At 47.1% G+C, this 144,179-nt stretch overlaps 2 protein-coding genes and 1 long non-coding RNA gene across 6 annotated transcripts; 1 reads left to right on the plus strand and 2 right to left on the minus strand.

Annotated features, from left to right (window-relative positions):
- Window positions 1-6,853: 6,853 nt before the first annotated feature.
- On the minus strand, window positions 6,854-76,670 carry LOC126537862 (cytochrome P450 3A2-like). 3 transcript variants are annotated; one of them, XM_050184955.3, is made up of 14 exons: window positions 76,562-76,670; window positions 61,124-61,220; window positions 54,535-54,587; window positions 47,445-47,541; window positions 36,708-36,833; window positions 31,527-31,764; window positions 29,916-30,046; window positions 27,477-27,549; window positions 23,776-23,845; window positions 17,451-17,559; window positions 16,189-16,280; window positions 13,984-14,124; window positions 13,445-13,607; window positions 6,854-7,139 (listed from the first exon to the last, which is right to left on the minus strand). In XM_050184955.3, exons 1-14 carry the CDS (start codon window positions 76,618-76,620, stop codon window positions 7,062-7,064), a joined length of 1,527 nt encoding a protein of 508 aa, XP_050040912.1. In that variant the 5' UTR covers window positions 76,621-76,670; the 3' UTR covers window positions 6,854-7,061. The 3 variants fall into 3 exon arrangements, with proteins under 3 accessions (XP_050040912.1, XP_050040914.1, XP_054930473.1); XM_050184957.3 differs by lacking the exon at window positions 36,708-36,833; XM_055074498.2 differs by lacking the exon at window positions 13,445-13,607.
- Window positions 76,671-107,195: 30,525 nt separating this feature from the next.
- On the minus strand, window positions 107,196-108,136 carry LOC129386542 (uncharacterized). Its single transcript, XR_008613900.2, has 2 exons — window positions 107,983-108,136; window positions 107,196-107,301 (listed from the first exon to the last, which is right to left on the minus strand). It is a non-coding gene; the product is annotated as an uncharacterized lncRNA (long non-coding RNA).
- A 9,373-nt stretch (window positions 108,137-117,509) lies between these two features.
- On the plus strand, window positions 117,510-120,324 carry LOC126537866 (uncharacterized). 2 transcript variants are annotated; one of them, XM_050184963.3, is made up of 3 exons: window positions 117,510-117,674; window positions 117,938-118,563; window positions 119,252-120,324. In XM_050184963.3, exons 2-3 carry the CDS (start codon window positions 117,953-117,955, stop codon window positions 119,274-119,276), a joined length of 636 nt encoding a protein of 211 aa, XP_050040920.1. In that variant the 5' UTR covers window positions 117,510-117,674; window positions 117,938-117,952; the 3' UTR covers window positions 119,277-120,324. The 2 variants fall into 2 exon arrangements, with proteins under 2 accessions (XP_050040920.1, XP_054930474.1); XM_055074499.2 differs by lacking the exon at window positions 117,510-117,674 and having other exon boundaries at window positions 117,834-118,563.
- Window positions 120,325-144,179: the final 23,855 nt, after the last annotated feature.

Genomic DNA, 144,179 nt, shown 5'->3' on the forward strand with positions numbered 1-144,179 from the left:
TCATTTTCCCGAAACTTCCGACGGAACGCCTCCGCTGACAGCCTGTACTTTTTTAGCAGACTCGATTTCACTTTGTCGAAATCCTCTGCCTCCTCTCTCTCCAAGCGAGCGACTACGTCGGCCGCCTCGCCGGGTAGCAAAGTGAGCAAGCGCTGTGGCCACGTTTCCCGAGAGAACCCCTGCTTCTCGCACGTTCGCTCAAAGTTAACCAGGAACAAACCAATGTCCTCTCCAAGCTTAAACGGCCGCATCAGGTCAGTCATTTTGAACAATACTCGTTCTCCTGCACCGTGTGCCTGACTTCCATTACGAGCGCGTTCCATCTCTAACTCGAGACGCTTCATTTCCAAAGCGTGTTGACGGTCGCGCTCTTCTTTTTCTTTCTCTTTTTGTTCTTTAAGTTCACGCTCATCTTTCTCTTTCTGTTCTTTAAGTTCACGCTCCCTCTCCTCAATGGTCTCAAGGCATTCCGACAGCTCGTCATCCTCAGCTTCTAACTCAAGAATAGCCCTTAGCAGTTCTGGTTTTCTGAGTTTGTCTGAGACATCCAGACCCAACTCTCTTGCAAGCTCCAGCAATTTCGGTTTGCGCAACGACTTCAAATCCATGGCTGCTCTGAATGCTGCTTTCTCTACTGCCTACTATTGTCTTGCCGCAAACTAACCCGGCAGCAACGACAACCACAATTACCAGCTCTGTTTCTGACACTAACAAAAGCCTGGCAAAACTCAGAAGAAGAAAGTCCCGCACTCACCAAACCTCGCAGCCAAGAATTCAGCGCAGTCGTTCCGCTGCAGGCAACCAGTCATCACACAGGGCTCGTTGCACTGCTCCCGGATGGTCGTTGTGCTGCTCAGCATACATTCAACCGCATCTCTTCGCTGCTGGCCTCCGTTGTCGCGATCTCACCGCTGGCAACCAGCTGTTGGGGTCTCGGTGCTGACGCCCGTTATTGCCAATGGGTCGCAAGCCCCAAGGGTAGCGTTGGCCTGGCGGCCTGGGGCACTGGAAGCATCCGAAGGTCCCGGCAAAGCAAGAGAAGACTGGTAACAGAACAACTTGTTTATTCTAACATAGCAAAAGAGCGGCCGGTCAGGTCGACCGAAGTGGAGAGACGGGAGAGCACGTAACTCAACAGAAGAAATCGGAGCCTCTCTCCTGGCGTCCGGGGGCAGCTGCTCTTATACTCTCGGCGTCGCGGGCCAGAAGGAAGGTCACGGGATGAGCCCACGCGACGGCGGAGCATGAGCCCACGACGGCGCGCACGGTCGAGCCGAGAGACATGTTGAGCCGAGTGTAGTGACGCATCGCCAACCCGCCGACGGACAGACCTGCTGGCTCCTCACTTGGGGAGCTCCGCTCCCCGGCTGCCGCGCTTTGACAAGCGTGGGCACACACACACACACACGCACATACGAAGACACGTGGCACTGAAACACGCCTGGACACGCTTGGCGGGGAGGCGTTGCGGCGGCGTCGAACGGGCCAAAATGTCCGCCGCTTTGAACGAAGCCCCGGCGTCCGTTGCATCCGCGCCGGCATTACCGCGCGTTGTAGGCGAAACGTAACAGCGTCAAATTGGTAAATTTGCGTTATAGCCACGTATAACTATTTTATTCTAGTGTTAGCATCAGCTCTCGTGAATTTACAGGAGCGCAATGATGTATGCGCTTATCTAGCCATTTTTTCATTGTATTCGGTGTATCTTGATATACAGACATGTCCAGGAATCCACTGCAGGTAATGCATGCTTGATGGCATGACGGTGCAGCTGTAGCTACCTTAAAGGAAAGGTGATAAGTGGTCAATACGTGAGTTTGGTCATGCGGGCAAAAAGCATCGCAAGCAGTGAAGAGCCACTTTCGGTATTTGAGAATAGACTACACAGCAGGTTTGTCCAGTGCTGCTGCCCCAACCCGTCTGCCCCAACCAGGTGGCGCTGAGACTTTATTTATCACACCAGTGTTCCTGACACCAGCCGGTAGGGCCGAGAAGGAAATAAAACGACCTTACCAGCGCTCTGTCCCGGTGGGGACGAAATGCCAAAGCACTGGTGCAATGTGCTCTAGAGGAATGTTGGAGAACACCCAGGTGTTCGAAATTAAACCGTAGCCCAGCACTACCACATGTCTTATAGCCCGCGAGAGGCTTTCGGACGTTAGACGCTGTAATTTAATCTATTTTAAAGCGTTGCCACTGTCAGCAGCATTGGCCATCATTCCTGCAACGAGCTTGTGTGGGCCTAGCTCAAGATTGTGTATCCAGATAGCATGCTAGAACGAGTAGCGCACAAAAAAAGAAAAGAACAGGAGCATATTTGTCTGCCCGTGTACTTCCACCTCTAAACATGTGGCCTTGTGAGGATACACTCGGGCAAAGACAACGTTAAAATTTTATTCCCATTATTTTGTCTACCGCGCTTTATCGGTTCCCCGTCTGTATTATGAAGAGGGTTAACCGGTCGCGAGCAGCGAATGATAAGAAAACAAGAGAATAGAGCAAAAGCAAGTTTGGAAACTTACTGGCCCTGGGGCAGAATTCACAAAGTTTCACTATCGTAAGGGAACTTTGTCTGAAGCCGACCGCCTGCGCTAATTGTGTGTCCAGCAGGAAGATTGGCCTGACCTTCCCCTTACGCAAAATTCTAGCGTAACAGTTTTTATTAATACGGACCCTGGGTTTCTTACTCCGGGTTCCCTCAAGTGATCCGTTCTTTCATTCAACAATTTAATTGTGAGGAATTTGCAACTATACGAAAATGAATGAATGAATGAATGAATGAATGAATGAATGAATGAATGAATGACCTTGACTTACATGTAGGAGCCTTTCGTGTAAACACAGTGACTTTCGCACGCCGTCGTTGCTATCGAGGAAGCCCCGCAGCTCTTCCTACTTAGCCAACAAAGCCTTCCGCGTGCAGTCGTCCTCCCCTCTCCAGACAGTAGCGATTGGCTCTAGGCACGCAGACAACGCGCCTCCAGCCTGCAACAGCACGATACGACTCCGAAGATGTGGCTCCTTCCCTGGCGTATGGGGAACCAGCGCTGGATAGGCGGCGCGTCGAAAAGAGTGCGTTGCACGCCGTCCTGGCGACGAAATGCGGCATATTCCAGCCACACAACCAGACGACACACACACATACGCAGCCGTATTATAGTTCGTATGTTTCCGTTTTCGCGCCGTTTCAAGTGGACAGTTTTTGTAAAGAAGCTAGCGCCATCAAGTGAAGAAATGACGAAAGAAGCTTTTTAAGCTTTATATATTTTTCACAGTGCGTCGCGGCGAGCACGTGTGTTTCTTTAACGGTTACCTCGTGTATCGATGCCATGCTTGCGTGGCTGCCTGCCTCGCAAATCTAGCAGCTATGGCTCCGGTAGTGCTGCACTATGGTTTCGTAAGTATTAGTTGGGGTGAAGATATTCCATATTTCTCTGGCTAGACATAAAAAATTCTAATGTTACTTCGCCACAGCAGTCAATGGAGAAGAAAGCTTTATCGCGTCAGCTGACTCGCGCAAGCAAAGGTTTGAGTGCTCCGCTGCTTGATCCGTAACAATCCTGACTACATTTAGCACAAATTACATAAATTTGCCGGATGCATCTCAGCGCCGATTCCTCATCCGCATGTGCATATTTATAAACACATAGGTGGCTTAGTCGCGCGTGCGCCGGCACTATGCGCATACAACTCGTATTACAAGGCAGCTTCCCTCCCACATAATTCTTGGCAATGAATGGATAATTTTTACCTTTCGTATCGTTCACTTGGTGCGGTGGCGTTGGAAGGGGCTTGGCGGTGGCATTGCGAAGGAAAAATGGTACATATGCCGGATGGTGCATGCTATTGCTCATTTTGTTTCCGACGAAATACCGACTACAAATTCTGCTGTTTGGTACTGTCTGCCATGGCTGACCGTCTTCACTATCGAATAAACCAAGGATACGCGCGAAATTTGATTAAGAAACCAGCCCGACACCGCTTGACAGGGCGACAAGACGGGAGCTTACTCCGCTCGCCTGACTGCTTGGATCCAACGCCGCCTCCTTTCTTGTTCGTAGGGTTTAGATGGAAAGACGCAGAAGGATACGTCCTCCCTCATCCCGACTTAGTTGTGGCACTTGTATACGCAACAGTATCGTCGGCGCCCTTTTGTTTTCCTTCGACTTTCAGGGCACGCAACGCAATTTTCGTGCGAGGGGGAGGCCGCATTGTGCACGTTCTGACCGCCAGGGCGGCGCTGCAGGCGCCGTGAAAACTCCAGCGCTGGTTCCTCATTGCACTGAAAGTGCCCCCCCCCCCCCCATCCCTCCATATTCACAGTGGAGAAGCCAAGACGAAGATCAGCTAGAGTGCGGACATCATTTTAACTGTGTTTGCACGAGATGGTTGGGGAGGCATGAAGAGTAAAGGATTTACAAAACTCGATAAGCTCCTCAGCCCCGTGGACCCATTAAGTAGGACAGTTTTGCGCACTGTCACAGCACAAAGAAAAAAGTTGTTTTGAACAACTTGTGGCTTTTCCAACAATTGTAGAGTGTTCGTACGAACAAATAAAATTTTGCAAACGATTGTGGCCGATTACTGACCAATCTTCACAGTACAGTGGTGTCTGTGGAACTAGGCCCTGTGTAACATGAGCGAATGTTGGCGGACTACTAAAAAATTTTTACGAGAGTTGTAAAACCTAGGTGAGTAAAGGTAATGTAAGATAATATTACTGGTGTTGAATCAGCCGCCAACCGTCGCGTTGCGCATGAGATAGCATTGCCAAAACACACAGCCGGCATTTTAGGTTACCCGCTGGAAAAGCTCGAGTGAACACAATAAGAACACTCTGATAGGTTGCATGCTCCGCATCACAGTTAAATGTGCCGTGCAATAAGCTGAAAGTGCGGCGGTGATTATTTTATTGTCGTTCTTTCGCGGTGCAAATATTATGACTATCCATGTATTTTGACGGACTTGTGATCTGTGCAATGGTTACATCATCTATTTCATGTCATTATATTATACTAACGTGCACGCTGTGCGTACGTGAAAAAGTTCAGAGCAACATTAACGGACACGGAACAGGGGCCAAGAGTTAGCGCACAAGGTATTGGACAGGACCCCAGCCCCCGGGTCTTACTGAAAAGTACATAGTTCCAATTATGCTCGGACTTCGAGTCTTTGTCACTCTCAAGTTCAATGCTGGTCCCGTTTACAGTTAAGGATCGGCGCTTTAAATCGTTCTTGTAGGTTTTATTGTTTTTTTGACATAGGAAAACATTCTTTGAATGACAATTTCGCCTGCCATTTTTTTCGCATATTGAAAGAAAAAGGAAACCTAGTATTTGGTCGCTTACTTTACTATCATTTAGACTTGGTTATTCCACCGTCTACCTAGATTTAAAAGAAAAAAAGAAGGTATGTATCGATCTGAAAACAGATATTTTCAGATCATACGCACACCTTAACAAGCATGGAGTCACGAGCCCATGGAATCCAGAACTGCTGACCTATAACCTCACCGTCAAATTGTACTCCCGACCAACAGCGGGCTATCAGCTGAAAAGGGACAAAAACGAAATGGGTGACTAAAATGACACGCGCTAAGAAAAAGTATCGCGAAGCGAATAATGGACTTAAAACATCTGGAGAAAGTACAAACACATCGAATGAGTCACGATTTTCTGCCCACTGAGGTACGGCTAGCATCGCGCAGCTTTTTTAAATCTTTTTCTCGCCCACTGCGTGCGCCTTGCTTCGCGCCAGTTGTGAGCCAGGCCAAGAAATGCGAACAGTAAGACGCAGCCAGACTGCATTGTCGGTGCGCGTGCCGCAGTAGTACAGACGTCTCTTTATTCTGGCGCTATTCAGTGCAGCAGGGGCTTACTTCCTGTCTGCTTTGGAGAAAGCCGAGTGGCTTCCACAAAGTGGATTGTTCTCTTCGCGCGAAAAAAAAGAAAAGAGAGCTATTCGGTGGCATTCGTGACTTTTGGCCCGAAATGCGCCGCAGGCATTCTAATAGCGTAAAACTTTTCTGCCGTACGAGTGGGCACGCCTTCAATATTTCAACCAATGGCCCTACGAGTTATAGGAGCAAATACTACACGGACGCTCCAGCCGAATTTTCGCCGTCATCGCAGCCTTCGGCGTGAGGTTCCACAGTTGCCGTAAGACTAGTTGCCATAAGACAGTTTCCGTAAGATTTCCCACTGCACCCACAGCATAGCGTGCATGCGTGAGCACGTGGTGCCATGATCAAGCGAAAACGGCATGCTGGGGGGAGGGGGGGGCACAGGTGAGTGCGTCTCCTCCTCTAGCTTGGGTGTAGCTTTGTACGGCAGTCCGCGTGGCTGCGTCGTATCTTGGAGTTAATCTGTGGCAGGTGTAAGCACTGGGCGAGCCGAGATGACTGATAGCTGCGTGCGCGTTGTCTTTCCGCTCGTCTAGTGCTGCAGGTCTCGTAATCTGAAGTTCCTGAGACGCATATTGAAAAAGGCCCCAGAAGCGATCTCTCCTCTCTGTTTGCGCTCTTCGTCGCACCAGCGTAGTGATGGCGAGTGTTCGTGGCATTGAGGAAGCTTCGTTCACGATTGGCTGTGCGTGCGTGGCAACGTGCTCATCAATTTCTTAGTAGGAGAATATTTACTGCAGCTTACACAGCGGATTAAACTACGAACCCTAGTTTGTGTAGTTGTTTAATGCTATTGCTATTGCAATCAGTGCTTCGCCTTTTGGGCGAAGCTCTTACTTCTTTATGTAGATGAATTGTTCCGTAAGCATTAGTTAGTTATGCAGTGTTTCATGAGGCAAAATCATGTTAGGCTATGACGCTCGTTTGATAAACTTTTGAAAAAACGCCACATTGAAAGTGCAAAGAATATCGTGCTGTATTGTGAGCAACATGTTTAAAGAAGCAAGGAATTGTAGACAGGGCATCGTTCGTTCAGTAAGTATATGGCGTTGCACAGGAATCAAGTTTGCCAGAGGTCTTCACTTGTCTTCGTTTGTCAGATATTTTTCTTTCTCTCTTGCTGTCTTCCCATTGCACAGAATATCTGGTATTGCGCCCTTCAAGCTCGATAAAGCTTTATCCAAGGCCCCCTGCCAGGCGCTGACACTATAGACCGAGCGGCTAATTCCATTGATCCCTGAAAGAGAGAGAAAAAATGGCGTGATAGTGTTGATGTCAAGAAAAAAAGCGAAGTCCCGAAAACTGTGATTTGAGTTATCTACTGACACTCCGATTTATAATTTCATGTGCATGGTAACCTAGTCATGGTTATATTACTAACTGTACCCCTATTCGCGCACGTCTCCAAGAGTTGCTTTCGCTTAGTCTGAGGCTTAAGGCCCGTTACGCAGACCAAATCGACCACCTATGCGTTTATATCGACGCAGCGCTCAGTCTTAGCAGGAGAGGCCTTCGTGGAACGCCCGTCACAACGCCAATAACTCGGCACATTTTTATGTGCAGGCATTCAGCTCGCGTACAGATGCAGTAGAATGACGTCACCAATATGCTAAGAGACAACTACTACGGCGAAGCAATATGAAAAGAAAATCAAATAATACGTACTAAGTTTCTGGCTGAAAATAAAATAAAAACTTACGGCAGAACTCGTCTCACGAAGACTGTCGATGGTATACAATGAATAGCGATCGAGCAACGTAGCGACAGATTATATTCCTCAAGTTACGTTTATATAACACGTGTTGTGGTTATTAGGAAACAGTGCTGTGCTGCTTACGCTTGGGCGTCGCATTCACCAAAGCATTTACGTTTTTGATAGGAATGGCTGATAGCGCCGACTGCATGCTTGCGGTGTCGAGGAAACTATAGAACATCTACAGTGCTACTGCCCATCTTTTGAAAATGAAAGACATGACCTCTCCACAGCTCTCAATCAGCTAGACAGAACACCGTTCACCTTGAAAAAGATCTTGGTACCATGGCCTCGCATATCACAGCTACAGAAAGGCACAAAAGCGTTGCTGCGATTTTTCAAAGCTACCGCATTTAGTCGCCGTCTGTGATCCAGACTGAGTGATCGAATGATATCCCCAGTAGACCTCCTTTTTTTCTTTGAATCTTTCCGTCCCCTTTTCCCTTTCCCCACTTTAGGGTAGCCAACCGGGCTTAGTCCTGGTTAACCTCCGTACCTTTTATTTATCATTTGCTCTCTCTCTCTCTCTTCGTTGCTTCAACGATATGGGACACACTTCGATATCGTCGCACTTTGCTATGACACTCCCTTGCCAAGGTTGCCCACGAGCAAGGAGGCATGACGAAGGAATGACGAAGAAGGAATGATATCGATTGAATGGCACGCGCATATAATGACGAAGACACGACGACAATGAGATATTGTTATTTAAATTATTTAGATGTTACAACGACCGCAACGGGACGATACGAGGTCAATGAGGTGATGAAGAATGTATGGCGACGATAGCGTAACGACAACGGTATGACGATAACCCGATGAAGAAGCGGGAATTACGATGATGGCGCAAGAAAGACGGCATGACGACGACGGTATGGCAACGAATTCATGAAATCGTCTGTGTGACGACGACGAAATGACGATGATGACAGGACAACGGTGACATAATCACGAGTGAACGATGACAGCTTGATAACCATAGAATGACGAACAAGGAATGACGTTAACGGATAGACGAAGGTCGTGTGACAACGGCGGCATCAGTACAATAGGATAACTATGCTGAACTGATGACAATGATGAAACGACAATGGGACGACGACGGCACGACGAGAGTCGGATGTCGAAGTTATAATGATGACGATGATTCGACCGCGATTGAATGCTGACAACGGTGTGACAATGAATGCATGTTGACGACTGTATGATGACGCCGCAGGGACGACGACCGCATGACAATGGAATGAGGACAACCGAATGGTGACAAGTATATACCGCGATACCTATATGACGACGTGTGACGACGACGGCATGACGTGAGTCGGGTGACGAAGATGGAGAGGCGATGATGTCACGATCACGACGGCATTACGACAATGGTGTGACAATGGAGGCTTGATAGCGACTGCCGGACGATGATGGCAGGACAAGGGCGTCATAACCACCATTGAATGACGACAGCATGACTGCAATACAATGAAAATGAAAGGTTGATGTCGATGGAACTAGGAAGGGGGTATGATGACGACATGACGACAATGGGATGATGTTACTGAAGTGATAACAACGATAAAACGACGGCGTGATGACGACGGCATGACGTCGGCTTTGTGACGACGATAGCTTGGTGAGAGCAGGATGACAAAGCTGGAGCGATGATGATGCAACGACCTCGAACACATACATAGTGGCCCAAGCTATTTGGACCACTGGGTCGAAGTGCAGGGATTGACGATGGCAGCCTCGCGGTAGTCAGTTCACGAAGCTGGAAGGACGACAATTGAATGACAACGAAGGCGTGACGACGATGGCGTGACGGCATAAGGACCACTAAGGGATGGCGACGACACGCCGATACCTAGTGGTCCAAGATATTAGAGAACTTGGGGCACTGGGTTGGGATAGGAGGCGTGAGGAAGACGACATGACGAGAGTATGATATCACAAATCCGGAATGACGACGATGGAACGACCACGACGCATCACAACCAGGAGCACTTAGCGAGTGGCCCAAGCAGGTGCATAAACTGGGTCTCTGGGTCGGCGTAAGAGGATAGATAGATAGATAGATAGATAGATAGATAGATAGATAGATAGATAGATGGATAGATGGATAGATAGATAGATAGATAGATAGATAGATAGATAGATAGATAGATAGATAGATAGATAGATAGATAGATAGATAGATAGGCAGGCAGGCTCCAAACGGCTAAAGTAGCAAATAATGCTATTCGCATTAATAATACGCACTAAGCTTCTGGCTATAATCTTCACTGGCCGGCAGTGTACACCGTTCAGGGGCTCGCATGGCCGTGATCATTCCCTTCTCTAAACACACCTTATCTGGTGTATTGATACTGTTCGCACTGATAACAGGTCAATCAACCAACAAATCAAACAACCGGCTGTTGCCCTGTTTGTGTAAACGGGTAACAGAAATTGCGACTTCCGTAGTGACTATCTTCTTTAATTGTGTTGACTGTTCACGCGTCTGTATCGGGTATATCAACGAATGCATAGCAGGCCTGTCACTTTCTGCCTTGGGAGGCTCCAAGGAAAACGGCAGACATAGCAGGGAACCTAGGGATAAATAAATAATTACTGCAAGCACAAACACAAATTTTGTCTATGGTTCTCAAAAACAAGAGAAACAAACATTATTAAATTTCGTCATGCTTCGAGTATACGGTTGATTATCCGCTACAGAATTGATTATTGGAGCAATGCTGAAGTAAACTATTTAGAACTTCCCGTCGCAGGTAGCGCAATACTACTCTTCGAGCTAAACTAATCGAAAAAGAGGAGATTATTTACGCAGAAATCAAAATCCTAATTAAGGATTTTAGACATATGTAATAATTGGGTTTTAATCTAGTCAGTGTATTGTACATATCGCAACGTACGAATTTGAAACCGGTAAATCTGGAAGGTGCGTGAAATAGAAGTAATATTTTAAGATGACACCAGTTTACATCTATGCTATCTTAAAGTGTGCGACGAAATTCATTAGTGCTCCAGTTACTTTGTCCTACAATACAGAAAGAGACGTTTTGTTAAAGAGTGAGTAGAACAAGGCATTGTTTCACAACATCGAAAGCGCTTATTACAAAACTGATGCTCGATTCCAAATTTGCTGCATGATAATGCGTCCTGAAAATTCCCTAGCTTAAAGAACTTGTGAATTGCAATGTGATAATTAATTAGTTCAATATAATTTCGTGAACTCTTGTCAATTAGTCATTTATTCACTTTAATTTCTTTTTCAACTAATGCTCGCGCCCTGGTGCGCTACAGCTCAATGATTAGAATCGTGCTATCTGCCCCAGGCAATTTAAAAAAAAAATCAGTGAACTCTGAAAATAAACACTCAATAGAAAGGAGACATTGTGGCTCATAAATATAGTTGATGACAGGCTTGCTAAAATTCAGAGTGCTATTTCTAGATGTTATCGTGAGGTTGTGATGGTTGTGATCCACGAAGTTGCGTGGTGCTTTGCTTTGGTTCTCGCACAGCCAGCATGGCGGCTTGTGTGACTTATATCCCAGGCAACACAGACTAGAATAGCCGCATGTCCAGTCAGCTAGCAGCGTGTACCCGTCTTTTAAACCGATGGGTGTCCGGCAGAGGGAACCAAACCACACCCTTCCCGAAGCCCGAGCTGCATAGGTGCTCTGCCTCAAAAGCTACGTATCCGTGCCTAGCGTTGCGGTTCCAAGCCATAGCAAGGTGTAGCATTGCGCTCGAGCTAGCTCGACATGGTTTTAGCAATAAGAGGAGTCTACATGTTGGTGTGACAGAGCATGGGAGTGAACTGCCGCTGGTCAGAAGAAACGGCGCCTTGACGACTAGCAGTCATCTCACAGCGTTGGCACGATCAAAAGTGCCGCCAGCGGCGTTTTAGGCATCATACGTCGCTGGTGCAGGAAATGAGGTCGACGAAAAAGCTGTAATCCTTTGTCAGCGATCGGGGAAAAGGCTAGAAAATTTCACCATGACCTTCACCATCTCTTTCGCTCAGACCGATCATCAAGAAAGTGGCAGGAACCCTAGTCTATGTGCGCACAGCGTCTATGCTAGCAACGGGAGGCCCAGCGCAGTATTGACTCCGCGGTAGAGCCGATTGAGTGAAGCATGATGGTGCGCCTATTTGGCTTCCTCGTTTTTGCGGCCAAATGTTGTGTGTGTCGCTCGCTTCGTTGAGGTCTACGCTCCACGCATGGGCAGCGCATGCGCCGTCAAACCCGTGACAGCACAGCGGTGGCGACGTCCTGAACCTCGAATGTAATGTATAATTACAAAATAAGGCTGGTCAAACTTGATGAACACGAATGTTTCAACGAGTCAATAACCGTGATTTGATGGTGCCACTTGCAGACTACGTAGGTGACGTTTGCCCCACGACCAATATAGAGCTAAGGGACCTCCGATGAAATTTCATTAAGAAAAGGCCTAAATTTAAACGGCTCAGTTCTGATAAGCTAACAAGACCAATTGTCGAGTGTGGAAAAGCCAAACTTGGGTCACCATACCAAACGTAATGGCTTAAAATTGATAACGTTTAAATGATTGGGCCGAGGTTTATATTGTGTTAATAAAAACCTGGAACATTGAAACAGCAGCGCTGGCGATGCTGCTTACACATGGGCTGTCCTCTTCATCTCCGTCTTCTAAATTATATCAACATTACTATTCTCCATGTTAGCTTTCTAAACTAGCCCACCCTGCCCCACTTATAATATTGTGATAGCCATTATATGGACATTCAAAGCGAATTTTCGCCGTCGTCGCCGCTCTCGGTGTCAGCATCGCCATGAGGTTCTGCATTTATTTATCTATATGTATGTCATATGCCACGCCAGGCTATATTACATGCAGTATATATATGCGGGTTATATTGCCACACCATTCTATCCCTAAAGTTGCTCATGCTAGGTCTTACGTCCTTGACAAAATTGTTTCCTAAAAACTTGACTTAAAAAGTAAAAGGACGAAACAAAAACACACTTTGAACCTAAAAACTATGTAATTTTCTTGACATGACTGTGCACTATCTCCGGGATCGGCTCAGGAAAGAGGTTTGAAACATACCCGATACGAAAAAGTTGTGGTAAGGTCGCTAAGACGTTGGCCTTAATTAATACACATAAATGAAATTGTCTGGTGGCAGGATTTAAAGAGACGAGCCCTAGCATAACAGCTTAATATATAGCTTAAATTTATTTCAATTCATACTGCAACTGCAGCTAGGAGTCTTACACTTTGTGTGATATTGTAACATGTTATGGCATTCACTGCTTCACCTTGCTGGCGAAACTGTGATATTTTTTCTGTAAATTGAATGCGCTTGCTGTGTGACTATTGCCTCCTGCATATACGCGAGAAGTATAAAGATTCACGATTTGTGCAGCACTGCTTTACGTTTTATAGTCGTTTCTTTTTTTCTTCCCTCTAATAACCTCGGTGTGGCCGATGATATTAGTGAATTTATTGTGTAACTGAATCTTCAGTGCGTGTATCACATGCAGCAGCTCACTACTGTTAGCGAAAACTGTAGAGAGTAGCGATAATATGGATGTTAAGCTGAGCGTACATTATTTAAAATGCATGAATTAATATTCGCCTGGCCACACATTTGGCACATGGGCTGCTGTCTCGATTTGTAAGCCTACCACGCATAGGATGAACAGAGGTATAGAAAGACTCGTTTCAAAAGTCCTAGGGATGTAACGTTATAATATGGTGTTGACTGCACTCTCGTTCATTTAGGTTTTTTGGCGCCACTTACCATCTGGGATTCACCAAGCTCGAGGCGATACTTCTGCACAAACTTGGCGATAGTGTACTTCACCATCATCAATGCCAGCTTCGATCCTACACAGTTGCGAGGTCCTATGCCAAACGGAGCATACGCTAGCTTCTTCAGCGAGGCTTCGTTTTCAGGGGCAAACCTGCAGTCGCCGAGATGACAGCATTATCGAAAGACCACAGCAATAACAGAAACCATATAGCGAAGGGAACATGTTAAGTTGCCTCCTCATAAACCTGCCATCACAACTCTTGTAATGCAAGTAAGAACACTCGTGTACTTAAATTTGGGCGCACATTAGGAAACCTAACTGCACATATAATCTTCAGAGAATTCAGATTTTTATAAACTTTACTTTGCCATGTTGATCTGTCGTTGGAGGAAGTATCAAGTAATATCCTGCTGTTATGTGAAAGACCGCCATAACTAGATACCAATGGGACTGCTCACGCGAATCCTATTTCAAAAAGAAGCGGAACAGTCTTGGAAGGCCTGTTTTATCTCGCAGAACAGATCACCTTTCCGGATAGAACTGTTCTGCATTGGGCCAAAACTGTGGATTCGTATGCAGATGGTACGTCGACACCACAAAGCACGTTCCAGCCTTGTACTTGATTCCTTTGTACTCGAAGTCTCCTTTGGCTTTTCTCGTCACAGATCTGCGTCAGTGACAATAGAGCGTTATCACCAAGTTTAGCAGAAGCTCGTAAACCATTTAATAATAAAAATTCTGCTATATCAAATTCAATGTCATGGCATTCCGTTTTTACTCTAGTCACGCGGCAAAACGAGAACTTGAAACAACATAATGAGTTATTGATATATTTAGTCTCACTTTCGTTTAGGCAATTAGCGTGCGACAATGTGACCGGTCAGCTTTGTGTAAATGTTCAACTTCATACTAGCTGAATTAGCACCACAGTTTCCCGCCACAACTGTAAACACAATGCATCCGCTGTTTTATCACGTATAGGCTTTCGCTGATGTAACGTCCACGAACAAAACGCGTCTGAGCTGCATGTCCACCCACTGCGATGGCTTATTGGTAGCCGAGCATGAGGTTGCGGGTGCGATTTCCGACCAAGATGGCCGCATTTTGATGTTGGGGGAATAGGAAAGCGCTGGTGTACCGGGCTTTGGATGCATGTTAAAGAAACTTAGGTGGTTAAAAGTTGTCCCGGAGCTATCCGCTACTGCGTCCCTCATACTCGAGATGTTAAGGGCCACAATTTATGATCACTTGTTTACATTCATATCTGCAAACTGCAGTAGAATATGCTCTGATTGTAATCACTGCGCCATTTCGTGTTTACGTGCTAGTGAGATGAGAGATGCCGCGAACCAGCCGAAACACGCGTGATACCTGTATCGACAAACTGTAGCAAGATAAAGCTTTGTTTTGTTTTTTTTTTGCTTCAAGAAACGCTGAAAAGATTACAGATAGAAGATGTGAAACCTCAGCCATCTCTTTTGTAAAATTGCTCTTACACAATGCTACATTTGACTGAGTGGAGGATACACTTACAAAACTTCCTAACGGGGAACTGAATTAAGTTTCAAACCGCGTGCGTCTGGCTGACTTCGAAGTTCAGCCCAGAGAGGTGAGATGCTATTCCAGCGTAAAGCCAACCTCGTGCGTGTCACTTCCATGGGCATGCGCAGTGACAGCTTGACGTTTTCTTTAAACAAAGTAACTTCTCTAATCCAGCGTTCAAACGTTTTGTCTGCAAAAAGCTGCTAGGACGGGAAAGAAATCAACTCATTTGACGAAGCACTAGAGGACCGGAAATCCTGTCCAAGCTATCTTAAAAAAAGAAAGGAAGCTTCCCGTTCGTGCAGTCGCAAGTTCTGAACGGTAAACACAGTACTCAAGTAAAGAACCGCGATAAATCGTCAAACCACAGAACGCTCAAACTATTGTGCATTCTGACATTGTAATATAGTTTGTGTGGGCTATGAGACTACTGCTGAGTGGCTTCACAGATCTGTGACTTCAGCGACTGTACTCAGGAAGCGAGCTCAAACGTAGGCGCATTCACAAATCGATAAGCTTGGCTTAGCACCAAACGTCCTGAATAGTGACATCGATGATAAATAAAATGACAGCGATTAATAAATGATAATAAATAAATAAAATAGACACAACGTAGTGCGTAATTCATCTCATAGTAGAGTTGTTGAGGAGAAATCACCCTTTTGTGATGGCAGAGGCTGTTTGCTCTATATCAAAGGGACAGCGAAATAAAGTCAGATCAAGCAAACATGAGTAAATATTCGACTAAAACATACGACATTTATGCCTGATAAGTCATACACTTTACCAGTTATTTATGCTCGGTTTTGCTTAGTATTGCATGCATACCATCATTCACGGCAACTGCAGCGGATTGACTGTCTCGCCCCTTGTTTGTGAGCGGTTTGTAATAAGACCAAGCTTGGCTCACGCTACAAGGACGTGGGACGGAAGTGCGCTCTTGGAAGGCTCAAAAATCAAAACTCATACTATGTATAAAAATGTCGATTGGCTACTCGGGCTCTGCTAAAGGAACTGAGGTATTGTACCATGATTTCACGTTCAATAACTTCTTACTGCCACATAAAAAAGTAAGACTAAGTATTTGATATCGGTAACCCCTCGAAAAACCCATAAAATCTCTCAAGTCGTGTTTCAAGAGATACCTGAGTCTATCTCACAAGAAACGAAATTCGTTGAAGTTACGTACAGTAGTCCCGGAGGATACAGCCTCAGCGTCTCGTCCACAACATAACCGAGGTACTTCAGTTTCTGCATAATGATTTCGTAGTTTAGCGTACCCTAGAATGTAAAAAAAAGAAAGAGAAATAGTATCACACCGTGCGGGACAATTATTGAGCCGTAACACAATATTTTAAATCTAGCCTGTTCTAAGTTTATCTATGTTGTGAACTCCTACAGAACCTTATGTCATTGAACAACCGTTGTTTCTTGATGATTCTGATCGATCACTTGTGCATATTCAAGAACACAAGCCCCAATATCAGCTTAGCGGTTAGGCTCCTAAAACTTGCTACCATCTTTACGGTGTCGAATATTAATTTCATTGCCGCATGCCTTGTGTTTGTTTCTAAACTCAACAGCTGTAAATGCATAGATTTGGCTCGGTCAAAAAAATTGAGTGAGACCTTCTTTGAGCTTTTTACGCAGCAAGAACATAAGGCATACCACTGATTACAATCAACGCACACACTCCTTATGAAGCTCGCGTCTTTCATAAGTAACGGTTTCTTTTATGTTTTACTTATAATTCAACTGATTCGCTTAATCTATCCACGATGGTTGACAAGTTATTTAGCTGTTATTGCGATGCGAACACATAAAAGTGTTCATGAAACATACTACACTTTTCACACGAACTCATCTATACCATGCACTAATAAGAGGGTATACGTATTTGTTAGCTTTAATCTTCCAAACCAAAAGCAAATGAAATAGGAATTTTTCTTGTTAAGCAACTGTCATGGAATTTCATAGGCTACTACGCAAACATTCCCGCTTTTTACTTTCTTTCAATTCCATGCACGAGTGTCTCACTAATGCTCTACATTACTTACATATCACCTCCTCAGAAGCCCCTTCCTTCCTGCATATCACCTTTCTGACCTTTTTTTTTTTTGACCATTGCATAGCTTACAGTAAGTGTTAAACGATGGTTTAACTGCAAAAAATAATAGTAATCATACCCTGGCATTGCAGCATTTTCTTTGTTTAGCGCTACAGTTATTCGCTACTGCTTTTTACTCTGTATGATCACTTTACCGAATTCCATGCCAACAATAACCATACGAAGCGTAATAAAAACAGGTGCGCTTGAAATAACCGATTCAAACAAAAGAAAGAAATCGACGAAAATGAATTAAGAGAAGAAAGAATAACACTTCGCATTATTAACGAGCAATCTTTGTGTTCATGCAGCATATTCCGCATTCAAACAGCTGAAGAACGTACCGTTTGAGATAGGGCTTCTAGAACTTCTTCGCGGACTCTTTCTTGAATATCGGGATACTTTGCAAGTGCAAAGGCGATGTAGCTCAATGTTGCGGCCGTGCTGTCGAAGCTGCGTGAACAGTGGGACAATTGGTGTGGAAGGCTAGGGCTACAGCACGAAACAGAAACACAGTTTCTTATATTCGAGTTCGGAGTATCGTTATGAGGCTTGTGAACATTATAGGAGAGCGGAATTTTATTCAGGGATTGGAGGCAGAAAGCGTCACAGTGTCTAACACTAACAAAACACAAAGCACAGTTTTCTTACACCGAACACGCCACCAAACATTTCATGAAGAAGACATTCTCCTTGTATGTGAGATTAACTTAGGGGCGTGGTAGCATTCTACTTCTGCTTCTTATTATTGTGCATTAGTAGCGTTAGATCTGCCTACGCTGCGATGAATTCGATGGCACGTGTATTCACACACTTCAAAGTACGCTTTCGTAACCGTCCTGCGAGATTGTTTCATTCTTTTTTACCTTTTTTTTTACAGAGGTAACATATCTGCCTGCTCACGAACCGCACGAAGAGATAGCTGGATCAGTTGTCGCTAGGGACCTTCACATAGAGACAGCGCTGTCTTTGTGTGTCTGCTTCTTTCTACGTCCTTGTTCAGTCACGCTTACACATTCCATCATGAATTCACACCAACTAGCCCGCCAACGTGTTTTGACTAAACTAACCAGCATGGTGTCAGCGCGCACAGGTAAACATGAACACACATCGTTCGATGACAGCGGAAACTGTCTGTGAAAACGCTGAAGTTGGGAATCGCGGCAGCAGGCGCGAGCCAATTGATCTCCGTGCCTCTGTCACTTCAACGCGAACGAAACGTCGAAAGCACAGCGCATACGAAACTACCAGCACTACGCGCACTCTGCAAACATCGCAGATCGCTTTGAAGATGAGGCCCGCGCGGACGCGCACTTTGGCCACGTCGCAGATCGCTTTCAAAAGACACGAGCGCCGACAAATTGTCCCATACGGCGTCCGCCAAAGACGTCTACTACGGCGTTCGCGATTCGCGTGTCCAACGCAGTAGAAGCTGCGGTTGTCTCCACTCTGTACGGAGCGGCGGGCGAGGAGGACATTGAGGCACCCTAGCAGCAATCGGAGAAGAATGCCCCCCTACCCTCTCCTGACCCCCCTGCTTCGCGCGCCACAGGAGAGGGCACTAATCTGGGCGGCGTTCCACGCTAGCGCACACGAGATTGAACCGCGTTCACTGGCTCTGCCTCACACGCCTTCACTCATATGGAACTATGGTGGCGGCGACGGCAAAGCCGACGGCAGAAATGCGCCTGTAGTGTCTATATATTTGCTATCGCAATAATAGATTACTTCCTTGTTCGCTGTTTGCAGTGGTTGTGATGTCCACATGTGCTCAGGTTTCTGAAGCCAGTGAGGTCCATGCCATCACACGCTGCTCTTAGCTATCTGGTCAACAGATACGCCTCGAATCAACAGGTCGACAAGATTCTCAGTACCAGGGCTATACATCCAAGCGGAAGGCTCAGTTCGCACTTGGATTTCGGTGACTCTAGCGAACGAACTGTTTCAATTTCTGTGCGTTGCCCCTAAACCATGATAATTTTATTGTCGAATCTGTCCACATAGTGTAGCGTAGCTAGAAGTCGATGAACGAGCTGGATAGGAAGTGCATCAACATTGCCCCAATCAATGCTCCCTGAAGTTCTAGACGAGGCAAAGTTACCACCTTGATTGGAGCAACGCGTGACTTTGCGATGAGTAACTGGGGTCGTCTTGCCCGGTTAGACACGACGTTGACGACTGCGCCGCATCCGAACGGACTTGCATCGCAAAAAAAAAACGTGCGCTTCTAGCACTTCTGCACTTCGCTGATGTGATATAACGCAGCACGCTAATTGATTGCTGTTTTGTCAACGGGCTCACCGAGTCTTGCCATTCTGTTCGTAAATCTGCAGACAGACACCCATCCCAGTCACTCCGACGGGTACAGATATCTTGAAACAATATTCCTACGGACGTCGCGATGATTTCCATCGGATCGAACACTCTTGACATTGCTTGTGAGACGAACCTTTTCGTGTCTGCCTTTCCTTTCGACGTCTAGCTAACGCCAAACGCCTCCAGTCTCTGCGTATTAATGAGCGCCTGGTCGTACAACTTGCGAAGTTTTGTCACTTCTTTAGGAGAACGCACAGGTGTGAGCCTCCTGTGCCTTCAGAAATACTCCAGCTCCAATCGCGTCTTGTCGCCGAAACATCTTTTAAGCATGTCCAACGCGTCCACGTAGCACGCTTCAGTAGTAGGCAGCCGCACTATGCACTGTAAAGAAATATAAACCCACCTGGGAGTTCTTAACGGGTGATGTACCCTAAGCTTAGCAATCATCTTAGCAAAGTAGTAGGCTGTATGTATAAAAGTCGTGATCTAATACCATTAAGGCAAAGAAAGCAACATACTATGCCATTTTTTACTCGAAGCTAGCTTATTCTACCTTGATTTGGAGAACAACGACAGCAAAAAACTGAGAAGGTATTAAGCTTGCAAAAACGAGTAGTCCGAATTTTTGCAAACTACCCTGATAGGCCGTGTGACTTACCCACACGCAATCTTTTTGGCAAACATTCACTGATCCGAGCAAATCAAGCTTTTAATTATAGATTCCTCTTACATATAAAGAAACACAGACTCCATGTTGTCAGCGTACCCACTTCTCCTCGATACCCATTACGTAATCAAATCAGAACAATACCATTTACGCGTACTAACTTCCGACGTCCGAATATAAGCTATCAAATACCAACATCGTTGAACACAAGAGTTATTTTTATGCACCTCATTTTAAACAACGTATAAAAGCCTTTCTCCTACATTATCAAATTACTTATACATAAAATGCTATGGTACTAACATTTGTTATGCACGATATATGTTTATTTTAATCTGGGCTGTAATGTGAATGTACAGACAGACAAAAAAAATGGAAACATAGAATGTATTTTCAAATAGTAATTGTATAATGTCCAAACTATCTTGTTTATTTGTATTATCTACATCGTATACTCGCTCGTTCTTGAGCTATATTTGATTTTTTCATGCATTGAATTAACATGTAAGCCGAACGCGCTTGCAGCAAGAGGCCATATGGCCTTTATCTCCTGTTTCCTCTTTCTGTAACAAAGAAAGAAAATAAAATAAACTTCAAACTTCAGAACCTCCCCATCCTTGAATATTTACTCCGATGTATGGGAGCAATACAAGGGCATTCCCTCGTTTCACTCCGTTGGCTAGCTGTGGGAGGATTAAAGCGACGTGACGCGATTTTACTCCGCTTCAATGTATTGTTCTCCTGCGAACACTCCGGTCGGGGAGTTTTAAAAAACTCCCCCCGCCGAAACAAGTTCGTCACATGGCGCTGCCCATGAGGCTCTGCATCGCGCCAACGACCGGCCACGTTTGGCGGAGTCGGCAGTGCTCATGGCTGACGGTTTGTTTAAATCTGTCAAGTGCCGTTCCCTGACAGCTTTTCGTCAATTTGCTTCACGTATTTCCTTCCAAAAAGTGTTATAGGTGTGCCTGAAGCTCACTGTATCTCAGCTTCAAGTGCGTTAGCTCTGATCGCTTTGCTGACGACGATTAATGCAAGAGCAACGTTTTCAAGTGCAGAAAAAGGCTTAGGCATACATATACCTATAGGCTGCTCACCGATACGTGATGTCGGCACGGGTTTCTGATTGTTTTCGTGGGGCGTCACCGTGGCTTGTGTTCTTCAGCACTTTAAATACGACTTTTATGTCCTTGAGAGTGCATGCTCACCACATCCGGTGTAATGTTTGAAAGTACCGCGTAGCAATGGCAACAGCGGCCACTGTTCGAGCGACTACGTTCGTCTTAGTCGCACATGGATGGCATATTCCAAGTTCGTTGCGGTGCTGTGTTGCCAATGAGAAAGACCGTAGTGCAAGCAACTGTTCTTGTGTATCTGTGTACGGCTGTCCTCGTTCAAGAAAAACGGTAGGACAGAAGTATGCGCACTGTAAATAAAGGTGCTTACTTAGCGATGTGAATCGAATTGTTATCGCGCACTTCTGTTTTTATGAAGTCGTTGCTTGCGATATTGCATTAACATTATATATATATATGCTCTATCCCAGACACTGATTTAGAAGCATGCCAGCTGGCTTTGAGTGTAAGGGTTCGTTCTATAGATCAGCGATGTAGCTCCGTTTCACAACCGAGAGACATTGCTTGGGCGCTGAGCAAGTATAGTGCGGTCCAAAAATTGTATGACTACTCACTTTTCGGTGTTACGTCGGCTGCTGCAGGTCACACTCACACGCGATAAATTCTTGCTACGCTACCACTACTTCGCACAAAGCTAATGTGTCCATGAAAAACAGGCACTTACATTTTTCTTGCTTACTGTAACTAACGCACTACTTTTTCCGGCGAATGCCATCAGTGTGCGAAGCCGCTTCGGTACTCACAGAATGGCATGCTAACATTCAAAAAAATATGACATTAACTTTCTTTCTCCATATTCTGAATTAACGGTTTTGTGTTGATTAAAGTATTCTGTAAATTTCAGAGACGCAGGTCTCGTATGAGGCATCACTTGAGTTGTAATTCTCAAAACAGCACAGCTGCTCGCTAGGCAGTTTCGGGGCACACAGTATCGTGGCTATATATACTGGCAGCGTTGCTTCTTGTATGTCCTGTGTACGTTGGATGTCTTTCAACGTTCTGCATTGGGCGTCTCTCAAATGTTTATGTCTGTCATGGTTTATGTGCTTTCATTGACGTATTTTGTTGAATTTCACGCGGTCTTGTGTGCACTTTTCTGAATGTCACCAGTAGCCTCTGCAAAAAACAATCTTCACGCAAACTAACGCGTATAGGTTCAACCTGCACCCTTATTCCTTTTTGTTTACGTTTTGCCTGCTTTGTGAAACTACTTAGTTCTATTTCCCCCCTTACCATAAACGCGATATTGGCATTGCAGGATCAATAAATAATAAAAATAAATAAATGCTTCTTTTTATACTCCCGTTGCGCCTCGAAAAAACTCCGTCCAGAGCAAAGTAAAAAAAGAAAAAAAAAACACAGATAAAGAACTCCCCTTGTTCCACCTAAAAATTCAGCTCGCACTCGCATTTCCGTTTACAGTGCAGCTGGCGCCGCTCCATCTTTCGAAAATACCCTCAGGTAGTTAAATTTGTCGGTAGCTCTAAGATTTCCGTTCCAGTTGATGATCAACAGGTCAACAGGTGTTGTCAACAGGTCAACAGGTGGTCAACAGGTGTTGAGGGTCAACATGGCCACAATTAGTACATGACCGGGGTAGTTGGAGAAGTATGGGAGAGGCCTTTGCCCTGCAGTGGGCGTAATCAGGCTGATGATGATGATGATGATGATGATCTGGTCGAATTTCTCCCAGAACTCGTTAAAATAATACAGATCACCGGCGAAAGCACTAATTACCAGCTTCTGCAGCTAGTCTCCCGGCCTACAGAATGTCCCATGGCCACCGGCATGTCGCGTACCTCGATAGGCGATGACGATGAATCGGTCTCAGAATGCTGTTGGCGTTTTCTCTGGAGCTCGGCTAAGATGGGGTCGCATAGTCGTCATATTCAATCGCGGCAGCGTAATGTGGCTTTATAGTGCATCCTTAAACTTCTTCAGTTCATTGTTATTGTCCTTCATCCGCTCGTCAATAGTCAATCATTCCCGAGCATGCGCAGATGAGTTTTGTGTCTTCTTTCTTTTTTCGCCTGAGTGCTTCCTTCAGTTGATAGTCGACGCTCGTGTTGTCTACTTCTCTTCTCTTGTGTCCGTGTATGCACGCCTTACCCCTTTTTCGCATTATGAATTGTCAATCTGTCGCACTGTCGCGGCGATGTTTTCCAACAGCGAACTCTTGAATGATCTTAGTGTTCTGGGTCCTCCGCGTAGTCCTCTTCGATTTGAGCTTATCCATAGCGGCCAGCTGATCCGTATAGCTCCGTGGTTCAGGGTGGTTGTTCCACTCGGTAGCCACCAGTGGAGTCCCTTGGCGGTAGCTCCCGGCTGTCACCTCCTGAGTTCTACGGCGTCATATATAGAATGTGTCGCACAAGGAAGAGCTGTGAAAGCCTTAAGGCTCAGACAAGCCTTTATTAGCGTACACCTGAGCCCAAAACGCAAAAGATGGCTCCCAGTCTCTCTTCGAACGCGCTCACGTGTTCCCTGGCCCGAAGCTCGTCCTCTTATTTTTTGTCGGAAAAGCGCGGGGAAATGCAACAGAGTCCTTACCCCCCGATGAACACTAGAGTTGCCGTACCGGCCACTGCTGAAGACGAGAGTTCACTGGACTTGGAAGCTCCTGCGCACAAAGAAGAAATACAATAGACTTCTAGACATACTCACAGTAATGCGTAATGCGAACAGGGCAATAGGCTACTCGTAACGCGTCTTTGCTGGGGTCCCATACACCCCGTAATATGAGTAATAATTATTGCTAGGTAAGCTTTCGATGCCGGAAATAAAACAATAAAGAGAATTGGGGTTCCTAAAAGTAGCGAATTGCTTTGAATAAAGTTAATACGAATATTTCAGAAATCTATCTCCGAATATATCGATTCGAATACCGAATAATGTCGCATTTTTAAACAAAAATGAAATGCGAAATTTGCATAGAGTCAGTATGGTACAAAAACAGAGAGCGTAATTTAGTAATTTGATACATTCATTATGCTGTTCCCAACTGGGCGCCCAGTCAAGTGAGGAGCCTGTAAATAAGAAACAAGTGATTTCCGTTGTCTGGAGTACCACGACAGCAACAATAATGAATGAACGTCCACAGGTACGCGTACATTGTAGAGCACTTTGCGTTCTTAAGGGGGCTTCGAGCACAAAAAATATTCCTTTGCAAAACAAATTTGCTACAATGTATGTGTAAGGTTGTTATGATTACCGAAACAACCTTTTCATTTCCATAAGGATGTATCGTTCACCCAAAACACCTTTTTGGTGCTAAGGGTGTTATAGGCTGTCAAAACACTTGTTCTTTATGCCTAGCGCCACCGTGCTGATAATATGAATTCGCTGGTTGAAAGTAATTCAATACAGTGTGATTTTATATTGACCGGTCTGTGCCGTTTTGAGATTATTAGCTATTAGCTGACTATATCGAAACAAGCATTCTGCACAGATCTTTTGTTTAATTACGTAGAAGAGGGATGCTGCCACTGGTCCCACACTGCAGGTCGAAACACCATAGCTGTGTAAGCCGGTCAATATGTGCATGGGTGAAGGCAGCTCGTTACCCATGGCGCCGCAGTGACTTGGAAGCCAATGAAATGTCAGGTGGTGTACTTTGTCGGCTTAAGCCTGGGTCAGTTCTCTAATCTCGAAGTTGTTCGTGTGGTGCACGTTGCAGGGCAGATAGTGCGGTTTGTAGCCACTGAATACTGACTGTAGCTGAATACTGACCCTCTTCGAGGCTGTTATTGGCTGACGAGGCAAAGCACAGCGCGAAAAGCTACAAGTACTGGCGGCGCTCATAGAAGATATAGGAACCCCGTAAAATGCAAGGTGAGTACGCCTTTGACGTAGTGGTTCTGCGGAAACCCGCAAGGAGGAGAGAAGTAATTAATAAAGGGATAATAAAAGGGAAAATAAAAAGGGAATAATAAAGGGAAATAAAGGGAATTGTAGCAATTGCTACGAACGGGTAGATGTCTGATTTTTCCCTTTATTAATGAGTACGCCTTCTGTCACCTAGCACTAGAAAGTAGCTAACATCTTCAGGATTTCAAGCGTTAAACATACACGGTTCCAAAAATTATGTAGCTACTTATACAGTGACATACAGAAGCTTGCTTGGGGCTATCAGGTATATCTGTCGTTCCTTATGTGCTTTTTTCTCTCAGTGCCGCTAAATTTGTTCGACAGCACTCTCATCTCTCCTGTGTGGGCACTGTTCACGTGATTTGAGAAGCGAGACTGCACTGTTAACCTTTGATACCGCGCTGATTCTTCTCAGTGCATGCGCTTAGGTTACTACTGATAGGGCGCTGCAACTTGCCTGGTATAACTGGAGCACATCTGCATGCCTACTGTCCAAGAAATTTAGTGTCCCCTGCCCGTTACTCCTGTATTTGAAATATAATTGCATTAAGAAAAAATGGACTCATCTGGTGCTTGCCATTGTTTCCGTGGAATCAAGTTGAAGTTTATTAGGTTCGCATAAAGAAAAAAAAACTCACATGCAGATACATGAGGGAATGTCTGGGAGGAAAACGTTGTCGGGAGTACCTTTTAAGCAAGGTTACAAGCAGAGTAAATGCCAAAACAGCATTAACGGGACTGACAAGAAATTTTCATAGTACCTATTTTTTTAGGGGCAATCGAAAGCTTACCGATGAAAGTGTCTAATCATGAAGTGGTAACGCGGAAAACGCCTTGGAACTGTCTTTATCAGAATTTTTCGATCTGCAGTGAGGATGGAGTCATTTACTGGAAGCATGTTGGAAAAGGTCATAGGTGAGCGCGATAGCGATTATACGCCGGAATTAGTGGGAAGTAGACGACAGGAGTGGCCGCAACTGTGAGAAAGTATTATTTTGTTTATCAAGTCGACGTTCCTACGATTCATGTTTTCCGAAGTGTTAACGTAGTTCCGAAAGAATACCTGCGTGTTTTGGTGGTTTCCTGCCCCACTGCTTTTGCATTTAATCAGTCAAAACGAAATCGATCACATCAAAAACGAAACGACGCTTTTACACGTGATACGTAATTCAGCATGCTGTCGTAGCCATGCGTGCGCCACTGTCAGAACTCAAAGCTTTGGTTCAGTACTCCCAAGGACATCCGCGCTGAAGGGCTTACACGCGTTATTAAGGTTCCTGCGGTCTACGGGGCTAAACGATAGACTTTAAGAACGCCGCCCCCTACCGCTCTGTAGTGCACGCGGTTTGTTCGTGCTCGTCTCTCTATATCTCCCCCTCCCACTCTCTTTCTCTTTTTATGCCCCTTACACCTTCCCCCGTGCAGGGTAGCCAACCAGAAAACCTCCTTGCCTTTCAGTGTGTACTTTTCTCTCCCTCTTGATTTCCATAGCATAGAATAAAGCGCAAGCGTGCAATAATATAGCAACTACAATTTTAAGCAACAATTCTGTTGTACTTAATAATAGCCGACATACGTACAGTAATCTTACGTAGAGTACTTAGGTACAGTAATCTTACCCACAGTAATCAGCCAGACATCGCTACTTACTGGTTTTGGAGACTTTGTTGGCCAATTAAACTTGTTATTACTACTGAAATCGCGAGCTGCGTCCTGGATTCTATCGCTATAAATCTGGGTAATTTCATTTTTATCGTCATCTCTCAACACATTATGGCCAGTTGTCAATCCCTTTAAAACGGCAGTGAAGTTATGACACTAAAAGAAGAAGAAAAAACAGAAATGGGCCATAGACTGAAAGAAATAGCATCACAATATGTGACACAGCTCAATTTTTACTGTGCTCGACACGGTACAAAGAGGAAAAAATTTCAGAACAAGTTTTTAATGGCAAAAGAAATCTGGCTAGCTCTCCCTGCAACCACGATCGTATAGTTGGCTAACCATTGTTGTCGTGGTGAGAACGAACACTTGCATATCCAGGATTCAGCCTGCTACTTCGCAAGTACTAGTTTCATGCGAGCGTTCAAAATGCCATACGTGACGCCGTAAGTTGCATCATTTTATCAACAAATTCATCACCCTTCGAGAAAATCACGCATGAAACAAGACACCGTATGGACTGTAGAATAAGACGTCGGGCGACAAAGGTATCCGGTCTATAAGGCGCTTGGGTTTTGATTGCGTGAACAGTGCCTTACTCTGAGTACGTGGAGCAACATTTCATTTTTCCCGCTGCATGCGAGCATGAATTACTAACCAGAACGCGCGCCATCCGGAAGGGAGCAAGAAAATAACAATTTAAAGCAACAAGGCTCGGTTACCATTTGAGTTGGAGTCCAGAGTGTCAGTGCCCTCCGCGTCAATAAGACTTTGAAGTATGTCGGACTTTCTGAGCTGCAATAAATGCAAAGGATGCGTAGCACGCGCAAGCACCATTTGCATTTCAAGTTGGAATGAATCATCAATAGAGCGAAACGTCTTCACTATAGTGATATACTTTTGTTGTGGTGTTCTGAGGGGATGCTGTTCGCCGGTAAGGCAAGAGGACATCACACTAAAAGCTTCAGTACTGCGACAGCACTGTCGCTCTGATATTTCAGCGGTCGAACTTTCCAATACATTAGCGTTGTACTGGGCATTTCGCCACAAAGCCTCAGGTAACGTGGAGCCTACATGAAACTGCATGAAAACGAAAGTATTTCGTCGATGATTACGGAGAACAAATATATCCGGATTTGTATGTTATTGGAATGTATTCTTTGTGGACATGTCCCGAACACTGAGGAGCTTAAAATTCTCATTTTAGATAGATCTGTTGGTTTTCGAAATGAATACCTACTGAATAAATTTTCTAAGCGAAGCTTTTTTGCACACACACACACACACACACACACACACACACACACACACACACACACACACACACACACACACACACGCACACGCACACGCACACGCACACACACACACACACACACGCACACGCACACGCAGACGCACGCGCGCACACACACACACACACACACACACACACACACACACACACACACACACACACGCACGCACGCACACGCACGCACACGCACGCACGCACACGCACACACACACACACACACCTGGCAGACAGCTTGAATTGCAGAGTATGTTCCAGTGGGTATGTGCCAGAACAAAGAACTGAGTGCGTGATACTGGGCATTTGTCCATTTTTTGCCTGTCCCCAGGATGGATGCTCTGCTGTGACCCGTGGCGTGTGAAACCTAAAATGTATTTTGATATACTGTAGAAGAATTAATTGTTGGGCTAGTTAGTTTATCATTGCGGACAAGGAAGATTACCGCGAACATCAAGATAACTGACAGTGGAAGAAAATACATAAACAAGCACTATGCTCTGCCTTCCCGTGCGAACTGGCTTGTTGCTTGCGCTAATTTTCTTCGTCAGTTTTTTTACATGTGTCGTACTTCTTTGTGCCATACACCTCTCATCAACATCCTTCCCTCGGCAAGCATCACGCATCGCCTTCGTACTCTTCATGCAGACAGTTAACAGCCATAGAGGACGAGGTTGTGCCCGTGTAACCGTAACTGCTACTACCGCGCTATAACCCACACGAGCTTCGCGCCATTCAAATTCCAACATAACGTTGGATGTGCGTGTTTTATAGTGTATTAAGGCGCGTGTTGGCGAGTAACGCAAAATTTTTATAATGTCCGCTGTTGCTGTAAATTTAGGCCAGGAAGACCGTACCATCATAAATTAAAAAGCCCCTCACAAGCCTTCGCCGGGAATTTTGGTTATGCACTGGGAGTTGTAAAATGCTGTCGAGGGAGAGTTCAACCGCAATCATTTTTACAGAATATATAGCAGTGCCTGAAATTGGAGCAAATAAAGTTTTGCGACGCATGTGGTGAGAGAAGGCTACGAAAGGATAAACTGAAGGGCTCACTCGTGTACATGGTATCGTTTACAGTTTAGCGCAATCAGAAGCCACAAAGCGGCATCAAGCCTGTGGTTTCGTCTGTCCGTCGGCCTCTCTGTTTAGCTTGCGCTACCTTAGACAAGAGAAGATGAACGCGTGCCTACACTTACGTGGCCAATCCTACACTGTCTTCCGATATATCAGAGCCCATAGCCCACGTGACGCTTACGTCGCAACCTCGCCCTCCCTTTTTCTTCTCTCTTTATCTTTCATCTCTTCTTGGTGACCGACGCATTTGGGAGGCTTTTTTTCATGCTCCAGGCTTCACTCAAATCTCCAAGTTCGCGTTGCCGCACCGCAGACTATTTGTGCAGCTGGTACACATGCGGCGCGGAATCGAAAGCCTGTGACGTCGCCTCTGCTGGCAAGGAGAGTGGCTCCTTCGAAAAGAATGGCGCGGGGCCATTCGTTTGAATTCTGAACTGTTTTCCCGGCGTATGTTGGGTGTTGCACTTTGGAGAAGCGATTGTGATATCGTAATTTACAATCCGTGATTGTTCGTTTGCAATGCCCGAACATGCTGCGAGGCCCACAAAATTGCACTGAAAGTTTCATTCATTTACTAATCCTATTGAGAGAACCCGTATGATTTGTGCCCATAATGCTAATATAATCAAGTTGGATCACGTTTGAATAAAGGTCTTATATTCCGGGAAAATGAACAATACGTATGGCCACATACTATAGGATTAGGGCATGGGGTCTATGTGTTGTTTTGAAGATATATAAGGCTTGACTGGAAGAACTGAAGAGGTCAATAAGAGAGAAACAGAGAACTTACAGATGGATCCTTTTTCCTCATTTCAATAACCTTCTCTATCTCCTTGCCGAGATTCTCAAACGTGAACTCTCCGACCAACGTAGTAAACCAGTAAAAGGGTTTCATCCATCCTCCAATCGTTGTTGTGCACTCTGAAAAAAGTGTGTCACAGTAGGAGTTAGTACAATGAAACATAAAAGAAAGATCATAATCTCACACAGAACTTGAAACAGTTGTGCTATGCCGAGAAACCAAGAATTGGAGTACGGTTTTCTCAGTCTTGCTTTGTCAGCCAAGGATGGCTCTTGATTGCTTGCACTCTGATGGCATCATCGCGATCGCAGATTCGAACTCCTTATCTTCTTTACCACACTCTTTATGGTTCATATATTCAACTTTCGTTATTGAACTTTCGGCACTTTCATTAGTTCAATCTTCCAGACTTTTCTAGCGTTGTGTAAAAATAACAGGGGAACACGCTTCTCGGTACAACTGGGTTCCAAAACTTAAGTGCGACCGTTAAACTACGCAACCTAGGCAAAATAAACGATGATCGCTCGCGTGTTATTGAGTAATAATGAGCTATTACTGCATTTTTTGTTTAGCGCTGCACAGGAGTTACATCAAAGTGTGACAGCAGTATTTTTCATGCCCTAGGTCAAACAACTGAACGAAGTGTCGCTGTGTAGCCAGATAGAATTATGTATATATTTGCAGCTGGAAAAAAAAAAATATTTATCTGTCTGAGATAGAGCCGTGCCACTCATCCGTTACACCTGGAAAACAATGCTGCATCAAATCACCGTCTTGTATATATGTGAAATTATAGCTTAATTAGAAGAGGTAGAGAGAATTCAATTTAATAAAGAAGGTGCGCTGACGCGGGTTCCAAATTGCGGGAATTGGTGACAAAGGGGTGTCAAAGTGGAAAGCAACTGGCACCTATATAAAAGAACTCATATGCAAGAAAACTGAATGGATAATACGAAATTATGAAGCAATACGCATACGCTATCCTTGAAAAGACACCAGATGCTCCAACACACACATACAATATCGATGACAAAAATTTAAGCCAAATAATATGATGTATCACTTCCAACCACTACTTTCTTTCCATGCTTACGATGTAGATCATAAAAAGGAGCGTTTATAATATTGGAAAATAGCAACAAAGAGCACTTTATATGAAAACCATCATGCATACCATCATTCGCTGCTTTCCGAGCTACTGCAACTTTCCTATACCTGCCAGACTGTCCTTATTCATGCCTTCAACGTCGTTCTATTCAAGCCTGTCCTCCTACATGGTATAATATATCCCCGATGTTGTGAAACATCTATTTCCGATTTCGTTACTTTTACCAATTCATTGATAATCGATTTTACCCAACCATGTTGCCAATTTTTTGGGGAGCTAGACACTAAGAAAGCTACCAGGCCGCGACAGCTCGAACGACGCTTTACCACTTTCCAAACTCGCATAATGTAGGTGAGCTTTTTCTAGAGACTAGTGCAATTGCAAGCTTTCCAATGGAATCAGCGTCACATTTTTGTCATAACAAATAAGCAGCGCGTCAAAATAACATTTGTCGTGCGCATGAACATGCAATGGTCTAACAAGTGACTTACGTCCGATCATGTGTAAAGGTCCTTTGATGATGCCCCGAAAGACAGTTCGGGAGAGCTCTATGAGGGGATGGTCGGGGTTCCCCTGGAAATGCTCTTCCATTCCGAAAGCACCTCGAGCTGTATAGTCCATGGTCAATTCCTCAAACTTTGGCAGCATATGAATCTCCGCATTCGTATCGGCGTACTCTTCCAGCGACTTTGTGAATAGTTCCGCGTCTTCTTCCAGCTGTGGCACCATCTGAATGACAATGAAAATGAGTTAGCGGCCCAACTGCAGGGATGGGTTAACATAACTCCCGGCTCGAGTCGTAAAGTATATAAAGACAACGTGCGCCACATGAAACAAATAAATATAGTGGCACATGTGGACGCATCGTGCCGAACTAAGAGGCGTTCGTTTCATTCCTGCGCCTGGACTGCTCACGTAAACACAAAGTTTTGAATAAGAAGTGCTGGCTTACATGGAATGCTGACAAGGAATCACAGCGGATTTTCGGCGTATGTTCTCTCACTCATTTGCCCAGCCTCCATTTATTCTTTTGTACCATCACAGCCAATTCAATAAATGCACGAAATTTGACGTACATATGACATTGCCGCGATACGCTTGTGCACAGTAGTCCACAAATGTAGCACAACTGCCCGCAGCTTACCATTTAAAGTGTAAGCGCACTTTTCTAAGCTACAGATGGGTCGATTGTAACAGTACACTCTTTTTTACATATTTTTATAGCCACTGATTTTGAAATATTGGACACAAAAAGAAATAAATTACAGAAATTCAGAGAATTGTCTCTTAATGCGCAGCATTCTTTGGATCGGTTCGTTCTTTTCTTTCCCTATGTTTAGCCTAGCTTGCGCTTTTCTTTCTTGGTTCGCCCACCACAAATTTTAAGTTAGCCCACACACAAATTTAGTTTGACCCACCCCAAATTTCAAGCTGGCCCAGTCCCGAATTTAGGCTGGCCCATTCCAAACTTCAAGTTGGCTCACTCCCAAATTCAGGTCTGTCCACCCTTATATTACCCCAGATTCAGATTAGTCTACTCCCAAATTCAGTTTGGTCCACTCCCAAATTCAAGTTGGCCCATTCCAACGCCATGTATTTTCTATGGAGCCCATATATTCCTATGGGAAAGGTTTCACGTTTTCTTCCTTTCTTTTTGCGTTACAGACACGACTTTGCTCAATATTGCTACCAAAATTGCTGGGGTACTCGCCAAAGAATGTTGCGCATTAAAACACGCCGAATCAGACACACGATACGAGCGGTCTCTGTGATAGTCCTGCTTTTGCCGCACGTCTTTTCAGTAAGACATGCGCCCTCTAGCCAAGCCGCAGTTGTAACCGTGCTCTGCGACCATCGTGTGACGTAAGAGTCTTTTACACCCATTCTTACATGGTCGCCCGATAGTTCGTGTGCCCGCAAGGCAATGTGGCGGTAACGGTGTTGGTAGCCTTTCTCCTATAATTCTGGTGTCTGTTCATTTGATAGTGCCTGGGCTGATAAACAGTCCACGGCCTCCGAGGTTGCGCGCTTTCCGGCCATCCCAGTTTGCGTGCTCCCCAGCAGGAAACTGTAAGGCTTCGCGCGCCCCCGGCAACCCCTGGATGGGGCTGTTGGCCAAGGACTCCAGCGAGCGCCTCCTACATAACACAAGGCCGTTGCACTTCGATGCGTGACGTCATGCTACCTTGCCCCACTTCCATAGAATCTAATGGGGACGCTCCCGAGTAAGCCGCGGTGATTTTGACGTCACCGCTTTCTTCACGCCGGGCTTAATTGGCAATGAAAATTTAAGTCCAAGTAGCATGAAGTCATGAAACAGAGTGCAGAGGCCTGCTATCTAGTAGGTATTGCTCCGGCGCGCGCAGGCGGACGTAGAAGGCACATAGTACGAGATCTCAACGTGCCCATTGCCTCCCTTTTGAGATGTTGCAGAATATTTTTACAGGATATATTCCAGGCAATTTTTAAGCGCTGCCTCGAACATTTTGACATCTCAGCCATGTAGTTCTCTATGCTGCCTTCATTCCTTCCTGTACTTTTCTGTATTCTTATCCACTTCTTTTTTTTTTAGTTTTGTTAACTAATTAATGTTTTTGAAGAAATCATGTGTCGGGTCAAACACCATTCATTGTCTCTGAACTTCTAGCTTATCGTAGATGGCAGAGTTTAAGTGTTGTTTCCATGCCTTAATTTGTTTTTTTTTTCTTTCTTCCTTTTTTGCACTTTGCATTGCAATTGACAGTTCCGCATTCAACTCCCGCGTCGTAAGCCGATTATGTAGCGCGATTATCTTCGTGTAATATTTGCTAGTATCTTAACATGTGTAATTTTTCCTGTTTTTAGTATTCATTTCAACTGTACTTTTTTTATTGACTGTATTGATCTTGCACGATATACATTGTGCGAATAGAGATATCGTTAGGTTGATGTCTTTTCTTTTTCTTTTTGCCTTGTTGGATAATGCTTGTTTTACGTTCATGTAACCTTAGTTTTCCCCCACCCCTTCCTTCCACTAGGCATGTAAGGTTTTCATAAATAAATATATTTGCTTAAGATGGCTAAGGTAAACAAGCCGTAAGCATTCAGGTTGGGCATAGAACTGAGCGGATGAGGAAAACGCTGGTTTTTGCGTTCAGCGTAATTAATATGTCGGTCAGACTATACCTAACAATATTAATGCCTGCTTGGGCGGGAACTATAGTATACAAGTAAACGAGTAAATAATTTCATCACTTATCATTTCACGCTTTGGGAACAATTTCTCGCTCAGCCAGCCTTGAAACTACGGCACACGATGACATTCAAACGCACTCAGCAGAACACACGGATTTTCTTCATTCCGCAATGAAGTCTTTCTTAAAGCTTGCTGCACCTTAGCTGAAACAGATACTGTGTATGTGCACTATCAGTGACACTTCACCTTGAACATTCTTGCCTTGTAACTGGCACACTTATTCCTGCGATTTAGGTTTGTTCGTTCGCTAACAAAGCCAACATTAGATATCCAGTTCAAAAGGTCAACGAAAGGGGCTAGTTCACACTTTCTACTCGTGTTATGACAACTCTTGCGCCGATGTACCACTTCTGCATACCTACGTGAATGTAGTAAGAGTATATGCACAGTATGTATGAGTGCGCACAAAAAAAAAAAAAGAAAAGATATTCGGGCAATTGAGAATAAATAGCCGCGAGCACGCGCTTTATCCTCGTACATATTCAGCCATCATTTCCTAAACAGTAAGGGATCATTGCAAAATTCCGTTTTTTTTTTTGCCTCTTCCAAGTCGCAGCAACAGTAGCGCTGCGCGAAAGCCTCTTAGACGCGTGAAAAGCTATCGGGTTAGAGCGCAGCAATGTGGAGGAGAAGCCGGCCACGCCCACCAATGACATTACGCCCTCTCCGTGCAAATGGAACGGCAGGAGCAAAATCCACCAGCGCGCGCAAATCTCCGAGTCGTCTAATCAGTGTATTATCAAAAAGTCGCAGTTTCGCCCAAAAGGTGCAGCACTGATTGCGATAGCAATTAGACAGCTATGCGCAGTCAGTTTTTATTAACTGGATAAACAACTCCAAACATTCGCGTACTAACTAAATTTAGAAGCACGGCGTCACGCGCACACAGGCAAACATGACATCTCACTCGAAGACCGTGGACACTCGCTGTCAGAACCCTGGTGGGATGAAGAGCGGCAGCAGTGGCGAGCGAATTCGCCTTCAGAAGGCACTGGAAAGTCCGGCATCTACAGTGAATGGAATTCTCCTGCCTCCAAAATCTCCGTCGTTGGCACTGCTTGCCCACCGCGAAACCGGAACGCGACAAAACGCAATCTGTCGCGTAAAACGCTAACCTCCAAGCAAGCACGGGATATCCCGGATGTTCCCGCGGCTCGAAACTACGCAGTTATCTCCGCTCGCGTATTGTTCGCGCGTTTTTATTTTGCGCCTCTTCATCACTGCTTGCAACGACGATGATAAACACTGAGCAAGAAGAGGTAGTACTGCCAGGTCTGCTGGCAAGCACCTTCTGACGATGCATGACCCGAAGAAGCATTCGCCGAAGACACGACGCCATCAGCGGTGGTGTGTCAGTCCTGCTCTGTAAAAGCGCAACCGATAATATTCCACAGGTAATCCTTTAGCGCGTTATCCTTTTGCTTAACGTGGCGCTTTTCCAGAAGGACCTGGTGGTTACGCACCAATTCGATGAGCATTTCCGACGTTGCGACAAACTTGAAAGACTGCGACATGGCGAGCTCGTCAGACTTGCCTGCCGTCTTTCTAATTTACGACTCGCGCTCCAATTGGTAGGCGGGGAGGCAATCCGACGGCAGCTGGGCTATTCCGGCGGATATCTCACCGCCGCTCCAGACGCCTAATGTACCTGTGTGAACGCACCAATCGTGCTGCCTCTTACTTCGCGCGAGAACACAGCGCACACGAAGCCGTCAGCTACCTCGGGTTGGCTAGACGTCGAACCCATCGAACATTACCTCCTAGTTAGGACGCATGCAGCCGCACACAGCCGCGCCATGCGCAGCCCTCACTAGAGTCGAAGTGGAGACGCGCGCTACCATTCCCTCCTCTCCTAGCGCTCGTACATCTCCTCGCTCTCCTCCCCCCTTGCGCGCACGAAACATCGGCGCCCATCCTCCGCACCTTCCTCCTTTGAGCGCGCGAGAAGACGCCGCAACACCAAGCCAAGATCCTTCTAGGCTCACCCTTGCCTGCTTTCCCTCGCACCTACAGTATACGGCGTGCGGTCACGATGTTATCGCAATTCGATTTTATACGGAACCTCACGGCGACGCCGACGCCGACAGTGGGTATGCGCCGGGAGCATCCATATAATTGCTGTCGCAATAATATGCGTATAATTTGCAAGTTCAATTTTATATAAGCATGTTATATAAGCAAATGCGACACGTGATGACTGGACTTATTTTTCGTTAGCTGTATTTGGAAAGTATACAAGACAAGTTCCGTTTTGATCTCTATATAACAAGACGAGGTGACTTAGCACTTTACTAAACTTTAATACACTCTTCTGATGTCGGTGTCGAAGGCTCCTCTCACGAGTTACTCCCAAGGGAAAAAGCTCACGAACTAGAAGTTGCGAAGTTCGTGAGACTGCGTGACGAACATATGTTCTTCGCATGCAATGGTGTCATACCAGCTTCAGTTTGGCTGCACTCAGGCTTCTGGCTACTGGACTGCGGAGACTCTTCCATTCAGCGCCTCCGACATGCAACAGGGACTTTCCGATAACAGGGTGCATCTCGTTGGTCACCATGATATTCTGAAACGTAAGACGCATATTACAGGCAATGACAGGGATTTGCCATTGTAACACACGTTAATGACTACAACTTACCGCATTCGCCCATTTTTTTCACGTTTAAGCAAAGACATCGAACGAACGAGATTCTACGATTCTACTCTGCAGCCTTTCACGCCTGGATACGCTAATTGCGCGCAACCTTGCCACCAGGGGCTAAAGAACGGATGTGTCCAAGGTTTCTTTCGGTCTAGTTACGATCATACCAGCGTATCTCCTATTTTTGCTTAATTTAAGGATCTTGTCGGAAACACTACTGCATCGTACGCAATAAGTAACAACAATGTTATGCGGACATCAAGAAATGGTCAAAAGGTATACAAGTGGGCGAGAGGATCTCTAAGCGCGAGCGAGCGCATTTGTGTGCATGTGTGCGTGTGTGTTTGTGCGTGTGTGTGATCGGTATGATCGTCATTTTCTTTATGGCGGCCACCTATAGCTATGCACGTTTTAAGCGTCATTGCATTCATATAATGGTTTCTTGATAACCAAGCTGATATAAAGGCTCAAACCAGCACCGTCGAAAAGTGTTTACATTATCGAGCACCCGACAAAGTTTTGCTAAAAACGCGGTATTGAGTTGCGCAAAATTATTTGCCACTACTGGCAGTTTCTTACTGTAGGATCAAATATGCGCTTAGACTATCCTCAATTTGTTGACGGAAGGAATCAGGGAGGTTTTGCAGGTTGACTTTAGCTGCCTTTGTGGCATGACTTGAATGGTCGTGCCGACACGTCGAGAGCCGATCGAAGATGCACATAACAACCACGTGGCGCTGTGAAGTGCGAACTAATATCCTTGCAAAAGGATGTATTGGTCCTAGCAAGATACATGGAAATATGTGCTCTTGGAGCTCCGGAATAATTTCCAGAGAACAGTGACATTGTTGGGCGTTATTGGAGGAAGCAGTGTACAGCATACGATCCGCTTTCACAAAAGCCTTTGTTTATTTATTTATTTCCGTATACTGTCAATATTATGGGCGGGCTTATTACACGAGCGGGTGTACAAAACAAACAATATACAGGCACAAGCAATGTAGTTGATATATAAAGAAAAAAATTAGAACGCTCTATAATGAACTGGACACAAGACGTTTGAGAGTTTGGTGGGAGCACAGGCAACATACATTTCTCAATTTCCTCTATAAACTTTTCCAGTGTTGGCTGCTTACACGAAATCAGTCAAGCGCGCTCCAACCCCCCCCCCCCCCCCCTCCATCCATGCTTGAGGAAAAAAAATAAAAACGAAACGTATTGTTATTACACACATATGCTTTCTACATTGAGTGGTGCTTACGGTGCGCCTTCCCTTTCAACGCGAAAGCCTTACGAAGCCCCTATTGCGGGTAATCGAGCGTCGTCCGAGCGAAAAAAACTTTCGAACCACACATACACAGGCCGTTCACGTGACGCAAGGTATTCACTGAACCAATTGAATATTTAGAGCTAAAATACGTAAAAAAATCGTAAACTACGACCACACACAACCTGCAGACAAGCTCTCGAAATGTAGTTTGAATATGCGATAAAACATAATTTTATTACGCGAAAACTCAAACAAACCCCTTTTCCAGCGGTTCTACAATGGACAGACCGGAGACGGCAGCTGCCATTTGCGCGCGCAGGCGCATTAATAACTCCGAGTCCACGGAGCAGCATGCCCGCTTCCTTGAAAGACTTCCAGATGCCGTTCGCCTCCACCGCATCGCGGCCCCTGAAAGAGGCCTCGTTTCAAGCCAGTCTTCATGCATAGAGTTTACCGTGAGCGTCTACCGGTAAACATTTCGGTTACATATGCTACAGTTGCTGGGATCTGACAGTTGCAGATCCCTGCAGTCACGGATCTTTGAGTGCCATCGCGTTCCACTCTTAAAGGCGAAGCCTAAGCGTCCTCGATTTTATTACTTTACATTTAACGAAAGCTACTGTGTTAGGTTGGAAGAGACTATTCAGCAATTCATAAAAAAAATTTCAGTGCCCTTCCACTCTGTGAAGATGGATGACCAGCGAAGCTGTGTATGTGGGCCCCTTAATGGCGAACTGCACCTCCCCTGCGGGTGGGCCCGGCATTGCATCATCTTCGGGGTCGACCCATGCATGGGGAGGGCTTAATGCCTGTTTCACCTCCGCCGCGGGTCGGCCCGGCATTGCACTATCTTCGGGCACTATCTTCGGTATCGGCCCACGTATGGGGAATGCTTAACGCCTGCTTCATGTCCGCTGCGGGTCGGCCGGCATTGTACTATCTTCGGGATCGGCCCACGTATGGGGAGTGCTTAACGCCTGCTTCACCTCCGCCGCGGGTCGGCCCGGCATTGCACTATCTTCGGGCACTATCTTCGGGATCGGCCCACGTATGTTGAGGGCTCTTGCTTCACCTCCGCGCGGGTTGGCCCGGCATCGGCGCACGTACGGGGAGTTTTTTGCTCGCGACGCGAAAATTTCCTTGGATGGTAGAGGTATACAGCTTCGCTGTAAAAAAAAAAAAAACACCATAGGCGAGGTTTCTTTGCTCTTTCGCGCAGTGTAGCTAGCGCGCGTGATGCAGAACCTCAGTATGCGAATCTGTTCGGTTGTAGCGGTTAAACATGAATCTTGCCGTCTTGCGCTATACAATCGCAAGTGCATAAATGCTGTTCTTTGTGAATGGGAACCACACTGTTCGCATATTCCAGCATCGGTCTTATAAAGGTGACGCATGACAAGTGCTTCGTTTCTCGACTTGCATTCCAGAGGGTTTGTTTAAAGAGAGATGACTTATTCGATGCTTTTTTCGACATGTGTCGCACTTACGCTGTCCATTTGATGTCAAATTTTAATCAAACTCCGAAGTATTTGTGCTGAGTTACCGCTTGAAGGGTTACGCCGTTATAGGAGTATGGGAATAAAAGTTTACATTTTTTCTTTGTTATGGTCACTGTGACCGTTTTTTGTTTGCAGTATTATTTACTATCGGCCAGTCTCGACACCACTGCGCTACTCTATTCAGAAAATTATTAAGAGCCACTTGATCGTTACGGTCTTGAGTTTCACTGTAGAGCATTATTATTATTATTATTTCTTTTGAACACATATACACAGTTAACAGGAAATGGGAAGCGACGAGCAGGCTGGCAACTGCCACCGAAAGGGGCACAACGCCTGCCTACTCTTCTGAAGGGAGGTGACAGCAACGCAGAAATGGAAGATAGGAAGGAGGGGAGGAGAGAGGAAAGGAAGAGCAACAGGACAAATCTAAAGACTAAAGTAGAACACAGTACACTACGCACGTTGTTCCGCCGAGTTTCGACTCTGCAGCCGGAATTAAAGTGACGCCGCGTCGAACAGCCTCCACAATTATCAATCACATCCATGGCTAGTTCGCTATGCGGCTAATTGTGCTCTCCACGATGAGACGCCAAGTACAGCTGCACGCAATCACGGTGTCACCGGTAGCCGGTTCACAATATACACTACAAGGTGTTTGAGCCCGCCACCTTCCATCTTCGAAGGAAGAAGCGTTAGAACACAGTACCGATCACAGACAGTAGGGCAGGTAACTGAAGGTCACGCTACTACAGAATGTTGAATGTTCACGCTACAAACGTGAACCTAAGTTAGTTAACTCTAGAAAGGTTAGTAGGACGCGATGGGCCTGATCACGTTTAGATGCACAACCACTGGGGTATAAACATTCATCGAGCGTCGCACACCGCAGGCCAAGGAGATGATAGTTTCTCACTAGCGACATGCGCTGCGCACTGAAAGCGGGACACTCAAATATAAGGGGCTGAAGTGCCTCGTAGCAGCCACAAGACGTACACAGTGGACATGCCACACGCCCTTGTCTGTATAAACGTTCATGCACGTTCACGCAACCAACCCTCACCCTGAGCAGTAGTGCTCTAGCGCGACGAGGCAAGCCTCGACCACGAACACGAGGCGGGAACGGTCCATTTCCGACGCGCTGATCTGGATGCTGCTTGAGTAGGTGGCGACGAGTCAGCAGACGAGCGTCATTAAGCTTGCACAAAATTTCTGGGCAGTCACAGTTGTTATGAGCGCAACTTGAAGCGAGCCGATCAGCCTCTTCATTTCCGGCGATTCCTACGTGTGAAGGTATCCATTGAGCAACGAGAGATACCCCATGTGATGTAATTTTGCTCGCAGAGTCAGTAATGCTACGCACAAGTGGACAATCAAGCTCACTGCGTTGTAACCTGCTAAGGGCAGCACGGGAGTCCGTAAAGATGACAACCTTCGATGTAGTTAACTCCACTTGCACGTATTTCAGTGCAACATTAATCGCTGCTAGTTCTGTAGTTGTTGACGAAGTTGGATGAGGTATTTGAAAGATACGTCGTACTTGAGTTGATGGGCAGAAAAAAGCTGCAGAGGCGCCTTGACCGTCGTTGTGTACAGATGCATCTGTGAAAACTCGAAGATAATCTGGAAACTTTTCGAGCATTTGAGACTGAGCCAATTGGAATATTGCCGAAATAGCCACAAGACGTACACAATGGGCTTACCACACGCCCTTGTCTGTATAAACGTTCGTGCACGTTCACGCAACCAACCCTCAGCTTGAGCAGTTGTGCTCTAGCACGACGAGGCAAGCCTCAACCGCGAACACGGGGCGAGAACGTTCGATTTGCGACGCGCTGATCTGGATGCTGCTTAAGTAGGTGGCGACGAATCAGCAGGTGAGCGTCATCAAGCTTGCACAAAATTTCTGGGCAGTCACAGTTGTTATGAGGCTCAGCAAAGGTCGCAGCTCCTCAAGAGTGAAATCTGCCTCGTCCATCTGGCAGGCTGGACCGTAGGAAGCGGTTACCGTGCTGTGACTTGTCAAAGAAGGAAGGTCGATAATTGTGGTGTCACTGGATGCAGGAGAGACGAAAATGTCTGCAAATGCCTCCGGTATTACTTTTGGTGACTGGCCAGTCGCTATGCTCAATGCAGCCGTAGGATTCTTGCAGATTTCAGGAGTGCGGGGAGCCTTCAGTATGCGCCATACATTTCCAAGACCACTTCCAGTATGCAACGAACTACACAAAGCTTCCCGGCTCTTGCGACGAAGCTGTTTTGTATGCCGCCGTATGGCTGCATCAAAACAGACGTTTTGTGCATGTCAGGGATTGTGAGGTAAATGGGGAATACGTGTTTCGTGATACATTTTGTAGGCGGAGGCGGCTGCAGTAGCATATCACCCTAAACAACGCGCTCGTCGAACAATGAGCCGACTGTATCTTGACGAAATGCCTATAAACTGGGTGTGACAACACCGTTATTTGGGGTTAATTGTGGATGACCGCAGGGACAACATGGCCACAATTAGTACATGACCGGGGTTGTTGGAGAAGTATGGGAGAGGCCTTTGCCCTGCAGTGGGCGTAACCAGGCTGATGATGATGATGATGTGGATGACCGCATCTCTTGGCGTCCTGCCGTTAAATCTTTACGACGCAAATCGCACTCCCTCCTTAATTATGTGGCCGCCTTGACTGCTAGAGGGGCTGGCCGCGACTAAACAACGACTCTCCAGGTGCACCAGTCATCTGGGGCGCGATCGGAGATATTCTGTTCGATACGCGTTCTGTTCAGTTGCTGCAACGTCACAAAGTTGCAGTATGCAAAATTTGTGACAGCGGGGCGAAGAGAGCAGCCAATCAGGAAGCGGTGGCCTCCCCGGAAGTTTACTTCCGTCGTTTGTCGTCTGCTTGCAAACGGTATACTACAAAACCAAATGTTTCTCGTCTTCCAAATGAATTAAATCTTTATCTAAAAAAATGTATTTTTTCTTCTCAAGCCCAAACACGTTTTCAAATACTACGTGTGACTACTGCAATTTATAACTATTAGGTTCTTTGCGTCGTCTCTAGGTGGTGTCGCGCACAGCGAGAAGAAAAAAGAAAAAGAAAACGACGGGAGGAGTGGCGCACTTTTCAAGGGGCAGCGACAACATTCCAGTGGCTCGCTGGCACCAATGATGTTGTCGATTTATCTGTACAACCAACGAATTATTTGTTTCGAGAAACAAAAACGACGCCGGAATTCACTTTCTGCCATTTCTTCAAACGCGTTTCGCACCGCCACCCGCTCTCCTCCTTCCTCTAGAAACGCCAGCGCAACAACCTAAGTTCCCAACGGAAGCGCCATTTTCTCGAATTAAACTATGGATTGGATTCAAACGTGCTATTCCGCAGCCGAAAAGGCCACCTGTTGGATCCAATCCAATCCACCAGACGCGCCATGCGAAGCCGTATGATCGCTCCAAACTTCTCAACTCCCGTCGCGTTCGGACGAAATGCTCGGTGGGCAGATGATTGACAGGAGCGTGTCGTCATTTTGACGTCACCAAAAACGGGGCGGTGCCCCGCGGCTGGCGACGTCGGCGCGGAGTAGGCCAATCGCGCCCGCCGGTAAACGAACGAACGCGCCGAACAACCATCTCCGATCGCACCCCTGTACTCTTAGGCATGATGTACGCATTACCAGTTTTGAACATACCACTTAGTTTGATGGCCCAACTGGAGCGACATCATCGCGTTGCGCTTCGACTAATGCTTGGATTACCTCGTGAGGCGCAATCTATTGCATTACTCACTGAAGCGCATCAGTTACCTCTGAGGCTGCAAGCAGATCAGAGAGCTCTGTATCATATTGAGCGTCTGCACCGCGCATCGAATGGTCAATTGCTCCTTGATCGTCTCATTCACCGCCCGTTATCTCGCATGGGAAAAATGGCGGCATTATTTATGGATATCACTACCATTTCTGAACATGCTGCTTCAGATACGTCACTGTATAAACGACATCCTGGCGACCCGCAGCACGTGTTGGTGTTAACCAAATGGGTAGGTGATCCGAGCCCCACAGGTCGGGTTCACATGACCAGGCTAAGCACACATCTCTCGTTGATATCGCAAGGTCTATAGTGGAATGCCCCTTTCCTCTACCTATGAATGTAGGTGAACCGTCATTCAGTATTCAAGAGCATGCAGTTGTCCGCGAATAACCCAATTTTAACATCAGCTGTTTCTACAATGCCGTCTATGAATAACAGAGACCAGAGTTGAGCTAAAACAGATCCCTGCGGTACACCCGAGAGGGCCTTAATAGTCTTAGGGCAATGTCCATTGTATTACCGGAACTGGTAGCGGTCTGAAAGGTAATTCCTAATCCAGTGCACTATCAGGCCATTTCCAAGTTTATGTGTGAGTATAGAGATGAGTTTAGCATGTGACGCATGGTGAAAGGCCTATGAGAAATCTAAAAAATTTCTAACAATTCGCGAGTGGTTATAATGGCCAGCGCGAAGCCATGCATTGCCTCGACAAGTTGAGTTGCAGTAGACAAACCGCTTCTGAAACCATGTTGAGAAAGCGAGATCAGGTTGTTTTCCTCCACATATTTTTAAAGTAATTTAAAGATAATGTGCTGATGAATTTTACAACTAGTACATGTGAGAGAAATTGGTCTTTAGTTGTACGAAGCTGATATCCATCCGGGCTTGTGCACCGGTATTACCTTGGCAATTTTGTGGTCCTTGGGAGGGCGGCATTTTCAAACTTATTTCATTAATATGAGATGGAGGTATCTGCTAACCGGTTCAGAATAGCGTTTTAAGAACCTGTTAGACATTTCATCCGCGCCATTGCTTTTCTTTTCATCAAGATTTAAGAACAGTGAAAGAATGCCAGATGCTGCGATTTCTAAAGACGGTAGTGTTCTAGCTTGGTCTCTGTAATGAGGACGTGCTAGCATCGTCACTCTATTGTAAGCGCTAAAAATTCAACGGAACCCGCCGTGGTTGCTTAGAAGCTATGGTATTGGGCTCCTGTGCACGAGGTCGTGGTATCGAATCCGTGCCACGGCGGCCGCATTTCGATGGGGGCTAAATGCGAAAACACCCGTGTACTTAGACTTAGGTGCATGTTAAGGAACCCCAGGGGGTCCAAATTTCCGGAGTCCCCCACTACGGCATGCCTCATAATCAGAAATTGGTCTCGGCAGGTTCCTAATGTAATTGTCAAGGTTTCTAATGTTTTCATAATTTAATTCTAAAAATTGAATGGAGATAAGAGTCAGACAGTTTGCCTTTATTTTCCTTTCCGCGGCTAGCAAAGTGGTTTGGGTTGCGCTTTTAGTGAAAATATAGCGTGCCAAGATTTATCAGGCGAATTTCGATAAAGCTGTGTAATGCGTGTCCGAATAAGTGGTGTTTCGCATTCCGTATCTTGCCTTTTAACCCCGACATAAGTGATGCTACCTGAGAGTTAGCGTTTTCTTGTATTTTGCTGGACTTTCTTATTCGTTTGACACTGCAGGTAAAGTAAATTATTTTGTGACTAATCCATGAATTGTGCTTTCTTGTAGTCTATTTTTTGTGTGGGAATAAAGTTAGCTGTACATGAGATGGTTTTTAAACAGTGTCCACACTGCATATGCGCTTGCGCTACTATCTGAACAAAGATCTGAGAAGTCAGAATATGCATTTGAAATGTAGGTGATCACTGCGGCATCGTCTGCTTTATTAAAGGAGAGTAAAAGTTTTACCAAGCCTCGTTGATGAAGTGAGAGAGAGAGACAGAGGAAAGGGGAAAGGCAGGGAGGTTAACCAGAGCGGAAGATCCGGTTTGCTACCCTACGCTGGGGAGAGAGGGAGGTAAAGTGTAGCTCTACCTCCCCCTCCCCTCTTTTCCCAGTAGCTGATAAAGGCAAGGTGCACAAAACAATTTTGTGATCAGATGTTCTATCAACTGTTCGAACACGTATGTGCACTGTCAGCTGAGAAATAATCCCTCACAAGCACTAGGTATAGCACAGAACAGGATGCTTCTAGCACGCGAATAGGTTGAACAACAAGTTAGGTGATATACTTCAGTAAAACGAGTTCTTGGGCGTGTTGGTCACCTATTGCAGGCATAACAGCAGCGCCAAAAAAAAAAAAGCACACACACGCAGACACAGAGAAGAAAGGAACACTGACATGCACGGACAACCGCTGCACTCAGAAGTTGTGAGTGCAGCGATTGTCCGTGTCTCTCAGTGTTCCTTTCTTCTGTTTGCTTTTATTTGGCGCTGCTGTGATGCCTGCAAGTTAGGTGAGACTAAATTTAAACAAGAAGTCTATTACAATATTGTTGTATAGATAATCCGGACTCAGCGAGAGCCAGTTTGCATCGGATAGATAGAAGCTACCCGCCATGATTATCCTGCCACCGAGCATGGGCCAATTCAGGTAGTCAAAAAGAGGGTGCAAATACGTTGCTGCAGCATTCCGGGGCCTATAAACGGCGCCAGCGTGTGCGACACCGTCGTTAAGGTAAAGCTTACACCAGGTTGAATCGACAACGGTCACTTCCAGCACGAGTGAATAATCAATTCCCGGCCGTAAAAGCATTGCAGCGCCTTCCGCTCTGGTATCTTTATCTCTGCGAACAATTGCTTAGCTCGACGGCGCGATTTCATAGTCATATATAAGGATATGTTTTGTTCACGTCAGCGCTTTGTTTATTTATGTTGTAGCATTGCCTGTAATACTTTCTGTGCTACACGAAAGGTTTCGTGTAGCACAGAAACCTTTCGCCACACATTACACGAAAGGTTTCGCTCCCACCTTTAGTGTGAGAACTACTTTGTAATGACATGTTTTCATATCACTCTGCTTGTTCTTGCGGTTGCATTCACTGCAAGAAGCATTTTTTTTGCACGAGGTATGCAAACATATGGGGATAACAGTATGTAGTGTGTTGACACGTGTTGCTTATTTATCTTTTTCTCGGGGACTGCATTTCATCCGCTAACCACTTAAGTATCGCTCAGCGCAAGACGCGCCTGCATAATTTAGAATTTACTCGAATGTTATCGTTAATTCTATCTGTTGCGTCTATTGTCACCGAACCTGGTGCAATCTGGTTGTGTGCACGGGGCGAATTTTGTAGTACTTTCTGGAAGGCACGCGGGCACCAGCGGTTACGCTGGGACCTTCGACGAGTCACGTATAAAAACCGGTACTTGGGCTGCTGAGCACGAGGTCGCGGGATCGAATCCCGGCCACGGCGGCCGCATTTCGATGGGGGCGAAATGCGAAAACACCCGTCTACTTAGATTTAGGTGCACGTTAAAGAACCCCAGGTGGTCGAAATTTCCGGAGTCCTTCACTACGGCGTGCCTCATAATGAGAAAGTGATTTTGGCACGTAAAACCCAGTAATTTTCAAAAAACCGATACGCTTGACCTGCAGTTCATATTTCAGACGATCATCGACTTTGCTTGCTGCTGTCGTTGTACCTGAGTGTTACATGTTTTGCTGGGCACAAGTTTGCCCAAGAAGGAGTTAACTACGTGGTTCGCAGTTGTCGCTATTGTGTTCCTCACCGTCACTACAACGTGACAGTATGAAGAGTTATTGTTCGTCTGACAAGGAGTAGGCGGCGATATATTTGCGGGCCAACATAGATTTTAGATCCCGCCAATAAAAAAAAAATATCCGACTGTTTTCTATAGGTACGCGTACATATATGAAAGTGCAAGGAGGCTTGGATAGAGTATACATATCACTAAAGAGATACGACGGGTACTTACGCCACGGTCGACAAAGTTTCGGAAATTCCGGACATAAACGTATTCAATGAAATCCAAGTCGTTCAGCACCACGAAGGGCACGTCACCATTGAAGAACCTGCGGGAAACGTTCCGGCGTCAATACAGCGGTCAACATAGAGTGTTGGCATGTCCGGTATTCTGGTATATGCAATGGCATTCGGGTATTATCGGGGTACCGGACGCCGGTAGCGACACGTTGCGGCGCTTCGTCTAATCACAACGCCTGATAGACTAGTGTTAGTTTCCATGAGTGCTCTTACCGAAAAAGAAAATAAGAAAGAAGAAATGTTTACAGTTCTACAACCTCTAGTTAAAGAATGAATTAATTCGGTGTTCTCCGCTATGGCATCTCGCATAGGCCGTGTGTAGCTTCGGAACCTGGGAACCGAATAATATTATGTTTGTTTCGCACCATTTTTGAGGCCCAGCAAGCGTCCAGATAGACCAGCCATTGAACTAAAACTGCTCATATTACACATCCTTCTCTTGCGCACGTAAGAAATAAAGTAATGAGAACAATTAATTGTATTTGCGCTTTGACATGAAAGGTAATCACATCTACGACTTCCATTTGTTTGCTTGCATGACCTAACCGTAACAAATAAGTGAGAAATGCTTCTATGACTCATAAATGTCCGTTTTTTTTTTACTGATGTGCCAGTATCAACTGTGAAATGAGCTATTTTAGATTATTACGGGCGACGTATGTTTAAGCTGTTACCAAACATAACCTTAGGGGTGGGCAGCGCAACCCGGACGAAGTACAAAAGGAAGAAAACGATATGAGCGCATACTGACCGGTGGTTTATTTTTTTCAAACAAGTGATTGAATATGCAGACAATGGGATGATGTGATCCTGTGACGCATACAAGTGGTGAAAGTGCTGTAAGGATGTTGCCAAACGCCAATGAATGGGGTAGCGGTATGAATACGCCTAATAATACATCACTTTATTAACCAGTCTTTCCCCTTAAACAACATAATTTTATGACAGTATAGTTGACACTACACAGCTATAGCCTAAGTAAATCAGACTGAAGGTATGAGACCAGAAAGTACTGATGACGGCCATTAAAGCCATGTTCTACGACAGCGCAGCACAAGGGAGGTCGCAGAACCGCGCATACAATTACGGGGTTCCGCTCGTGGTCCAAGAAGTCGAACTAAAGCACGAAATGCAAGCCTTAATATAAGAGAAGTTGGGTGTCGCGGGTTCGAATCCCGGCCACGGCGGCCGCACTTGTATGGGGGGCGAAATGCGAAAACACCCGTGTACTTAGATTTAGGTGCACGTTAAAGAACCCCAGGTGGTCGAAATTTCCGGAGTCTCCTCCACTACGGCGTGCCTCATAATCAGAAAGTGGTTTTGGCACGTAAAACCACATAATTTAATTTTTAAGAGAAGTTGGGTCTTCTGAGAAGACAACTGCACCAATCTACATCAACGATTACCTTACGCCAGAAAAGAAGCGAATTGTTGCACAAATCTTTGAGCTTAAGGACACTAAGGAATGAAAATTTCATTCGACTGATAACTGTGTTATCAAGGCCAGCAAACTTAAAGATGGTCGTGACTACCGCATTTTGCAGCGTGACTGATCTCGCAATACTTAGATAGTTTCCTTATTGTAAGCACCCACCCACTATACTTGTATCTCGGTTCAAGATGGAATCCCCCATTTTGTCATGCGAAAACATTTGAGCACTTGTCAAGGACCATCCATATGCTTTTCCCTTTGGTTCCATTTCTAACATCCGGAGCCTCTTCAAACCCCGCGATGATCTTATTGCTTGCCTTTCATTTATTGATATCACGTTTTCGTTCAAATGCTTATCAGATACATGGGGCGCTATAAGGTAAATCTATTACAAACTCTTTCAGTTCTATTTATGCAATCAATCCTCCACGATTGGTGAAAAGTTTCTCGCGCCACCCTTACTTCGCCTGTGTGTCACGCGTCGTTGCGAAAATGGCCCAAACTCTCCACCTGATATGACGTGTACCCTCTGATTACGCACGATTAGACCAAGAAAAAAATAAAAAAAGTTTTACGATTCTACGCGTTTCTCACCATCAGCCTTCCACGACAGTTCAAATTGTTTTCGAGTTGCGCCCACTTTGCCTGTTTGTCTACGATGTCACAAAATCGCGAGAACCTATCATGTCAAAATGACTTATACGTATTAAGGATGGATGTATACGCTAAACAAAACCTTTTTTTTTTTAGGAACAACCGCAGACTTCTCCGTTCCGGAAGAAATACAGCATGTCTACCAATCGACCCTCTGACCCGCTGACACCGGCTACTTGGAGCTGGCCGGAAAAAATGTATTTATTTCCGTTTAATAGACGTATTTCTGTGGCTATATAACTTTGTCCAACCCTTTCGACACGTATGCGATATCACTCTGCCAACTCTCTTTCGCTGAGAGGCCATTTTAGCTGCATTTGTACGTTTCTTTTGCACGTCCCTGCAAATTTCGAACAGTCACCGCAAGCTAAGCAAGGGCAAGCGGGCCAGTCGTATACGCCGGAACCACCCTCCTCATACGGTTATCTACTTTCACTGAGCCAGCTCGGCCCCACCGAACCCCTCTCCACTTCTCCATGCTCCTCGCCCTTTGTCAGCCAATTAGGTAAGAAAAACCTGTCAGGGTAGGCAGGGCTATTCGCTTTGAAAGCAAACAAAAGTGACCTCCGATAAATTAGGAGACGGTTTGATTGGGCGGTTCAAATAACGCTGTAGGCCACCGCCCGATCCTTGCACCCGCAGTTATGCAAATTTGACGTCAGGAAATTGGAATAAAAACAGATTTGAATAGTTTGACGTTACAGGGCCCATGGTAGTATTCATATGACGGCACCTTGTACAGGATTTCAAGTTATACTTCGGAATATTGCCACTGTGGGGGTCGTCGGGGTGGCATGTAAGCTATTCTTGTTAATCGCACCGTTTCGACTTGCCATTAAGCGTCACACTCGGTGAATTCGTATCGATAGATATTGATCGTAATGATTTGCCACTGAATAACCGAAAAACCACCAAATCTATCACTTTATCTATTTTCGTCTTCATCAATGCAGAGTTCTGCTCAGAATTTAACTAATGATCGGTATCAAATTCCGGCCACGGCGGCCGCATTTCGACGGGAGCAAAATGCGAAAACACCCGTGGACTTAGATTTAGGTGCATGTTAAAGAACCCCAGGTGGTCAGAATTTCTGGAGCCCCCCACTACGACGTGCCTCATAATTATATCGTGGTGTTGGCACGTAAAACCTCATAATTCAATAAGCGTTTAATTTAATGAATGATGAACAAATTAGTTGAAGAGAACAAGGGCATTTCAATATGTGGAGGTATCAATACATTGCTGACGTAAAGAGTCAATCCTGTTCCAAATACGTGCGCTGATTTCTTAAGTGCGGTTATTTACCATTAGTACATGCTCCAACTAGGTGTGTTCCAAATGATTCTAATACGCTGATTGATCATATTTTGGTTAGTTTGACTACCGACGATGTTACTGCAGGAGCGTTAGACTATGCAATTACACATCATTATCCTGTGTTTTTATATGTTGGCTCCAAACACATTCACCACAATAAAGATCGCGCGCGTACTGTTTTCCAGTCTAAAAAAGAATTGTTCAGATAATTCGACAGAGTAATTTGAACGATGAGTGTCAGTAAAGAAAAAAAAAACAATGCGAAACACAGCATTTCATTCTTGTTCAGCTAAGATAAGCCTATCTATCAGTTAACGTCCCTTTGAAGCTACAGTCGAGCAATGGTTTCGTACATTTAAGAATCTTTTGATTACTAAGAGATATATGTTCGATAATCAAAAAATAAAATATTTGTACGAAGCTTAATGCACCCCCAGTCAGCAACACTCTATGGCGTCGGCTAAATCCCATACTAATATAATGGGTGTTGCCCTGAAACACGCTAAACTCGAATGTTCTCAAAATAAGATTAAGGAAAACGGTAACATTTTCAGACAAAACTAGCAAGTAATCATGCAGTTTCTTAACATCACTCAACCTGATTCACACCCTACCAACGTACCATTTAATGAAAACAGATACACAAGAGCTATTTACATAGATAATACTTTAAGTTCTCACTTTAGCACCCCAGTAGATACAGTGAAAGACACGCTGTCTGAACTCCCACTGGCCAGTCTTCCGCACGGTCCCCGCAGTACCGGAGGAAGTAAACGAAATTATCTCATCACCAAGAACTGCTGGCTCAATCAATTTCCTCCTTCCGAAATTAAACCTGTATCGAGGGAGCTCTAGCCAGTCTCGGGCTGCTTAATCAACACACTTTTTTCAGCTGCTGCGTTTCCTAAAAGGCTGAAGGCAGGAAAAATAATTCACTTTTTAAGAAAGGTGACCACGAATCCATTAACTAGCGCCCAAGTAGCATTTTACCAGTCTTTAGTGAAGCAATTGAGAAACTAATTTACAACCATTTATTGTAATGCTTATGTAAACATAACTTATTATCTGATTACTAATTTGGTTTCCGATAAGGCGTCTCTACTGCAGTCGCGCTAATCGCTTTCACTGACAGAGTAAAACCCGTTTCAGAAGGGCACCCCCAAACTCCTTTAGGATATGAGAGCGCGAGACTTCATAAGGGGAGAGTTCGACCTCAAGAGAGTTGTGCTCATGTCTCACGGCCAAGAACGAGTTTTGAAAAGACCCCGCCAGAGGCGCATTCAGCGGTGGTTGGTTTTCGTACAAGTACAAGCATGTAACTTCTAATTACACTCGCAGCTTTTTTAGTTAGAGGTCGTTCAATAAAAATATTATTCAATAAATTTGACGCGAAGAACTTAAATTTCGTTCAAATTCCAAAGATTCCAAAGCGCGCTCAGATTCCAAAGCGCGCTCGCTAAATATAGCAGCGCTGACAGAGACGCTATCCACCATGTGCTTATCTGTGTTTCCTTTGCGGCGGGTCGAAGAGGCTCTGCGTTCTGCTACCCGAACTGCTGCAGACAATACCCAAAATGCAGCATTTCATGCATGGTGACCTCGTGAGCTTTCCTTTTATTGTGTGTATACTGTTCCGATGCTGAATCATTAGTGACTGCACCGAGCACTCCTCGACAAGGAGGAGAAAGACATGGCGCCAAGTGACCTAGCTCGAGAGTGTTGTGCAGCCGCAAGCATAAGTGTTGCTGAGTTGTACTTGAACTTTTATTTAGTTCAATAGAAACCTTCAAAACACGTGCAACATTATTTGTAATGCAAACAATAATGAAATTATTAGTTTTACAACAACCAGTTCGGGCACAAGAGTACGCCTTTCTGCCGCCGAGGAAGATCGCCGATCTCTCTTGACGAAAAGCTCCACGAAACTCCCTTAGAGAAACGGAGACCGTGTGACGCCGAGCACATCTCTCTTCAGATGAAGCCAATGCAGTTAAAAGGAGTTTGCGAGGGCCCGTCTCATAGGGGCATTAAACTAGCAATAGCTGAGGGCCTACTTTTTGACCCTGTGCTTATTGATTTCGCTAAGGCATTCGATACAATTATTCACACACCCTTCTTTATAAACTTTATTGTTACGGTATATCTCGACCACCTTTACTTGATTCCTACATTTCTAGATTACTTGATTTACTAGATTCCAAGCTATCTTACCAATGGGACGCGGGTTGTTGAGGAAAATTATTGTTGTCTTTCAAGCAAAAATTCACTAATATACGTGTTCCCCAACTATCAGTCTTGGGGTCGCCTTAGTTCTTGTTATTCATCAATACTTAATGGACACCCTATTCGTACGTCTGAGTCTGCGAAATTTCTTGGAGTCGTATTAGACAAATAGTTCAAATTCTAGGAGTACGCTCAGTTCCTGATTCAAAACGTTTCCTTCGGCATTCATGTTATTACCGAAACTTAGTCTTAATTTAAAACAGATATCCTTCTCTCTTTATATCATGCAGTTATTAATAGTCATCTATCGTACTGCCTATTCTCGTAGGGCAATGCGTATTGGCCGCATCTTGGACAAGTTGAACTTCTGTGAAAGCAAGCTTTAAGACTGATCGCCTTGGACACATCTTCATCTCCTTCGGCCCCATTTTTCGTAACATTTGCCTTTTATCTCTGCGCAAACGTTTTAGTCATGAATTATTGAACATCATGCCTCCTCTTATAACTCAAGAATTATGTATTCCCAGACTTACGAATACTAATCTTGTGAATACTGACTACCCCAGGCTTTCCACAAGCCATAATCTGCTCTTACCGAAAGTAGGAACTAATTATGGCCGAATGAGAGCAGTACTTTCAGGTATATCGCTTTGCAACATTTTACCTTTGGATTTAAAATTACGAACATTGTAGCATTTTGTCGACGTCTCAAAATTCACTAATTAGGTAATTTATCTGTTTGTCATGTTTGTGTTCCTACTTATGCTTTCTCTGTTTTAAACAACCTGTAAATATCGTTATTATTTGGCATAATTTTCATGTATATCTTGTATAATGTATTTTTATCCCGCCACCGGCACTGTCTGCTCATTCACGGTGCTGACCCTCTGAGCACTTTTTTGTTAGGAGGTCCCCTTGACAGTTATCACTTTGCGAATTTCGACTGCCTACTCGTATTGCACAAATATGTGCGTAAATTATGAATTAATCAATTGTTGTTGATGAAGATATTGGTGCTGATGATGATTACGATATGCCCGTGGATCTTCAGCAGCCGCTCAATCCACATGAGCGTATGTTAACGAAAACGATCAAGCTCACAGATGCTGTGATTTCGAACTACCGTGCCAAAAAAAAAAAAGGGCCGAAGTCTACAGGTCAGTAAAAAAAAAAAAAAAAGCTGGAAGCTCGTTAATTTGCATAACGGAAACGTTACCGAATGCAATCAGAATGCGTCACAGTAATGAAAGCGCTGCAGGCACCGGCGCTTCGCCATGTTGGGGTGTAGATGCAAGCAAACTTTACGAACGAATCTCGGCCACCTTGTACTTGCATACATATTTAAATCGTTATTGTGTGATATATCGCCGCCGAAAAACGGATGAAAGCAGCTCACCCGAACACACTGCCGTATTCCTCGATCCACTTGCCGACGACCTTGTAGCTTTCCTGTTTGCCAAGAAATCACAGGAGCACAGTTATCACCTTCGGATAACTACAAGGCTTCAAACAAAGTGTGTAGTTCATTGACGGATAAGACTTACTCATTCTCTGCCATTATTCGTTAAAAGAGCATAGACGGCATACGGGTACTTTGAGCTGACCGTGGAGGCTATTCATGGCATAGTGCACGTAAAACAAGAGCAAATACTGCTAGGAGTCCGAAATATTGACTCACGAGCTCAGAAGGCCGCAGAGGTTCATGGCTCGTCCGCACTGCGACATTCGGCGTCTAGAGCGGCGCGGAATTTCCTGCCGCCGAAATAACCTGTCGTTCATACCGCTTGCCCTTCGCACCACCAGGGCCACTAGCTCTTGAAACACGACGACAAGAAGGAGAGAGCACGATATATCGAGTACGCATTAAGTATGCCCGCTCGTATACTATTCCCTGCACACATTCCTTTATTCGCACTTTTCAGCGCTCGCAGGGAGTTTGCACGCCGTTATATATTTCAACTAAGTATCGCACTTTACGAGCACTTCGCGTGGAGCTTGTTCATAACCATGCAGGTAATTTGTCACCGTATCTATTCTACTACTCTACCACTACTCTCTGTCACTACTCTACCACCGCGGCAGCCGACACAGCTTTCTCAGATGACTACGAGATCGCGAGCTTGAATGCGGTCGGTGCTCTTTTCTAAGTATACCGCAAAAGGCTGATTTGCTGGATCGCATTATTGGTCTTAGGAACTCTGTAGGCAGCGGCCGCAGCAGTCAGTCTGCAACTTCTCGGTGCGGAGAGGGACTTCCGGCTCCACGTACCGTCGCCCAAATAGATGACGCACCGCCATGTCGGCCTAATATCTCAGTTTGAACGAGCCTTGAAAGCCGCGACGTCACAGAACGCATTTCCGACATATTTTCTGCATGGCTTCCCCTTCTGGCAAAGATGCCCCCACGTTATTATCGTTGTTTCACGCAGCCGAGTCCCTTCCGAATCCTGGTCACGACATGAATATGTGAACGCCAATAGCTTCTACCTAACTACATGGCCACAATTAGCACGTGACCGGGGTAGTTGGAGAAGTATGGGAGAGGCCTTTGCCCTGCAGTAGGTGTAACCATGATGATGGTGATGATGGTGATGAAGTACATGAGAACGGAGAAACAATTTTTCTCGGCATCCATAGCACCGATTAAGACGAGGGCGATTGCATTAAAAAAAAGGTAATTGAAATCTAGTGACTGTAGGAAGAGGATCGTTTTACGCCACCAATCGTTTTGCACAAAAACTCCAACAAGAAAAAATTTTGACCAAGAAAAGTAGAAAAAACAAAATATCATATATAGTTTACAGCTCTGTAAATATCAAATAAATAGTGATATCTCAATTCTGTAGACTGCCCCTAACAATGCATCCAGATCGGACGACATTAATACATTAGACACCGCTCTCAGACACCGCTCTCAGCGAGTAATCATTAGTGAGTAGGGTTTTTGCAAATTCCTTGTAAACATCGTAGCAATTTCGCGCAAGCTGTAAATCTATAAATAACTTTTGTCTGCTTAAGATACTTTAGTGAATGCTGTTCAGAGAGCTACGATATCTGCGTTTGGTGCAGAATTACGTATTTGTGAACGTCGTGCTTCCCTTCTTTTTTAACTTACTAACCTTCTAAGAGGTATGCAATAAATTTGACGTCTTAAATCAGCTTTTTGCTTCCTGCAGTTGCCAGAATTTTACCCCCTTTCTCAAATTCAAATCTGCCTAGCGGTTGTTTTCCAAATGTATTCCTGCATTTTGCGTGCACAAGAATAAGAAAATTGTGAGTTGACCCTGAGCTAAAGCTTCCTTTTAAGAAAAGCTTTCTAACTTTACTGATAGATTTTGCTGTGCCTTTTATGGAGCCATCCGGCCATCTCTTTCAATGGTCAGTCTTACAGTCGATGTAGCCTTCATACTAGTCCGTGCAAAAACCAAAATGTTCATGACGACCACACGGCGTCTGACAGTGTATTTGGCATACCATGCGTTTCTGCAAAGTTTTTTAAATAACTTTAAAAATTGCCTGTGGTAGACAGCACAACTCTACTCTTTCAGCTGGTCTACTCGAAGAAGCGGACATTACTTGCACGCGAAATCGAAATGCATAGCGTATTATTCAACAAAATTTGGATAATTAAGTTTTTAACTAATTACCTTACATCACATATTGCAATTTACAAACTGTAGCTGGTGAGACTGCAAGGCATATCTACTTGAAATGAACCTTGCGGATAACTTCATTTTCGAGACATGCGCCATCAAACTTGTAAAAATGCACTGCCGTTCCAGTCACCGAGCGCGGGAGAAGTTTGGACCGGTGGCGCCTTCATGCGGTGGCTCGACGAATGTAATGGCATGCGATGGCGGGCCGGGCTCAGCAGCTGCTGCCGCCAGGCACGTTGTTTTAACATGTTCCGTCATTTTTACGCGCAAGCATAACTGGCCACCTCTTCAGATCGGCTGTGTTTGCCTGAGGCAGCCAAGCATGCGAACGAGGAAGGCGCCTAGAGCTGATGAAAATCGCGCGCCGGGTATAGCCCGAAGGACCACGTTCTACGCGCGGCAAAGTAGTGAAACCTAGAGGAACGTGTGCGTAAAGAACGAAGTCCAGATGGAGAAACGAGGCATAGCGTAGCGGCGGAGGAAAGCCGGTGGATTCGCACTGGGCTGACCTCCCCTGGCGACTGCTACTGGTTTTCTTTGCAATGCATACGTGGTGGATTTGCCTAATGGCAACGTCATCCTCGCACGCCGTACGTCGTGCGTGCGAGTGAAAGCGTGCGACAGTGAGCCGACGCTGGCGGCTCAATCTGGCGTGCACAAGGGAAGGAATCTCGCCGTGTTCCGTCGGACGCATTGCACCATGGCACCGGAGGAGGGGAGGGAGCGGGGGCGTTGCACTTCGGTGGCGCGAGGTCGCGCGCGCTTTATCTTGGAAGCGATCTAGTTTGGGGGTACAGAGTAGGTGGGCCGATGGCTCGTAGCTTTTCGTGCACTGCGTTCTCACCACAGAGTTAGCGTTGAAGCGATAGGCAGCACGAATGTCACTTCGCTCGCTGCTGCTGCCGCGATTCCTCATGCCAGAGTTTTGACAGCGAGTGTCCGCGGTCATCAAGTGAGGACACTTGCTGTTCACCTGTACGCGCTGACGCCATGATAGGTAATTTAAATAGTAAGCAAATGTTTGCAACGGGGTATTCTACTCCGGCGGCTGCTGCGTGCGGCGCGGCCGCGTGCCCTGTCGTAATGCGATCTGTGATGCGGACAGTGTAGGCTTCAAGACACACCAAGAGACAATAGCGCCGTCTAGCTATAGCACCTATACGCTTGCGCGCAACCCGCATTCACGAAGTGAAACGTCGCTGTAACTTTCTTTTTCTGTTTTGCATTGCCTATAAATACCAAGTGAAACCAAAACTGATCGAACATGTTGCGTTCTTGGGTGCACGAACAGTTACTGAAACATGGCTGAACCTGGCTAGGCCATTGACTTCAATCGTTTTTCATCGCGGCCTCACCAGATGGGACGTCGGAAAGACTGAATACGCGCGGTCTGTAGGGAACTGTACACTGTGCTCTGCAATTGAAACGCGATACTCGAAGCGCATGGTTGCCGATGCTTTTTGTACCGGCTGTAAGCGCTGGGGACACCGAGCTGATGCATCCTGGTATACACTGAAAGCGAGAAACTTCGTGAGGCATTGTGACTGCATATGATCCCACGGCGACCACCGAGTGCTAACCTGTGGCGCAAAAAGAAAAAAAGATGGTGGCCGCCGCGCGCTCCGAGTATTGCGTTTCAAACACTGTACATTTGCTACGGTCTAGTGTTTATAAAATTAATAAAGAAGCCGTTGATATGCTAGAGCTTCCGGTCCCATGGGATGTGCCTGTCTTCGCCTGCAAGCTGTGACGGCTCCGGCGTTTGGGCTACGAAGTCGAACACTGAGATGTATAGTTGCCATTTTGCCGTCTTATCAGAGCATCGGTCTTCCTTTTCGGATATATTTTCCTTCCTCACGCTTCCTAATTCTAGTTGCGTCCGGCACATGAATTTTTGCTGCACATCGACGGCGAACGCAAACACACCGCAGTGTTCACATTTGCCGGAGCCGACGACTCTCGCAGCGCTAAGCTGTGTAAAATTGACCATGATTAAAGATTGGGCTAGTTTCTAAGGTATTGAGAATGATTGAACATTGCAAACACAAAATAATAACAACGGAGAGAGAACGGCGACTTACCGACACATGCGCGATCATGTGTAGCTCAAGAAACAAAAAAGAAAGGAAAAGAAAAATGAAGGGATACGTGCGTCTCCTTTTCCTGTCCATCGTTTTATAGCGCAGCTGTTAGGCGCCCGTTCCTGCGTTGAGCGCCGGCGTAACCGATCGAACATGGACAACGAAAGATGAAAGAGCAAACGCGGAGCGAAGAGAGCCTGAGGAGGAAAGCGGAGGAGGAGGGTATTGTGGAAGCGTCATAATAAAGCGTAGTACCGCGCAACACCTGCTTTGCGGCGACGAATGCTACGAGATGGTGACAGAGTAGCGCGCCGTCGTCTGCTCTCCGATGGCATGCGGAGAGCGCGTCCACCAATAGCATATATGGAAACAAAGCACTGCGTGAGCGGAGTCTGTCTGCGGCGGGGACAAGAACAGGGACGGAGCTATTCCCTCGTTATACAGGTCATTCGGTTCTAGAGGCATTCGTTGTAGAAGTGCTGGACTACAGTTGGCGTCGGCATGATAAGCATACGTACGGCTTGAACATCGCCCTGCTTTTCCTGCCGCATCATGGTTTCGACTTGACCATCTATGCGTGAACTGGCTTCGCCACTGCTCTACTGCTTTTGGAGCCGAATGGTGCACTCACAAGCTTAAGTGTTATGCCTCATAACCACTGCAGTCACTCTTCTAATATTTCTAGTCTTCTAACAAATTCTTCGACATTTAAGGATTGACGAGAAAATCAGAACAGTCTTCGCGATGCACTTCTGTAGCAGCAAAAGCCTCTTAGCCCAATATCTTCCACGCAAAGCCCTTAAAGTGTACAAATGCGATGTTGAAGGTCATATTTTAATGCGATCTGCTTCAAGAGCACAGTCTAGGTGGGCCGACGGCTCGTAGCTTTGTGTGCGCTGTGTTCTCACCGCTCAGTTTTCGTCGAAGCGATAGACAGCCACGAAGGTCACTTCGCTCCCTGCTGCTGCCACGATTCTTCACGCCAGCGTTTTAACAGCAAGCGTACGCGGTCATCGAGCGTGAACTGTTCACGTTTGCCTGTGCACGCTTACTCCATGCTTGGTAATTTAGATAGTAAGCGAATGTTTGCTTCTACTCCGGCGGCTGCTGCGTATGGCACTGCCACGCGAGCCCTGTCTCAAGTACGATCTGCGATGCGGACAGTGTAGGCGTCTAGGCGCACCGAGGGCCGATATCGTCTTGTGCACTATAGCACCATTGCGCTTCCGCGTCACCCGCGTTCACGAAGTCAAACGTCACTGTAACTTCTTTTTCTGCTCTTCCTCTATATAAATGATTGAGCACGCGACAATGTTAACGTGTACAGCAAAATAACATCTGGAATATAAATGCTGGAGCTACACGTCTTGGCTTACCACTGTGATATCTGTTGGCGGGGCGCATTTGCATCGCAATGTGCCCTAATTTTCTACTTTATATATTATTCTGGTGCCATGAATGTGGCCTGCCTAGTACAAGAGGCGAACTGTCTCAAATGCAGATACACGAGAATGTGTTTTCCAGCACGTCAGGACTTAGAACTCGCAGTGCGAAAGCACTTGAAGCACCACGAGTGCCGTCGTCCCGTCGTCTGCTTCACATGCCAGTGCTCTGACTTCTGCCGTTGGCGACGCTGTTCGCCAGCACGTCGCCGACGCACCGCTGGCGCCTTGCGACGGCCGCCTGGTGCCTATCACTTGCTTAACGAGAGGCCATTTTAAGCATTCATGCACAAGAGTAACTGTATCGCCAATGTATTTGTTCGTAAAGTACGGGAATTAATATCTCGGAACTGTCGTCATCCTGAGAATGAACGAATTTTTGTGAGTTAGTCGATTATGCATTTCGATGTCTCGTCCAAATAATGTCATCATGTCTGGGAAATCAAGCCCAAAAATGATAATTAAAACATTTATTTACGTTTTACAGGCCGGGATTACAACGCCAGCACTATGCAGTGTAAAATTCGCGCAACGACGCGTCTTAGCGCCTTTCTGAAATACATAGCAAATGCGCTTCATATCGGTTTCTAGTATAAAGAACAACGTAACGTTAACACTGTCACGCACAGTTAGAGTTGTAGAGGGGACCTTCCAGAGAACAGTAAACTTACCGCGTAAAGAGATAATAATACAGTAAACTTACCGTGTAAAGAGATAATAAAATGACGAAAGTGTAGTGGCAGGATATGTACATAATTACGATGATGCACAATTACGAGACATATAGTACGCTTTCTCTCGTCTTACCATGGAGTGGTACTCCAACAAGTTTCCCCATATCCAATTTGGTGTCGGGCCGGGTATTCCCAGTTTTTTGAAGTAGTTGAAGTGATTGCGCCGCCATCTGCAAGGAGCAGTAAGCAAAGAGAGGAACAAAAATAAGTGTAAAGCCCTTCGCTGTGGGCAAGAATACTTATAGTTGTCCTCCAGAGACCCATCAGAGACCGAAAGTCAATTCCATGAAGTCTTATCTAGCCAAAATTAATCCTAATACATTTTTCCTCCGCTGATCCTAGAGTTATATCAGCGGCGCACGATGAAAGCCGCGTCCTAAGATTAATACAAGACAGACTAGAGAGACTCCGCTTTTTTTAATGCAGAAAATGCTCCTTGGTTAGGGTATTCCTTAGCGGGCGGGAATTCGCGTAAATACGTAGTTCATTACGCTAACACACACACACACACACACACACACACACACACACACACACACACACACACACACACACACACACACACACACACACACACACACACACACACGCACACGCACACGCACACACGCACACACACAAAGAAACGACGAGAAAATCAAACATACTAAAGCAATGATAGTGCCAAATTACACAAACTGAAAGTATACAGGCCCAGATGTATAGCCGGCAACAAAAGTTTAAAGAACGCGGGATCTGCGCATATAAGCTGGATATCTCTTCCCCCTCTTCCCTCTTCATCCGGTTATCGATATTCAGTGCAGTGGCTCGTCGCCATCGAATCCCTCTCCACTTGAGCACGCTCCTCGCCTCTTGTGAGCCAATTATATCAGACAAGCCGCTCAGTGCATTCAATGTTATTCGTTTTTCAAGCAAAAAAAAGTGACGTCCTATGAACGAGGGGAGCATTTTATTGGTTTGATCAGACAACCCTGCGTGTGACCACCCGATGCTTGCGTCGGCGGTTGCGCAAATTTCACGTCAGGAGTTTGGAATCAAAACATATTGTAATAGTTTTACGTTATACGGCCCCAGCTTTCTACAGAAGACAGCCGCTTAAGAGACGCAAAACCGCTTGAGGCCACGGAAATAAAGCGAACCCGATTTGGCTGTCGCATAATATGCAAATTGTGTTTGAATTGGAATCAGTTATCATCTAAGTATTACAAACAAGCTTCGCCCACAACAACGCAGTGTACCTATCCTTCACCTCTCAATGAGAGCCCAGCGAACAGGAGTCAACCCAAAAAGGTTCACTTACGTCCCTAACGCCAAGCGCTATGGCGTGTTTAAAACAGCTCTTTATTCCGTACATATTTGTTCTTGTGTCACTGTTTTCAGGGTGAAACATGAATGTGTAGGGAAAACTTTCTGGGCAGCCCTGATATCATGACTCAGCCAAACCTAATATTTGAGCTTGAGACATCGAGCTTTAATTTTCCAATTAGCCCAGCCTATACCTGTGGCCTGAAAGAGGGCCGCGACAGCTAAAATCTGCACACAGCTCGTTTTATTTTGGTAAATTATTGTAAATGCTGGGCTAATCGGAAATTAAAACGCTCGTGGTTTGTGGCTAATGGCACCTGTGGCTGTGTATTGACATCATGGCATTCCAAACCACACTATGTCGAAAACTTTCTTTCGGACCTCCACATACGCTCCCTAGCATCTTACGCGTGTACTTGGGAACCGTTCCCAGTTCAACGCGGTACACCTCCTGGCTCCATGTTATATGGCATGCAGTTCACCGTAGCTATGGAAGACCACCCAGCGAAACGCCAACAAATACATGGTCTCAGTCACGCCATCTGTTTTGTGTTTCCGAGGATACAGTTGTGCCCACTTTATCCGCGATCCGTGTTTCTGTTTGTTCAACTTGCAACCCGTTTGATGCTGCAGTGAATCCTGTACATGTGCACTACCTAAAGAAAGATGTGTTGGTTCCGCATTGCATGGTATCGGTGCTGGATGGATGCACAGGGCTGTGGGTGATAAATTGTTCTACTGAAGCGACGGTGTTGCCTCAAGGCCTAAAGCGTGCCACATTTCAAGAGCACTCACCGATACCCATGGCAGCGCTTACAGAACTTGCGGACACAGGGGAAGCGGGTGACATGATCTCTGTGGACTCAAAGATCCTTTGCATGGTCGCTCAATCACTCAGTAACCATAAGCGTGAGGGGTCTGTGGCCTTCCTTGCAAAACCCTCCTCAGTTTTCGACTTCGCGCAGAACGACACCGCACCATCGATCCCTGCGTCTAGAACTCGTCACCGATAAACACAGGGTCTGCCCAACCAAAACGACAAAAACCCTATCGTGTGTCCCCTGCAGAGCGAAAAATGAGCAGCAATCAAGTCGAAGAAATTCTAAGCAAAGGTGTCATCCAAGGATCATCTAACCCTTGGGCAGCACCAGTGATAATGGTGAAAAAGAAAGACGGTACCAGGCGATTCTGCGTTCACTACCGACGCCTAAATGCCATTACCAAAAAGACGTGTACCTGCTTCCCCTAAGTGCCTTCTTGCGGCCTCTTTCTTGTCTTCTGATGATCAGAGGACAGGTTATTGGCAAATTCCTATGCACAGTGACGATAAGGGAAAAAACTGAATTTGTAACGCCCAGCGGTATAGTTGAATTTAACGTCATGCCTTTCGGGCTGTGCAATGCGCCCGCAACGTTCGAAAGGTTCATGGACACCATACTGCGCGGCTTGAAATGGGAAGTTTGAATGTGCTACCTGACCGACGTGGTGATCTTCGGGCGAACATTTAGTGAGCATAACAAGCGTCTGGAGTTGGTGCTGAACTGCTTGGAGAAACCTTGTCTCGTCGTGAAATCGAAGTGCCATTTTGGTGAACGACAAGCTCTTGCGCTAGGACATGAGGTCGATAAAGACGGCATACGACCATATCCACAAACGACTGCGGCTGTAGAGGCATTTAAGGAACCTCTCGGTGCCAAGCAGATACGAAAATTTTATGCTTATGCTCCTGCTTTCGCCGATTCATTCCTAGATTTGCCGACGTGGCCCATCCTCCCATGCGCCTTCTCCAGAAAGCCGTTCCTTTTGAGTGGACCACAGAGTGAGACTCTTCGTTTAGTCAATTAAAGTTGCTCTTGACATCGCAGCCTATTCTTCGCCACTTCGATCACTCAGCACCAACAGAGGTTCACACCGACGCGAGTGGTGTTGGCACCGGCGCTGTGCTTGTTCAGCGCATCGGCGGAAGTGAGCACGTGATCTCGTACGCTACCCGCTTCATGGGTCGCTCCAAGCGCAATTAAACAGTGACTGAGCAAGACTGTTTGGCAGTCATCTTCGTGGTGCAACAGTTTCGTTCTTACCTCTACGGGCGCCTTTTCACGGTGGTCAGGAACAATCATTCACTGTGCTAGCTCGTGAATTTTTCTAACTCTTCTGGTCGACTTGCGCGTTGGGCCCTACGTCTACAAGAGTAGATTTTGTTGTTTCGTGCAAGAGCAATCGACGACACGCTGATGCTAGTTGCGTCTCTCGGATGCCTCTTCCAACGACTGAATGCGACGCCGACAACTTGGATCGGTACATCGCCTTTGTATCTCCGGAATTCCTTGATATGGGTACCTTCATATCCGAACAGCAGAAGGACGGCAGTTTGCCACCACTCTTCTCGACCACACACGAGCCTTCAGGGAAATAGCCGCTTTCGACTGCGTGACGTCGTCCTGTATAAGGAGAGCACCTAGACGACTGGCGCGCGCTACGTTTTAGTTGTCCCCAAGAGCCTCTGTATTCAAGTACTAGTCAAGTACGACGATCCAACCTCTGGCCATCCTTGCTCTACAAGAACGCTGTGCCGTGCTCAAGAGCGCTTTTACTGGCCCAAGATGCGTCACGATACCGAGTGGTACGTCACCAGCTGCACCGAGTGCCAGCGTTACAAGCGACCTTCAAACACACCGCATGGCCAACTTCAGCGAGTTCCGCCTTCCAGCGCCCCTTTCGAACAAATTGGTATAGTTGCCCTTGGCTCCTTCCTGCGATCCTCCAACGGAAATCATTGGATTATTCTGTGTGTAGACCACCTGACCCGTTATTGTGAGACGGCAGCACTGTCATCGGCAACAGGAGAAGAACTCTATCTTTTCTTATTATATTCCATTATTCTCCGACATGGGCCTCCTCGCATTATAATCAGCGATCGAGGGAGACAACTTACCGCAGGTGCTGTTGAAGAGACCCTTCATCTGTGTTCAGCTAGCTTCCGGCATTCGACGCCATACCATTCAAGAACTAATGGTCTGGTTGAACGTACAAACAGAACGCTTGCCAACATGCTTCCATCCTTGCTCTACAAGAATGCTGTGCCGTGCTCAAGAGCGCTTTTACTGGCCCAAGATGCGTCACGATACCGAGTGGTACGTCACCAGCTGCACCGAGTGCCAGCGTTACAAGCGACCTTCAAACACACCGCATGGCCAACTTCAGCGAGTTCCGCCTTCCAGCGCCCCTTTCGAACAAATTGGTATAGTTGCCCTTGGCTCCTTCCTGCGATCCTCCAACGGAAATCATTGGATTATTCTGTGTGTAGACCACCTGACCCGTTATTGTGAGACGGCAGCACTGTCATCGGCAACAGGAGAAGAACTCTATCTTTTCTTATTATATTCCATTATTCTCCGACATGGGCCTCCTCGCATTATAATCAGCGATCGAGGGAGACAACTTACCGCAGGTGCTGTTGAAGAGACCCTTCATCTGTGTTCAGCTAGCTTCCGGCATTCGACGCCATACCATTCAAGAACTAATGGTCTGGTTGAACGTACAAACAGAACGCTTGCCAACATGCTTCCATCCTTGCTCTACAAGAATGCTGTGCCGTGCTCAAGAGCGCTTTTACTGGCCCAAGATGCGTCACGATACCGAGTGGTACGTCACCAGCTGCACCGAGTGCCAGCGTTACAAGCGACCTTCAAACACACCGCATGGCCAACTTCAGTGAGTTCCGCCTTCCAGCGCCCCTTTCGAACAAATTGGTATAGTTGCCCTTGGCCCCTTCCCGCGATCCTCCAACGGAAATCGTTGGATTATTCTGTGTGCAGACCACCTGACCCGTTATTGTGAGACGGCAGCACTGTCATCGGCAACAGCAGCAGAACTCTATCTTTTCTTATTATATTCCATGATTCTCCGACATGGGCCTCCTCGCATTATAATCAGCGATTGTGGAGACAATTTACCGCAGGTGCTGTTGAAGAGACGCTTCATCTGTGTTCAGCTAGCTTCCGGCATTCGACGCCATACCATTCAAGAACTAATGGTCTGGTTGAACGTACAAACAGAACGCTTGTCAACATGCTCTCAATGTATGTCGATTCCGCACGTAAGAACTGGGGCAGTGTCTTGCCTTTTGTCACCTATGCATTCAACATCGCAAAACACGAGACTACCGGTTACTCACCGTTCTTTCTTCTTTATGCTCGTCCGTCTCGCTACACGCTCGATACCACGTTTCCTTACTTCACTCATGACAATGACTTCATTACGAAGATCCTCTGTCGAGCAGAAGCGCGACGCCTTGCTCGGCTACGCACCCTGACTTCGCAGGACCGATCAAAGATCCGCTACGACGGCCGTCGCCTACATGTATATTTCGATCGTGGTGAACTTGTGTGGCTCTGGACGCTATTACGGAAGAGCGGCTTCCGCCAGTAGTTCTTGACCCACTATGTTGGACCTTACGTTATACTCGAACGTAGGAGAATGGGCCGAGCAGATCCGAGTTATTCACTCTAGGGTCACCAAAACAATTGAAACGACAACGGAGGCTCCAGCCGTGGATCGTCACCTGTTGCATCTCTGGGAAGCCCGAAGAGGCCTCACAAAAAGGTGGAAAAGGCAGAAGCTTAATCGTAAACTCAGGATACGGATAGCTCAGCTAGCGCAGGAAGCTAACGAATACGTACAAAAGTTAAGCGACAGCAATTGGCGTCAGTTCAGCGACTCGCTTCGGGGCACGTTGACTACAAAGAAAACATGGCGCATTCTTCGAAGTATGATTGACCCGGGAGGAACAAAAACAGTCGCGAATCGCACACTTAAGCTGCTTGAAAACGAGTTTGAAGGTCGGGAAGCTGACATGATATACAAAATTAAAGAGATATACGTAGGAACTGTACCGACCGCGCAATCCACCAAACCCGTTTACGAAGGTCAGGACAAACCGGAACTGGACGCCCCCATAACCTTTGAAGAAGTTTACGCAGCGGCACACTCCTTCAAGAAAAACACGACCCGAGGGGTAGATCAGGTCACGAACGCAATGATTCGCAATCTAAGTGACGACACGCTAAAGAGCTTGACCAAATTCTTTAACGACATGGTCTGGACAGAAGACGGCGTCCTTCCAAAAGAATGGAAGGAAGCAAAAATTATTCTTATTCCAAAACCAGGTAAGCCTCGTAACATCAACAACCTTCGACCCATCTCCCTAACGTCGTGCGCGGGGAAACTCTTTGAAAAGGTTGTGCAGGTCCGGCTCTCGAACCACATAGAGCTAAACAATATGTTCCCCTACAACATGTTCGGTTTCCGACCCCACGTGTCAGCGCAGGACATTCTTCTACTACTAAAGCACGAGGTCCTGCACCCCAACAGAGGGTCGGAAGATAAATTTGTACTGGCATTGGACATCAAAAAGGCCTTCGACAGCATCTCCCACCACGCTATTCTGGAGGGACTGGAAGCGGTGAACTGCGGATCGCGAATTTATAACTACGTGCGCTCGTTCCTCAGCCACCGCACGGCCACAATCGGATTAGGCTCCACGAGGTCCGACACCTTCAACTGTCCCGACAGAGGTACCCCTCAGGGAGCTATACTCTCTCCACTGCTATTCAATGTAGGGATGAGAAAGCTAGCCCTGGAGCTAGATAAACACCCGAATCTCGGTTGTGCGATATATGCCGATGATATCACGTTCTGGGCTCACCAGGGGTCCTACGGGGACAAGCAAGAAACCCTTCAAAAGGCCATAGACGCAGTCGTGGAATACGCGAGGGCGGCGGACATGGCATGCGCACCCGAAAAATCGGAATTCATTCGGGTGCGTGCGAAGTACGCAAGAAAGAAGGACTGGGTGCCGCTCACTCTGACTCTCGACGGGGTGCCAATTCGTGAAGTGGAGACACTCAGAATATTGGAGATGTGGATACAGCAGAATGCTGGAACATCTCACACCCTACAAAAACTAAAGGCGGTCACAGGAAACGTGGCCAGAATGATAAGGAGAGTGGCAAGAAGCAGAGACGGCCTAACTGAGGGAGAGACCATCAGCCTGGTTCACGCATTCGTAATTAGCCGACTCACATACGCCCTTCCGTATCAGGCCTTGACAAACCAAGAGATTAAACAGGCAAACGCAATAATAAGAAAAGCCTTCAAAGCCGCTCTTGGTCTTCCCGAATGCACTAGCACAGAGAGATTCGAGGGACTGGGCCTGCACAATACTTTTGACGAGTACGCAGTCGCGACGTTATATGCCCAGAAAGAAAGACTTTGTTCTTCAACTCAGGGCAGGGAAGTATTGGCGAGGTTAGGCTTTTCCCTGAGACCCCAGTATTGCGGAGAGGAAACGGCACAGATAGACCGCAATGTTCGATCGCACATCGCGGTGGCCCCAATTCCCAAAAACATGCACCCCAAGTACCATCCCGGACGACGCAGAGCAAGGGCAAAGACCCTTCACAAACGTTTCGGCATGGGATCGGGGGCGTATTCGGATGCCAGTCGAGCCAGCTCAGACACTTTCAGCATAATCTCTACATGCAACAACATAATAACGGCATCCTTCAAAACCTCCTCGGCATGCGTGGCAGAGGCTGCAGCCATCGCATTGGCCATTCAGGACGCCGAGCGCCAAACCAATTCGGCTGTCATATTATCCGTCTCACAAGCGGCTTGCCGCCTGTTTTTACAAGGAACGGCACCCAAATCAATAATCAAAATTTTAGGCACTCAACTAGAGGGGCACCACACTATCGTCTGGTGTCCGGCACAGGAGCGACTGGCAGGAAACGCTAGGGCAGACCGTATTGCTCGAGGTTTGAACGTCCGAGCAACGGCATGGCCTAGCGACGTCCTTCCACCGAATTCTCGTGACATCCTCCTACAGCAAAGGCAGGAGCGGAGACGTTTTGGACATCCTCACTCCGATTTAAACAGCGAACAGGAGAGGGACTGGCGTCGTAGTCAGACGAATACATACCCCAACCTGCACCACCTACACAGAATACACCCCACGAAGTTCACTGACGAGGGCCCGTGGTGCACAGACACACCCACACTAAAACACATCACATGGGAGTGCCCCAGGAGGCCTCCGCACATAGACAGTCCCATATTACACCAACATCCACTAATGAGGAATAGGCAGTGGGAGGCATGGCTTGCGGTCGAGGGTCGGGAGAGCCAGTTGGCTCTTCTGGACCAAGCCCAGCGAGCCGCTCGTGCCAGTGGGGCCCTGGAATAGGGGCTCCGACCATCGTGCCTTATTTTATTTACATTGAATAAAGTTTTACTCTCTCTCTCTCTAACAAAAGGCAGAATGAGCGCGAATGACAAAAAAAGACGGAGGGTGGAGAAAGAGGAGGACGACGTTCGGCCGCCTATCTTTGGACCACTCGAGGAAAAACGCCTACCGATTCCGTAAATCGTCCTTGCATTTTTAAGTAAACGGTCCACGCGTAACATTATATATATATATATATATATATATATATATATATATATATATATATATATATATATATATATATATATATATATAATGTGAGCATTATTCATACGCTTCGTATGCTCACCTGCACATACTCATCATCACCGTTTCGGGGCCATGTGGTGGGGCTCTCGGAAGAATAAAGAGGAGACTAGCTGCCTAAACCTTGTCTCACAAGTGGTGAAGTGTGCTGTCTGGTTTCTTCGTCCTCTCGCTCCCGGACGTGTATCGCGGACGTGTATCGCGACGACGCCTGCCCCTCCTGCGGGCAGACCTCCACTCTAGCGCACATGCTGTGGGAGTGCGGGTCGACATACCCCAAGTTCATCAAGGAGGAGTGGGACTCGCTTCTGCGTAGCCCCGCTCTAGAAAAGCAAATCCTGGCTGTCCGGCGTGCCCGCGACCGGGCCGGTGGGCTAGACCTGCCGGTCCCGACGTGGGACTAGCCAGGTGCGCGACGAGTTCGCGTCCTCGCCGGACCTGCAATAAAAGTTTCTTCACTCACTCACTCACTCTCGCTCCCGGTCTCTCTCCAGCTTCACCTACGCTACATCCCTGGAGCTCCGCTTGGATCGCCCCCTCTACCAACTGCACTCGACCATGTCCCAAGACCAGCAGCCCAATACAACGATGTGCACCTTGCCTGCTCCTGCGGGAACCCCTTCTTGAACGGTCACCACCCCTCAGAAGGATCCACCGGTGTTTGCTGGACTTCCAGGTGACGACGTTGATGACTGGTTGGAGCTATACGAGCGCGTGAATGAATTTAATCACTGGATCAAATCTGCAAAACTTGCTCACGTCGCCTTCTATTTAACCGGCGTCGCGAAAACTTGGTTTTACAATCATGAGCTCGATTTCGTCAACTGGAACACCTTTAAACACCACCTACACCAGATTTTCACGAACTCGTCTATGCGCTCCGATATTGGCAAGAAGAAGCATGCTGAGCGTGTTCAGCACTCGGGTGAGTCGTACACTTCGTACATAGTGGACGTCCTCGCGCTTTGCCGCCGCGTGAACACCTCGATGTCAGAGAGTGAACGTGTACGCCAGCTGCTCAAGGGTATTATGACTGTGGCATTTAATTTTCTTGTAGTGCTGAACCCCACTACCATCGCAGACATCACCAGTACGTGTCAGCATGTCGATGAGCTTCCTATGCTCCGCTTACACCCTGACACATCTGGTTTCAAGGCGTCCAAAGACAGCGGACTACGTGCCTTTATTTGCTCCATCGTCCGTGAGGAACTGCACGCCCCAGTTTCGTCAACCTCTCCTGAGGTCCATACGACGCCTCCTGGTGGCGGCCTACGCCATACTGTGAGGGAAGAGATAGCTGCCGTGACCTGCCCGCAAGTGCCGAGCCCGCACCCTATCCCTACGCCAACTTACGCTCAGGTTGTCTCTATAGTACCACTCTCCCAGCAGCCACCACAACAGGCACCTTCATCGCACATGTCCCTGAATCTTATCACTACAAGACCACCACCTCTTCTGTCTTACAACGCATGGAGTCCACATCGACCGGTTTGCTACTATTGCGGCATCTGTGGTCACATTGAAAGGTTTTGCCGACGCTGTCAGCAAGATGAAAGGCGTGGCTATGACGGGTTTGAAAGGGATGATTTTTCTGGCCCAGTACCACAATGTCGGCGCTCTTACTACGATTATTATCCACGACGTTTACATCTCCACAGGAATTCAACGCTGCCGGTTCATTGCGTTTCCCGCGTCGTCGCTCTTCCTCACCGACGCGGCGCTCCTCTTCCCCTCTTCGACCAGCTACTTCGTACTCCGATCAGCGCCCGGAAAACTATATGGTGCAGCTTCAGGAGGGAAACTGCATCCTTTGGACAATGTGAAACTCCTCCGGAGCGCCCGTCAAATGTACTTTCGATATGCGTTGAAGGTGTCCGAACCGAAGCCTTGGTTGACACAGGTGCATCGCTTTCCGTTATTAGTACTGACTTGTGTTCTCGATTGCGAAAAGGGAAGACACCGTATAATGACCCTCCCCTTCGTTACGCTAGCGCAGTTCTTGTTCAGCCCTCCGGTGTTTGCACTGCGCGTGTTTTCACTGATGGCATCCTTCACCACATTTAGTTTGTCGTGCTATCTTCGTGTACCTACGCGATGATTTTGGGATGGGACTTCCTGTTCTCCGCCTCAGCTTTCATCTCTTGCCGTCAGCGAACCATTCATATGACGGACACTCAGTCTTCGTCCGCTGTCGATGCTCACAGCCTCTGTTTCGTCACGTCTACCTACTGTTTCATCCCCGCGGGCAATGAGAATATTCTCACACTGACTTCCGACACTATTGTTAATGGTGATGTGTTCCTTGCGCCGTGTACGTGGTCGCTGCATTTCTGATGGGCTTAGCCTTGCTCGTAGCCTGGTGTGGTTTCAGGACGGTAGAGCGTTCGTCGCTGTTCGTAACCCTACTTCTTCGCCAGTTCTGCTCTCCCAGGGCACCACTGTGACTTGTTTCACTGACAGCGAACCTCTTTCGCCGGTACCGCTTCACACCGAATCCCCACCTTTGTCTACCACAACTGATGATCATACTGCTGCAGCTACTTTAACGGCCGCGATAAATCCCGATCTCACTGCTGAGCAGAAAGAACTTTTGGCACTACTGCAAAAACACAGCGCCTTATTTGACGTTCACTCCAAGCTTCAGGGGCGCACTTCCGTCGCAGTACATCGAATCGAAACCGAAGGCAGTTCGATTGTACGCCGCCATCCGTATCGCGTGTCTTCCGCAGAACGGAAAATCATTGCGGGTAGAGTTGATGACATGCTAAAAACAGACATAATTCGGCCATCATCCAGTTCTTAATCGTCTCCTGTTGTGTTGGTTCATAAAACATACGGCTCAGTACGGTATTGCGTCGATTATCGAGCCCTTAATAAGATCACGCGCAAAGACGTATATTCGATGCCAAGAATCGACGATGCCATTAACTCCCTCCAGGATGCAGAATAGTTCTCAAGTCTAGACCTCTGATCCAGGTACTGGTAAATCCCCATGCACGAAGCGGACAACGACAAGACAGCCTTTGGAACACCAAACGGACTTTACGAGTTCAACGTCATGCCCTTCGGTTTATGCAATGCTCCTGCAACATTTGAACGCATAATCGATACAGTTTTACGCGGCCTTAAGTGGAAGACCTGTCGGTGTTATTTAGATGAGATCATTATTTTTCTACAGCTTTTCGTCAGCACCTGTACCTTGAGCGTTTGGACGAAGTTTTCACATGCATTTCCAACGTTGGACTCTAACTCAACACAAAGAAATGCCATTTTGCCACAAAGAACATCAAAGTGTTGGGCCACCTTATCAGCAAAGATGGCGTTCGACCAGATCCTGACAAAGTTGCTGCCGTGCTTCGCTTCCCTCGACCTAAAAATCAATATCAATTAAGAAGTTTCTTCGGCCTGGCAGCCTACTTCCGCCGCTTCATCAGTCATTTTGCTGCAATGGCGTTGCCGCTGCACAAGTTGCCCACGTCAGGTACTGCTTCCCCTTGGACAGACGACTGCGAACTTTCTTTCCAAGCTTTCAAGCAGGCATTAACCCCCGACCCTGTCCTCTGTCACTTCGATGAAACGCACCAACTTATTTGCACACCGACGCTAGTGGTCATGGGATCGGTGCTGTCCTTCTACAGCGTGACACCACCTCATGAGGCAGAATTGTTGCCTATGCCAGTCGTGCATTAACGTCTGCCGAAAAGAACTATTCGATCACACAGCAGGGATGTCTTGCAGTAGTTTTGGCGATACGGAAATGCCGACCATATATTTACGGACGCCACTTCACGGTCACAACCGACCACCACGCCTTATGCTGGTTGTCGTCAATAAAAAATTTGTCTTGACGCCTTCGGCGCTGGGTGGTCCGCTTACAAGAGTACGATTTTGACGTTGTTTACAAGTCTGGGAAAAAGAATCAAGATGCCGACGCTCTCTCTCGCTGCCCCCTGCTACTAGTATCTTCGAGTACATATCTCCATTGCTCGCCACTTGATGATGAGACCACTCCCAGTATTCCCTCTAGTGGTTACTGGCACGTTACCGTCAAATCGCGTCACTCAGCTCTCCTCGTGTCAACGTTCTGATCCCTACTGCAACAGCATTATTCAACGCCTGTGTGGAACTACTACTGCACCAAATGCCAGATTACGTCGACAACTGCGACTATTTAAGCTCGACAACAATGTGCTCCACCGCTACATTTACAACTCCGACGGACACCGCTGGGTACCTCTTCTTCCACGTTCGCTGCGCACACATGTCCTTGAAGCCTTTCACGACGACCCATATGCTGGCCATTTGGGTTTCCACAAAACACACCACCGCGTTAGGAGCCGTTTCTTTTGGCCAGACATGCCTACCTTTGTAGCCAAGTACGTCGCTTCTTGCGTCCAGTGTCAACGGCGGAAACGACCGACTTCGCCTCCTGCTGGGCTTTTACAGCCCATCTCATGTCCCGAGACACCCTTTGCCATCGTTGGGATAGACCTAGTCGGCCCTTTGCCCATAACGCGGGCAGGTCATTGATGGATCGTGACAGTTGGTGACTAGCTCACACGTTACGCAGAGATCGCTTCTCTACGCTCTAGTTCGGCCTCAGGCGTCGCCACCTACATTCTGGATGCCATTGTGCTGCGTGATGGTCCACCTCGTCTACTGTTAAGTGGCCACGGCAAGACTTTCATGTCAACAATGATCAAAGAAGTACTCGGAGCTTGTGGCACAGTTCATAAGACGACATCCACATATCACCACCCTCAAACAAATGGCTTAACAGAGCGAACATAGGAAGTGCTCCTTTGGACGCCCATACGTACACCTGGGGTACTATAATGTAAAACTATTCCAATATGTTTTTATTCCAATCTCATGAGGTCAATTTTGCGTAACCGCCGACGCAAGCAACGGGCGGTCACCCACAGGGTTGTCTCAACAGGCCAATCAAACGCTCTCCTCGTTCATAGGAGGTCACTTTTGTTTACCCTTGAAAAACGAAAAACATTGCCTACACTGAGCGGCTTGTCTTATCTAATTGGCTTACACGAGGCGAGGAGCACGCTCAAGTGGAGAGGTATTCGATGGGGCCAAGCCAGTGCACTGAACATCGATAACCGGATGACGAGGATGGTGCCGGCGTATGCGATTGGTCTGCTTTCCCTTATTTCGCTTCCGGTGGCTCGTCGACAATCGCGGCGGCATGCAACGGAAGCCTAAGGATGACGCTAAAACGGTTTCTCAGCAAAGAAAACTTGGCAGAACGAGGTCGAAAACGTTACTCGCCCACGCAGAAACATTTATTACACGCAAATAAACCCGCGCTCTCCGGCAGGTGCGAGTAGCCAGTGCCTGAGCGATCGGTGGCAGCCATCTTTTATTTCTTTCGGAACGGGGCAGCCTGCGGCTATTCAGAAGAAAATTCAGTTTTGTTCGGCATGTTAATGTATCTTTAACGCGTACACGTCACTTTGACGCGTTGAGTTTTTGCGGTTTTGTGACGTCCTGTGAGAGGTAGGTGAAGTGGGTGCAGCCCGAAAGCTTTTGACCAATAGTCGAGGGCTAATGCCGAGAAGGCGCCGAATCAGAAATAACTATTTTCCTTTTGCTCGGTCAAATCATGCATAATCAGTGTGTACACGTCATATCAGATGGGGAGCTATCGCGATTTTCGGGACGTCGCGTGACAGACAGGTGAAGCGGGGGTGGTCCAAAAAAGTTTTTGACCAATCGCGGAGGACTGATTGCAGAATTGGAATAGAAAAGTTTGCAATAGTTTTACGTTATAGCGCCCCTGGTTTGTCGTAGTAGTACTGCGGAAACCCGCAAGGCGGAGAGAAGTAATTAATAAAGGGAAAATGAGGCAGAGTTTGACGTAGTAGATCTGCGGAAGCCTTACGGGTTTGCGCAGAACTACTGCGTCAAGCTCTTGCCTTGCTTCTGAGTTGTTGATGAATTCTACTTCGCCTGCCCTCTGCTAGCCGCCTGGTTAGCACAGATGGCAGAGCGGCTGCCCCGGAAAGACGGTGGTCCTGGGTTCGAGAACGGGACCAGGATGAATTTTTATTCAACTGCGAAGCTTTCCTTTCGAGGAATCCGTGTGGGTTCCCTTTGTAGCACTTAGCTACGTCTAGGTGGATGTCATTTTTCCTTCATTAACCTGGTTTGTGTGAGAAGTTTGAATCCCGCTTCCTTGGACCCTACATTATTAATGAACAAACATCCTCCGTGAAGTATCGCGTTACTCCCGTAGACGTTCCTTCGGGCCATCGTCATCGTGGTTCGGAGATCGTTCACGTTTCGCGCCTCAAACGATTCGTTCGGCGTTTGCCTCCTGGCTAAATCGCTGCCTGGCTGGACGCTTGCGCGCACGGGGAAATTAGTGTGAGCATTATTCATACGCTTCGTATTCTCACCTGTCCATACTCATCATCACCGTTTTAAGGCTTGGTGGTGGGGCTCTCACTCGGAAGAATAAAGAGGAAACTGGCTGCCTAAACGTTGTCTCACAATATAAAGATATATATATATATATATATATATATATATATATATATATATATATATATATATATATATATATATATATATATATATTTTCTTGTAACAGGAAGCCTCTCCTTTTCTCCTAAAGTATTAAAAATAATCCTGTAGTAGAGATATCGACTTACGTACATGAACAGCGTTGTCACCAAGCAGACGGAAAGAACAAGTAGCGCGGCGGCCACCGACATTGCGATGATGCACGATCAACAGTAGTGCTCGTGCGAACAAAGCGCTTTTTATCTTACTCGCAGAATTCACGTGCGCAACAAGAGGTAAACTAGGTGCACCTAAGAGCGCTTAGCACACATTAGAAGCCCTCCCCGCATTTGTCTATCTGCTGTTTGTTTCGTATGTTTTCGTTGAAGGTATCCATTGTGTTGCTATGATTCAAGTGCCCGCGTACGTGATAAGAGACCGTGATACACTTCGTGCGCAACACGAAACGAATGTGTGCGCATTTTCCACACAGAATCCAAACTGTGGGAAGCTTAACGCAAATTTCTGGTTAGTTGCACGTTTGATATACCGGAGGAAAGTTTCAGCTTCAGATCAATGGTTCAGAACCAATTACTAAATAAATAATTACTGTACTAAATAACTTATTACCATTTTATTGTTCTTTATATTTACTCTCCATGACCCGAAATAAACGTGGCTCGCTTAAACACAAGATAAACTTCAACACAAGATTGCGTTTTATATCATACAATTAAATCTCCTACTGATCATGTTCTCCTTAACAATAATTCTGTTGACTTCTGAATTGTTCCAAAGCATGGCAAATGAACATCAATTTTTCCAAAACTGTCTCCATGTCCTTTACACGAAGCTCATCCCCTTGCTTTTTTTACTATGCCTTTAACAATATTACTTTAAATAGGGTCTTCGAATTCAGATATTTAGGCATCCTACTAACACACGATTTGTCATGGTCGAAACACATTGATGTCCCTTTAAAAGACTAGGTCACTTACATCGTACGCTGCGTCTTGCTCCTCAAGAAACTAAACTTCTTACATATAAACCTTCAATCGCCCCATCCTCGGATATGGCTGCGTTGTATGGAACCCATACAAACACTGTGACGTCAAAAAACTAGAATCAGTGCAAAACAAGGCAGTGCGTTTTGTTTGTAGGAGATATCACAAGGATTTTTCGCCGTCTAACTCTGTTCACCTGCTTGGTCTCACTCCTCTTGCAGAGCGTCGCAAACTTGAATGCCTAAAATTCCTTCACACGTTAAGGAATTCTCATCGCCTCTCCTCTCTAGATAACTACTTGACATTTTCCAAACCCTTATGTACGAGGAGTCACCATGCCCTAAATATCTCAACCTTTTTTGTCCGCACTAATTCCTTTAAGCACAGTTTTTTTTTCATCAACAATTGAAGTATGGAATTCATTACCGGGCAACATCCGTTCACTACCACTGAAACAATACACGCAAGCTTGTTTATTTAATGTTGTATGTATGTTGTTCATCCCACTCCTACAAGAGCCTCATTGGGGCTGCAGTATGTATAAATAAATAAAATAAATATACGCTGTTATTCGAAAAACTGCACGAATAGCCACTCAACATTTCTAGAGCTCGTGTGCAAAGGAACTTTCCATGAATGAATGGCTGCTGTATGAACGGCTTTGCAAAATCGCTATAAAGTTATCAGAAGTAGAGGGGAAGAACTTGTGGGCCATTGACACACGCTGCAAGGAAAACGTCATTGGTTGAAGCCATCATGGCGGCATTACTAATCGGCGAAAAGCACTCGAAGACAGACTACAAGCAAAAATCCCACGTTGTCACCCAGGCTTCCGCCGTGAAACCAGAGGCAAAGCTTGAGTTTCTCATTTTGTTTCCGCATTGCTTAAAAAAAGTTTTGTCACTGGATCGCTTCTAACAATTTGCGATATATTATTTAGCAGAATAAAAGCAGTAATGACACCTTAATGATCATTTGTTGCGAAATATTAAGTTCTTTCGAATATACGAAAGTGCCGAATAGTTCATTTTCGAATACGAATACAAACACTTATTGTACCATATTTTATTTTAATTCGAAAAAACTTAAAACTAAGGAATGCGAAACTAAGAAAAGTGCGCCCTCAGAATCGAAGCCCGGATTTTTCAGTAAACGCTAATTAATATTCTGAAAGAGTAGAGTGATGGCTGTTGTTTCTTCCACTATGTCAGGTTTGCCAAGAGACAGAGAGATACATCCGTTATTTCAGCGTGCTGATTATGTTTGTCTATCCGTGTTTGCAGCATGCAACTCCGGCATACAAAATCGAAGCATTTGAAGTACCACGCATACGTATTTGTTGATATGCTACAAACAGAACGCATTCTGCGAGAACAATGGACATTCAGCTGGTCGATAAATATTGTTGATGTAGGCATATCCTCCAAGCACCGTTATCGAGAATAACATTCTATTCTATAGGGTCTGTCCCGGCGCCGTGTCCGCATGACTGTTTTTTGGAGAATGGCCGCGGGGGCCTTGCTCATCAGATGCAGATTAGTTGGCAGGCCTTGGCGTGAGATAGCTGCGACGTAGTTATTTTCCTGGCCTCCGCAATTGATACCTCGAAAAAAGCAGCTTTGAAGTGGGCATTTAAATTTAAGTGCCCATCCGTGAGCAGTCCAAGCCGACCACGACTTGAGCAAAAGCGCGCGGCAATGGTCTCCTTCGGTTGGGGCGAATTGCATCGTGCCGTACTTTTGTCGAATTGTGGGTTTGTCGGAATGGAGAGACGCCTCCGTCTTTTGACGAGACCGCTATGCTGTGGCCCTTTCAACTTCGTCATACCGGCTTGAATTATATTTGCATCTCGACTCCCCTTCCGCTGCATTGTGAACAGAGGCGGAAGAAACGGGGCGCTTGTTATACGCACCGATGACATCCCTCGCAAATGCTGGGACGGCAGGATCGAACTCGAGTGTACCTGGAGACCTGTGACCACTTCGCACCACATGACTGGCCGTGCTTCGCGTTGCCAAGTTCTCTGGTCTTGTAACCTTGGGAAGGCCACAGCTAAAGAAAAGAAATGTAGGGACATGCCATCAGGGCATTCCAGAAAGGCCGGGTAGCCCGGCAGGTAGTTCAAATTCTGAAAGGCGCCAAACAGGGCAACACCTCCATGCACTCGATCCTTTGGTTCCCTGCACACGTCGGGGCGATTGAGGGGGTTCCTCTGAACCTCAACGAGTCTGCCCACGAGGCTGCGCGTGGCTTTACCGACCGCGCTGCCCTCGGATCGGGCGACTCTCTCCCCGGACACAGAGACGCTCCTCTCACACACAACGAAATCACGAAATTCTTTTACTTAGAGAGAAGGGTTTTCCCCCCGCCTCACTCCAAGCTAAGCAGGCCGCAGGCGGTCAGGGTCAGACTCTTCCAAACAGACTCCTACCCAAATCCGGCGTCCCTTAACTGCATATATCAAGAGATTTATCCGAATTGTTCTTGCGTGGCCTGTGGCGAGGTTGCTACTTTGCCTCGTATGCTCTGGGAGTGCGGGTCGCTGGGCCCGAAGTTCACCAAGGAAGAGTGGGACGCGCTCCTGCGAAGTCCTGTCTTTGAGGATCAAATCCTGGCCGTCCAGCGCGCCCGCGATCGGGCCGGCAGACTAGATCTGTCAGTCCCGTCGTGGGATTAGCCGGGTGCGCGTTTTATCGCGCTTCGCTGGACCAAATAAAAGTTTATTCACTCACTCACTCACATGCCGACAGTCTTCTAGGGTGTTTCTGGTGTGCTCCCGAATTCCTGTAGATACGTAAAATAAACCAGTTGCTTCTCGTCCATCATCAGTCGCCTACTCCTCAACTAAGCATTGCTTCTATTAAATGTGTGAGCAGGTGACATTGACACAGAAAGGCAATAGCATACGGACACTGATACAACTTACAGAGCGTAAACTTTTATTTTCAAATCAACAAGATTTGAGTCCGGCGTCTGTTTAGTGGGCCTGGGCACTCGCCGCGGGCGCGGTTCCGAGACCTTGTCTCGAAGCGGCTTCCTCGGCTCGCTGGACGGCCCAGAGTTGTGCTGTCAGGTTCGAGCTGAGCAGTGCGGTCTTCTAGCGCGACCGGAGGCTGGCGGTAGAAGAGACGGAGGGGTCGGCACTTATCGACTTGTTACACTTACAACTTACAACTTACAACAACGAATTATTTCCGGAAAACAACGGCACTTACACATTCCGAACTTGACGTTGCAAAAAGGCATCAAGCCTTTATGGCGTGTTGAGTTACACAAACTATTTCGATTCGTGGCAGATCAAAATGAATGGGATGTGACCATTTGTGACCAGTGTATGAATATGCTTCTGGTATTGTTTTCTAACCACTATGCGTCTCATTTGTAGCATTTTGCTGGCGCTATGATGGATGTGCATTTCCCGAACATATGCTTGCGCTGTCACTCCGTAGCACCGTGAAACATGGGCCTCTATTCACAAGCATTTGTTGTGCGTGAATTGTTTCTAGGAGAAAATTCCAGCCAATCGTTATCCTGAACATATCATAAGCGAACGCAGCCGGCAAAGATCACTTACGGACGAGAAGCATTGTGAATTTGGTTTCTGGTTCTGTATTTAATCACGCTAACTTTGCCCTGATCAAAGGACAACCTGTTCGGTGTGTGCTCAGCATAATAGATTTCTAATGTACACTGAGAATGCTTTCTTCCACATATTTCATTGTACACAATGAGCCAACGAGAACACGTTGTCGCCCAAATTGCGATAGTGATTTACATGCGTAATTGTCGGAGAGCCGTCATATAAAGGGACAACGCAGAGAAATTTAAATTTAGCAGTATCAGTGAATTTCGCTTCCATTGCTGGCAAAGCGGCCACTCTTGCAGTAGCAGGAGGCCTGCATAACCAGGAAGGGCGCATAGCTGAATGATATGAGTAGCAGCACTGCGTTGAAGTTGCATCACCAGCTCACCGCGTTGTTACATATTTTGACAGCGTCCACTTCAGTCTAATTAATTCTATATTAGTTTAAAACAACTGCATCGCATTAACGAGGAACGATAGTTAAGTGTAGTGAGTTTCGAGAACTTCTCTTCCGCTGACTATTACCGAATGAAAAATATACAGCAGACTCCGCTTACGCAGAAACTCAAAGGAACAGAAAGAGATTTTTTTTTTTTAGATTAATAAGAGACACTCAGTCTAGTGCACCGCTTGCTGCATTCACCAGTGTGACTGGATGAACGCAGCAAGAAAAATGTGTGCCGCTTACGTGAAGTACGTGTTCTTTAAGAGAAGCAAACAAAAATAACCAATAATTATTTTATTTGAAAGGCATCCGGGTGTTCTGATATTACACTGGCACAAAAAAAGTGAATTTACATGCACTTGGTTTCCAATACTTTAGCTTCTTTTGCACAAGGCTGTGTTGATGCGCGAAAGGATCTCAACCTCTTCAGAATAGTCCAAAGTTAAAAAATGGCGCTGCAGACATTCAACTGCATCTCTTGCAGTCACGTCCGCAGCAGTAACGCGCACTCTAACACTAATATGTATGGGTTCATCAAATACATTATAGTCTTCGTCATGAACTTTACCGATAATATGTTCAACTGTCTGCGTAGTACATTCAGGTAAAGGGGGGGGGGGGCATGATCTGAAGTCTCCTATTCCTAGCAGCGTGAACTAAGCAATAGCGACTACCTTACTTGGGTAACAAGACCTCCTGACGGGAACACCGCTGAAACCTATTTTTATGCGAAAGTGTCAAGTGGCCCACTGAGTGAAAAAGCCGGCGTCTGTCACTTGTACCGGCGAAAGCGCACCTAAACTCGCATTGCCATTGGCTGCGCAACCATGCCACAAGCGCGCCTTGATGGAGTTTCCATTGGCGGCAACGCCACGTCACTAGCTTCGCCTCGACGGAGGAAAGCAGGCGAAAGGGACAACCTACTTCACCGATAGCGCGCCAAGTGTTGTTTCTGGGGAGAGGGTATCACCACGACGCCACGTTACCCTCACTCTCACTCTCGGCAGGAGCGCTCTTCGACGGAGCAGAGCCATCGCCTTGGCAAAGCAGGCGAAAGGAAACATCTGCTCCGGCGACAGCGCACCAGATGTCCAGTGAGCATCGCCGCGTCGGTGGCATACAGCGTTGGCACCGCAGGCTGCTGCTGCTGCTTGCTGGCTAGGACCGCACGTACCGCTATGGTACATTACTCGAAGCGCAAAACCCAAAGGACCGCTCAGCGCCGTTCAATTGGGCGTTAATGCTTTCGCATTCAGAACTCGTAAGTGCTCGGGTGTCTTCGGATTTTTTTTTTTATGGGATCACCATTTCACATGTTTGTCGAATTTTTCCTGCTCGACACGCCGATAATGTGTGCAGTAGTTTCGAGTAATGTTTCGCTTAATCGAGAGTTCACAAGATATGTGCTTGGTTTAGGTTTCTTAACACTGTCGATATACCGGCGACCGAGATAAGTCGCTACCATTGCTCCGTTTATGGTTACCCGGAGTGCACTCCACTTTAGCTTTGGTGACGTGACAGTGACACAAAAGAGATAAATAACATTAAATGACATAAATAACATTAAAAATTTACCAGCCTGAAATGATTTAGAATTGCTCTTTCATGTTCTATTTCCACCTCTCAGTTGCTCACTCAATGGTACTTTCTGGGGTATAAGCTGTAATACACACGTCTTCTCACAGCATAACAGACCGGCGTCTTTTTCACCTTTCTACACTACAATTTCCCTCCTCATCCTGCTCCTGCTCCTCCTGCCCTCGCAGCCCTCTTTTCGTATGCGTCTGTGCATCTGCAAAGCAACGTAGCTAAGTGGTGTGCGGCAGCACGTTTTCTCGCACTAACTTGTAAAGTCGCATTTGGCAGTCAAAAGGGACTCCACTAGTGCGACGTGACCGGGCTCTCAACCTCAGCATCCCTTCGCGAAAACTCCAGCTAACCTGGACAGAGTGTTACGCTGTTCCCTAGTTGTTATACAAAGCCCGGCGCGTTTCGTTTAATCTTGTCCCCGTACGTGACTCTGCTCCTATTGCTTATCGTAAGGCAGCGCCGGCTATAGTGTGAACCCAATTCCTAATCAGTGATCACTCTCTTTCTATGTTATTATTATTGGTTCTTTTTTGGTGGTCTGCCACGAAATTTCAGGTGACAGGAAGGCCCGCCGGCCTGTACGAAGCTTGTCTTCCTCTTGGAATGAGCTAGAGAAGGACAGCGAGAAAAAAAAAAAAATTATGCGGATCCTACGGCCTGTGGGAATCGACATAGGCAAAGCTATGATTGACCAAGCTTTGCTTTGATTGGCGATAATTAACGGTGATGTTGACGGCGAATGTTTAATTTCTTCAGCGTTTGGTGCCTTACGAAAGTGGTAAGTTGATGGTAAATGTTACCGTGCGTGTACCACTGCCTTTTGTCTGCGTAGTTCGTAGAAAACACAGTGAGACGTGTTCGCTCGAGGCGTTGTTGTGCGCCGTTGTTCATAACCCCGAGAAAGTTAGTATTGTCCTTCCCTCACACGGGACGTCGAATCTTGGCAGAAGTGCTAAACTTTAATTGAATTTTGGGACTGTGAGGGCCAAAACCACAATCGGATTACGAGGCACGCCGTAGTGGCGGACTACGGAATAATTTTGACCTCGTGGTGTTCTTTAATGAGCATCCAAAACTAAGTGCGCGAGCGTTTTCGCAATTTGCCTCCGTCGAAATGTGGCTGCCACGTTCAAGATCGAACTCGTGACCTCGAGCAATGTCATAGTCGCATAGCTACCACAGTGGGCACGCAAGTGTTGAAATGACGCGCGACGCCTAGACGCTACGGTGCTACTTGCAGCCTGGACGCTTACCTTTGTTTATGCGGCTTAGAGACTGTACGTCGTGTGTCAGTTGTCCACTTGACAAATTTCTATGGGGTTTATTTTTCAGAAATAGCAGAAACGTACCATACCGTACCTTAAACTTAGGCTTATCTAGTTTGTTCGCAACCGCTTTCGTATTAGCAGCATTTCCTCGCCTTCTCGCGTCATGCTTCCCTCTCCCGCCTTCGCACCCCCCCCCCCCCCCCAACAAATGCGAATTGCCAGCGAAGAGTAATCACTCGTTTCGTCATTACGCCGGTTCTACCCATTCTCTGCCTGCTCTCCCCTACCTCCTCTCTACCATAATATCCACATCCCCTCCAGACGGTTGAACGTTGTATAAAGGCAAGCGCGGCTTTTTCTGCAATGTATTTGCGGAAGGTCACTGATAATTACAGCTGTGAAGAGGGTATTGTGGCGACGCCCAGGGAGCTCCGGAGGGCATCGTGCACAAGCGACGCGGTGAAAATTCCCAGAGACGCTTCTTGCGTCGCCTGGATTGCGTATGGTTCTTTGAGTGTGTTTTTTAGTGCACGAACCCACAAGCAACGTATTCAATTGAGAGCTATTGTAAGTGAGCGCGGCATATGGCAACTTGAAGTTAGTAGGTTTTTGTTCAAGGGCCTGAAACAATTTCACATTCATGATCCTTTTCTCGTAGTAAATTCTGATGACATCAACAAATTCTTCCAGCAAAACCAGAACATAGGTCACGCATTCTCTGTTGATATTGAAGACCTGTTCTATTCTGTGCCTCTCGACGTGTTGTTTACTGCTGTTCGTATGTGTGTTGAAGTCAACGGGGATGTTTCTTTACAAAATACTATTGGTATGTGTGTATGTGTGTGTAGTAGTTTTATCTCGTTCGACAAGCGGTTGTTTTGCAAAAGAAGGGCATATCCATACGATCGTGTGTAGCAGCTTTACTGTGTGACATATTTCTGTTGGAGATAGAAAGAACTCTTTACAGCAGCTCTCACGGCTCGCATGACTTTAAAGTTTTTAGTATAAATTTAAGGTTTAAAGTTTACGATTTTCTAGTTGTGATGGACCAAGGAAGTACTTTTAAGTTTTTTCATGTTAAAAAGATTTTTGGTGACTTCAAATTAACTTCACGGGGAAGGCCTGTGATTCACTGTTGAACACAATACTCCCCAGTTCCTCCCGATTTAAGCTTCACGTTCTCAAAAGGATCATGTTTGCTGATCCTATTCACCACGAGCAAACAGTGAACTTCTACCTTAAGACTTCGCGCATTCTAAGCTTATCAAAAAAGCTATAGCTACACTCTGCCTGGGGTCAGCACTCGAGTTTCTGTGAACGCAGGAGGCAGAACGGTTTCCACAAGCAGTTCATTAGGGCTTTCAAAAGCCGGCTACACTCATTCGGTCCTGACATCAGTGGCCGAATCCCTGTAACAGAAGCTAAAAGCGAGCAATCTAGCGAATGAGGCAAGAGCCGCTGAGCGGAGTGACCTAAGGTCACAAGTTGTGCTGTATGTGCATAAGATGAGCCACAATCTAAAAAAAAAAAAGTGGCTACTAGATACGGAGTGCCTGTCGCGTTCTCCGCTCCATACAGGCCGGCCCAATTGCGCCCCCACATAATAGGCAGTTCGAAAATAGCCTGGCAAGTAAAACTTGTCAAACCTTACGTGCGCTGCGACACCGTGGTGGTTTATGAAATCCCCCTGTCCTGTGGAAAGTCCTACAGAGGACAAACAGGCCGTTGCGTCAACGACCGAATGAGGGAGCATGCTAATAACATGAAGAAGGACTTCGCTGCGCATCTGTCAGCGCGCTGTAAAGCCTGCCATTGTAAGCCGGTATTTCATGATGTGAACGTCCTGGCCAGAAGTAAAGAAAAAACGGCACGTGAGCTATTAGAGGCATTTTACATCGAAGAAAGAAGTACTGCCTGTGTAAGCCAGACATCCGTTGTTTTGTACAACGTGGAACTTTTTTTCTTTAGATCTGCCAAGTGATCTTGCAAGCCCTGATAATCGCCCTCGGTATAGCGGTAGGTGCGCCTGCGTGTTGGGAGCAGTATATATACTCTTCTCGCTGTCTTTCAAAGAAAGTTGTTAGTAGCGTTTGTGATGTGTTCTGTGTCTCTTCTTTGTACTTGTACCTTCGCGCTACATTATGTCGATAAGCAAACATATCCCAACAACAAGACCTTATACAGAAATTTCCTCTCTGCCATGCTCCTGCCATGTATATGCGCGCTCTGAAACACCTTTCGACTTTGCGTGCAAGACACCACCAGCAGCCGCAGTGGAAAATTCGAAGGGAGAGGCAACGAAAGTCTCGCTTTAAAACAAACAAACAAACCAACAAACAAACAGACAAACAAACAAACAAACAAACAAACAAACAAACAAACAAACAAACACACTGCATTGTTAGTAGAGAATCGGAGTCCTTTCAGCATGCCCATGCTTCTTGCAGTAAAAGTGCAATAGAGGAAAGAAAGAACAGCATTCTCCGACGTTATCTATTATTTGTCCGTGCTAGCTATTCGCTGGCTCCATATATAGGCCTACTGAGCAGGATGTTCATACGCTGTCTTCCTCGTTTATCTGACCTTGAAGAATGGTGTCTGACAAAGACGTCAGCGCAATTCTCTGGGCGCTCAAGAGCTGCAGTGACTGCGGCCTTACACCCTTATGACCAAAAACAACTGAGTGAGAAAAATATACTAATCTGACAACGTGATATGTTGTAGAAATAACTTACAAGGCGTGATCAGCAGAAAGCTTCACCTTTAGCTGACAGGACGCATCAGAATGTGGTGTGTGTGTGTGTGTGTGTGTGTGTGTGTGTGCGTGTGTGTGTGTGTGTGTGTGTGTGTGTGTGTGTGTGTGTGTGTGTGTGTGTGTGTGTGTGTGTGTGTGTGTGTGTGTGTGTGTGTGTGTGTGTGTGTGTGTGTGTGTGTGTGTGTGTGTGTGTGTGTGTGTGTGTGTGTGTGTGTGTGTGTGTGTGTGTGTGTGTGTGTGTGTGTGTGTGTGTGTGTGTGTGTGTGTGTGTGTGTGTGTGTGTGTGTGTGTGTGTGTGTGTGTGTGTGTGTGTGTGTGTGTGGTTCCCGCGGGCTGAGTATCGCGAAATTTCGCGTAACTATCAGCGAAAGTATCGTCGAAAGTGACGCACGGAAGAGAAGCATTCAGAAAAAAAATTCAGACAAGTCCACGCAGAAACAGAAATATAGGAATCTTAGGGGCCGCCACGCCACTCTACAAACCGGTGAATGTTCAAAATCCCGACAGCGATTAACGGAAAATAAATTTAAGGGAAGTGGGGTGGTGGATACAAGGAAGGAGAGTGGGGGAAGGCTGTACGCATATAAAAGGCGTGAAGAAAGAAGTTCACAGAGAATTATGGACATAAGGAGAGCGTCTCGTCACTGCGTGATCGCTGAACCCCAGACGGCCGTAGCCAGTCGGCTCACCTGCACCATCGTAACACGCGCTGCTAACTAAACATTGCGGCAATGCTCAGAAGAGACGGGTTCATGAGGCACGACACTTTCAAATCTCTCGGAGCTACTGGCCCTTATCTCACGGATGCCGCAATTTTAACAAAGGCTTCTAAATAGGAAGCAGCCCTGCTTCAGACTGTCTGCCTCAATTCGCAAGTGCGATCAAATAACAATATGCGTTGCGTGATGACAACAATACCATGATCGCAAGTTGCTTGCAAACTCCTCTTGAAACAAGTTGGACAGGAAGTCCCCGATAGCGAATGAAACGGGCATTATATGATACTATCGAAGCTTTAGCGCAAAGCGTCGTTTCTGTATCTTTAAATCTAGAATAATTGCGCATGCCCACGTGTCGAAAGCGCGATTGAGTGATAGGTGCCTTGCAAAATAGTGCCCGCCCTCTGGCGTACGTAGCCGTACGTACCACTCGCCAGAATATCTGGCTGGAAAACCACGGTTGTCTCAACTGTTACCTGGACTGCAACAAGTCTGGCCTGCAAACGAGACACGATAGTGAGCTGTTTTGTTTTTATTTGGCCCCATTTTTAGCGCTGTTCTTTTTTCCAAGTCATGTACCAGCTAGGCCATCGACATAAATTACATAAATGCATCAATTCGTAAGACAAATTTTAGATTTTTTTTAACCTTATCATTTTTGAAAATAGTATTAGGATGATAGCATAATTTGTTGCGAAGTGACTGCACGCTTTAGCAATGAAACACTTTTAGGAGAAGTTGAGCAAAACGCTGTTTCGGCAATGCAAAAACGTGCATCTCGTTATCGAAATATTCTTCTTCCGGCGAGTGCTAGGAGTTCGCCTTTGCGTGGTGTACAACCTCCATATATGCACAGGGTGTCCACATAACTTAAACCAAATATTAAACATATGCAAAATACCATGTAGCTGGACAGAACCATGGTGATGTTGTTTGCCGTCGCTTGGAGATACATTATTTTTTTGTCATTCCGCCTAATCAAATAATTAGCTCAAAGAGTATAGAAATTCACGGCGTGTCACGGACACCCTTTAACGTGCACTCAATGAACGATACACGAGCCCTTTCGTATTCGTCCCCTAAGGCAGTTGCTTAAGGAATGCTCGAGCTCGAGCATTCCTTAGACAACTGCCGTTTCACCTCGAGCTCATGCGAAGCAACCCCACAGTCACCGAGCTACCGAGGCACGTGTCATGTATATATGAAATGCATCTCTAGTTGCTTTAATTTCTTTATCTGTCGGGGTTCACTCAATCTGGTGTGCGTGCAGCCTTATCATGTCTACGCCTTGGTGGTAGGTGTGTCGTGTTTGTACTCTACGGTACCTTTTTTTTTTTTTTATGAAAAAGCGTCAAAGGCCTGTTGAGCGAGGAACTCGGGGGCATCGGTCTACCAGCGAAATGGCACCTAATTTCCCATTGACTGCGACGCCAGGTCACGAGCGCGCCTCGTGCTTTCGTGACGCTGGCTCGCGTTTGCTGGCTCGGGCCTCACCAGAGCAGAGCAGGCTAAATGGAGCACCTGCTGCCGCGGTATTGCGTGAGGGGAGAGGGCATCGCCACGACGCCACGTCACCTTCGCTCGTGCTCTCAGAAGCCTCTTTTATCCGTAGGTCCCTTGTCAGCGCAAGCTGCTTCGAACTGCGCCTCGGCAATGCCAAAACAAAACGCGTCAAGCGTCTCAACACATCCGATCATCATCATCATCATCATCAACAACAACAACAACAACGTCGTCGTCATCATCATCATGAACAACAACAACAGCATCATCAGCATGGTTACGCCCACTGCAGGGCAAAGGCCTCTCCCATACTTCTCCAACTACCCCGGTCATGTGCTAATTGTGGCCATGTTGTCCCTGCAAACTTCTTAATCTCATCCGCCCACCTAACTTTCTGCCGCCCCCTGCTACGCTTCCCTTCCCTTGGAATCCAGTCCGTAACCCTTAATGACCATCGGTTATGTTCCCTTCTCATTACATGTCCTGCCCATTCCCATTTCTCCGCTCAGTGGCGCTCAGTGGTGTTCAACTGGACATTAATGTTTTCGCATTCACAATTCATAATTGCTGACGTGTCCTCGGATTGTCTTTCTCTTTGTTTTATATTCATGAGGCATGCGGAAGAAAGCGTTGATTTTTTATCCTAGTCTGAAGATGGAAGGCTATCTGGAGGACACTCCTGTCTGCGCTTCTTTCACCCTCCCAGCCCCTCACGAGGTAGCTTAGTGCATGAATGACGTTGCACTGCTGTCGCCGGGTCAAACCCAGCTACGGCGGCCGCATTTCGATAGGTCCGAAAAGAAAAGATGCCGCTGTACTTAGATTTAGGTGCGCGTTAAAGAACTTCCGTAAGTCAGAATAATATGGAGTCCCCCCACTGCGACGTGTCTCATAATCACATCGTGGGTTTGACACGTAAAGCGACACTGTAATTCATTTTCAACTCTCCCAACTCCCTTCACAATTGTAGGGCTGCATACTGGACAAGGTATAGTGTACCGCCTTGCATTTTTTGCCTTCACTCTCTCTCACAATAACAACAACGACAACATAATGGTGGCCAGAACAATGGAAATTAATTAGCAACGGTGACACCTGAAATCATCGTCTCGAATCGTTCTTTACAAAAGCATACAGCTACGCCAATGAATCGAAAAAGACTTTAAAAAATGAAAAGAGGATAGAAAACTGGGTCATTGTAGGGGGCAGCCCGACTGGAACGGCGGGCTTATAGTAGCTTCTCAGGAAAGGAGACGCGAAATAGAGCGCCACAGGCCGCAAGAAGGTTTTTTTTTTTCTGATTACAGGCCTATTTACCCGTTTTGTACACGCATTCTTGAATAAGAACTTCCACGCGAAATTCATACTTACCCTTGAAAAAAGCTACCAGTGCAGCGTGGGAGCCTGTAGAAAACATCTTGGTGCGTCTGTTAAATGGAAAAGCAGTCACGAGTATGCGCGCTGCGTGGATGCCAAAATTTATCGTAATAAGTCTCAAGTAGCCAATGATCACATCAGAATGCAGGCTAATAAGTCTGAGAAATTTACTGAGCCCACGGACATCAAGAGCCACGCTAAAGTATGCTTTGATAGCACTGCAACTATTCGAGGACAGCGGTTATTGTTGGGCGCTACTAACGAACGTAATGCTTTCTTTATTAGTGTTCTATATTTGTGCCATCGCTTTGTATGTTACGCCACATTGTTTATTTAGTATTGTTACTTTGAGAGTTTCATCGTGCTGTCGTTGTGTTGTTTTGATTGTTGTGTTGTTACGTGTACATTACGCGTTCTTCTACTCATTCCTTACACAGAAGTGCACAACACTATATTGTAACTGTGACAACAGTTCGAGAGAAAAACGGCGAAAAATCTAACAAAGAATGTAAAAAGCAGACAGGGTGATGGCGACGCTCGCCCTCACCAAATCGATATTGTCGTTTACTTTATCCGTGAATATACGGGCGCTTTAGGAAGCCACAGCCCCCACAGCGTGTCATCTTCCTTTGAGATCAAGGAAGCGTAGAGGACGTTTGTCCTCCTTACGTAATGTTACTCTGGTGCGCTGGGGATCTCTGCCTTGCCGCGATTCTCATAGCGTTTTCTGCGTTACAATAAATTCTGGGCAAGCAGAGATAACCGTAAGAGATAAGCAGGGGACAAAGACGATTTCGAGCTTGCGTTCCTTTTCTGTGTCAGCCTTGAACTGTGGTGAACCGTGGTGAGCATAGCAGGGTGGGTCGGAGGCGCTTGAATAATCTGGCAATGTATGTATGTATGTATGTATGTATGTATGTATGTATGTATGTATGTATGTATGTATGTATGTATGTATGTATGTATGTATGTATGTATGTATGTATGTATGTATGTATGTATGTATGTATGTATGTATGTGTGTATGTATGTATGTATGAATTACGAGTTTTACCTCTTTTCGGAAGGTGTTAGAATCTAATGGTAATCACTCGAAGAAATAATTAGTCGTCCGTTTTATATCCCAAACTGTTAATTTATTTATTTGATGATACCAGACACATTCGCAACTTCCGTCGCCCGCCATTACACTATTGATTGTCATGTCAAATGAAGGTAAAAATTACTTAAATGATATTGCGCGACAAAAAACGACACGGACGTGAGAGAAGACGACACACCAAGTTTGGTGTGTCGTCTTCTCTCGCGTCCGTGTCGTTTCTTGTCGCGCAATATCATTCAAGTAATGGATTACCAACTTGCCCGGAATGCTGCTCTCATGAAGGTAAAAAAATTCATGGAAGATTACGATACTCCCTAATGCGAAATTTGAGGGCAGCTGTTTTGAATTTGCGATATACTAATGCAAATAATTTGAACCTGAACGGCAGGCTCTTCTCTGCGGGGGCGCTGAGCCTCAGCTCGGGCAGGTTGTTTAGCAGCAGCGGTAGACGAAACACTTGAGTTGAGTTGAGTTGAGTGGTTGTAGGCTACTGGTGGGATTAGCCTTGCAGTAGCTGCCGGCAATTGCTCCACCGTAGCGACACTTAAAATACATAAATCATATAAATCAGACACAGACCTCACAACTACACTACACATAGTCACACCTAAGGTCACCATGTGGAGGCCAAATCCGTGTCCTGCAGGTAATTTAAAAGAAGGCGAGAAACCTCCTTCCTATCTAACCGGTTCCCGCGCGGGAAAACAATGTCCTGTATAGAACTGTGGGGAATTCCTGTCCTCTTGAGGGACCCGAATAACACGCTCCTTTCCGCGTCATACAGAGTACAGCACATAAGGTAATGTTCTATGTCACCGCACACACCACACGTTGAACATAATGGTGACAACGCCAGGCCAGTCTTACACATCCACGCAGGGGTACGAGCAGAGCCCGTGCGAATGCGGAGCAGTAAAGTGGCTTGGTTTCTTTTGAGACCCTTAGTCACACATGGCTTGTGAGGTGAGCTCCACAAAGAGTGGAAGTGGCACGACACCGCTTCTCTGAAGAGTCTCTTGTCCTCTTGAGGCACTTTTCTCAAAGGATTCCCAGACAGCGCTCTATGGGCAAGGCTGTCCGCCATCTCGTTGCCTATGATACCTATGTGCGAGGGCACCCATTGGAATCGTATGGAGAAGCCTTTGATAAGGAGAGTGTGCACCGAGCGTAGGGAGCTTAGACATAAAGCATCAGTAGGGAACCCATACTCTAACCTTTGAAGGGCGGATTTCGAATCTGTAAGAATGACTACGGGTTGAGGCGTACAAAGCCGTAGCTTTTTTAGGGCTGCCTCAATGGCAACGCTTTCGGCCGTTGTGGAGGACACGACTGTAGTGAAGCGAACCGACCAATCATACTTTAAAGCGGGAATATGAAAAGCAGCTGCACTAGATCCTCTGACCTTGTCCACAGAGCCATCAGTAAAAATTTGAAGATGACGTGCATATTCAGTTTCAAGATGTTCCAGTACGAGCGAACGTGTTGCCGCCAAAGGAGAACTCCGCTTAGCACGAACGTGAGGAATTGTCAACGAACAATCGAGGCTCGCGAAAGACCAAGGTGGATTCAACCTCTTAGTTCGACCTCTAGCGTCAAGACCCAGGTAACCAATAGTATTAAGGGCCAAGTACGCTCGGGACTCGGATCTCTTTCGAAGGCTCTGTAGAAGGGCTCGACCGGCTATCGTCTGTTTGAGGCGGCCAATTTGCATCAATAGCCTTTGTGAAGCGACTAGGCTAAGAGGTCTCGATAGAGACTCATAAAGTACTGCATTATTAGGAGCAGACTGCGGAACGCCAAGAGCCCTCCTTAGGCCCTTTCTGTGCAAAACCTCAAGTCGTTCCAGCTGTGATAGTGAGGGGGAAATTAAAGGGAGCTGGTACATTATTCGACTCGTCACTAGTGCATCGTGCAGCCTGACCATTGAAGAAGGGTGATTTCCCCATTGCTCACTTGCAACTCTACGGATCACATTGAGACGCGGAGATAGTGATGTCACAATAGAGTCCACAGCTCGTCGCCACTGTAGACGGTAGTCAATAATTACGCCCAAAAAGCGTTTGTACTTCAATTGACGAAGGCAAGATTGATCAATGTCTATCTTCAGCCGCGCATACCGTCTTCCTCTACCTGGAAACATGATGAAGCCAGATTTTTCCACCGAGAGAGTCAACCCTACACCTTGAAGGTAATTTTGAACTGAAAGTAAGGCCTGTCGAGCTATCAGAGCTAAACGCTTGTGTTGATATCCGCTTAACCAAATACAAATGTCGTCCGCGTATATCGACATATGGATATGCCTGCAATGTTTTTGCACTTCAGCGGGAAGACCAGCCATTACAACATTAAACAGCGTCGGGGAAAGAACACTTCCCTGAGGTACACCTCGCGATACCGCCCTTTCGGTGCTTATGGTACTTCCTAACCGCACTTGGATTTTACGATCACTGATAAGTGAGTGAATGAAGCGCAGAAGATAGCCCTGTACGCCTATGTCCATCAAGCTATTTAGTACTGAACTTTGAAGTACGTTATCATAAGCCTTTGATACGTCTAGGAAAATAGCTAGTGTTGAGAGGCCGAAAGCTCTTTGATGTTCAATGTGGCTTATCAAGTCCAAGACGCTATCTTGCGCGCTTAGACCTGTGCGGAATCCAGTCATGCATGTTGGCAGAGCCCTTCTATCTTCAAGCCACCATGATAAACGCTTACTTGCCAGCTTCTCCATGAGCTTAGCCACACACGACGTCAATGATACAGGTCGATACGAGGCCAAGTCTGTCATTTCTTTGCCGGGTTTCAGCACTGGGACAACACAAGCCACCTTCCATGAAGGAGGGACGTCGCCAGTCTCCCATACTCGATTGAGAAAGCTTAGGAGCATCTTCCGGTGTTCTAGAGGTAGGTTCTGCATCATCTGGTTGGTAATGTCGTCAGGACCTGGTGCACATCGACGCCGCAGGCTGCTGAGTGCTGTCTGTAGCTCTCGAAGTGTGAACGGGGCGTCCATAACAGACGTAGATGTTGCAGGCCGAGCGCACTGATGAATTCCTGCGCTTGCACGTACAAATGCATCTGCAAATTCCTCTGCCAAGCAAGCGAGAGGTTTCTGCTTTAGCAGTGCAAGCGCTTCGAAAGGCTTACGAGGACGAGAATCACCAGCAAGGCTGCCAATGACTCGCCAAATTCTCGTCATTGGTGAAAAAACAGACAAGCTGGCGCAGAAGGACGCCCACTGCGACCTACAGAGCTTGTTCGTATGGCGACGAATGGCAGAGTTAAGCCTGTTATAGGTCGTCTTCAAGGATCTGTCGTCCTTCTTCCGCATCATTTGTCGCTCCGCCCTTCTGCGCGCTGCGCAAAGGTTCCTGAGTTTTAAATCTGGAGTCGGAAAATGATTAGGCAACTTGACCGCCGTGGTAGCTGCCATCTTGCCATAAATCATTTTTTCTATCACATCTCCAGAAACACGTGCAAGTTGCTCCCTGTATTTGTCCCAATTAACAACATGGCTTCTTTTAGTGCCGCGCGTATTGAAGTCGGCAGTAAACACAAAAATTGGGTAGTGATCACTTCCCATGCGGTCAGGTGCAGTTGACCACTTCACACGAATGTCAGGTGAATGCAGAGTGAGGTCTATAGATGTGGCTGAGGCGGGAGGCCGGAAGAAAGTGGGACTTCCGTCATTGGCCACGCACAGGTCCAAACTGTCGATAACTTCTACCAGTTCGCGTCCGCGGGAGTCTGTGTTCCTGTCACCCCAGACCGAGTGATGGGCGTTGAAGTCACCGCAGATAATTCGGGGCGCTGGGCAACGGTCACAAAGCTGCTGGAGAAACAAATCCATTGCTACCTTCTTCCGCGGAGACACGTATACGGATGCAACTGAAAGAGTTCGAAAGCCGAGCCGTATCTTCACAGCCGCTACCTCAATGCTATCGGTGCAAAGATCGGTAACGTTCACAGCCACATGAGGAATCTCTCTTCGTACGTAAAGGGCGGCACTTCCTGTGGGAAATGACTTTATGCTGCAATTCTTGTGCGCAACATATCCAGTCAAAGATCTCCCCCTTGGTAGGCCAGCCTCCGAGAGCGCCAATACTGGAACACAAGTTTCTTTCAAAAATAATTTCAGTTCTGCTAATCGACTTAGAATCCCAGCGCAGTTCCATTGCATAATAAACGGCACTTTTCGGTGATTTTTGGTTGCACGAGGTTGAAGAAAACTAGCCATATTATAAGGCAAAGTTCGCTGCGAAGGCGGTAATCATGGACTCAAACGAAAGAACGAGCTGTAGAAAGGTCTTCAGGGTGCCAGCCTGCATCGCTTGAACATAGGAGCGGAGGACTTCAAACAGAACTCGCAGAAGGTCGGACAGATCCCGATTTTTGAGCTCCTTATTTTGTTGAACGCACTGCCTCACCACTTCAACAAAAGATGCGGACTGGGACTCACTCTTCGTCGCTGCAGCTGGTTTCTTCGTCTCTTTTGAGGCAAGGGAATGTCCTCCTTGTCTTCGAGTCTGGTTGTGATCTGGTCGCTGAGGAACTTGGACAGTTTTGGTTGAAGCAGATCGAACAACCGACTCACTCACAGAGGACTTTGCCGTCTTGCTAGGGTCAGGTCGCTCACTGACGTCGCTTGTTACCAAGCCACGAACTTCCGACTCTAACGCAGGGAACTCAACTTCCGACTCTAACGCAGGGAACTTGTCACTTCCAGGTGTCGGCTTCTCAGTAGGTCGTGGTTTGGGACCACTAATGAAGGACACTCGACGGTGTAAGGCGCTTACACGGAAGGGGCAGCCACCGAAACTCGCTGGATGGTCGCCCCCACAATTAGCGCAAGCAAAATCTGCCTTGCAGGCTTTGTAATCGTGGGCGCCACCACATCGTTTGCAACGTTGATCTTTGATGCAAACTTTGGCTATATGCCCAAAGCGTTGGCACTTAAAGCATCGGGGAGGAGTTTCAACGAATTCTTTGACTGCATGCTTGGTGAAACCGAGGTTAATTTTCTCTGGGCGCTCGGTGTTGGGAGCAAACGTTAGCACAACAGAGGTAGTAGGCTTCGCTGCCCATTCTTTTTCTTGAGTTTCCACCCGGCGCATCATACGTTTCACGTGCAATACACCTTGCGGTTTCAAGTAGTCAAGAAGGTCGCTTTCTGAATACCACACTGGTACTCCCCTAATAACACATGTGTTCGTCATGTAGGAGTGGGGCAACCGGGCTTTAACTCTTATGTCACAAAGCTGAGAGCACCGGAGAAGAACGTCAACTTGCTCTTCCGTTGCGATATCTAGATGAAGAGCACCTTGCGTAGTGAAGCGACTGCGAATCGGAGCAGATCCCAGCAGCACTTTAATGGCTTCGAAGAGCCTGATAGGGTTCTGCTCTCTAAAATCAGCACCTTTCTCTGTTGGTAAAACTATCACTGGGATTCCGACCGTTCTTTGCTTCCGATGACTCACCACCTTGAAGCCGTCGCTGTCCACTTCCGCCATATCAGCCACTTCCTCGTTAGGGTCGACGATAGTGGAGTCGTCCCCACTGAGCGATAATGACGTACTGGACTGCTGATCGTCCCTGATGACTGGCAGCTCCACGCCTTGCGAGGCCATGGCCGCCTCCGCCACGCTGGCTTCCTTCGGATGGCGCTGTCCCTTTAAAGATGTCGGCGCCGGAGCAGCCGTACCCTTTCCATAGGGACAGTACCGCCTTAAAGATGCGGCCGTCTTCCCAGGATATAAATAACTCACTCAATGAATAGCAAAACTTAGGGAAAATTACAGAGCTGAGGTGACAACAGATCGAACAGCGTCGTCGTCTTCTTCCTCAAGGTTCCTCGTTTCTTCACTCAAGGTTCAGAAAGGAAGTGCAAACACGCGAACAAGTGGCTCGCGCGGAGCGCATTCTCTAGCGGCGGCGGCGGCGCAGTGGCTTCGAAGCCCACACCAGTGCTTTGCTTTGATATATGGTGTCGGTGGACGCGCTCGCCGCATGCCTTAGTATTGGCGTTACCGGCGACCACGAGACGGCTCATGCTACGACGACGCCATCTCGTGGCGGGTCGCCGCCGGCGAACACGTCTCGTGCGGCACTCCGCTTTCCTCCACACGCGTTCGCCATACTCACCTCCTCCGCTTTCCTCCTCGAGATCTCTTCGCTGTCGCCGTCTTTCATCCTCCGCTGCGCTGTGCGTTCGCTCTCTTTTTTTATCCTTCGGTGGACTCGTCCGATTTGCCGGTTACGCCGACGCCGAGGCCGACGCTCAACGCAGGAACGGGTGCCTAAGCGCTGCGCTCTAAAAACAAAACATACGTCCCACCCTACCTCTTCCCTTATTCCCTTTTCCCCTCCCTTTATTAATCAATAAAGTATTTCCCCCCATCGATACTAACCATAGGTGTAGCCCCCTGCCGCGTACTGATCATGGACTGCAACTATTACAGCATAATGCTGCTTATTTTCAAAAACTGGTTTTGGCACGTAAAACCCCATAACTTTTTTTATTACAGCATTGTCCCCCGAGCACATTAACTAAGTTTAAGAAAATAGACGAAAGTTTACGCGTCTTGTCCTAGAATGCTATTCTAACTATGGTAGTATGAATGTTTTTGTACCTTGGAACGTGAAAATTGCGTGAGTTATACAGTTAGATCAAAGCATTATTTTGAATCGTTCTGTGTAATCTCGTTTCTGTTACAGCCTTTGTAAGCCGGGCCTGGCGGGGCCAGTCAAGCTGCTTTAATGGAGCTTTCTTCCCGCTAACTCCACCATTTAGGTCCATTTTGTTATATATTCTTGTGCCAATTTGGTGAAATAAACCAATCTCAAGCTTAAATATGAATATGCAGAAATGACACGAAGAAATCAGAAACTCGGGGTATCAGTGCTGCGAGGCTTTCTTGCCTCACTCTTGTTTTCTTCGCATTAGGAACCGCTTTTGCATCCGTGTACGGGAATATCCTACTATTGACAGCTTTTGTTGGCCTTCAAATGAGGTTCGCGTTCTGTGCCTAATCGCCGATGACGTGGCGTTTTTCTGTGAAGGAAACAAAGGGTCCAACAGTATCGCACGAATTTGGTTAGACTGCTGTTAGAAGTACTGAGTTTGAGAAAAGTTCCACGTGCCTTTTTTTTCTTTTATTTGCCTGTTGTACATGCTGCCAGGCATTCTGAAGCGATCGAGTGAAAGTAGAACCTCAGGTACTTAACTGCATGTTTGTCAATACGGCAATAGAAATCATCATATACTTACTCGAAGCAGCTCCATCATCATTTGTTAGCGTTAAAAAGACCACCCTACAGAGTGTTACATAATAGGAGCGCAAACGCGACAGTAAGGCACAATGGTCATCGTTCCTACTGGAAAATGATGGTTGCCGAGGTAGAGTTATATGAACGTAAGCCAGGGGTGGCAGCTGTCCATACTTATTCCAGTTATACTTGCAAAACGTTCCTCGCGGCTCATCTGATACATTTTCCACGGTTATTACACCTCTGTCAACTTAACTACTTGAAGCTCGGTATTGCGAATTCTCGACTTACGAAATAATTGTAGATTCTACATTACTGCAAAGAAATTACTGCCTGGTCTTGGCCTTTGTGTGTTCACCATAGATGGCGCATTCGATGAAAAGTTTGGATCGCCACTTCCGGGCAATAACCTGAAGCAGGAGTGAACGAGTGCACATCGAGAAAACTATGCTGTAGTCTACAGAGCCCTGCACTGGCCCGGGCCGGCCCGAAAGCCCGGGCCGCGCCACCTGAAGAGTCGGTGGGCTCAGGCCGGATCTGGGATTGAATCCGCAGTTCCAGGCCGGGCTCGGGGAGGAGGCCGCGGGCACGGGCCAGACTCGGGCTTCAAGCCGTGGGCTCGGACCGTACTGGGGCCCGCTCATACAAGGGCCAAAGTTCGGCCTTCGAGCACAAGCGAACGTTATGCATTGCAAGGTTCAAGACATTCTGGGCCAAGCTGAAGTGGCACGTGAGAACAGCTGGCTCTTATAGTACACTTAGCACAGAAAAGAGGAAAGCAGATGAAGTTCTAATATTTTTCTCTTCCACAAGAATTAACATTGCTTCCGCATAAGGGGAAAATAAATTATACAATAAATCACTCTTCAAACCATTTCCCTGTTACTTCTTTTGTGATTTCTTTTGCGATTGCAATATTACACTGTCGACACTATTATATTATCTCAGCGCTAACGCAAGGGGAGTCTCCTTCTAGTTGTGCGTGTAATTTATGCTGTGTGCTCGTGAATTCTCCAGTTTATATATATATATATATATATATATATATATATTTCAAGCAAAAGTTATGTAGGCCCAGTACATAGGTTGTTGAAGAAATGAAGGCTCACACTATCGAAAATTGCATGTTGAATAGTTTAATTAAGGCCGAAACGTTAAACCAATAAGCATGCAATTTTCACAAGTGTGCCCCTTCGTTTCGTCAATTGTATATATATATATATATATATATATATATATATTTTGTAGTGAAGATAACGAACATGAGCGCAGAGTCAGCAGCATCGGCAGCATCAAGCGCGCAGCAGAAGCTCGAGCTAGGGGACTGTGCTCGGTGCATCCTAGAACCGGCGGTCGCTACGAACTTCGATAAACCTCCTTTACAAGTGGTGGAGCCGTGCGGGGTAACGTTCCACTCTACCATCCTGGAACTCCGTTCTCGGACGCTACCCTCTGCCATGCCGGACGCCGACCAGCAGACTCTTCCATCGCCACCCGTCCCTTGCGCTGGCACCGTTCGCCAGCGGGAGCCTCCCATCTTCAGCGAAACCGACGACAACGACGTTGAAGAGTGGCTGTCGTCCTACGAACGGGTGAGCGTTCACAACAAATGGAATGACTCGGACAAGCTGGCTTACGTATCATTCTACCTCGCGGGCGTGGCCAGTCTGGTTCAGAAATCATGAGAGGGATATCCGAACGTGGTCGGCGTTCAAGACGTCGATTACAGAAGTATTTGACCGACCCACTGTCAGGAAACTCCGAGCCGAGCAGCGATTGCGTACACGCGCACAGGACACGGGTGCGACATTCACTAGCTATATATAAGACGTTCTCGATTTGTGCAGGCGCGTGAACGCTGCCATGACGGAAGCGGAAAAGATCAAGCACGTCATGAAGGGAATCGATGATGACGAGTTCCAGATGCTTCTGGCCGAGGACCCGCGCACTGTTGGCGACGTTATCAGCTTGTGCCAGAGCTATGATAAATTACGTGAGCATCCCACACCAAATGCGGCGTCACTCTGCAGCCTGACCACTGGCCCCGAAGAAGCCTCCACGATAACCCAAATCAAGGATTTCGTCCGCGAAGAAGTCGCACGACAGCTATCTCTGGTGTCCGTCACTTATGAGTATGCCAGCACTTTGCCGTCTCATCTCCGTAACGTGATCCATGAAGAGCTCGCGGAAGCGCTGCTGGCTGTTCACCAGCAGGATGTCGTGACTACACCGGTCACTTACGCTACGGTTGCTGCAATGGCCCCTCACACTGTGCCCGTGCGTCGCTTCCAGCAGCCTGTCCACCGCCCTCCCTCTCCCGTCCCCTGGACCACCGCTGCCGTCGCTAACCTGTGGCGCACGCTGGACAATCGCCCTATATGCTTCGCATGGAGGTATCCCGGTCATGTCGCAAGATTCTGCCGCCACCGATCGCAAGCGTTCGGTGACGATCGACGAGCGCTCTATGTGCCGCCTGATCCAAATACGCCTTACGGACCATTCGACCCATCACCAGCTTGCTCCCAGACTGATCGCCGTCCTCGCTTCGAACGCCTCCGCTCACCCTCCCCACGTCGCCGATCGCTTTCCTCTAGGCGTCGACGACCCGTCTCTAACGAAGAGGGAAACTAGGCGTCGCATTTCCCGAGGCAAGGACTGCACAAGTGTCGACATGTCGAAGTCCTCCTCCTTTACCTGCCAACGTCATTGATGTGTTTATCGAAGATGTAGCTACAGTCGCCCTCGTCGATACCGGTGCCTCTATTTCAGTTATGGATGCCAGGTTTTGCCGTTCGCTTCGTAAAGTGACGACGTCTCTGTCTGGATTGTCGCTTCCAATGGCGAGTGCTCAACCCATTCGCCCTACCACTGCTTGTACTGCCCGCGTGACATACAGGACGTTTTATACACGATTGAGTTCATAGTTATTTTATCCTGCTCCCACGCCGTTATTCTAGGGTGGGATTTTCTCTCCCGCCACAATGCCATCATCAATTGCGCTCGTGCTGAGATTGAAGTTTGCCAACTTGGTGACCTGGCCTACATCGATGCTCATCCTGCCGCTAAAACTGTCGTGAAAGAAGACACCTGTATTACCCCGTGCTCTTCAGCAATCGTACCAGTCTTCTGTAGTACCATATCCGACGGGACGGTCTTCTTCATGCCCTCTCATCACTTTGTTACCCGAAAAGCGCTTCCTTTGCCCTTCGCAGCTATTGACCTTGCCGCCGGTGTCAGCAGGATGCCCATTTACAATCATCTTTCATCGTCGCTATCACTGCTCCGCTTCGAATGCCTTGGTTACGTCGAATCGGTCGATTCACCACGAATTGCCTCCTTCCTCGACGAAGTGCCTTCTACTGCCGTCCATGAACTGAGTGCCCTTTCCGTACCCTACTCAACATGAAGTGGTGTGTTCAGCCTATTCATCGCCGAAGATCTGACGCATTCGCAGCGATCTCGACTTCTCGCAATCCTTCAGCACTTCCACCGTTCTTTCGACGTTGCGCAAATATCTCTTGGCCGTGCATCGAAGGTCGAGCATTACATCGACACTGGCTCTCACTCACCGCTGCGACAAAGACGATATCGCGTGTCCGCTACGAAACGTCGCGCCATTGCAGGTCGATGAAATGCTCCCTCGAGGCGTCATTCAACCTTCGTAGAGCCCATGGGCCTCTCCTGTTGTCCTCGTCACAAATAAACACGGTTCCATCCGCTGCTGTGTTGATTTTCGACGGTTGAACAAGATCACGCTGAAAGACGTCTACCCATTACCACGCATCGATGATGCTCTGGATTGTTTGCAGGGAGCCGAGTTCCTTCTTTCGCTGGATTTGCAGTCAGGCTACTGGCAGGTTCCGATGGCAGAGGCCGATCGCCCGAAAACTGCCTTTGTTACACCAGACGGCTTGTATGAATTCACCGTCATGCCTTTCAGATTTTGCAACGCATTTGCCACGTTCGAAAGAATGATGGGTAATGTTCTGCGTGGCCTCAAATGGAAAATCTGTCTTTGCTGTCTTGACGACATTGTGGTGTTCACCCCTGATTTCGCAACGCACCTGCTCCGCCTCCAGCACGTACTCACTTGCTTGACCAACGCCGGATTGCAAGTTAACCTGGAGAAGCGTCGATTTCCTGTTCGTCAGCTCACAATCTTAGGCGATGTCATGTCAAAGGAGGGCATTCGCCCGGATCCCGAGAAGCTACGTGCTGTTACTGTGTTCCCAAAACGTACCACTATGAAAGAGCTACGCAGTTTCATCGGCCTCTACTCTTACTTTAGGCGATTCTTTCGAAACTTTGCGTCAATTATATCGCCTCTCACGCAGCCCCTGGTGGCGCTAGAAATCTCTAATCATGGTCTCCAGGTTGTGACGACGCCTTCACAACCTCGCGCCGTCTTCTCACGACGCCTCCTATTCTTCGCCATTTTGACCCTTAAGGACGTCTCGTCGCCGGGGCCAAGGAAGCAGCGAAGGCCAGAGGGTTCCTGGAATGAGGAGACCTCCCACCGAGAGTAGAACCGGAGCTTACCCCGGAATACTGTTTCCAAAATAAAAGTTTATTCCTCCTCCTCCTGACCCTTAAGCGCCAACCGAAAATCATACCGATGCAAGCGGTGTAGGCCTTGGTGCTGTGTTGGCACAGCGTCGACCTGGCCACACGGAATACGTCGTCACATACGCGAGTCGCACGTTAACCAAGGCGGAGACCAATTACAGCGTTACAGAAAAGGAGTGTTTGGGCATTGTGTGGGCGCTTGGCAAGTTTCGCCCATATTTATACGGCCGATCTTTTGATGTAGTGACCGACCACCACGCACTATGTTGGTTGTCGACGCTCAAAGAACCATCGGGCCGCCTTGCCCGCTGGGCATTGCGAATCCAAGAATACGACATCCGCGTGGTTTACCGTTCCGGGCGAGAGCACTCCGACGCTGACGCGCTATCCCCATCACCGCTTCCCCCGAAGGCCAGTCACGACTCCTCTTACGAGTGCATATTGACCTCTCTGGACTTTGACACTATCGCTGCTGCACAGCGTAATGATCCCTAGACTGCATCTCGGCTCGACCTTCTCTCGGATACGTCGAAAGTACAGCGCCACGTACGCTTCGGCGCCAAGTTCCTCATTTTGCGATTCGAGACCAGCTATACTGTGTCGAGGCAACTATGCCGCAGAGGGACGCACCTGGTTAGTCGTCATTCCGAGAGTCTTGCGATCAGAGCTCTGCTCCTTGTTCCACGTCGACCCTCAGTGTGACCACGCGGGAGTCTTCAAGACCTACGAAAGACTTCGACACCGCTGTTACTGACGGGGAATGTACAATTTCATTCGAAACTTCGTCCGCTCTTGTCATGAGTGCCAACACCGCAAAGCGCCACCGCACAACTCCGCCGGTGAACTCCAGCCTTTATAATGCCTATCCCGACCCTTTGATCGCATGGGCATACATCTCTACGGGCCACTTCCGTTTACTCCTACCGACAACGGGTGGATAATCGTTGCGGTAGACCACTTAACCCGTTATGCGGAGACTGCTGCTCTACCAAATGCTACAGCGCAGGAGGTTGCCAATTTCATACTTCGCCGTTTTCTCGTTCATCATGAAGGTCCACGTGAACTTTTAAGCAACAGAGGCCATGCCTTCTTATCTGAAGTCATCGAACAACTGCTTGCTGAATGCGCTATCGTTCATCGTAAATGCACTGCTTATCACCCCCAGACTAACGGCACCACGGAACGCTTTAATCGAACTCTTGGTGACATGCTGGCCATATATGTCTCACCTAATCACTCTAATTGGGACCTAGTTCTTCCGTTTGTCACCTACGCCTACAACACCGCGACTCAGGCCACTACCGGATTCTCACCCTTTTACTTTCTTTACGGCCATCATCCTTCGCACACAATTGACACCATTCTGCCCTACCGGCCGGACCCATCCGAATGCCTGCCGATCTCGGAAGCCGCCAGACACGCCGAAGAATGTCGCCAGCTGGCCCGGCGATTCACCTCGGACGACCAGAACCGTCAAAAAGTTGTTCACGACGCCCAGAGCTCGACACCCAATTTTCTCCCGGGCGCTGTCGTCTGGTTGTTAGTGCCACACCGCACGCCTGGGCTCGCTTCAAAACTTCCGAAGTACGACGGGCCATACCGTGTTCTCGGGAGAACATCACCCGTTAATTACCTGGTTGAGCCGCTGACGCCGCCGTCCGACATGCGACATCGTAACCGCCAAGTCGTTCACGTTCAGCGTCTCAAGCCGCATCACCATTCTACCGTCCTTCCAGAAAACTGAGTCGCCAGGATGGCTCCTTTATTTCCGCGGGGTCATTGTAAGGAAGATAAGCATCATGAACTCTGAGTCAGCAGCATCGGCAGCATCAAGCGCGCAGCAGAGGCTCGAGCTAGGAGACTGTGCTCGGTGCATCCCAGAACCAGCGGTCGCTACGAACTTCAACAAATCTCCTTTATAATATATAGGGTGTCGCAACTATCAAGCAGCAAGATTCAAAATCATGTAAATGCCACGTAGCTGGACAGAACCAAAGTAATCTTGTTTGCGGTCGTTTGGAGATACTCAGATCAATTTTTTCATTCCGCCTAAATACATAATTAGTCTTAATTAGTTAACCAACTTCTCAAATAGTGTACCTACATGAAATGTGCCAATGAGAAAATTGTAGAGGAACGGTAAAAAATCCCGATACAGCTTTTCTGTTGCTCAGTACGTGGTGCTTAAAATTGTTTTTCCCAGCGGGAGAGAAGCCCGCGAATACACGCAAAGTGCCTCGAGCAACCAGCCGAGCGGCCCGACGCGCGAGGAAAACAGGCGCGAGCGCCTGTCTTCGGCGGTTTTCTTTTTGTCCTTGTCTTGCATTGCGCGCTAGATGCAGCAATGGTACACCAACATGCCCAAACTTACGTGGCGCTCGCCTGTCTTCGTCGGTTTTCACTTTGTCTTGTATTGAGCGCTAGGTGTAGTAATGGTGCACCAACATGCCCAAACTTGCATGGCGCTTGTCTTCATCGGTTTTCACTCTGTCCTTGTGCTGTGCGCTATAGATGCAGTAATGGAACACCAACATGCCCAAACTAACGTTATTTAAGGTTATATTACACTCCAGTTTTGTTCGGAGATCGCTCTGCATAGCCGTAAGGCGTGATAAGCTATACTTCCTGCTTAAGCGCGATGAATTTAGGAAAATTTCCCTATTTGTAAGACAGCATGCCTCTAGCTTGTCTTTCTTTTTCTCCTGTACGACTTGCTATACTTCATTCTTAAAGAGGAGGGAACATTTTTACAGCGAAGTTGTAAAGCTCTACCTACCGGTGGGTCTGTCGTCTCCGTAGGCGAACACAGCGGTAGTGTTCCTGTGTATGCTCCCGCAGGGAGCAGAGTGGCGGCTAGGTCCGGTTTATGATCCAGCTCTGCAGTGGAGCCACTCCTCGCACGCGCGGGAGGCAAATGCCGCGCGGTGTTCCATTTGCTTTTTTGTCTGCTGGTCGCGAGCTACATGCGCCAATTGTACGCATGCACTGAGCAAGATGAAACTTTTTAATGCAGGCTAAGCTCGAACGATTGGCGTAGCCGGAGAGGCGCCAACCCCCGAAATTTTTAGTTTGTGTGTACGTATACAAACACACGCACGAATATACATATAAAGAATACGACCCGCCTCGACCTCTCGAAATAAAATCCTGACTACGTCCGTGGCTCCAACAGCTCAAAAGTTCGCGTGCAAAGGCTCATTAGCTTGCAAGAAAAAGCGGTGCAATGTTTTTCAGCATGCATATGAACTTTTCTCGAGGAGGCGGAAGGCAAGAAATGTTTTAAAGGGTGTTTAAAGAAAACTTCACACACGTGTGGTAGACAATTATGTGAGCACATTTTGGCGGCCGAAACGAGACGAATAATGAATGTCGCCAACAGAACTATTGTTCCTACATTTACGCCAGTGACCGTTGACCGTCATGCATCACTAAACGGGGTTCACAGCAGCTGCACGTTCTTATATATATGCGGTGCAGACACATAAATTTAAATGCATTTCAAATGTTCACATGCGCACATCTTATTCAAAGCTTACTTTTACGATTCATACCGCAAACTTTACAGCTGCTTTGTAGCAGCAAATCTGCAAGTGGAAAAAGATTCAAGATGCACGAGCTTCTAGATCAAATTTATTTCGTAGAATGGATGAGCAATGGCTGGTGGCAGCAGGGGACGAGTGCTGGTTCTTCGAGCCTTGGGGGGCAGAATTCAAAGCCACTGGAAAGGCGACAAGTTATTAAGAGTAACAACAGGTTATTTTTATTGGACTAATCACATAAGATGACAAACTGGCGAAGTAATTATTCACACATTGCAGACTGTAATATGACATCTCTATCTGTTCATACTACTCAGGTTAATTTACTGTAACACAGCGCTTATTAAACGTACGAAAATAATTTCACATTCCTCACGTCCACTAAGGCTGATCGAACAAGCAACACATTGCGGGCGGTAAATGCTGAATCTATCGCAGCTGTCTCATAAGCGGGAGCGCACGGTGTTTTCGCTTACTACAAAACAATGAACACCAGCACATCAATGGACTTGACATGAAAAATCAGAACGCCGACAAAAAAATAAAAAAAAAACGGAGCAGCGAAAAGCCAGGGTACAGCAGGCAAATTGTACCTGCTAGTATTTACTCCGTTCTGAACACACGTTTCTAGAGCCACATAGTCAGAACAATCGTGCAAGCGACCAAAGCGAATTGAGCGAGTTGGTAAGTTAACATACAGACGTGTCGTCCTTTCTTTGTACCGCGTCTGTGTCGCGCTGCACATATACACCAAAAATTGCACAAGTGAACAACCTCTCACGCCAGGCGTATGCATATCAGCGTGTACAGGAGTGTTACTGGAGATAAATGCCGCTTTAGTGTAAACAAGCCGAACTCACCTTTGTAAACAAGGCGAAAGGACCTCGCATATCCTGGTCCCTTTCGGAGCCGGCCGATCTCGCCCGTCCGCACGGCACCGCGTAAAAGGCTTTGCCACCTTCCGTACGATTTGCGCAGTTTGGGGCGCTGCAACCCGTCATACTGGAATATAAGTGTGAAAATGATCTGCTTCGTAGCACTTCACCAAAGTCATTAACTTAATATCCTCGAATACCGTACCTGCAGCCCAGAGCCGATCGTTATTACGCACGCTCGACGGTCCGCTGATTGCAATTTCAATGGCACTGACAGAAAGGAGTCGGCGCCGTCTCCGTAAAGTTGGCTTCGGAGCGCGCAGTTCATCATTGGACGTCATTTTTCACCACGTGATCGCGCTCGGCGAATAGCGGTGCGAGCGGCGCCAGAAAGATTATGCGCAACTCTGCTCACTGCCGGAGCATATACAGGAACACTACACAGCGGGAGGCACGCTCGCCGCGTCCCCCGCTCGGTTCCTTGCGACATCACCAGATGGCCCTCGCATCCGCGACCACGCCGACCGTGCGGAAGGAGAAAAAAAAATGAGCCAGAAAGCTCGCCTTCGCGCATAGAGTTCGCCGCGAGTGTTTCCCGGTAAGTATGGTTGCATAAGCTGCACTTGCCGGGAAGCGTCAAATGTAGCATATACGAAGCAGGGAGTGACGTAAGCACACGTTCGTATGTAAAGGAAGATCCCGCTTAGCAAGTCATTATTTTTGTGACAGTGCTATGGGAAGGCCACGTATAGTCAGGACTTCTGAAGAGCAGCGTGCATACGACGCGGGGCAAATTTCTCTTCTCTCTGGTCCACTCTTTGTGGGTGCACGAAGTAACGGCACAAGCCAAGTCGCAGGCCGTTGAAGCGTCTTAGGCTAACAGTTAGATAAAGTGTACATGAATGCTACCGTATGAATAATTTCAAGCTACGTCGCAATGGCTAATCGTTCTAGTTGTCATTTACGGCTTCACTGTCCTATCACCTTCACAGCATGGATTAGGAGACCAATTCTTTTTACAGGAATACTGAGCAGATGTTTTTTTTTCGTTTTTTTTATTGGATAGCTGTTGACCACAGTAATTACGTTATGGAGCCTCAATTCCTGGGCAGCGCAATAAATAATTAATTACCTTACCATTCAATGCAACCAACCCAAGAAAGTGCGCAGGATGCAGCGCGACTTCGGATGTTCTGAGAACGGCCACGGCAGCCGCATTTCGAAGGGGGCGAAATGCGCGTACTTAGATTTAGGTGCACGTTGAAGAACCCCGGGCCCTAATTTACGGAGTCCCCCACTAGGGCGTGTCTCACAGTCAGATCGTGGTTTTGGCTCGTAAAACCCCACAATTTAATTAATTATTTTAATTATTGTGAGAACGGTGACTATTTTCACACTGCTGAAAACTGGTGTGACAGTCGCGTGGTGATTGTCAGATGGGAAGAAGACTTCGCACCCGTAGGCGCCGCGTCCCAGAACCTACATGTAGTCATAAACACAACATCATTCGGTACACTGACCCCCGGCATACCCTCCCCCCCCCCTCCCACCCCTAATACCCGAGCTAATTGGGGGGCTTTGGTTCGGGCCAGCGGTCCTTCCCAGGCAAGAGGGCCGCTGTGGAGCAACAGGAACTCAGTTTCTGCGCGGTATCAGACACCACTGACGCGTATGCATCCATAAGGATAAGGACCCCTACTGCCTAAACCTCATTTAGCCCACGACAGGACAAGTGCGGCGAGCGGGTCCCCTGCGTTTCCAAGAGTAGCGCACAATCGCGAGGGCCACTTTGACAGCTTTCGTGGACACGGCCAATTAAAGCCCCTCCATACCATAGATCTACCGCTTCTGTCAGTTACAAGCGCCAGCTGATGGATGGCTTTTACGGTCAATGTCCGGCTTTTGACCACCGCGTGCGGCCGACCGGCGCCCTGTTGTGTCGTTTGTGGCACCTCGTGACCCCGCGTTCGCAGCCGCACAACACTTCTCGCGCGCTTGGAACGACTCACGTAAAATGCACTGCATATACTTATTTGTGGCTGTTTTGAGACATTCAAGCTTCGCATCGTAATTAAGGCGTCGACAGCTACCTAAAGATGTAAGCAAGGTAAGGCGAATACGCAAGGTTTTCGCTACAATGCTCCTTTCAACTCGGCCAGTTCAAGCGTGCAGCGCTGCTTCGTGCCGAAAGCGACAGCGGGGCAAGCGTCGCAAAGCCACTCACGCGGGCGCCGCTCAGCCCGGTGCAGTGGATGCGTGCAGGCAACGGCGTGCCCGTTCCTCCAAGTGCAGACGGTGCATTCGACGCGGGATAAGAGGAGCCACCGAGGCGGGGGCGAACAGAATAGGCGATGAATACCACAGAAGAGACGACGCGCTACCTTCTCGAAAGTAGAATGCGCAGAAACGCCGACTGGTACGAAAGGACGCCATTGTGGCCCCCGAGATTCCACGCGCTCGCAGGCGCCAGCGCAAGCAATTTCGGAGGTCATGGTGGCTCGGTGAGGGCTAGGCGGCTATTCCTTACGCACTTCTTTTAAGTGCACACCTCATTTAAAATATAAGGGCAGTACTAACATGACGTCTCCGACATTTTTTCTTTTTATTGACTGTAAATGAAGGTCTTCGACGTCGAAATTTTAAAACAGACACTGCCAAGCCTCGGAGTCCCGTAAGTAATATAATAGTTTTTTTTTTATGCGAACCTGTTGCAGTGTCTTTTCGGTGTGCATGAAAAGTGTGGTGAAGTTATAACGTGGAAGTTCGTCACGTGGGAGGGAGGAAGCCGCAGCAATTTGGCACTTGCTCGGGTTGGCTTGAGCACCACCCGGTGTAATGGCAGCGCAGAGCAGGCCGGAGCCAGTGCCGAGACGTCGCGATTTTCCTGCTCGGACGTCAGCACCTTCTGCGTGGTCCCATCACGACATCTATCTCATGACATCTATCACGACGTCATGATATCTATCTCACGTGAGAAGGAAAACCGAACATTGGGGTCGGATGCGGAAGGCTTTTCGTTCGTAGGTGCTCTTCGCCATTGGCCGATCGCTTCACCAATACCATGGCCAGCGGCAAGATTGGCTGCACTTGCCTCTCCCGAAGATGTCTAGCATCAAACGTTCCCGTAAATACAGGCCCCGGTTTGTAGAAAAGCTATTACAGTAAATTGTTACTGGTAATATTTTACTAGAATTTCAAGGTCTAGGAGCTTCACTCACCGCATGTAGGTGAAAAGTCCGAAGAGCCGTGTCACTGCTCCCACCTGTATCGAGACATTCTTTCACCGCTGACGCAACATCGGCCATGGACAATTAAGGGGAACAAGTGTGGTCCAAGGACGGTACTTCGTTGCCCAGATCGCTATTGGACGCATTACGCGCTATACGGAATTTGGCCGTTCGCGCTGCCATCTCAGAGGGGGTGTGCAAGGTCACAATAAACGGTCACAATACATGCACAAAAACTAAACAGTCACAATAGACTGGCAGTAATGTCATTTAAATCAAGCTAAGGTGGAAGGACACCTTGTAAAAAGAAAAAAAAAAGAAACTATAAGTTTAGAACTTTTCTTATGACTCTATATACGTCGATTTCCCGGTAAGAAGCCTTTAAATTTCGTCTTTACTCATCAGTGCCATTAAGTCCGTATGACGTCATGAATTACAAATTATTTTCTCGTATTCGGGCACATGTTGCGCGTTAAAGGTACTGAAAATTTGCTAACTTCAATATTCGGCTCGTTTATAATGCAATATAGCCCAAATTTAACGATAAAAAATTACCTAGGCTTGAGAAGATGCTGTCGGCATGCATAACGCCACGGCGAAAGGGTTCGCCCACATTAAGATGGCGGTATGACTAGGTGAATAGTGTATTCCAAGGTTGCGAATCTTTTTTTTCGATTACTGCCACGACACCCTAGAAAGTGAAGGGGGAAATAACTGACACGTTTATTCGAAATGTTGAAACGATAAGGACAACTAAAATTGTACGAAAAGATAACTTGCCGCAGGCGGAAGCAGTACCAAGATTTGCCGCATTACGCAGGCAGTGTTTTGTCCATTACCACGGTGCTATTACTATACCCCGACTGCATTGCATTTCATGTGGATGTAAACCACCTTTTACAGAGATGAACATTGTGTCGAAATTGTCCTTATGAACGTTCACGTCTGACGTCTAAAAGCCTTGCACATCCAGAAACGCGGCGATGCATGCGTAAGCTACCCATCCATTTCACTTCTTCCGAATGAGATGTCACTTCAATCGGCGAGATTTCGTCCCATCGCTTCCACAGATGCTGCTGTTCCATATATTTTTTTTTGTTAAGCTGACACACTATTCGATTAAGACTGCATTACGTGAACTAGTTCCAGCCAGTTCAGCGCCAGTTCTTGCTCGTGCGCAACCGGCACGGCACCTCTGCAGGAACGCGGAGTGCTCGTCCTGCATAAAGCCGCTCCAACCACCCGCCAACGTGGTCGGCGAAAACGTGTATGGAGGGGCTCCAGTCCTGCACGATGCCTGCATTGAATAAAACGATGGGCGACGTGCAGACGCCGCTATGTTGAACAGGTGAAACGAATAGCGGAGTGCAGCACTTTGTGCAGGAACTAGTGCAGAAAATACAGGTGAATCGAATGGACCTTATATTTTCTGCTTGAATGGATAAACATTCACTCGTTGTTCAGAGCCGTTGTCTCTACGTTCCTTTGGTGCTGTCCTTATACAGTGCTTATTCCTCTGCTCAAGGGCGCTATAACGTAAAACTATTCCAAACTTTTCTATTCCAATTCTGCTATCAGCCCTCCACGATTGGTCAAAAACTTTTTTCGACCACCCCCACTTCACCTGTCTGTCACGCGACGTCACGAAAACCGCGATACCTCCCCATCTGATATGATATGTACACACTGATTATGCATGATTTGACAGAAAAAAAAGAACAGTTATTTCTGATTCGACCCCTTTTCGCCATTAGCCCTCGGCTATTGGTAAAAAGTTTTCGGGCTGCACCTACTTCACCTGCCTGTCACGCGACGTCACAAAACCGCAAGAACTCACCGCGTCAAAGTGACGTGTGCGCGATAAAGATGCATTAATATGCCGAACAAAACTGAATTTTCTTCGGAATAGCCGCAGGCTGCCCCGTTCCGAAAGGAATAGAAGATGGCTGCCGCCGATCGCTCAGACGCTGGCTACTCGCACCTGCCGGAGAGCATGGGTGTATTTCCGTATAATAAAGCTTCTTGCGTGGCCGTGTAACGTTTTCGAGCACTTTCGGCACGTTTACCCCCTCATTCTGCCAACTCTTCTTTGCTGAGGGTCCGTTTTAGCGTCATTCTTGAGCTTCCGTTGCATGCCGCCGCGATTTTCGACCAGCCACCGCGAGCGAAGTAAGGCAAAGCCGACCAATCGTAGACGCCGGCATCACCCTCTTCATCCGGTTATCGACTTTCAGTGCAGTGGCTCGGCCCCATCGAATCCCTCTCCACTTGAGCGTTCTCCTCGCCTCTTGTCAGCCAATTAGATACGACAAGCCGCTCAGTGTAGGCAAGTTATTCGTTTTTCAAGCAAACAAAAGTGACCTCCTATGAACGAGGAGAGCGTTTGATTGGTCTGTTCAGACAACCCTGCGGGTGACCGTCCGGTGCATGCGTTAGTGCTTACGCAAAGTTGACGTCAGGAGATTGGAATAGAAACATATTGGAATAGGTTTACGTTATAGGGCCCCAAGTCACGAACCAACCAGCACGAATGCCTCCGCTCCTGCAGTAGTAGCAATTGGTTGTTTACTATAAGGAAAATGAAGAAAAGTAAAGTAAGGAAGGTTACTGGTAACCGCACTGTAACTGTCTATAAACACATCTGTTGACACACCTCAACGGCGGTGAGCATTGGAGGTGTGGTTGGGAGGCAGGGCCAAAGGGACAGAGAGAGAGGACAGACTAAGACGAAGGAAACTATTTATGTAATTTACAATGTGGTATAAATAAATAAATAAATAAATAAATAAATAAATAAATAAAAGGTTTTTGAGGAAGATGGAGCTTCGCATTATAAAACGTTCGTCGGGCAAGGGAATATCACTGGAGCCTTTCGACAAGGCGATTAGGCTTTTTTACGGTGTTCTTTCATATGCTTTTTAGGCGTGCCCACTAATAAACGGTAAACAGCGCCCCGTAGTAGCATCAATGAGAGTTAACCGCCTGTTTCACGCGTCTCAAACTAACTCGCCGCCAAGTGGCAGACGTCGATAAAACGCCAGCCCCAACAGTCTCGTTGACGCGCCTCACGCCGCATAAATTTCGAGATGTGCGAAGAACGCGCGCTTCTACACGCGTGTCCTCGCGTGGTTAGTGCCCGGGCTAGTGAACGGCTAAAAGCACCGCGCGCAGTCCATCGCGTCGCACCTGCGGCAAGCGCCGGCTTGCCCATCCGGCCTCGAGGGGTGGGGCCGGCAGCCGTCGTACAACCGTCGGCATCCGTCATCCTCACGCCCCTTTCGGAATTCCTTCCTCCCCTATTCCTGCAGTGCTTCACGATCGCGCGTCAAGTTTGCTCGTTCGCGTGGCCCCGGTAGCAGCGCTGTTTGGCCTTCGACGTCTCTTTGACCTCCACGACCCCGGCCCAAGCGAGAGTGGCGGAGAGTTAGTTCACCGAAACTGGCGACCGTGTCGACTTCTCCTTTTTAGCCTTTTCCTCTGTGCTGCACTCTCTTCTTCCTATTCTATACTCTCTTTAAACTCTTCATTCTGAGAGGCGCCTCTCTGTTAGCTTTGTCGACCGCTCATTCACCTTGCCGCTATATTCTTCTTTTTTTTTGCGTTATTGAAACATGTCTTGTACATTCTCAGTTTTCGCCCCCTTCCCGACCTTTCAAGCCGAAGTCACGCGACCTCCCGTTGGGTACTTTCTCTCTCTTTTCTTGTTTGCAGGCTTGTCTGCGCAGGTGTTTGTGCTTCTGGATGCGCGTAAGCGTATTCGACACTGACAGGATTATCGAGTGTTCGCGGTACGCGTGGATTCGCTATAAGTCTTTCTCCTCGCCGTATTATTATTGGCAAAGGCAGCCGCTGCGAGCTTTCGCATTTCAGCGTGGCGTACCTCCTGGCGCCCTTTCAACATGGAGGCGCTCCCTGACCATGTTCGCTGATGCTTCATCGACAAACTCGAGAAAGCAGCCCGCATACTGAGGGCAGCTCGCCCGAGCACTGACATAGCAGGCGGTTAGAAGCGTCGGCTTCCAGAGTGGTTCGGAGCGAGTAGAAAGTCAGACACGAACGCAAGAGAGTCAGGTGAGCCCTACACATTTGTAATAGTGTGGTACTGCCCAACCCCACGGTTCCCTTGATGTGATTGGTTTTCTTCCATAGAGCCTGCGTTTAATAACATCACCGACGTTCAAACGCGACTGCAAGTATTATCCAATCAGATCTAGCACGCTGTCCCGAAGAAAAACGACAAAACACGACGGCTTTGCTGATAGAAAGTTAGATTTTATTTGTTTGTCTTTGCACTGTCGTCCTTGGGATAAGTAGCAAGGCTGTGGAAAGCATCTCTGTTAGCATCTGTCTACATTGGTAGAGTGAGTAGGCACTTCGTTTTTTCCCTTCGGTGCGCGGCCATTTTCTCAAAGATCGAGGGTATCTATACATTTCCCGATCAGGTCAGACATGCCTCGTGCTTCTTTCGCTATCTTGCAAAAGTCATTGGTTTTGTGTGACAGAGATATGCGCCGAGACTCATTCAGGGCTAGTGGAAGACAAGTACATTGCATTAACAAAGATTTTTTTCGTTAGTGATCTTTGCTATTGGCCTGCCGCCTTCGCTAATAATATCTCTGACAGCGCGATTGGTTCGCAACTGCTTTTACAAACTGTTGTAGCGTATTCAAAACTTTGTTAATACGGGAAAAGGTTGCTTGTCTACGATAAGGCTAACGCGCTTTCGTTTTCGCTAACTTTCTTGGTAACGGCAGTTTTAGTACGTGTACTCTTCATTAGAACTTTGGGAAGCCTAAAGTAGGAATCTTTCTTTTTTAAATACTACTGCTTATCTTGCTGGTTTATTACACATCCATTATCTCCGAATAAACGGCGGAGTGCTGGACGCAAAAGTGTCATGCGATCGTAGTTGGAACAGAAACCACATACACTTTCCCGGCTGACTCGCAATTCAGAGCTCTCGGTGGCGCCGATATACTTTAAGCAGAAAATACGCGATTCGTGCTGCTGCTTTGAGCCCTGATTTTTTTAGCAATATAAATAAACAACTGCGTAGATAAATAAATAAATACGGTAAAGCCTCGCCAGAGCACCACCAGCAAAGCGCATCCTGGCTCAAATCTGAGGCGTATATCGCAAGATATCTTTCCTCACTTTACATAGTGTGATGCAGATGTCGTGTTTCTTTCTTTTTTGTATGTGTGTGTCTACTCCTTCTTTTTATTAGTTTTTTTTTTTTGTCCTGCTGATAGCTTTGATTTTGATTTAGTAAACTTATTTTTGTCCCCTCCATGAGCTCGCGTGATAATATGTTCTTCGTTTACAGTTTTTACTGCCACGTGTTAGTTGCCTGCCATGTTACCTCCCCCCCGCTTTTTTTTTTTTTACATAACACGTCATTTCTTCTCGCGAATTACTGCGCTACCCTCTGTAATGTCTCGGTGACTGAGGCTATGTAAGTAAGTAAATAAATAAATAAATATGCACGTGATCTAGAACGTAATTCACCAAGAAAAAAGCTTTGGATATATTCATTTCGTTCAACAACATCTGCGATACTCGGAAACATTAAATCATTCCATTCAAACAAAAAAAAAAAACCTCCTCCTTTATGCTAACCTATATTTGCATGCCATTGGGATCGCGATTGGATGTTGAACTCTCATCAGTTAGTCGTTTATTCGTGGGCTTTTATAATCGTGCCATGTAATAAGTCAAAGCGGCAGCGCAAAGTTTCGAGCTTCTTCTCCTAGATGGGGCTTCCGCCCTTTCAGACAGCCGTATCGGCTGTTGTTTCCTAGCGCGTGCTTCAAGCAGGCAGTTTCTGCTGTTGCCCGCTTCCCCCCTTGCCCCTTTCGTTGCAGCAGCAACAGCCGCAAAAAAAAAAAAAAAAAGAGCGTGTGGCAAGAATGGCAATCCCCTCGACTCACCTTCCGCAGCCCACCCGTTTCTGCGAAGAGTGTCCGAGGAAATCCAACAGTGAATGCGCCAGCCAGCACTTTCACTTTTCGCTCCTCCTCGCACGCCGAAAAGGCGAAGACAAAGGTGAGCCCCTGGAGAAAGCCGACGGGCGAGGAGGAGGGGAACTCCTTTGGTCCGGCAAGGAAGGCATCAGCGCGGCCGCGGTTCCTCACTGCCACCACCGCGCTTGGCGTTTGGAAGGGGGGGAGCCGCGACGTCTGCACGGGCGAGGGCTGCCCTAGTTCGCCGCAGGTACCCCTCCTCCACTCGCCAAATGGGTCAAGCGACGCCATTGGCGGGCAGTATAAATACAGCCAGAAGCCTGCAGCCATCCACCGGCCCCAAGCCTGAGCGTTTCCTTCCCCCGTGGTCCTCCTCGCCACGGGTAGCCGTCTCTCCGGAGCGGCTCACACTGGTCAGCCACTATAAAAGATAGAGTTCAATTCACAGCAGTCGTCACTGGTCTTTGGGATAACCGAGGCACACGAGGTGAGTAGCGCGGCGCCGGGCAACCGGAGAGTCGCCGCTGCCGACGAGCAGTGGCGGCGTGCAAGGGGGTGAAGCAGGCGGTGCTGTGTCCTAGAGCACATTCGAAGAAGCTCGGGGAAGGGGTGGGGGAGGAACAAGGGGGGAAGCGAGTGCTTTCCGGAAGCTAGTTCCGTCGCATGGGGGCAGCGGCCATCTCTTAATTAATGCCTGCATCTCTGTAAGAACGGAATTGTGCGCCGTTTTGTTTCCGCTCCTACTCGCAGGTTACCAGAACCGGGATGAAAGCGTTTCTCTGCGTCGCTGCCCTGCTCTTGGGCAGCGCCTTCGGAGACCCGGGTCACTTCGGGGGCTACGGAGGTGGTGGCGGCGGCTACGGAGGCGGCGGCGGCTATGGAGGCGGTGGTGGCCACGGCGGTCACGGCTGGTACGAGCCGCACCTGACTCTCGTCGTCAAGAAAGTCCACAAACCTGTGCCCGTTCCGCACCACGTTCCGGTTCCGGTGCCATACCCGGTGCACAAGCCCGTGCCCGTGTACAAGCAGGTGCCTGTGCCGAAGCCATACCCAGTTCCGCACATCATTCACCAGTACTACCCCGTGCCCAAAGTGATCCACATCCCCAAGCCCGTGCCTGTGCCCCACAAGGTGACCATCCACAAGCCCTACCCAGTCCCGTACCCGGTCAAGGTGCCCAAGCCCTACGTGGTCCACGTGCCCAAGCCCTTCATTGTGCACAAGCCCTTCCCCGTGCCGGTGACCGTGCACGTGCCCAAGCCATACCCAGTGCACATCCACAAGCACGTGCCCGTTCCCTTCACCAAGCACATCCCAGTCGAGGTGCCAGTTGTCAAGGAGCACCCTGTCATCATCAAGAAGCCCGTCCCCATCATGTGAGTGCTCTTCCTTCATCACACGTACGATACTTTGATTCGATCTAATCTAGAGTAATGCGCGCGCTAACTGCTACTTTCGAAATTATCTTCCGCTCTCTTTTCCACATCGCGGGTGCAGCGAAATCGATAGAAAGCGCGAAAAGGTCCTCCTCGTCCTTGTCGCGTCGCCGAAAATTACATTCCGAAAACGCCGCGCCAAGCTAGCTCGTCGTGTTCTTCTCCAGCTCGCGCACTCCGCTGGGTGCAACGGCCGCCCGGACAAAAGAGAGCCGCTGCGCGAGTCACTGTCAAGGAGAGCCGGCCCACTTCTGTCCGGTGGCCGTCAAGCCAACTGGCCACGCGGCTATTCGCCAAGGGAACGGGGGCTGCGCTTGCGCCGCAGCGAAGCACGAAAGAAACCGAGGCCAGCGTCGGGAGCAGTCACTGCGACCTTCCAAAGGCCGCGGGCAACCCCTCTCTTCGCAGACCGCGCGCTCTCGCGAAGCTCATTTTGCTCGTCCTTGATGCGTGTCTCTCGCGACCGCGTTGTCAGCGTCGTTGCCGCCGCTGTTGCGCGAGCGCTGTCTCCGCGTGTTGTGTCATCCGATTACGGTGCGTTTTGCCCTCTCTCTCACGCACTTCTGACGCCTCGCGCTACGTCGTCGCGCTGTGCCCTAACACCTTGTTTTCCGTTTTGTCTGTGCAGCTTGGAGTCCAAGGGATGGCACTGAGCGATCCTCCCAAGAAGCCCGGCCGCGTCTGCGACCACGCTCTGGCGTCGAAAGACCCTTCCTCGCAACAGCGCGGCGAGGAGGAAGCGTTGAAGACCTCCACGAGACGTCGCAGAGCGGCCGGCTGAACCCCGGGAGGAATCGACGACACGAGGAACGGACGAAAACGAGACACCAGGACAACAACGACACCACTGCGGTCATCCAGCCGCCGGAAGCGTTCGAACCGCTTCCTGCGCGCTCGGAGCCCTTCCTACAGAGTGAGAGACCAACCACGTCACCACAATGACCACTGCTAGAGCGGCGGCGCCACGTTTACCAAGAAACCTGGAAACGGCAGAGCACGCCAGACAACACACGCACAAACCCCTGTACACAGACTACAGACACAAGCACACATCCCAAGCGCGACACACAGACACACACACCAAGAGCCAGATTCTTCCCTCTGCCGGAGTGGGCTGTTCGAGTTACACGTAGGGCTTCTTCCTATCGGCTCTCGCGCACATTCCGAGAGTAGCCCCTAGTACTCCTCTTCCCAAGTTTCGAGCAGAGCGGAATCGCCAAGTGTCTTTGTACAGCTCAAGTCACGCGTGATCTGTATTTTTGCTTCCTCTGTAAATGCCAAGTGGCAGGAGCAGCTTTTTGTTAGTTACTTCACAGACCAACCTTATAGGATCTTCTGACGATAATCCTTCATCCTATTAGCAGCTTAGTTCTTCATATCCTGTCTAATTAATGTCTGGCTTGCCACCTTTACGTTCTTTTTTCAGAAGGAACTTGTTTGACACTTTCATCGTGTCTTGTTATTGCTTTTATATTTTTTTGACTCAGTGTGAATATTGTTGTATATAGCAAATTGGGTGCGTGGGATCATAGGCGGCTGAACGACTGGGGCGCAGCGCCGTTAAGGACGACGACACGGAAAACGACCACCAGCGAAGAAAAAATATGTGAGAAAAGAACAAGAGAAGAATGAGACGCTTTCCTTGAAACTGCCTACTGTAATTATATGTTGTATAATAAATCTTGTCAAGTTTTCACTTTTTTCACCTTTGTCGTTTTTTTACTTCTTCCCCCGTTCATGCAATTCCGTTTCCGATCAGCACAAGACAAGAGTGCGCAAAGAACACCAGCCAGCGTGTCTGGGTTGGAATGCGCTTTCTTTTTCAAGCAGACGGGAACACGAGCTGGAGGAAGGTCGCACTACAGATAAACGGGAGGCAACCGATACGCCGCTGAGGGCGCGACTTTCCCTTTCAACTTGACCTGCGATGTAAACATTACCTCAGTCCCTTGGAGCCTTGAGCTCACAAAACCGCGACAGCAGGTCGCGATGAGCTAACACTGGGTTGAGAACTCGGCGTTGAAAGAACGACCTCGAATAATCTGGTTGCGTCTGCAGCCGCGTTCCGGCACTTCTTGCACTGCACACCTTCCTGTATTTTCTTGCGAACAGCTGAGATTCTCGGGAATGAGGAAGCACGGAGATTTGCACGAGTGAAAGGAAAGCCCCTTTCCGAGCTATTGTGTGCGTGGTGATCCCACCCTGGACAGCGTGGAAGGGCTCGCTGGGGCATTGTTTCGAGAAGCTATAGAGCTGCAAGGATACCTTTTGTCTGGTTCGTTTGGTCCAAGAGGCTCGCTCGCGTCCGTCATGCGTGTGCCTTGCGACGAGGAACTGCACCAGAGTTCCTCCTACTTGCTAGAGAACGAGAAAAAAATAATACATATATACGGCGTCTCGAGGAAACAAAAATGAGAAGGAAGGTGTCGCGGGCGACGGGGTTGTTGCATCTGGAAATTCCATGACCGTATCGAGCAATAGGGGAAAGCAGGCCGGGCGCGGGTGCACCGGCCGAATGCGGCCGATACGCTTGGGCAATCGCAGCCGCGTTGCCGTGTGGAACAGGCGATGGTGTCTGTGAAGGAGAGGGAAGGGGGGGGGGGGACTTTCGTTTCGCGCCGAAAGTGCTTTTTCTTTCACGCGAGAAGAGAGAAATGCGGGAAGTATATGAACGAGCAGCGCTTCTTACGAAGCTGCACGAGCTACTCAAAGAGCTTCCACGCGGCCGGGGAGTGCATAACGAACTGTTTTGAGGCAGAGGCCGGCAGCGGACGCGATTCCTTTCCGCAGGGGAACGAGATCGCCCGTTGTCGCAGTGTGTGTGTGTGTGTGTGCGCGCCTCTGTCACCGCTTGTAGCGGCGGGAATAGAACGCGCGCACTCGAGGCTCTCTGTAACCGTCGTTCCGATGTATGTGCCGCAGAGCAGCAAACACTACACGCGCGCCGTTCCAGCCGGCAGCTATAGCTCGCCGCCGGTTCCCATAGGCTCGCCAGCGCACTCGCTTGCTCGCCAGTATTCGGCGTTGGGCCCTTCCCTGTTCCTTCTACGGGGCAGATTCGAGCGGGGCTGCCGTCCGCCATGTAGGTCAGTCTCTCGCCGCCGTCGGAGCAGCTAGGTCGGTCGGCGCGATGGGACGGTGCAGCTGGCCCGGCCAGCGAGACTAAACAGCAACAGCTCGCCGAGAATCGTGAACTGTACAAAGGAGCAAACAAAGTAAGCATCGACAAAGAAAAAAACGAAGGTGCAATACGGACCTAGCTAGCTCACTCGTTGCGCGAGTGGCGGCAGCCAGAGCGACGGACAACCCTGCAAAATGCGCCGCTGCCCGGAGTGTGGCGAGGAAGGTGGAAGGGGGGGGGGGGGAGGTCCTGAAGACAAAATCGCTCATCTGGTATTCATTTTGCGCGCAACCCAGCGCGCGTCGCTGTTCCTCGCTCTCGCGACTGCCGCTGCCGAGTTTCTCTTCGGCGGCGACGGTCTCGGCTTCGGGCTGCGTGCTAAACACACGCTCGGTGCACTCCGACCTCCCGAATGTTGCCTGCTCGCGGCTAAAGGCTGCGCGCGCCCGCGCTAGGAACGGGAAGTGTGCGTGTGTGCCCGTGGCGACGCTGCTTGGCTTCCCTCCCGCTTCTGACTTCTTCTCCTGCGTCTTTTATTCTTTTCTTTCGCTTTCGCTACAAACCAGCACAAGAGGCCACGGCACGCGATCGAGATGCCAAAGAGGATCGGCAAACGCAGACCGAAACTCAAAGTGGCCAATTTCGGGCGCTGGTGGCGGCGGCCCGCCGAGTCTGCTTCGCTGGCTACCTTTCATACGCAGCATGTCCTACGTGAGGCTGGTCGCTTGAATGTGGAGTGTCCCGTCTCCCACCGCCTCCTCCTTTGTTGATCCGCAAGCTGTTGTCGTTTCTGTGTATCAGCCACGAGCATCTTTCAGTCCTTCACAGCACTCACGAGGAGGGGGTCTTTCCCGAGACAAGGACAGATGGGGTGGTGAATCACGCGGAATGACCGAGCTAAGCGAGTGCGGAGGCTCTGCTGCAGACAAGGCCAGACCATATTGCTGTTTTCTTATCTTTTCTAAATTCTACCTATCTTGGTTTTTTTTTTTTGTCTTCCATTACTTCTTTCTTTCTGCCTTCTTTCTTTTTAGCCTGACACTTTCACCCGCGTCGCTGACACAGTTGATACTTGCTGCTATTCTCCTGCAACTTGTAGCGAGCGCCGCCCGTTGGGTTACGCATGTGCAATCATCCTCGCGTGTGAGATTCCGTTCGTTGATTCCCTGCCGGGAGTACTATCCGATGAAACGTTCCTTTGTTAAAACCTCCATACTATCAGCGAAGGCTGCTTTGGAGTTTGATACACGCAAGGTGCTCCAAACAATTATGTGCCTTCTTGTTGGACAATGGCTTCAGGTCGCTAAAATGAGGCGACGATGTACAGCTTTATGAGTAGAGGTGCAAGGGTGGGAAAGCTCTCGGTAAATGTATATTGCTAGATCACTCTGTACGCAGCCAGATACATGGAGAGCGAACTAACCTTGGGATACGGGGCGTGGACGTTTTCCCATAAAGGGGTGATAGTGATTGAACAAGCGCAGCTGTTGATTTCACGATAGTTTAACGACGCAAGGGCAAATAAGGTGTTATTATGCGGCAACCACGCTATGGCTACCTTACTCCCGCGCTGCGCTGGCGTTACGGCGAGTGTTGGCTTTCATATTCGCTAAACGGTTCCATTGCGTCATTAACGAAAGCGGCGTCACACGTGCAAGCAAGGGATGACATTGTCGCCGCCTGCTTCTTTCCAAGCTATTATCTTATCTAACAGCACACAATATAAGAAGCACGGTCACTACAATGCCCAATCACTGTAATTTCCGGGATAATTGCATGTATTCACAGAGGCGGTGCGTCCCGATTGCCCCGCGACAACCAAACCTATATGGTTAACCTCCTTGCCGCTCGTTCTTGTCTCCCTCTCTCTCTCGCTACACATATGGGACAACGGAGCTAGCTGCATAACACGTTGCTGCACTACGCATTTGCCAGAGGTTGTCGCTACGTCATGCACATTGATAGGGGAATTTAGCGCTTTATACCAGACTGTTATTCGAGGTCGTGGGTGAATGCCGTAGAACACAGGGCACTGAAATGAAGGACAACAAACCGAGGAATAACGTACAGGAAAGTGCTTTGGCTAGCGATTGCGGCAAGATTTAAACTCAGATTACAGTGAACACGATGCATGACACAAGAGAGAGTGAAAGTGTCGGGACCTCGAAGAGGCGCACGTCCAGTTTGCTATGCTACACAGAAGAAAGAGGAAGGGGGAGGGGCTATAAAACATATTAAATTATGGGGTTTAACGTACCAGAACCAATTTATGATTATGAGGCCCACCGTAGTGGAGGACTCCGGAAATTTCGACCACCTGGAGAACTTTAACGTGCACCTAAATCTAAGTACGCGGGTGTTTTCGCATTTCGCCCCCATCGAAATGCGGCCGCCATGGCCGGGATTCGATCCCGCCACCTCGTGCTCAGCAGCCCAACACCATAGTCACTGAGCAACCACGGCGGGTGGGGCTATAAAAAAGGAAGACAACATGTAAGAAGCGAAACTACGCGCTCATCGGGAGCTGCTCGTTAAGTGCGTAGATATGCGGGCGGTCACTCGGTTCAGTCTACTTCCCGACTCAGGATGGGTTGCAGGAGAAAAAAGAAAGCCGAACAACATGGACCTTACAGTTCACTCGCCATTCACTGGGAGACTTGCGCGCATGGCGCCTGCAGCGCAATATTTGTCAGGCGCACACACGAAAAAAGAAAATAATCACCTGAGGGGGAGGAAAACTTCGTAGTGCGCGCTAATTGCCCAAGTCATCAGTCATCAATCTCTGCGTAGAAGGTTGTCGACTTGTAGTTGGTCTGACTGCCGTCCTCCGTTTAGCGATGGATTCACTCTCTGCGACATTCAGACACGGTACGATGATTTTTCATTCCTGTAATCTTACAGTGCTTCGAAGTACGTGATCACCACACGGAGCCTTGCTCATATGTGCTGAATGTCCCGTTAGCTCATGGTGATCTAATGACGCCACAGAGAGTAAACGAATAGGGATACAGACAAAAAAAAAAAAAAAAAGAAAAGACGAAAGCACAAGCGCTTGTATCCTACTTGTCTGTAACGGCCTTCGTTTAGCTTATGTGGTGCCATAACTCTAGAATGAACCTATACCAGACAGGCCAATCTTTTAGTCCTTTCGCACTGTTAGTGTTTTTCCGCGAAGTATTGCATATGAATATGGTTTCCAGGCGTCGAGGATAACTGCTGCGAGGCTGTGTCATTGGTGATGCAATAATTCATCGCGGCTATATTGCAAACTCTTGTAACGAGGCAAAGACTTAGACAAGGTCAAGGTCCATTCGAATGAAAGGCTTCCCAATACACGAAATCAAAAAAGAAGGCCGAGGATGGGAAGGAAAAAAATAGGAACGACGGAAGTTCCAAGGTTAAATCGCTCATAATCGGTATATCATTTTCGAAATGTGTTTTTCTGTACTCGGTGTATATTTATTCGATGCTAAATTCTCGTGTTCCAATGCGGCAACAATGCAACAAAAATCCACTAATTAATCCTTAACTAATTACCGTATGGTACACGTGGCAATTAAAAAAATGTAGGTGGGGAGTTGGCAAGGCAGATCCACTTGGAACGAATTGTCAGGGTGACACCAGTTTCGACATATTAATTCCCGAACTCTGCGGAGAAAAGCATTGGCGTTCCAGTTACTTTTGCGCTTCAATGCATAAAGGACGTTTTCTTAAGAAAGTAAGTGGAACGACAATGCATTTTTACCGTAAGTTTGACGGCGCATACCTAGGAAATTGAGTCATTCACACAATTATTTTCAAGTGGATATTCCATGCGGTATTACCCGCTAGGATTTGTAAATTTCAACGCGTTCCCTACGGAAACTAGTCAAAAACATAATTAACAATTTTTGTTGATTAGTGGACCGGTATTTCAATTTTTTGCGCAAGTAATGTCCGTCTCTTCGAGCAGACCGACTCATGGATTAGCATTGTGCCATTTGCCCCAGGTAATTTTTGAAGAAAATTCAAAGTCTTCGCTGAAACATGTATACGCCAAGGAGTACGTTCGGCGTAAAAAGCCACCTTGAGGCTATGCCCTCAGGTCCCGCTACTCATACAAAAAAAATTATTTTCCTACTTCAAAATTTAAATATTAGTCCTCTTCATTCTGCACCCATATCTCGACACCCCTCCGTGTTTTTTTCTTTTACTTTCTTTCTCTCATTATACAAGATCGACTGCTTGCTACCGGGAAAAAGAACGATGGATGTCGCACTCCACACTGGGATTCCAGAACCGCTAAATCACCGCAGCCAGTGCTTGTCAGACTACTACTTAGCGATTGTGTTGCTGCTGCCCTTTGCCTTCTTTTTTTTTGCCTTAAAAACATAGAATAAACAACAGTGACAACTTGTTAGCCAGCTAGTCGCCAAGGGGATCAGTCTTCGTCCGGGCAACAACCTTGACGTTGCTGCCCCGATGTATTATTCTGAACGTTGTGAAATTCCGCCATATTGTCGAATCCACCATCTCGTCATCTCCAATTGGCCCAGAGGATTGCTATAGCCTCTCTGATTGGCTGAAAATTCCGTCCCTACAGAATTCGACAACATGGCGGAAATTGACGACGTCCACAATTGCACCACCTAGCGAATGAAGCCCCTTTCTCGAAATGTTGGCCCCAGATTCAGGGTTCTGTTGTTCATGCACTGTCGGTAACTTCGTTTGCATTTTTCGTGCTAACCGCTTGCCTAAACGCCAAGAGTGATAACAATGGGCGCGTGTTTAAGCAAACAGATTCGAATACCACAAGTATGGTGGCAGTGGATTGCCGCTTGAGGCGGATTTAAGCTGTAGCAATCGATGCCGGGAATAGATACACCTGAACGTCTCGTGCATTGTCACTAGGGAATGATACCATACGTTCACAAAATTCCTGTCTCTTATAACTCTGAGAAGAAAGCGTGGGAAGCTTCTTTGTGGACCCTACATGCAGCGGGTCATTTTGGAAGCACAAGTTGTTTTCTTCTTATGTTCTGAAGACGAGCGACCTTTTAACGGCGGTAGCTTGCGCATGACCACAGAAAATATTAAATGTCTCCTGTCTGTTTACACGATGCCCAAAGCGTAGAATTGGTATGCGTCCCGCCTTGAAACACCATGCTGTATCTGCTTCTACCGCAAGTGTAAATGTGAAGAACAGAGCGCGCAAGCCACGTATTCCTGTTTTGGTTTCTCAAGATTCCTTGCGGGTGTCACTTGGCCTCTTGAGGACGAGCGAAACCGTTTCAAGCATTATAATAGCCCCGCACGGAAGAGACGCAGATTAGGAATTCCTAGCATGCGCTGGCAAGTCGCACATTTGTGCGCGCGTACAGATAGCGACTCTGCACAGCGTGTCGTCGCACCTGCTTACCATATACCTTGTCGGAGTTGCCTTTGAAGCTGCGCACTCTGCGGGGGGCTTGGCCACAACGAGGTGCGTAAATACAGTGCCCAGAACTTCCTCGGTTTACGGCATTATAGAAACGCCCAAGAATGTGTTAAAAAATTCTGCGGGCATTTTTTCAAATATGACCACGGTCACGATCTGAATCGTAACACGTTGGCTTGATCGAGGCAGAGCTGCCGCTGCTAATGCCGGCTCGCTTTTTTGTGGCTTACTGTTTAAAAAAAAAAAAAAAGATCCTGATACACGACACACATTGGCTATCTATCCGTACATAATTAGAAGATGGACAAATTTATCTTTTTTTGATGAGTGGTAAAGTGAAAGTAAAGAGAAAAATAATTTAACCTTTATTAATAAGTTAACCTTCTACAGTACCAAAAAAGAATCGGCAGCATATTACACTCCTGATAATTCGTGAAGGCGAAAGGCTGCTGCCCACTGGTAATGCATTAGGTTTTCCGGTCGGAAGGGTCAGACTTTTCGCAAGACATGACAAGCTGCAGTATAAAGTAAATGTATTGCGCTGGTGGGTCGATTTCGTCAACGACACGTTCGAACACCTAATGCCCTCTCTAAAGGCTTTGTTCTTTCTTTCGCTTTTTCTTTCCTTGTGCTTCGCTCGTTCTTTATTTCGTTCCTTCTTTCATTCTTTCTTTTTTTTTCTCGTTTCTTCTTTCACATTCAACCATTACATATTTGCTTGCTTACCGGGGTATGAGCCACTACTCATGTTGATGTTTCCTTTCTTTCTTTCCTTCGTTCTCTTTTTTTTTCGTGTCTTCATATTCAGCCATTGCTTCCTTGCTTGCTTATGTGGGTATGAGCCATTTCAGATTATGCTATTTTTTTCGGGTATGAGCCATTGTTGCTGATGATATTTTTTGTACCGCTCATTCATTCATTCATTCATTCATTCATTCATTCATTCATTCATTCATTCATTCATTCAAATAACTTTAGTAAGTGGCCTACGATTTGGTGGGGTGGACCTGGATCCCGCCTAGGTTTCGGCCACGGAGGAAGAATATGTAGGAGTTGAAACTCCCGTCAGCGAGGGCGCGCGCGGGCGTTCAGATAAAGTCACAAAAATAGCATACTCCGACGGGGGCGCATGCAATGGCGGCGCCTTGCGGCGCGTCATGCAAGCCGTAGCAGAAAAAAAAAAAAGAACAGACGCCCGGGCGGACAGCTCGGGCGCGCTCTCTTCGGCGGAACCCGCGTCTTCCGCGCAGACTAGACGACAAGCAGACGAAACGGACGTTCGCTTCAGCGGGCACGCTGAAACGTTGTGTTTGTGCGCCCTTACAAGTCAAACACCAACAGTTCTTGTCGGTGTCTGTTAGAGGACCGTAATACTAACAGCGCTGCTACGCGCAAATGCCCTTCTTCGGAATTCGCTAGCGTAAGATGGGACGCAAGTGTTTCGTTGAAAAAGGCGAAACCGAGTACAAGCCTTGGAGGGAAAAGGTGAGCATAATCAAAGTCTGCAACCAAGGGCTGCGACGATTGCTGGGGACGGCCGCCAGCTCACATGGGGAGATTACGTCTGTGAGAAGCACTTCACGAGCAACATGATGAGACGGGATAAATACTACGGCGAGTTTAGAGACGAGGTAATCCTGGACCACCCGAAAAAAAAACCTGGACTGCGTCCAGAGGATGTTTCATGCATCTTTCTTCCGTCCCCAGCATCTTTGACATCCCCGAAAAAGAAGCGGACTCACCGGGAAGCGTCATCAAATATCAGTCATGCTACTATTAAATGATCAAGAATGAGCGTATACGACAAGCCAGGAACATCAACGGCGGTGAACGTCAGCGATGTTCACACAGTGTGCGAGGCCCATGAGCTGGACGAAAATCAGCCTGGTAATATGCTCAAAGAAATCGAAGGCATGTTTGCCTTCGACGAATGCCAGCAGCGCTTACAGCAATCCAGTCAAAATCATCGCGTGGGTGAAAAAACAGGGCCGCGTACAACCGCAAGCTACAGGTTACCTAATTATAGCGGTCACCTAAAAGAATGCGTTTTATTTTTTACTGTGCTCAAATGGTTGAGGCGTAGCACCGATCGCTGTCCAGGGTGTCAGCGCTGAAGAGGCGCGCGTGACTGCCTTGTGCCAGGCGCGCGGGGGCCGAATGCAAGCAATACGCGCGACTGGTTGCCTTGGCAATCGAACCGGCGGTAATTTCTTTCTCGGCCGCCAGGTACCGCCAGCTTGATAGTGGCTCCGCGGGCTTGTGAGCTTTTCTGGTCGCCGCAAACAGCGGAGTTACCACTCCTAAATGTTTCTTGCTCCGTGGTTTCGGCCAAGGGTTGTTGGCCCTTGGCAGCTTCCTCGGCTCGCTGGACGGCCCAGAGTTGGTGTTGCAGGTTCGAGCTGAGCAACGCAGACTCACAGCGTGCGCGGAGGCGGTCGCTGTTTGAGGCTGCATCACCATTATTGTGCACTATACCCGTGCATTCCCATAACATATGCTCTAGGGTGGTTCTAGAGTTGCAATGTCTGCACTTGTCAGTGGTGTATAAATCTGGGTGTGTGGTATCTGCACTCGGATATGATCTGGTTTGCAGCTGACGCCATTCGGCAGGCTGATCATTGTTTAATTTTGGGTGTGGCGGCGGGAATGTGCGCCTCTGCAATCTCTTGTGTTATCTAATCTCGTGAAATCTGGTCAGTATATCTTCCCACTCCAGCTCGTCGGTAGTCGGTGTGGCAGGGCTAACCGAGGCTCGGTCCGTAAGCTCTCGAGCCATGTGATGTGCCGCCTCATTGCTCCCGTCTGGTAGTGTGCGAGTGGGTGTCCAGATGAGATGGACACTTTCGTCGTGGTTAGTACCTAATTTTAGGACTCCTAGTGCCTCTGAGGACATTCGACCGTTGGTGAAGTTTCGTATCGCCGTCTGGGAATAACTCATGATTATGTCCGCTTGTGTTTGTGCTATGGCTGACGCGATAGCGATTTTCTCTGCGGTTTCTACGTGTGGTGTGTTGACTGTAGCGCCCGTCGTGCATTTTCCCTCGTAATTTATTACCCCTACTGTGTAGGCGCGCTTGTGTCTGTATCTAGCTGCGTCTACAAACGTGGTGCTCTTGCTGCTTCCGAATTTCTTCTGTATACCGCGTGCTCTGCTTTCCCGCCTACTGTGATGGTAGGTGCGATGCATATACTTGGGTATTGGAAGGACAGTTATCACGTCTCTGATGTGTCTGGGTATATATAATTTGACGCCGTGTTAGGCGATCCAATATTTTCCTACCTGTCTTAGTTTTGGACAGGCGTTCGTATTGTGCTATGCGTTGTGCCTCGATCAGCTCATCCACTGCATTGTGTAGACCATGCTGCAATAGTCTATCGTTGCTGGTTGTGATGAAGAGTCCGATTGCTCGCTTGTAGATTTTTCTGATTAAGCAGTCTAATTTGTATCCATGATAGAGTGTATAAGCGCGACTGAACGAGGACGTAGAAAGAAACATACACAGAGAAGATCTGTCTCTGTGTATCTGTTTCTTTCAACGTCCTCGTTCAGTCGCGCTTATGCACTCTATCATGGATTCTAACCAACTAGCCCGCCAACGTGTTTTAACTTATTTGTATCTTTCTGACGAGTACCATCGTAGGTACGATGTCACGTATACTATTCTGCTTATTACGAACTCTTGGACTAGTCTAAGCAGATCGCCTTTAGTCATTCCGCTATGTTTGTTGGCAATTCGTTTAAGTAGCCGCATAGTTTGAAATATTATATTGTCTAATTTGCGTATGGTCTCTCCATTGTGGCCGTTACTTTCAATGATGAGGCCCAATGTTCTGATTTTGTCAACCTTGGGTATGGGCGCACCATCCGCCATAGTTAGGTGAATTTCCGGATTGTTTCGTTCCTCGTAGTTGCCTGGTTTTTGGCCACGTCGCGATGATACATAAATGAGGAGCTCAGATTTCTTTGCCGAACACGCCAGTCCGGTTCCTGCTAGGTATTGTTCAACTGCTTCTATTGCACGTTGTAATGTGTTTGAAACATGTTCATCGTTGCCATCGCTCACCCAGAGGGTGATATCGTCAGCGTAGATGGTATGATTGAGGCCATCGATTTCCTGTAGCTTTGCTGGTAATTCGATCAGAGCCAGATTAAACAGCATCGGTGATATTACTGAACCTTAGGGCGCACCTGCGCTTCTGATCTGTAGTCCTTCGGAGTTAAGGTCTCCTATCTTAATGTGTGCTTTTCTGTTAGTAAGGAAGTCTCGTATATAATTGTAAAGTCGCTGGCCTAGGCCTAGCTCATTTATCCTGTTTAATATGTTTTTGTGGGTAACACTGTCAAAAGCTTTCTTTAGGTCCAATTCTAGGATAGCTTTGGTGTTCCGACTTGTGTTATCTATAATTTGATGCTTAAGTTGGAACATTGCAACCTGTGTAGACAAATTTCTCCGGAAGCCCAACATCGTAGGCGGGTGAACGTTGTTGTTCTCGAGATAGTTGGTCAATCCCGTTAGGACAACCTACTCTATGAGTTTGTCCCCACAGGACAGGAGTGAAACGAGTCTCAGGTTCCCCAACTGTAGCCGCTTGCCTGGTTTAGGTATTAGAATAATCTTCCACTTTGCGGTATTGTACCGGATTGCCAGCATTCGTTTATATACTTGGTAAGTTGTTCTAGAGAGGCACCATAGAGATTTCGGATCGTCTTGTTTGTTATTCAGACTACTCTCGGCGCGGATGCAGTGTTCAGCTTTTGTAGAGCTACTCTGAATTCTGCTTCGCTAATCTTTTTGTCTAATTGTCTGTTCTTGGTGTCTGTGTAATCTGTGTGAGTTGTTGGCCTAGCCCGAGATGAATACCTTGTGTCTATCTCATCGATTAAAGCTTCTTCAGTTTTGTCATATGCATGTAAGATTTTGTTTATGTTTTGTCTTTCCGTGGCTTTACTTTCTTCAGGATTCAGAAGGTGCCGGAGGAAGGTCCACGTTATGGACAATCCTAATTGATTATCCATATTGGCGCATGTTGCTTCCCATTGTTGGTTACAGAGCTGTTGTGCGTATGCTTTTATATCTCTATTAAGCCGGGCTAGCCTGTGTCGGAGCATCCTGTTGTGTCTCTGTGTTTTCCATCTCCTCAGGAGACCTTCTTTAGGCTTCCCACATATGCAGGAGTTTACAATCTGCATGTTCCATTTGCGCGTCCTGGGGGATTGTTTGTGTGGCTGTGTTAACATCCTGCTTAAGCTGCGTGCTCCATTCAACGATGTTTGTGATAGTATTATCTTTTCTCCTGTGAATTTGTCTCAGTTTGTTCCAGTCTACAATTTTGAGTTGTTTGCCCTTAGATTTGCGTGGCCCTGCTTTAACAGTGATTTCGAGGATATTGTGATCGCTGCCTAGATCCTGTTGGGTGTTAATCCATTTCGCATCCCTAATGTTCTTCGTAAAGGTAAGATTTGGCGTAGTGTCCGCACATTACCCTAGACCCCCTCTCATAGGTGTCGATGGGTCTGTGATAAGGGTAAGGCCCTCTTGTTGTGCGTCTAGCCATAAGTGTCTACCTTTGGGGTTTTCAAATTTATATTCCCATGCCGTGTGTTGAGCGTTGAAATGCCCCGCAGTCACTAAGCATCTGCCTTCTGCGATAGTGAGGGTCTTGCAGAGAAGTGATCGAAAATTCGGAAGTTTGTTTCTTGGGTTACTATAAACATTAAGGACAAATAGCCTTTCATTGTTTTTCATAGAAGGTGTTAACTCGATTAATGTATTGTCTACATCCGCAATGCCGGTATCGTACTGAACGACCGTGGCTAGAGTGGTGACAGCTTTCGTCTCCCCGTGGGCACTACAGAATGACCTGTACGCAGACAGCGCCTTACAGTGCGGCTCCTGTAGCATTATGACATCAGGATGTTCCTTATTAATTAGGTGTATGTAAGTTGGATCTTTTTCTACTGTACTGCTCGTCAACTTTTTTTAAACCACTCGATGAGGCGCCGCTTTTGATCGAGCCATTGCGACGAGCGCCTTAAGGCATAGAGTTTTATACTACTCTTACTAGAGGGAAATCTGGCGCTGCGGTCGTTTAATTATCCTGGAAATGACGGGGAGTGCAAGCTATGGATTGGTACTCTGTTGATTCGTGAACTATACTACAGGTAATTTTTTTTTTGCAGTATTGGTTTCGCTCCAAGTGCACTTGACATATAAGCCGTAGTGTAGCAGTGCGGTGCAAAGCTCTCTGTCTTTGTTATGTTGCTCGAAGTGGCGACAGCGCGCTGCGCTGGCGGCTGGGCGGATGTTTGTGTCGCGGTGTGGCGACGAAGTAACGACGAGAAAGCGACGGCATCGTAAACGTTGAGAGAACGTGTTGTGTCTGTTTTCACCTTGGTTTAAGTGTGTTAGGTTGGCGCTGTAGCGTTACCTGCTTTATGAAACACCAGAAGTGAAAAGAGAAGGTACTACTGATATGAGCACGATACTACGTACATCTTCTATGCTTAGAACTTTTAAAGCACGCAGAAAACGTGGGGTGCCTACTAATAAGCTTAATTGGGGCTTTCATTAAGATGCGTCGCGATTCTGCATCTATTGATGCTTTCTTGTGGGATGACTGATCGGGCCGGCGTTTACCGGTTCATATGTTATATGTCCTGTGCATTACATGTCGGGCACTGCTCGATTAGTTTCTTTTAATGTCAAATTGCTCTCTTCCTGTCTTTTACCGTTGCATGTAACATCTTTCCTGCAGTCTCTCTTGCGTGGTCAGTATATATATATATATATATATATATATATATATATATATATATATATATATATATATATATATATATATATATATATATATGTGCGTGCGTGCGTGCGTGCGTGTGTGTGTGTGTGTGTGTGTGTGTGTGTGCGTGTGTGCGTGTGTGTGTGCGTGTGTGCGTGTGTGCGTGTGTGTGTGTGTGTGTGTGTGTGTGTTGATTTGCTACTACCGTTTGGCTTCTTGTGCGTGCTTATATTTGAAGTGGGAGCCTTAAACTGTGAAGTTTAGCTGCACACATGTGCTGGGTTTTTAATAACCTGTAACTTTTTTCTACTAGTGATGCAGGGTGCAGTGGAAAGACGGCTGACTGCTTGCGCAACGCATTTTGTTTACTACATAGACAGTTACACTTTGAACGTGGCTTGAAAATCAAATTTGATTGAGGACTTCATTCCGCATTGCTCGTTTATGGGCTCATTGGAATGTGTTTTTTAGGACATCGGAGAACAGAAACTTGTGGTATGAAAGGCTGCTGCTTCCTGGCTGTAGTCTGCTGTCGCAAAACGGGTAAGCGCAAAGCCACGCATAACGGCTGCTGGCGCGCGCTTCAGAAGAAGTTATCGTCTTCGAGAAAAGTCTCGCGTTCGCAGCGAGCAGGCGTCGTAGCAGACAACACTTGTAGCATTTCTCTCAAATGCGCAACACTTTTCTCAGAATACAAACTTTTTATTTCCATAAATTATTTTATTTCCACAAAACATAACTATGAAGCAATACGTTGTAAGTTTACTGTATGGTATTTCTTGTTAGTGCATCTTTGACTATACTCGTATATTCTGGTAAGTGTCCGCTTGCAGGTGTACCACGGGAGTGGCTAAGATAGGTACAATTGGAAATTATTGCAGAAAAAGAAGGAAAAAATTTGTGGCAGTACGTGAGAATTATTCGTCCACTAGCTCTTGCTCTACACGGTGATCATTGTTAAGTTCTACGGAAATTTTAAAAATCACCTGTGGCAGATAACATCATTCTCGTCCTCGAGCTGAGTTATTCGAAGACGCTGACGTTACTAGCACGAGAAATCGAAACCCACATTCAACTAATTAACAAAAGTTTAGTACTTTACTAATTATATAATTGTTTACAGCACATACGGCACTTTACGAATTGCAGCCTGCGAGTTCGCAAGACGTATCCACTCGAATTTCTAGGATGACAGGGCTTGCGAGATATTATTTCCCAGAGTTTGAGAATAAATACACGGGCGTTCCTGTTACTATTGTGCTTCAGTGCATAAAAGAACATTTTGTTAAAAAAAAAAAGTGGGACAACAGTGCAGTTTCACGGCGAGTTCGTGAAGCATATCTTCAAACCAGCCTCATTCTGGCAATTCGTTCCACGTGGATGTGCCGTGAAAACTCACCTGCTAGAATTATTAATTTGCAATGTGGGCCATAAGATAATTAATTAAGGTGTTAATTAGCAAACTTTCGTTAGTTGGTCGAACATGTGTTCCGATTTCTCGGACAAGTAATGTCCGCATCTTCGAATAATCCAGCTCAACGAAAAGAATTATGTCTGCTTTTGCAAAATCGAGCATTTTGTATCCTGCCCTCATAAAAAAATGCGACAGGCGCAGCCGGGATCGAAGCTGCGACTTCGGGCACAGCAGCTGTACAGCAGCAAGAAAGCTGTACATTGTAAACAGGTTCAATCAACGGGAGGGAAACTATGGAGTAAAAAAAAAAAGATGTTGTCACGTATCTACGTAACTCCTAGCATACATTTTCTTGGGTATAAAGGCACGAGCTTTCGCGCGCCTCGCCAAAGGCGCCGTTACACCAAGCGAAGAATGCTTGGTTCCGTAGCAAAGGCGAACAGCCGTGCACAAGGCTTCGTATACTGGTACTACCCCTACGCCGGTTGTACTTGCCCGCTGGCATGCACACAAGGAACGAAGACGTCTTCCGGGGCAACGCGGCGGAAGAGCTACCATTGAAACACCCAGGGTGCCTAGCGCGCAAACCAGCAGCTGCATGAGCCAACCATCAGCTACGTGCTGTGGAAGTGCCCCAAGTATGCAGCGTTGCGGCGAAAGCGCGGGAGGGCAAGTGACCATATAGGACACAAAATTGGCGCGACGCGTTAACAGCGTTCAAGCCACATCGAATATCCTCGTGCCCTTCGTATCTGCGCCACACCCCACTCCGGCGACCTCGTTGTGCTCGGTTCCTCGCAGTACAAGCGGCACGTGGTCATGCCCATGACGCATGCTCGTGCGTGCCTGCCACCCCCCCCCCCCCCCCCCGTCTCCATCTGCTTTTCGTTATTCCCCCTTTTCTCGCATGGTTCCCTGTTTACACTTCCTGGTTGTTTATTGCTGCCCTCCAGGAAAGAAGCAGTTTGGCCGTCACGTCCGCGATTAGATATCACGGCCCGCGGTGTAGGGACGGACCGCGTTTGGCCTTGCTATGCATCGCAGGTCATGTGGTAAGTTTTTCCGCCTTTTCTCTTTCTTTTCCGTATTTGCATTCCGGATAAAAGGCCGCACCTAAATTTGTCGCCCTATGGAGAAATCAGTGGACACTTCGTTATGATACGTGCAGAGGCTGTCTTGATCAACAGCCCCGTTGCTCCCGCTTGGGGTCCTCGCCGAGTGTGCTTTTCCCAGGCGTAAAAGCCAGTAACAAACGGTCTTGACAGATGTGAACAATAAATTATTCAATCAATTTGTAGATATTCTGCACTGACGTCATCGGGGCGGCCACCTTGGGCGTACTAGCACGTCGAGAAGTTGCGTAAACAAGAAACGTGACAACATTAGAGGCGCGTCTTACAGCGAGTGACAAATGGGTATCATTGTTGGTCCGGTGAAAGACGGTCACCGTTCTAAAACAAAACAGTGTGCGCGCGATAATGCGGTGCACTGGCGTCCTCGCGGCAGCCATGTTCGGACTTTATATTGGCGAGAAGCTGTGTCCGTGAGGTCACGGGAAAACCATCTTTTAGCCTTTGAATCAATACGCACTTGGAACAACGTTCAGTTTTGATGGAAATCGCTACCTGAGAAAGCAGCTACACACACTTCACGTCGTCGTTCAACGCGCCTCGCTCATATGCGCATGCAGTCTGCGTGCTGCGCCGCTACAACACGAGTGCGCATGCGTGCCGACTCGATTGGACGAGGAATTGGCTATAATCGTAGCTGCGTCACAGTCGTGCGGTGAAGGTCCTTGGCATGTGCAGTCCACGGTACACTGGGGTGCGATCTTGTACGCGTTCCAAAATAGAACGGAGGCGGTTCGTTCTTTACGTCACGAAATAGGCGGTATGTTCCGTTCCGTTTGTCCGATAGCAGACGACACGGAATGATTGACAGCAGATATCACGTCACACTTGACGTCATGGCGTTCGGCATGGTTCGAATTGACGAATCGTATTTGGCTCGGTGGAACGAACCGCCTCCGTTCTATTTTGGAACGCGTACAAGATCGCACCCCTGATGTGCCGTCGCCGATCCCGACAGCCTGGAGCCATCGTTCCGACAAGGGGACTTGACGAAATCAAAGGCCCTTGTCGATACTGCAAACACTTCCTTAAGGCTGACGCATTTCTCATTTGGACATGATTGGTCAACTCAACTGTCCATGTTACTGGGATACGTTTGTCGTGAATGGACTGTGCACGTCATCAAGCGTTCAGCCGAAAGCCACTTCCATATCGCTCGTGTTTTTTTTTTTTTTTTTTCGACCACGTAGGTTTTAGGTCTTCGAAGGAATAACTTCACGCACATTGAGCTACCATTGTTGCATTTGATGACAACGTGGTCTACAGTGGCCGACATATCCTGTCGTGTCAGCTTGATGTCCCTCCTATAGATCCTGAACCGGCACTTGGACTTTACACAGTATTTTTGTTCTCTATACACGGTGAAACAAGCGTCAGCTTCGCTCGCATTAGGTGCGAAGTCCGCCTGGTTTACCACGATGTGCACGGAGTTTTCTTGAGCCATTTTAGTACACCAGCCCCTATGACCAACTGCGCCCCTATGACAAACTGCCAGGTACCTATATTCATAGGTACCTGGCTTTATTAATACGAATGGGGATAACCTGGCCATGAAAAGGAAGAAAAGGACGTTTACTAGGGAACAACAATGTGACTGTTTGGGCGTGTTCGTAAGACATGACAAAAGCTTTTAAGTGCACAGACTGACCTGGACTAGCGCTTGTCTGTCTTCTTTCAACGTCCTCGTCTATCTGTGCGCTTAAAAGTTTTTGTTACTATAGAATGATAGGGGCGATAGTGCATTGAAAGGAAGAAATTATGAGGACGGTGGAATAGCCATCACGCAGTGATGTTCCAACCGGGGCCATTTCTGTTTTATGGTAATTTAGCATCGCTTTGCTGACTACACCTAATACTCAATTACTCTACGCCGGTCACTCTGTCGACAGCCGGATCCCAGTGGCCTAAGCTACAATGACATTCATCTCGGACTCATTGTCAATGCAGTCCATTTCTCTTCGGTATGCATGGACAAATGTTGGCCGTCGTTTCGAACGAGTATACTTCACTCAGCTGGTGTCGCCTCCCATTAGTGCTGCATATCTCTAGGCTACATGGTAAAACAAAGTGCCCTGCCGGATTTTGGCAGTAGTAATTGGTACCATTATCTAAGAATTCACCGTGCTTATACTTCATACATACCGCTGTTTCGTATCGACGAACAAACTCCCAAACCTATCATCATCATCATCAGCCTGGTTATGCCCACTGCAGGGCAAAGGCCTCTCCCATACTTCTCCAACTACCCCGGTCATGTACTAATTGTGGCCATGTTTTCCCTGCAAACTTCTTAATCTCATCCGCCCACCTAACTTTCTGCCGCCCTCTGCTACGCTTTCCTTCCCTTGGAATTCATTCCGTAACTCTTAATGACCATCGGTTATCTTCCCTCCTCATTACGTGTCCTGCCCATGCCCATTTCTTTTTCTTGATTTCAACTAAGATATCATTAACTCGCGTTTGTTCCCTCACCCAATCTGCTCTTTTCTTGTCCTTTAACGTTATACCAATCATTCTTCTTTCCATAGCTCGTTGCGTCGTCCTCAATTTAAGTAGAACCCTTTTCGTAAGCCTCCAGGTTTCTGCCCCGTAAGTGAGTACTGGTAAGACACAGCTGTTATAAACTTTTCTCTTGAGGGATAATGGCAACCTGCTGTTCATGATCTGAGAATGCCTGCCAAACGCACCCCAGCCCATTCTTATTCTTCTGATTATTTCAGTCTCATGATCCGGATCCGCAGTCACTACCTGTCCTAAGTAGATGTATTCCCTTACCACTTCCAGTGCCTCACTACCTATTATAAACTGCTGTTCCCTTCCGAGACTGTTAAACATTACTTTAGTTTTCTGGAGATTAATTTTTAGACCCACCCTTCGGCTTTGCCTCTCCAGGTCAGTGAGCATGCATTGTAGTTGGTACCCTGAGTTACTAAGCAAGGCAATATCATCAGCGAATCGCAAGTTACTAAGGTATTCTCCATTAACTCTTATCCCCAATTCTTCCCAATCCAGGTCTCTGAATACCTCCTGTAAACACGCTGTGAATAGCATCGGAGAGATCGTATCTCCCTGCCTGACGCCTTTCTTTATTGGGATTCTGTTGCTTTCTTTATGGAGGACTACGGTGGCTGTGGAGCCGCTATAGATATCTTTCAGTATTTTTACATACGGCTCGTCTACACCCTGATTACGCAATGCCTCCATGACTGCTGAGGTTTCGACTGAATCAAACGCTTTCTCGTAATCAATGAAAGCTATATATAAAGGTTGGTTATATTCCGCACATTTTTCTATCACCTGATTGATAGTGTGAATATGGTCTATTGTTGAGTAGCCTTTACGGAATCCTGCCTGGTCCTTTGGTTGACGGAAGTCTAAGGTGTTCCTGATTCTATTTGCAATTACCTTAGTAAATACTTTGTAGGCAACGGACAGTAAACTGATCGGTCTATAATTTTTCAAGTCTTTGGCGTCCCCTTTCTTATGGATTAGGATTATGTTGGCGTTTTTCCAAGATTCCGGTACGCTCGAAGTCATGAGGCATTGCGTATACAGGGTGGCCAGTTTCTCTAGAACAATCTACCCACCATCCTTCAACAAATCTGCTGTTACCTGATCCTCCCCAGCTGCCTTCCCCCTTTGCATAGCTCCCAAGGCTTTCTTTACTTCTTCCGGTGTTACTTGTGGGATTTCGAATTCCTCTAGACTATTCTCTCTGCCATTATCGTCGTGGGTGCCACTGGTACTGTATAAATCTCTATAGAACTCCTCAGCCACTTCAACTATCTCATCCATATTAGTAATGATATTGCCGGCTTTGTCTCTTAACGTAGCCAGGGATTCTTAGCACCCTCTGCAGCGTCGCAGGTCTGACCGCCGCCGTGGTCAGTTGCTTCGCAGCTGCTGGGGACTGAGGGCCGGGGTTTGATTGTTGTGTTCATATAGGAGGTTGTGGCCAAGTACTGCACCAGGGTGGCCAATCCTGCTCTGGTGAGGGAGTGCGTTGCCGGTTCTGGTCACCGGGATCAGGCCACACTCCAGGCCTGTTTATGCAATTTTATCAACACGCGGATTCTTTTTTTTTTTTAATCCGGTGGAAAATTGCGTGGCACCGGGATTCGAGCCCCGGACCTCTTGCACGCGAGGCGGGTGTTCTACCTCTACGCCACCGCTGCACTAATCTATGCTAAACCCAAACCTATGCTAAACTTAAATAATCGCTTTATCATTTCAACGCGATCTACGCAATAAAGCGTATATAGAACACGATGGTTATGTAAGCGATGCATTTCGTGTCGTAAAAAGACTGGCAAAAAATAACATTAAAATGACACGATAGAAGTATGTATTTTAGGAGAGGGTCATTGAACGGTTTTCATCCCTCACCGAACAGACTTATTTTTCAGGCTGCTTTGCCAATGCGACAAAATCAGCAGCTGTTTTAGTCTGCTAGTCAGAAAGAACACAGCAAGACATGACAGTGCAGCGCCATACTGGGAAGCATGAGCTCAAAAACGGAAAGCCGAGATTAGAGGATGCGCAAGATGCAAGGATTGCCGAATATTGGAAGTTTCAAATGCTACCCACTAATTATTCCTATTCGAAAAAGAACGATTCAGCATTTTAGAATATTGGAAACGAACCAAATGTTTTGCAACAGACCATCTCGTAACTTCTCCCCGCTCGCTAAACAAAGCATCGCAAATTATCAGAAGTGAGACAATGAGAAAAGTTTTTGAAGCCCTTTAGAAGCAAAATGAGTAATGAAAACCATTTTTCTGCTTTTATTTATTCATTTATTCATTTATTCATTTATTATACCACACAGGCCCCGAAGAGCATTGGGTAAGGGGGGCATATCAATAGATATCGTACAGAAATAATATGCCAGAGTAACAGTACAACAGACGCGGTACAAGACAAATATGCACAAAAGGAATGCAAACTTGATTCCTAAAGTGTGTAAAAGTACCGTATTAACACGAAAATTAAAAACAAAACAAACTCTAATATGTCAAAAAGGGATAATCAAGCAAGTACGAGTGAAACACTAGTACAAAATAAAACAACATTTAGAGCTACTGCAAGTTTAGTACAACAGAAACCAACACTTAGAACAATACTAGAGCGATAAATGCAGGCAGAGGTGGTTTTTGAACTCTAGAGGGTCAGAAAAAGAGGTTAAATTGTCAGGAAGATTATTTCAGAGCTTAATTGCTCTAGGTAATGCGGATGAGTTGAATAATTGAGTTTTTCCATATATGCGGTTAAAGCAGAGATGACTATGCATGGGCCGTGAAGATCGAGGAGGTGATTCCAGAGGCAAAAGTGAAGTGTGGGTGTGAATGTATTTGTGAAGTAAACACAAGAGTTAAATAGAATGACGATTTTCGGGTATCTGCACATCATCAGGGTTCTTAAGCTGGGAGACACTGCCGAGGGGACTGTAATTGTTAGAAATGAGCCGGGCAGCTGTGTTCTGAATGGACTCCAGCATTCCAATCAGGTATTTTTGACGGGGAGACCAAATAGATGAGACGAGTTCCAACTGGTGACGAATAAATGTTAGATACGCTAGTTTTCGAGCGGAGTAGGCGAGTTTCCCAGGTTTCGTCTATGAAAGTTAATGTATTCGATGCTTTGTTGCATGTTGTTGAAATATGACAAGAGCATGAAAGATTTGCAGTGGTCCGAGATATTTGCACGACATAGCTTCGGACAGGAAGGTGTCATTAATATAGTAATGGAAGTTAAAAATATGCTTGCGGCTAAAAGTCATGGTTGCATTTTGTATGGTTTAGAATCATGTGCCAGGTTTTTACACCAATAAACAATAGTGTTAAGGTCATTCTGAAGGTCCAGGTGGTCAGTGTCAGAAGAGATCTTTGGGCAAACAACACAATCATCTGCGAAAAGACGTAAACAGGATGGAATGTTATTGGGAAGGTCGTTAATGAAAATCAGGAAAAGCAAGAGTCCAAGCACGCTTTCCTGTGCTGCACCAGAGGGGGCGTCACGTAGCGGTGAGGAAAAGCCGTTGACAACTGTGAATTGTTGAAGGAATCAGAGAAAGTTACGAAGCCATGATAGTGTGAGATAATCGAGAAAGGGCCTGCCGTGTGTAACTATGTGAAATGCCTTTTGGGAAATCTGAAAAGAAAAGAAGACAATTTGGTTGTAGGTGATCGTAAATTCAAATAACTGGGTATCCCACGAGTAGCCTTTCCTAAAGCCACGTTGATTTCAAAAGAAAAAGTAATTTCGTTCCAGATGGTTGTAGATGTGAGAAAAGATAACATGTTCAAGTAATTTACAGCATACGCATGTTAAAGAAGTGGGTCGGTAGTTTTCAGGTGAGTTTTTTGTTGCCCGTTTTGAAGACAGGAATGACTTTGGCTATTTTCCAGTCGGTAAGAAGCTCTCCGGACCATAATGATTGCTCAGAGGTATGACACAAAATCTGGCTGGAAATTGAAACGGTGTTTTTTAAAAAATTTTCGAATTTATGTTGTCCACTCCGGCAGATGCGTAAGCCATCATAATGTAGGCTTCGCTTTGCAGTGGAAGCCTACATGACAACCTGTGAATTTTGCTTGTTGTCTTTCAAGTAGTGTTTTTTGACAGTTGTCTCATGTAGCATGTTTATATCTTAAGGAACAACCTCTGCTGTATTCCTTGAAACATGCCTTTTTTAGATGTGCCTGCGGCACAATGGCATTCAGTAGCTTTTCCCCTCAGAACATCTGATCTTTCCATAAGCATTTTTAGGAAAGCTGGTCATACAGCAACCATTATTTCTTGGAATGCTTGTTTGCAACCATTCTCTAAAGTGGTTGAGAGGCTATTTCTGCTATTTGTTTAAAATCGATTAGTCATATTAGTCATGTTGTGTTTATAATTATTAATTTGGCCATGACAGCCAGCTGGCCTTCTTGCGCATGTAGATATATGCGTGATAAATATTTCAGAGTCAGAATCAGAATCAGTTTTTATTCAAGACAAAATGAGGGTAATTACAACATATGTATATACAGAAGGAGGTTCCGTAGTTAGAAAATTCTACTGAATTTTGTACTGAAACTGTACTGAAAAATTTGTACTGAAACTGAAATTCCTGCGGTATTTATCTATATATATATATATATATATATATATATATATATATATATATATATATATATATATATATATATATATATATATATATATATATATATATATATATATATATATATATATATATGTCTGCGCTTCAATATTCGACATTCGATTCGATATTGACTAAGTATTAAAAATTAAGAATAAAGATGTTGTGACCCGCGTTATAGGGTGATTGGTAGAATCTAAATTAATCCCATATAGGTGAACGATACGGAAGCTGTCAGGTGGCGCAATATTAACCGAATGTCAAGCATCCATGCATGCGCATAACCTATGCAGATGCTTACTTCGGCACCTCTTGCCCGCATCTCACTTCTACATTATGATTATACGCTTTTGACGGGAACGAGGACGCAGCATCAACTATACGCTGCGTGGAATTAGGGCTGCAGGCCGTTTACGCGGACATTGAAGTCATATCTAGGAATACTTCTTTTTCTTTTTCATTTTTGCATTGCTCTAATGTTTGTTTATTACGTTGGGTGCATAATATTATATTGTATTTTATCATGTGTGTATATTACATGTTGCTCC

This window comes from Dermacentor andersoni, chromosome 4, assembly GCF_023375885.2.
Source record: "Dermacentor andersoni chromosome 4, qqDerAnde1_hic_scaffold, whole genome shotgun sequence".
Lineage (NCBI taxonomy): Eukaryota > Metazoa > Arthropoda > Arachnida > Ixodida > Ixodidae > Dermacentor > Dermacentor andersoni.

Excerpts from the sequence above, each read along its gene's own strand:
- LOC126537862 (XM_050184955.3), bottom strand. The coding sequence starts at position 76,620 with ATGTCGGTGGCCGCCGCGCTACTTGTTCTTTCCGTCTGCTTGGTGACA. Across the intron at positions 61,221-76,561 it reads TTGGTGACAACGCTGTTCAT|ATGGCGGCGCAATCACTTCA; the intron begins GTACGTAAGTCG and ends TGCTCCTTGCAG. Across the intron at positions 31,765-36,707 it reads GTGCAGCCAAACTGAAGCTG|ATGGTGCCACAGCTGGAAGA; the intron begins GTATGACACCAT and ends ATTGTCATTCAG.
- LOC126537866 (XM_050184963.3), top strand. The coding sequence starts at position 117,953 with ATGAAAGCGTTTCTCTGCGTCGCTGCCCTGCTCTTGGGCAGCGCCTTC. Across the intron at positions 118,564-119,251 it reads AAGAAGCCCGTCCCCATCAT|CTTGGAGTCCAAGGGATGGC; the intron begins GTGAGTGCTCTT and ends TTGTCTGTGCAG.